Source organism: Nipponia nippon, unplaced genomic scaffold (genome assembly GCF_047370975.1).
Source record: "Nipponia nippon isolate SJK-2023a ecotype South Korea unplaced genomic scaffold, ASM4737097v1 scaffold_46, whole genome shotgun sequence".
NCBI classification, from domain to species: Eukaryota; Metazoa; Chordata; class Aves; order Pelecaniformes; family Threskiornithidae; genus Nipponia; species Nipponia nippon.
The window spans coordinates 1,106,329-1,236,673 of NW_028262365.1; the positions used below are offsets into that span (position 1 = coordinate 1,106,329).

At 66.1% G+C, this 130,345-nt stretch overlaps 11 protein-coding genes across 23 annotated transcripts; 7 read left to right on the top strand and 4 right to left on the bottom strand.

Annotated features, from left to right (window-relative positions):
- The first annotated feature begins 5,044 nt into the window (after nucleotides 1-5,044).
- NKPD1 (NTPase KAP family P-loop domain containing 1) lies at nucleotides 5,045-12,777 on the top strand. Its single transcript, XM_087729786.1, has 4 exons — nucleotides 5,045-5,156; nucleotides 7,313-7,457; nucleotides 9,008-9,139; nucleotides 10,996-12,777. Exons 1-4 carry the CDS (start codon nucleotides 5,133-5,135, stop codon nucleotides 12,639-12,641), a joined length of 1,947 nt encoding a protein of 648 aa, XP_087585912.1. The 5' UTR covers nucleotides 5,045-5,132; the 3' UTR covers nucleotides 12,642-12,777.
- A 500-nt stretch (nucleotides 12,778-13,277) lies between these two features.
- Nucleotides 13,278-32,930, bottom strand: PPP1R37 (protein phosphatase 1 regulatory subunit 37). 3 transcript variants are annotated; one of them, XM_087729784.1, is made up of 13 exons: nucleotides 32,589-32,930; nucleotides 26,186-26,283; nucleotides 25,265-25,310; nucleotides 23,785-23,885; nucleotides 21,172-21,291; nucleotides 19,591-19,741; nucleotides 18,811-18,966; nucleotides 17,484-17,596; nucleotides 17,053-17,194; nucleotides 16,451-16,617; nucleotides 15,007-15,931; nucleotides 14,590-14,678; nucleotides 13,278-14,341 (listed from the first exon to the last, which is right to left on the bottom strand). In XM_087729784.1, exons 1-12 carry the CDS (start codon nucleotides 32,782-32,784, stop codon nucleotides 14,596-14,598), a joined length of 2,298 nt encoding a protein of 765 aa, XP_087585910.1. In that variant the 5' UTR covers nucleotides 32,785-32,930; the 3' UTR covers nucleotides 13,278-14,341; nucleotides 14,590-14,595. The 3 variants fall into 3 exon arrangements, with proteins under 3 accessions (XP_087585910.1, XP_087585909.1, XP_087585911.1); XM_087729785.1 differs by lacking the exon at nucleotides 13,278-14,341 and adding an exon at nucleotides 14,356-14,505; XM_087729783.1 differs by lacking the exon at nucleotides 14,590-14,678.
- A 198-nt stretch (nucleotides 32,931-33,128) lies between these two features.
- On the top strand, nucleotides 33,129-36,001 carry GEMIN7 (gem nuclear organelle associated protein 7). Its single transcript, XM_087729794.1, has 2 exons — nucleotides 33,129-33,380; nucleotides 35,592-36,001. The coding sequence occupies exon 2, from the start codon at nucleotides 35,600-35,602 to the stop codon at nucleotides 35,960-35,962; it is 363 nt and encodes a 120-aa protein (XP_087585920.1). The 5' UTR covers nucleotides 33,129-33,380; nucleotides 35,592-35,599; the 3' UTR covers nucleotides 35,963-36,001.
- Nucleotides 36,002-36,048: 47 nt separating this feature from the next.
- On the bottom strand, nucleotides 36,049-44,086 carry CLASRP (CLK4 associating serine/arginine rich protein). Its single transcript, XM_087729787.1, has 20 exons — nucleotides 43,947-44,086; nucleotides 42,742-42,839; nucleotides 42,104-42,205; nucleotides 41,318-41,397; nucleotides 40,997-41,081; nucleotides 40,483-40,628; nucleotides 40,292-40,388; nucleotides 40,020-40,098; nucleotides 39,776-39,849; nucleotides 39,553-39,594; nucleotides 39,219-39,446; nucleotides 38,370-38,621; nucleotides 37,777-37,956; nucleotides 37,650-37,689; nucleotides 36,831-36,891; nucleotides 36,669-36,727; nucleotides 36,542-36,588; nucleotides 36,367-36,449; nucleotides 36,227-36,251; nucleotides 36,049-36,130 (listed from the first exon to the last, which is right to left on the bottom strand). Exons 1-20 carry the CDS (start codon nucleotides 44,043-44,045, stop codon nucleotides 36,088-36,090), a joined length of 1,920 nt encoding a protein of 639 aa, XP_087585913.1. The 5' UTR covers nucleotides 44,046-44,086; the 3' UTR covers nucleotides 36,049-36,087.
- RELB (RELB proto-oncogene, NF-kB subunit) lies at nucleotides 43,947-55,894 on the bottom strand. Of its 5 annotated transcripts, none has more exons than XM_087729793.1 (11): nucleotides 54,528-54,581; nucleotides 54,073-54,356; nucleotides 53,462-53,910; nucleotides 52,966-53,123; nucleotides 52,714-52,805; nucleotides 52,479-52,610; nucleotides 52,060-52,164; nucleotides 51,546-51,761; nucleotides 49,497-49,565; nucleotides 49,306-49,383; nucleotides 43,947-44,130 (listed from the first exon to the last, which is right to left on the bottom strand). In XM_087729793.1, the coding sequence occupies exons 2-11, from the start codon at nucleotides 54,239-54,241 to the stop codon at nucleotides 44,000-44,002; spliced, it is 1,599 nt and encodes a 532-aa protein (XP_087585919.1). In that variant the 5' UTR covers nucleotides 54,242-54,356; nucleotides 54,528-54,581; the 3' UTR covers nucleotides 43,947-43,999. The 5 variants fall into 5 exon arrangements, with proteins under 5 accessions (XP_087585919.1, XP_087585915.1, XP_087585916.1 ...); XM_087729789.1 differs by lacking the exons at nucleotides 43,947-44,130; nucleotides 54,528-54,581 and adding exons at nucleotides 46,954-47,509; nucleotides 55,754-55,894; XM_087729790.1 differs by lacking the exon at nucleotides 43,947-44,130 and adding an exon at nucleotides 46,954-47,506.
- Nucleotides 55,895-56,059: 165 nt separating this feature from the next.
- CLPTM1 (CLPTM1 regulator of GABA type A receptor forward trafficking) lies at nucleotides 56,060-64,681 on the top strand. Of its 3 annotated transcripts, none has more exons than XM_087729768.1 (14): nucleotides 56,060-56,179; nucleotides 56,298-56,407; nucleotides 58,644-58,767; nucleotides 59,021-59,179; nucleotides 59,643-59,880; nucleotides 60,427-60,512; nucleotides 60,773-60,893; nucleotides 61,176-61,420; nucleotides 61,770-61,863; nucleotides 62,316-62,506; nucleotides 62,590-62,685; nucleotides 62,945-63,080; nucleotides 63,282-63,449; nucleotides 64,191-64,681. In XM_087729768.1, exons 1-14 carry the CDS (start codon nucleotides 56,117-56,119, stop codon nucleotides 64,394-64,396), a joined length of 2,037 nt encoding a protein of 678 aa, XP_087585894.1. In that variant the 5' UTR covers nucleotides 56,060-56,116; the 3' UTR covers nucleotides 64,397-64,681. The 3 variants fall into 3 exon arrangements, with proteins under 3 accessions (XP_087585894.1, XP_087585895.1, XP_087585896.1); XM_087729769.1 differs by having other exon boundaries at nucleotides 59,643-59,760; nucleotides 64,191-64,680; XM_087729770.1 differs by lacking the exons at nucleotides 56,060-56,179; nucleotides 56,298-56,407 and adding an exon at nucleotides 57,315-58,467.
- Nucleotides 64,682-65,395: 714 nt separating this feature from the next.
- On the top strand, nucleotides 65,396-68,922 carry LOC148052621 (uncharacterized). 2 transcript variants are annotated; one of them, XM_087729767.1, is made up of 4 exons: nucleotides 65,396-65,726; nucleotides 66,803-66,943; nucleotides 67,026-67,189; nucleotides 68,427-68,922. In XM_087729767.1, exons 2-4 carry the CDS (start codon nucleotides 66,817-66,819, stop codon nucleotides 68,913-68,915), a joined length of 780 nt encoding a protein of 259 aa, XP_087585893.1. In that variant the 5' UTR covers nucleotides 65,396-65,726; nucleotides 66,803-66,816; the 3' UTR covers nucleotides 68,916-68,922. The 2 variants fall into 2 exon arrangements, with proteins under 2 accessions (XP_087585893.1, XP_087585892.1); XM_087729766.1 differs by having other exon boundaries at nucleotides 65,620-65,726; nucleotides 66,806-66,943.
- Nucleotides 68,923-70,187: 1,265 nt separating this feature from the next.
- ERCC1 (ERCC excision repair 1, endonuclease non-catalytic subunit) lies at nucleotides 70,188-74,006 on the top strand. 2 transcript variants are annotated; one of them, XM_087729740.1, is made up of 8 exons: nucleotides 70,188-70,461; nucleotides 71,252-71,355; nucleotides 71,449-71,548; nucleotides 72,772-72,848; nucleotides 72,932-73,031; nucleotides 73,117-73,188; nucleotides 73,734-73,802; nucleotides 73,896-74,006. In XM_087729740.1, exons 1-8 carry the CDS (start codon nucleotides 70,306-70,308, stop codon nucleotides 73,947-73,949), a joined length of 732 nt encoding a protein of 243 aa, XP_087585866.1. In that variant the 5' UTR covers nucleotides 70,188-70,305; the 3' UTR covers nucleotides 73,950-74,006. The 2 variants fall into 2 exon arrangements, with proteins under 2 accessions (XP_087585866.1, XP_087585867.1); XM_087729741.1 differs by lacking the exon at nucleotides 73,734-73,802.
- On the bottom strand, nucleotides 73,969-75,906 carry POLR1G (RNA polymerase I subunit G). Its single transcript, XM_087729742.1, has 3 exons — nucleotides 75,772-75,906; nucleotides 74,959-75,097; nucleotides 73,969-74,448 (listed from the first exon to the last, which is right to left on the bottom strand). The coding sequence occupies exons 1-3, from the start codon at nucleotides 75,776-75,778 to the stop codon at nucleotides 74,004-74,006; spliced, it is 591 nt and encodes a 196-aa protein (XP_087585868.1). The 5' UTR covers nucleotides 75,779-75,906; the 3' UTR covers nucleotides 73,969-74,003.
- On the top strand, nucleotides 75,777-88,049 carry PPP1R13L (protein phosphatase 1 regulatory subunit 13 like). 3 transcript variants are annotated; one of them, XM_087729736.1, is made up of 14 exons: nucleotides 75,777-75,987; nucleotides 77,318-77,383; nucleotides 79,214-79,276; nucleotides 79,362-79,480; nucleotides 79,566-79,962; nucleotides 81,079-81,177; nucleotides 81,405-81,490; nucleotides 81,597-81,960; nucleotides 82,145-82,590; nucleotides 83,201-83,338; nucleotides 83,793-83,926; nucleotides 84,473-84,639; nucleotides 86,559-86,758; nucleotides 87,792-88,049. In XM_087729736.1, exons 1-14 carry the CDS (start codon nucleotides 75,777-75,779, stop codon nucleotides 87,828-87,830), a joined length of 2,529 nt encoding a protein of 842 aa, XP_087585862.1. In that variant the 3' UTR covers nucleotides 87,831-88,049. The 3 variants fall into 3 exon arrangements, with proteins under 3 accessions (XP_087585862.1, XP_087585864.1, XP_087585865.1); XM_087729738.1 differs by having other exon boundaries at nucleotides 75,917-75,987; nucleotides 77,298-77,383; XM_087729739.1 differs by lacking the exon at nucleotides 75,777-75,987 and adding an exon at nucleotides 76,029-76,150 and having other exon boundaries at nucleotides 77,298-77,383.
- A 10,148-nt stretch (nucleotides 88,050-98,197) lies between these two features.
- Nucleotides 98,198-114,469, top strand: ADCY10 (adenylate cyclase 10; the record flags this gene model as incomplete). The annotated part of the gene is made up of 23 exons (XM_087729656.1): nucleotides 98,198-98,386; nucleotides 98,825-98,918; nucleotides 99,203-99,291; nucleotides 99,791-99,982; nucleotides 100,097-100,218; nucleotides 100,716-100,792; nucleotides 101,096-101,285; nucleotides 102,177-102,229; nucleotides 103,257-103,410; nucleotides 104,115-104,307; nucleotides 104,854-104,940; nucleotides 105,385-105,668; nucleotides 105,983-106,119; nucleotides 106,982-107,107; nucleotides 107,959-108,213; nucleotides 108,902-109,333; nucleotides 109,470-109,521; nucleotides 110,021-110,243; nucleotides 110,638-110,745; nucleotides 110,904-111,082; nucleotides 111,744-111,922; nucleotides 114,098-114,260; nucleotides 114,333-114,469. Coding segments are annotated over exons 1-23 (3,715 nt in total), but the record flags the coding sequence as incomplete, so codon positions are not given.
- Nucleotides 114,470-130,345: the final 15,876 nt, after the last annotated feature.

Sequence of the window (130,345 nt, forward strand, 5' to 3'; positions counted from 1 at the left end):
GGACGGGGGGACAGGGGGAACAGGGGGACAGGGGGACAGCAGGGACAGAGAGGACATCAGGGACAGGGGACAGAGGGGACAGCGGTGGCATCAGGGACATTGGGGACGGGGGACAGGGGGACAGTGGGACAGGGGACAGGGGGACAGGGGAACAGCAGGGACAGAGAGGACATCAGGGACAGGGGACAGAGGGGACAGCGGTGGCATCAGGGACATTGGGGACGGGGGGACAGGGGGACAGTGGGACAGGGGACAGGGGGACAGTGGGACAGGGGGGACAGGGGGACAGGGGGACAGGGGGGACAGGGGGACGGGGGGACAGGGGAACAGCAGGGACAGAGAGGACATCAGGGACAGGGGACAGAGGGGACAGCGGTGGCATCAGGGACATGGGGGACAGGGGGACAGTGGGACAGGGGACAGGGGGACAGGGGGACAGCGGGACAGGGGGACAGCGGGACATGGGGGGACAGGGGGACAGGGGGACAGGGAAACAGCAGGGACAGAGAAGACATCAGGGACAGGGGACAGGGGACAGCGGTGGCATCAGGGACATTGGGGACAGGGGGGACAGGGGGACGGGGGGACAGGGGGGCAGGGGACAGGGGGACAGGGGGACAGGAAGGACAGAGGACATCAGGGACAGGGGACAGAGGGGACAGCGGTGGCATCAGGGACATTGGGGACAGGGGGGACAGGGGGACAGCAGGGACATCAGGGACAGGGGGACATTGGGGACAGGGGGACATCAGGGACAGGGGGGACATTGGGGACATTGGGGACAGTGGGGACAGGGGGACATTGGGGACAGCAGGGTGACGCACCCAGGAGCACGGCTGTGCCCGCCATGGGGGTCCCAGCACCCATGGGGGTCCCAGCACCCATTGGGGGGGTCAGAGCACCCATAGCTGGGGGTCCCAGCACCCATGGGGGTCCCAGCACCCATAGCTGGGGGTCCCAGCACCCATGGGGGTCCCAGCACCCATTGGGGGTCCCAGCACCCACAGCTGGAGGTCCCAGCACCCATGGGGGTCCCACCCGGCAGCCGTGCTCCTGGGTGCTGCTGATGCCCCTCCAGGGGCCCCCCCGCGCCTGAGGGGGGGAGGGGGCCCCCGTGGGGGGGGGGCACCCACGGGGGGGGGGGCACTCCCAGCACCCCGAGAGCCCCCCACCCCCCCCACCCCCCAGTTTCCCCCCTCCCCACAGTTTGGGGGCACCCCCCACCCCCCAGTTCCCCCCACACCCCAGTTTGGGGGCACCCTCAGCCCCCCACCCCCCAGTTTGGCCCCCCAGTTTGGGGCTCCCCCCCCAGTTTGGGGGTACCCCCCCGAGTCCCCCCCACCCCTCCCACCCCTTTTTGGGGGGCCCTCCCCCCTCCCAGTTTGGGGGCCCCCCATCCCAGTTTGGGGGTCCCCCCCCAGTTTGCCCCCCCCCAGTCTGGGGGTGCCCCCCCCCCACCCCGTGCTCTCCCCCACCGCACCTTTGCCCTTCCCCATGGCACCCGGCCAGCTTTGCGGGGGGGGATACTGGGGGGCACTGGGGGGTACTGGGGGGCACTGGGGGCACCCCCCTCTTGGCGCCCCTGGATGATCACCATCCTGCCCCCGCTCAGCCCCCCGGATGTACCCCAGGAAGGGGGGGGCGGGGGCCCCCCGGCCCCCTAGGGCCCCCCCACCCCCCTATGGGCCCCAGCCCCATAGGGCTCCCCTGCCCCTATGGCCCCCCCGGCCCCATAGGGTCCCCCATGGCCCCATAGGGTCCCCCTTGGTCCCATAGGGTCCCCCATGGCCCCATAGGATCCCCCCGGCCCCATAGGATCCCCCATGGCCCCATAGGATCACCCCGGCCCCATAGGGTGCCCCCCGACCCCACAGGATCCTCCATGGCCCCATAGCATCTCCCCCAGCCCCATAGGATCCCCCCAGCCCCATAGGGTCCCCCTGGGACCCATAGGATCCCCCCAGCCCCATAGGGTCCCCCATGGCCCCATAGGATCCCCCCAGCCCCATAGGATCCCCCCAGCCCCATAGGGTCCCCCATGGCCCCATAGGATCCCCCCAGCCCCATAGGACCCCCCCAGCCCCATAGGGTGCCCCCCGACCCCACAGGATCCCCCATGGCCCCATAGGGTCCCCCTTGGTCCCATAGGGTCCCCCCAGCCCCATAGGGTCCCCCCGGTCCCATAGGATCCCCCGAGCCCCATAGGATCCCCCCATAGCCCCATAGGATCCTCCCATAGCCCCATAGGGTGCCCCCCGACCCCACAGGATCCCCCATGGCCCCATAGGGTCCCCCATGGCCCCATAGGGTCCCCCCAGCCCCATAGGGTCCCCCCGACCCCACAGGATCCCCCTGACCCCATAGGGTCCCCCCGGTCCCACAGGATCCCCCCTGACCCCATAGGGTCCCCCTGACCCTATAAGCTCCCCCCAGCCCCGCCCCGCCCCTATAGCCCCCATAGGGCCCCACTCACCGCGTTGACGATGGGCAGCTGGGTGGCCATGGCGGCTGCGGGTGCCTGGGTGGGGGGTCCCTGGGTGGGGGGATCCCTGGGGGGGTCCCTGGGGGGGGGGATCCCTGGGGGGGTTCCTGGGTGCTGGGGGTCCCTGGGTGGGGGGTCCCTGGGGGGTCCCTGGGGGGTCGCTGGGTGCTGGGGGTCACTGGGTGCTGGGGGTCCCTGGGTGCTGGGGGTCCCTGGGGGTCCCTGGGGGGGGTCCCTGGGTGCTGGGGGTCCCTGGGGGGTCCCTGGGGAGGTCACTGGGTGCTGGGGGTCCCTGGGTGCTGGGGGTCCCTGGGGGTCCCTGGGGGAGGTCGCTGGGTGCTGGGGGTCCCTGGGTGCTGGGGGTCCCTGGGGGGTCCCTGGGGGGGTCCCTGGGTGCTGGGGGTCCCTGGGTGGGGGGTCCCTGCGTGGGGTCCCTGGGTGCTGGGGGTCGCTGGGTGCTGGGGGTCCCTGGGGGGGTCCCTGGGTGGGGGGGGTCCCTGGGTGCTGGGGGTCCCATGGCGGCGGGCGCGGGCTCTCCCCGGTGACCTCTGTCCCGCCCCGCTCTCATTCCTCCGCGGTGGCACCTGCGCAGAGGGTGGCACCCTGTCACCCTTGTCCCCATCTCCCCGCGGGGACCCACCCCAGCTCCGCCACCCCAGCGGCCACCCGGGGCCCCTCGTCCCCGTGGGGACTCGCCGGGACCCCCCAGCCCCGGTGTCCCCCCAGCCCCATGGCCCCGTGTCCCCACGTCCCCACGTCCCCTCCATCCCCTGTGCCCCCTGTGTCCCCTGTGTCCCCACGTCCCCACGTCCCCACATCCTTGTCCCCTCAGCCCCCTGTCCCTGCATCCCTGTCCCCTGTGTCCCCATGTCCCCTGCGTCCCCCATGTCCCTGCATCCCTGTCCCCCATGTCCCCATGTCCCCACGTCCCCATGTCCCCTCCATCCCCCGTGTCCCCTGTGTCCCCATGTCCCCATGTCCCCACATCCTTGTCCCCTCAGCCTCATGTCCCTGCATCCCTGTCCCCCATGTCCCCATGTCCCCTCCATCCCCTGTGTCCCCTGTGCCCCCTGTGTCCCCATGTCTCCATGTCCCCATGTCCCCCCTGTCCCCATGTCCCCTCCATCCCCTGTGTCCCCATGTCCCTGTGTCCCCATGTCCTCACGCCCCCATGTCCCTGCATCCCTGTCCCCATGTCCCCTCCATCCCCTGTGTCCCCTGTGTCCCCATGTCCCCATGTCCCCCCTGTCCCCATGTCCCCTCCATCCCCTGTGTCCCCCTTGTGCCCTCCTTGTCCCCAAGTCCCTGCATCCCTGTCCCCATGTCCCTGCGTCCCCAGCCAGTGTCACCGGGGTTGGTGGCCGGTGTCACCGGTGCTGGTGGCCGCTGTCACCGGGGTTGGTGGCCAACAGGTGCCGCCTGTGCCCGGGCCAGCAGGTTCCTCTGGCAGGAGCCACCGGCCACAGGAAGCGGCGCTGGCAGGGCGATGTCACGGCGGTGTCACGGCGCTGGCAGGGCGATGTCACGGCGATGTCACGGCGCTGGCAGGGCGCTGATGGCCTGGCGGTGGCACGGGCAGCGGCGGGCAGTGGCTGTCCCCTCAGCCCTGCCTGCGGCCGCTGGCTGCTGGCCCTGCCTGCCAGGGCGTCCCCCTGTCCCTGCGTCCCCCTGTCCCTGCGTCCCCATGTCCCTGTGTCCCCATGTCCCCTTGTCCCTGCGTCCCCATGTCCCTGCATCCCTCCGTGTCCCCTGCATCCCCATGTCCCTGCATCCCTGATGTCCCCTGTGTCCCCATGTCCCTGCATCCCCATGTCCCCATGTCCCCTGCGTCCCCATGTCCCCTCTCTCCTCCATCCCCTGTGTCCCCACGTCCCCTGCATCCCTGTGTCCCTGCATCCCCCATGTCCCCCCGTCCCTGTGTCCCCATGTCCCCTCTGTCCCCTGCATCCCCCCATGTCCCTGCATCCCCCCATGTCCCCACATCCCCCCATGTCCCCATGTCCCCATGTCCCCTGCATCCCCCCATGTCCCCTCTGTCCCCTGCATCCCCCCATGTCCCTGCATCCCCCCATGTCCCCACATCCCCCCATGTCCCCATGTCCCCTGCATCCCCCCATGTCCCCACGTCCCCATGTCCCTGCATACCCCACGTCCCTGCATCCCCCCACGTCCCCACGTCCCCTGCATCCCCCCATGTCCCCACGTCCCCATGTCCCCATGTCCCTGCATCCCCCCACGTCCCTGCATCCCCCCACGTCCCCACGTCCCCATGTCCCCATGTCCCTGCATCCCCCCGTGTCCCCACGTCCCCCCATGTCCCCATGTCCCTGCATCTCCCCATGTCCCCACGTCCCCCCACGTCCCCACCCCCCCATGTCCCCTGTCCCCTGCATCCCCCCATGTCCCCACGTCCCTGCATCCCCCGTCCCCGTCCCCATCCCGCCCCACGCCCGAGCCCTCGCCGGGGCCGGATCCGGCCGGGCGTTGCTGGGCCCTGACTCAGGCCCAGCTCCCGCGGCGCAGCCGGAATTTCTGCCCCATCCACACCCAATTATTTCCTCCCGCCGGGGCAGCGGCCGGGCCGGATCCTGCCCCAGTATAAAGCCGCCGGAGCCGGCGCTGGGACCGATGTGGCCGGAGGCAGGCGGGGATGGAGCCGATGGCGCTGCCCGGGGTAGGACGGGGACGGGGACGGGGCAGGATGGGGCCCCCGGGGGCGGGGGTGGCCCTGGGGCGGCCTGGGGGGTGCTGGGGTGGAGAGGGTGCGGGGCCCCCGCTACCAGCGTCCCCAGTACAGGCTGGGCTAGGGTCACTGGTGTCCCCAGTACAGGCTGGGCTGGGGTCACTGGTGTCCCCTGTATCAGCTGTCCCATGGTCACCAGTATCCCCAGTACAGGCTGGGCTGGGGTCACTGGTGTCCCCTGTATCAGCTGTCCCATGGTCACCAGTATCCCCAGTACAGGTGGGCTAGGGTCACTGGTGTCCCCTGTATCAGCTGTCCCATGGTCACCAGTGTCCCCAGTACAGGCTGGGCTAGGGTCACTGGTGTCCCCTGTATCAGCTGGGCTAAGGTCACCAGTGTCCCCAGTACAGGCTGGGCTAGGGTCACTGGTGTCCCCTGTATCAGCTGGGCTAAGGTCACCAGTGTCCCCAGTATAGGCTTTCCTATGGTCACCAGTATCCCCAGTACAGGCTGGGCTAGGGTCACCAGTATTCCCAGTACAGACTGGGCTAGGGTCACTGGTGTCCCTTGCATGGGCTGGGCTGGGGTCACTGGTGTCCCCAGTATAGGCTGTCCCATGGTGACCAGTATCCCCAGTATAGGCTGGGCTATGAGCTGTCCCAGTGTCCCCAGTATAGGCTGTCCCATGGTCACCAGTATCCCCAGTAGAGGCTGTCCCATGGTCACCAGTGTCCCCAGTCTTGGCTGACCCTGTGCCCCTCATACAGGCTCTCCCAGAGTCCCCAGTTCAGGCGCTCCCAGTGCCACCAGTGCTCCCAGTCCACCCTGTCCCGTAGCAACCAGTATCCCACCTCCAGACTGTCCCAGTGGCCCAGGTGGCCCCAGTCCAGGCTGCCCCATGACCACCAGTGTTCCCAGTCCAGCCTGCCCCATGGCCCCCAGTGCTCCCAGTTCAGGCTGTCACATGGCTCCCAGTGCTCCCAGTCCAGGCTGTCTCATGCTCCCCAGTGTCCCCAGAAGCAGTTGCAGCCTGGCCCCCAGTTTGTCCTGGTTAGTCCCCATCACCCCACTCCAGTCTGGCCCAGTCTGGCCCAGTCTGGCCCCACACCCTCCCAGGGGCACCCGGGGAGGGGACAGGGGGTCCCCGAGGCCCTCGGGGACAAGGACGGGGTCACCCAGTTCCAGAGCAGGGGTTTGGTGCCACCCCCCCCAAAGCCACCCCAAAACCACGAGGTGCCTCTGTCCCCATGTCCCTGTGTCCCCATGTCCCCATGGTGTCCCCATGGTGTCCCCATGGTGTCCCCATGTCCCTGTGTCCCCATGGTGTCCCTGTGTCCTCATGTCCCTGTGTCCCCATGGTGTCCCCAGGTCCCCGTGGCCACATAGCATCCCCATGGTGTCCCCATGTCCCCATGGAGTCCCCGTGTCCTTGTGTCCCCATGTCCCCATGGTGTCCCCGTGTCCCTGTGGTGTCCCCATGTCCCTGTGTCCCCATGGTGTCCCTGTTTCCCCATGGTGTCCCCATGTCCCCGTGGTGTCCCCATGTCCCCATGGTGTCCCTGTGTCCCCATGGTGTCCCCGTGTCCCTGTGGTGTCCCCATGTCCCTGTGTCCCCATGGTGTCCCTGTTTCCCCATGGTGTCCCCATGTCCCCATGGTGTCCCTGTGTCCCTGTGGTGTCCCCATTTCCCCATGGTGTCCCTGTGTCCCCGTGGTGTCCCCATGTCCTTCTGTCCCCATGTCCCCATGGTGTCCTCGTGTCCCCATGGTGTCCCCATTTCCCTGCGGTGTCCCCGTTTCCCCATGGTGTCCCCACGGTGTCCCCATGTCCTTGGGTCCCCACGTCCCCATGGTGCCCCTGTGTCCCCACGGTGTCCCCATGTCCCTGTGTCCCCACGTCCCCATGGTGCCCCTGTGTCGCTGTGGCGTCCCCATTTCCCCATGGTGTCCCCACAGTGTCCCCGTGTCCCCACAGTGTCCCCACGGTGTCCCCGTGGTGTCCCCGTGGTGTCCCCGTATCCCTGTGGTGTCCCCATTTCCCCGTGGTGTCCCCATGGCGTCCCCGTGTCCCCATGGCGCACCCACGTCCCCCTGTCGCCGGGGCGTCCCCGGGGCACGCAGCGGTGCCACGTCTCCCTGCCCCGGCAGGGTGCCGGCTCGCCGGCGTGCGGGGGGCCGCCGGCGGGAGCCCCGGGGTGCTGCGAGGAGCGGCTGGCCTGCCTGGGCCCGGGGGGGGCCGCCGCCGCCGGCCGCCACGGCGCCTTCCTGGAGGGGGAGCACGGGGAGCACCAAGGTACGGGGCGGGGGCGGCCGGGCCCTCCTGTCCTGCCCGCACATCCCATCCCATCCCATCCCATCCCATCCCATCCCATCCCATCCCATCCCGTCCCATCTAATGCCATCCCGTCCCGTTCCATCCTGTCCCATCCCATCCTAATCCCATCCCATCCCATCCCATCCTATCCCATCCCATCCCATCCCATCCCATCCCATCCCAATCCCATCCCATCCCATCCCATCCCGTCCCAATCCCATCCCATCCCATCCCATCCCATCCCATCCCGTCCCATCCCATCCCATCCCATCCCGTCCCGTCCCGTCCCGTCCCATCCCGTCCCATCCCATCCCATCCCATGCCATCCCGTCCCATCCCGTCCCAATCCCATTCCATCCCCATCCCGTCTCGTCCCATCCCGTCCCATCCCAATCCTATTCCATCCCCATCCCATCCTGTCCCATCCCACCCCAGCCCCGTCCCATCCCGTCCCATCCCATCCCATCCCATCCCATCCCATCGCGTCCCATCCCATCCTGTCCCATCCCATCCCAATCCCATTCCATCCCCATCCCATCCTCTCCCAATCTCATTCCATCCCCATCCCGTCTCATCCCATCGCGTCCCATCGTGTCCCATTGTGTCCCATCCCATCCCAATCCTATTCCATCCCCATCCCGTCCTGTCCCATTGTGTCCCATCCCATCCCAATCCCATTCCATCCCCATCCCATCCCAATCCCATTCCATCCCCATCCCATCCCAATCCCATCCCATCCTGTCCCATTGTGTCCCATCCCATCCCATCCCCTTCCACCCCCATCCCATCCCTTTCCATCCCCATCCTATCCCAATCCCATCCCATCCCATCCCATCTCATCCCGTCCCATCCCATCCCGTCCCATCCCATCTCATCTCATCCCATCCTGTCCCATCCCTTCCCATTCCATCCCATCCCATCCTGTCCTGTCCCATCGTGTCCCATCCCATCCCAATCCCATCCCATCCTGCCCCATCCCATCCCGTCCCATCCCCTTCCCATCCCATCCCATCCCATCCCATCCCGTCCCATCTAATGCCATCCCGTCCCGTTCCATCCTGTCCCATCCCATCCTAATCCCATCCCAATCCCATCCCATCCTGTCCTGTCCTATCCCATTGCATCCCATCCTGTCCCATCCCATCCCATCCCGTCCCATCCCATCCCATCCCATCCCATCCCATCCCATCCCATCCCATCCCATCTTATCCCAATCCCATCCCATTTTATCCCAATCCCATCCCATCCCATCCCGTCCCATCCCATCCCATCCCATCCCATCCCATCCCATCCCATCCCATCCCATCCCATCCCATCTTATCCCAATCCCATCCCATTTTATCCCAATCCCATCCCATCCCATCCCAATCCCATCCCATCCCGTCCCCATCCCATCCCATCCCATCCCGTCCCATCCCACCCCATCCCATCCCACCCCATCCCACCCCCCCTCCCCCCCCGGGGGCCCCGCGCCCCCCGTCCCCAGGGCGGGGCCCGGCCTCACCCCGCCCGTCCCCTCCCGTCCCCAGCGGCGCTGACGGAGGATGACATCTACTGCCGCTGCCTCTCCAAGACGCTCTGCCACACGGCCACCCCCGTCACCGTCGGCTTCTACGCTCCCTGCGGCCACCGCCTCTACTCCCTGCTGGACAAGGTCACCGGTGGGTCTGGGGCCGCGGGGCCGCCGCGGTGTCACCCCCCCGGGGCCAGCCGCGCCGCGTGCCGGGGCGCCCTGGGCACCGGCGTCCCTCCCGCTGGCACCCCGGCGCGGGGCCCCGTTCCTCGGCCCACCACCGCCCCCGGTTCTTCTGCAGATTGGGGGGCCCCCGTTGCACCAGCACCCGTCCCACCCCGCCCCAGCCCCGTCCTATCCCCATCCCAGTCCATCCCACCCCGCCCCAGCCCCGTCCTATCCCCATCCCATCCCAGTCCATCCCATCCCGCCCCAGCCCCGTCCTATCCCCATCCCATCCCATCCCAGTCCATCCCATCCCGCCCCAGCCCCGTCCTATCCCCCTCCCATCCCATCCCAGTCCATCCCACCCCAGCCCCGTCCTATCCCCATCCCATCCCATCCCATCCCAGTCCATCCCACCCCAGCCCCGTCCTATCCCCATCCCATCCCAGTCCATCCCACCCCGCCCCAGCCCCGTCCTATCCCCATCCCATCCCACCCCATCCCCATCCTATCCCCATCCCATTCCATCCCATCCCAACCCATCCCATCCCACCCCAGCCCCGTCCTATCCCCATCCCATCTCAGTCCATCCCACCCCATCCCATCCCATCCTGCCCCAGCCCCGTCCTATCCCCATCCCATCCCATCCCAGTCCATCCCACCCCGCCCCAGCCCCGTCCTATCCCCATCCCAGTCCATCCCATCCCGCCCCAGCCCCGTCCTATCCCCATCCCATCCCAGTCCATCCCACCCCGCCCCATCCCATCCCATCCCATTCCCACCCCATCCCAACACATCCCGTCCCACCCCACCCCATCCCCACCCCATCCCACCCCATCCCATCCCAACCCAACCCATCCCATCCCATCCCACCCCATCCCATCGCATCCCAGTTTCCCCCGGGTTTGAACTCCCTCTTGCACCATCCCCCCCCCACCCCATCCCCCCCCACCCGGGGTCCCTCACTCACCCCCCCCCACCCGGGGTCCCCCCCATCCCCCTCCCAATTCGGGGTCCCTCACGCACCCCCCTCCCAATTCAGGGTCCCCCACGCACCATCCCCCCCCCCCATCCCCCCCCACCCGGGGTCCCTCACGCACCACCACCCCCCACCCGGGGTCCCCCCCCATCCCCCTCCTAATTTGGGGTCCCCCACGCACCATCCCCCCCACCCCATCCCCCCCCACCCGGGGTCCCTCACTCACCCCCCCCCCCACCCGGGGTCCCCCCCCCCATCCCCCTCCCAATTCGGGGTCCCTCACGCACCACCCCCCCCCCAACCCGGGGTCCCCCCCCCCATCCCCCTCCCAATTTGGGGTCCCTCACGCACCCCCCCTCCCAATTCAGGGTCCCCCACGCACCATCCCCCCCCCCATCCCCCCCAATTCGGGGTCCCTCACGCACCACCCCCCCCCAATTCGGGGTCCCCCCCATCCCCCTCCTAATTTGGGGTCCCCCACGCACCATCCCCCCCACCCCATCCCCCCCCCAATTCGGGGTCCCTCACGCACCCCCCCCCACCCGGGGTCCCCCCCCCATCCCCCCCCCAATTCGGGGTCCCTCACGCACCCCCCCCCCCCAATTCGGGGTCCCCCCATCCCCCTCCTAATTTGGGGTCCCCCACGCACCATCCCCCCCACCCCCTCCCAATTCGGGGTCCCCCACGCACCCCCCCCAACCCCAATTCGGGGTCCCCCCCCATCCCCCTCCCAATTCGGGGTCCCCCACGCACCATCCCCCCCACCCCACCCCATCCCCCCCCCCACCCGGGGTCCCCCCCCCTCCCCCCGGCCCGGGGCCCCCTCCCGCCCCCTCCCTCAGCCCCGTCCCCCTCCCCAGGCTTCATGCGGGAGGAGATGGCGCGGCGGGAGGCGGCCGAGCTGCGCCGCGGCCGCCAGAAGCCGCGCAGCCCCGAGGGCTGGGGGCTGCTGCTGGCGCTCTGGTACTTGGCCTTCTACAAACCCGTCATCACCGAGAGCCACCTGAGGAGGAAGAACATGGAGTTCATCTTCATCCGCTTCAGCGCCTGGCAATACGCCGGCTGCGACAAGCTCTGGGCCGGTTTGGTCACCACCCTCTGCGACCACATCCGCCACCATTTTGGGGCTTTGCCCCTCAGCGTTTACCACGTCATGGGCACCCGGCCTCGCTTCGCCTCCGGCTTCAGCCAGAAGGAGTGGGTGCTCAAGAGGGGCGCCTGCCTCAAGCTCTGGGGGCTGCTCTTCGTCCTGGCCGCCGGCGTCACCATCCTGCTGGTGGCCCTCTTGGTGCCGGGCATCAAGGACCACCACGCTTTGAAGGTGGTGGGTAGCGCCGTCACCTCCCTCTCCGGTTCCAGTTTGGTGTTGGGAGCTTTTTCCGTCTTGAAGAACCTGTTGGTCAGCGAGAAGCAGAAGATCGAACGGTTGACCAACAGCGAGAGGTTCGCCAACCAGCTGGGCTTCATGAGCAAAGTCCGGAGAGAAGTGGAGGTGCTGGTTGACTTCTTGGCCTTCATGGAGATCTTTGAGCGCCGCCGGCTCCGCGTGGTGCTGGAAATCACCAGCCTGGATATCTGCTACCCGGAGAAGGTGGCCGGCGTCCTCAACGCCATGAACACCTTGCTCTCCGAAGCCAACACCCCCTTCATCTTCATCCTGGCCGTGGACCCCAGCGTCATCGTCCCCTGCCTGGAGCAGACCAGCTGCATGAAGGGTCTCGCCGACAACGGTTACCTCTACCTCAACCGGACGGTGACGCTGCCCTTCTCCATCCCCGAGATGGGCGCCCGCTCCCGCCTCCAGTGCCTGGAAGCCGCCGTCCAGACGCGGGAGGACCTCATGTACCGCATCATCACCGGCAACGTGGAACGCCGCCGAGCCAAGTGCCAGGCCGGCCCGGCGCCTCCCGGTCGGCAACAGGCGGACGCCGAAGCCGTCCGTTGCATCCACGAAGCTTTCCGTTGCCTCCACGACGGCGCCGACCCCCTCGCCCGTTACCTCCCCGCCAACGGCGCCCACGTCCGCCGCATCGTCAACACCATCCCCATCACCCTCCGGCTCCTCCTGCACCGCGCCGACGCTCCCGGCGACCCCTCGCCCCGCGCCGCCGCCGCTTGGGTGGTGTTGGCCGATCGGTGGCCGTGCCGGTTGAGCTGGGCTTTGCAATGCCTGGAGGACGCTTGGCAGAATCGGCCGGCGCCGGATTTCGGCGGGCGTTCCTTGTGGAGCATCTTCCAGGAGAACGTGGGGGAGCTGAGCGCCCTGCGGCAGCCGCTCCACAACGTCCTCGGCCTGGACGGGGACGCCGAGCTTTTCCAAACCTTCCTCGCCTGCGATTTCCCCTTCACCGCCCGCGACGCCCGCGCCTTCCTCGGCGTCACCGTCAACCTCGACCACTCCATCCGGCACAAGATGGGGCTCCTCCGCGGTCTCCACCGCCTGCAGAAAGCCGCCGGCGCCGTCCCGGTGTCCCGTGGCGTCCAGTGTCCCCCCCCCCCCGAGTGATGGTGACGCTGCCGGGTGACGCCTCTGCACCCGAAACGGGCTTGGATGGCGGGTGACACCGGGGCGGCCCCGCGGTTGGTGGCCCGAGGGTGACGTTTGTCCTCCCCGCCGGTGTACTTTGGGGACGCCGACGGGATGGAGACAAGTCCCCGTCCCCGAGAAGAGACGCGGCAGGGAAAAACGCCACCAAGGGCTGGAGCTGGGGCGACTGGGAGAGACTGGGAGAGACTGGAGGGGACTGGGGGAGAGCCGAGGTGACCCCAACCCGCTGCCACCCTTTGGGGACCGTCCCCGGCGAGCGGCGACGTCCCCGGGGAACCTCCCGCAGAAGCTTCCCCCCCCCCCCCCCCCGCCCCAGTCATCCCATAATAAACCAGTTAAACCTCCCAGTCTTGGCTGAAAGAGGCTTTTTGGGGCGGGGGGAGGAGGGCAGGGTGCCCATTTTGGGGGGAAATCAGCCCAAACTGCCGCTGCCTGGGATGGGAAGCGGCGGGAGCGGTAACGAAGCCGAAAAAATCCCCCCCCCCCCCTGCGGTTTTTGGCATAAAGACCCCCCAAAAAGCTGATTTTTTTATTTTTTTTATAGAGAGGGAAAGGGGCTGGGGGAGGGGAGGGGGGGGGAGGGGAGGCGGTGCCGAATGCAGATCTCCTTTAATAGAAAACAGCGTTTAACAAAACAACAAAAATCCACGACGGAAAGAAACGACGAACGCCGGCGGCGGCTCGGCGGCGCCGCGGCCCCCCGCCAGCCGCCCCCGCAGCTCCCTGATCGATTTATTGCACTTAAGAAAGACCAAAACACCCCCAAAAACCAAGAAGCTCCCCCCCCAAAAAAAAAAAAAGCGACGCGGCCGCCCCCCTCGCCTCGGCGCCCTCCCTGAGAAAACCGGCCGCCGGGGCCGGAGGGGCTCGGCCGGCGCTGGGGAGCGCAGGGAGGCGAGGGGGACCCCGGTGTCGCCGGCGGCGGGGAGCGCGGTGACCCCCTCGCCGGTGGCTTTGGCTCCCCTCCCCGGGGATCCCCGCCCCCCCCCCCCCCCCCCAGCTCTAGGGCTGGCGAGGATCGCGGCGTTCAACCGGGAACCGGCCGCGGTTCCTCGCCGGGAAGACGCCGTGCCGGCACGGGCTCCGACCGCCGCCGCTTTTTGCGTTTCTGGTTTTGCCAGGAGCGGGATTTGAGGGGTAGGTTAAGCCCAGAAGGAATTAATTCATTCTCACACCGTCCTCTACGTCCCCCCCAACCCGGGAATTTTGCAGCCGATGATAAATAGACACCGAAAACAAACAAACAAACAAACAAACAAACAAAAAAAAACAACCAAACCCAAAAAAGAATTTCGAAATAAATAACCACGGCGGCCGCGGGCGCAGCCTGTCCTGGGGATCGTTAGTGATAGACGCTCTCCGGCGGGCGACGGCAGCCCGACCCCTTCCGTCCTTCTCCCGGTGCGTCGGTCCCCTGTAGTGTGTGCGGTTTTTACCTCCCGGCGGGACCGCCGCCGCGCCGGCGCGGGGTCTCCTCCTCCTCCTCCTCGGAGGAAGATAGAAAAGGGAAAAGGCGAAGGTGGCGGCGTCCAGCGAGGGCCGGGAAGGCCCCGGCTGGGCTCATTTTGCTCCGCTCTCCTTCCCTCCGTCGCCCCGGGGCCGCGGCGGGATCCCTCGGCGCAGGGGAGGCGACTGGGGAAGAGTCTGGGGGCAGGAAACTGGTTGGGGAAAAGAAAAAAAAAAAAAAATAGGTTTTCTTTTTTTTTTTTTTTTTAGAAGAACCCTTTGTCCTGAAGCCCGAGGTTGGTTTCTTAAATCATTGCGGGGAGGGGAATAAAACTCCGCCGGGAGCCTCCCCGCGACGCCGAGCGGCCCCGAGGACCTGCAAGAGAGAGGAGAGCGAGCGGCGCTGGGGTCGCCGGCCCTCGGGGACGCCGCCAGCGCCGGCCCCCGGCCCCCCGCTCACCTGCGGTCACAGCGGCTCCTGCCCCGCGTCCTGGCTGGCCTCGCGGAGCAGCTCCTCCAGCTCCCGCTCGTTCTTGGAGCAGCTCAGCTCTGGAAGCAAACGGCCGCCGGTGCCTTCGCTTGCCTTCCCGCTTTGGGGTTTGTTTTGCCCCCCTTTTTGCCCCCCAAAACGCGGGCGGGGGAAGGCGCGGTAACGAAGAGGCCGGATGAGATTGGCTTCGGGTTCAAACCCCCCCCCCCGCCGCCCCGCAGCGACAAATCACCACGGGCATCCCGTCAGGAAAGAAGCAAGGGATTTAAAATCCCGGGAAGACGCCGGCACGGGGAACGGCTCCGGGTTCCGCCGGGGATTTTGGGAAGAGAGGAGCCGGGAGGTTTGGGGATGGGGGGGGGGGGGGCTCGGTTCCAGAGCTCTTACCGTGCTCGGCGGCGCAGCTCCCCATTTTCCCGTCGCCGTCCGAGGACGGCTCCGGCAGCGCTCGCGCAAAATCCGTCTTCAGCCCGTTGGGAAGGGGAGTGTCGTGGGCCGCGCTCTCGCAGGCCGCGGGGTCGCCCCGCTGGCGGTCGGAGCCGGTATTCGGCGCTGCCGGCGCCGTTGCCGAACCGGCAGCGGATTCGGGAAGGGTTCCGTTCACCCGAGGCGCTGGGAGTTCGGGTTTTGCGGCCGGAGCCGGGCTCTGGGGCTCGGCGGGTTTCGCGGCGGCATCGGCGTCCTCCCGCGGGCGCGCGGCGGCTCGCTCCGGCAGGCTCTCCACTCGCGTCACCACGAAGATTTTATGGCCTCGCCCGGGACTGGAAACCGAAATCCTTCTCTCGTTTCCCTGGGAGGGGGCAGAGGCCGGAGAAGCGGCAGGACTCCCCGCGCCGGCGTCGCCCTGCGATTCCTCGGCCACGGGCAGCGGGGGCGGCCGGTCCCTCGGCTTCTCCGGGGACGGCAGCGGTTGGGGCGCGGTAACGCCGTCGGCGGAATCGGGAGATTTCGGCGCTTCGCTCAAGTCCTTCGTCTCTAACCCAGCGTCCGCCTCCTCGTCCGTATCCGAATCGGAGTCCGTCACGTCGCCTCCGTCGTCCTCCTCCGCCGGCTCCGCGTCGCCGTTCTCCGAGGCCGTCGGGGTCTCCCTGGCTTCTTCCCCCTCTTCCGGAGCGGAGGCGGCGCTGCCGTCTCGCCCGTCCTCTGCCAGATCCTCCTCCAGCGGCTCCGTCACGGTGATCTCCGGCATCGAGGCCGACTGCTGCAGCTTCTGTTCCTTCTCCTCCTTCTCTTTGGCCAGGATGAAGTTGCGCTTGCAGCCGTTCTGGATCTCGGCCAGGAGAGCCTTCTGCGTTTCGATGAAGCTTTTTACCTGCGAGGGAAGAGAAACCCTCGGTCGTTTGCAACGTTCCCGAATCGGCGCTCGGGGAATCATCGGCTCCACGTTTATTTTCCAGCCGGGCGCGCCGTAACGGCGTGGTTTTTTTTTCCCCCTCCGCCGCGCCAAGACGGGATTGGTATTTCCCCAGGAAACACGGCGTAAGAATCGAGTGCCCCAAGGGCGGCTGCTCGAAGCGATCGCCGCCAGGATTACGGGAATGCCATCCCGGGGGATGCTCAGCGGAGCGGGACCCCGAGGGACCGGAGCCCTCCGGCGATGCCCCCCGCCGCGAGCTGCGGGCAGCAGCCGGCCGGGACGCGGCCGTTACCTTACGGGCCCCAACCTTCGCACGAAACCGCAGCCGCAAGCTGGCTGGGAATTCATTGCAGTGGGAAAACGGGAAAGCGGCAGAATTGAGCCTGGAGGTATCACCCTCGAGGAGGGTGTTTTCCTGCCGCCGGGGTCTCAACGGGACCCCCCCAAAAAAGCAAGAGCGGGGGCGTTGCCTACCGACTCCTTCTTGGGCTCCCTGTCCAAGTCGAGGCGCAGCAGCGAGTGGTTGACCTTCAGCGCCAGCGACAGCGCCATGAGGCCGCCCGTCTTGATCTCGTTCTCCCGCAGGTCCAAGCGAAGCAGCCGCGGGCTCTCGGCGATGAATTCCGCCACCGCCACAGCGCCTGCGAGGGACGGGAGAGGCGGCGGTGACGGCAGGGAACACGGCGGGACGCCGCCGGTTCCCCCGACGGTGCTCCTCGGGGTGGCGGCTAGCGGAGCTCGGGATTTGGGGAGGGGGATGCCAGCGGGAATTGGGTGCCAGCTCCCAGGCACCCTCCGTGCTCGGCAAAAAGGTTTCCACGAGGCGTAGAAGACGCCAGAGGCACCAAACCCACGGGACGAGGCGGCTCCGGACAGGCAAACTGCGGCGTTTTGGTTAGAGCCGGGCCGTGCCTGCCGCAGAGACCCCACGCCGCCGCGGGGCCGAGCCGAGCCGGACCAAGCCACCTTCTGAAGGACCCGCGCGGACCCCGCGCGCCGCTCCAAGCAAAGGGAAGCTCTGCGGGGGATACGGAGCTTGCGGCGGGCGCAACCGGCGGGCGCCGGCCTCCACCCACCTTCGCAGGTCAGTTTGGTGGACGCCATGCCCAGGCGAAGGACGGAGCGGTTGCCGATCAAGCCGTTCTTCAGGTTCCGGACGCCTTCGTTCCCGATGGGGTTGTGGCCCAAGTTGAGCGTCTCCAGGCTCTGCGTGTGAGGCTGCGGGTACCCAGGGGAAACAAAACCAGCTCGAGGCGGCCGGGACGGCAGATCCGGCCCAAGCCCGAGCGGGTTTAATTCACGGCTGTTCCTTTAACCACGCCGCCGAGGCCGGGGACGCCGAGCGGCGGCGGAGGGGGGGGAAAAGGGACAGGTTCTCCTCTGAGGCAGCGTGGGACGCTCCCACCGCTGCCCGGATCCGCTCGCGGGCCAGGCGTCTCTCCGGGAGCGGAGCCGAGCGGCCGGCGGTAAGCCGGTAACCCCCAGGACGGTGCTGAGCTCTACTCACCAGCGTCATCCCCAGATAGGCCATGCCGGTGTGAGTCAGCTGGTTGTTCCACAGAACCAGGGTGACCAACCCTTTCCGCTGCTCCTTCAGCCCTTCGCAGATGTACGCCAAGCCTGGAAAAACAGCCCAGGGGTCAGCCCTTCCCTGCCGGCGCGGATCCGGCCAGCTCCAACAGCGCTTTCCTTGCTTCCTCGGCTCAGGCGCTGCCCGATCCCGGGCAGGACGACGGCGGAGGACGCCACGGCAGCGTTACGGTGCCGGCAGCGTCTCCGAACGACGTCCCCCCCCTTCCCTCAGCTGCTCGATTTGACCTCGCATCGCTCCCCCGTGCGCAAACAAGCGAGTAAACCTCTCGGCGTTATCAAATGAATTAGCGCTAGGCTGGAGCTTTCGGAGCAGGGGACAAAAGCCCCGGGGAGGGAACCGGGGCTGGCGGTGGCAGGGTGGCACCGGGTCGCGGGCAGAGGCCGGCGGCAGGGCGACCACACCGTCCTTCGGGTCACCGTCCCCCGTTTTCACCAGACCAGGCGGATCCTCCGCCGCTCTCCCCACCTCCCTGGCCCAATCCTGTCCAGGCCGAGGGCAGGCACCGTTTTAAATTACAGCAAACGCGGTTATTTGATAAGCGCGCGGCACCCCGGCGCTGCGGAAACCCCGCGGCAACGCCCAGCGAGCGACTTCTGACGCGTACGGCCCCAGCGCCGCTCGTTATTAAGCGCCCAAAGATGCGAGGGACGTGGCAGCTGACCTGGAAGGCGGCAAATTAATATTTGCACTTTAGGGTGGGACCCATCCGGGAGCACGGGTGGCCACGACAGCGCCGGTGACATCCGACTCGGTCACGCTCGGCTACCTTTATACCCAAACCCGGAGGCAGCCGGGACAGCTCGTGCGGAGCGAGCGCGGCTTCTCCAAAACCGCCGAGTAATCGGCGTCGCCGACCAGAACCAGCCGGGACTGAAGTTTGGGATTGTTTCGCAATTCCTGGGTTGAGATTTGATTTGGGCGCTCGTTCGGGGAAAAAACCAAACGGGAGCAAGGGCTGGAGACAAGAAGACGCGACTCCGAGGCATCCCCACCGCTCCCTGCCGTCGGGAGCCGCCGTGCCCCTCGCAGCCCGGCCCAGGAAGGAATCAAAGTTTCGCTAACGATCGTAGCTTTAAAAACCGAGCGGTTTACGCCGCTAAAATCCTCGGGAAGCTGCTCTGCGCAACCCTCCTGCTTCGGCTGGCGTCACCCGCGGGCTGCGTCCCGCGGCCGAGTTCATCCCCGACTTAAAATTGGGTCAAAATTCCAGGGAATCGGGGGCTTTGCGAGGGGCCCTCACCCGAGTCCAGGATGTGGTTGTTCCTCAGGTCGAGTATCTGTATGTAGCAGTTGAACTTCAGCAGGTTGCCGAGCTGAGCCGAGTCCTGCAGCCCGTTCAGCTTGTTATCGGCCAGGTACAGCTCCCGCAGGTTCATGTTCATCTTCAGCGCCGTGGCTGAAAAGGCGGAAAAATAAATCAGCACCTCCACCCGCGTCGGGACGGCTCGGAGAAGAGGCGCTGCCGGCCGGCGCGTTGACGGCCTCGGCACAACCCGCGGGCTCGGGAGCGTCTTGGCACCCACCGCGCTCGCGATGCCGGCTGAAATCCCCGGCTCGGTTTCCAAGGGGTTTGGGCAACGGCGGGATCCCGCGCGAACCCCTTTTTGCCTTCCCAACCCGCAGCGGGAAGCGGCGGCGTTATCAATTCACGCACGGCACGTGCCCTCGCCGGCACCTTTTTCCAGCTTGGCCAATTTAATAAGCAATTAAACCCCCCAAACGCTCCGCTGCCAGACCCCTGAGCTCATCCCTGCTATCACAACGCTGCCATTAGCTCCTGCCCGGCCGTGATTTATCGCGATTTCGTTAGCTTAACGACAGGGGCCGCCCAGCGCGGCTTTACACCCGCCGTCCGCAGGCGGGGCTGGCGCAGAAACCTCCAACGTGGGGCAGACAGCGGTGCCGCCACGCGTCCGAGACCTCACCGGGACGGCGAGCCCGGCGTCGGCGTGGCTCTGCTCCGTGCATCCCGCGGTGTTTTGGGATACCGGAGCTCGGTGCTCGCTCTCCGGTGACTCACCCAACAGCATGAGCGGGCGTCCGGAGAGGCTGGCGTTCTCCAGGTGCAGGACGACCAGGCTGCTGCTGATGCGCAGGGCGCGCGCCACGAAGGGCGCCGAGTGGTCCAGCAAAGGCGTGTTTCGGGCGTCCAGGTACTGCAGGCAGTTCGTCTGCGGCGGGGGGGGGGTGGGAGGAAAAAAAGACGCCGGAGGGATCAGCGCTCGGCCCCGCGCCGCCTCGGCCGCTGGGTTTTTAGGGCGGGTTTAAGGTCAAGCTGTTTTACAGGCCGAGTCCCATCCTGCTGCCAGCGGGCCGCTCCGATAAGAGCTCCTGGGATGATTTACGCCCACCCAAAACATCGTTTTGGTCGCCCCACGGCCTTCAGATAAGAGGCGCCGAGCCAGAAGGAACCGCTCAGATAACCCCCGCGCGCCGGGACAGCCTGCGCCGAGCACCCCGCTCGAACGGCGCAGTTCCAGATAAACGCCTTATCTCCCGGAGAATCGCCTCGGCACCGAGCCCGCCGGCACCCTCAAGCTCCGGCACCGGCTTCGGGTGACCGTAGCAGCGCCACGTTCGCCAGAGAAACACCCTCGTCCTTCCGCATCCGAGGACGCGCTGCCCGGAGCTCTCCGGATCCGGCGTCGGGGAAGGCGTCGAGCCACGCGTCCCTTTGCCCGGGCTTTGCCTCCAAACCCTAAGCCCCTTCCGCGGCTTCGTGCGCACCATCTGCTCCCGCTCCAGATCCGCGGCACGCCAGCGGCCTCCGTTTGGCCGATTTACCGTTTTCCGTGCTAACGTAAGCCCTTTCCTGCCTCCGGATTCTCCCTCGCCTACCCAGAAATTAAGAGCCGCAAGCTGCAGCCGTCCCAAGGGCGTCTCGAGCTCCTTCACCGTTTTAAAGCGTCGCTACGGGGTCGGCCAGCACCGCGCGGTGACATTTGGCTTCTCCAAAACACAGGGGGGCATTGCCTGCACCGCGCGAGCTCCGGTTCCCCTCAGCCCCACCGCGGCGGGGAACGCTACCGGGGGGGGGGGGACGCGGGCTTGCCAACCGGAGTTGGGCAACGCCGGCCGAAACGGCAGCGCCGAAATAAAAAAAAAAAACCCAACAAAACGAGCAGGCGGAGGGGATAATTGCGGATCGAGGGGCGGTTTTGCGCCGCGCCCCGAGTGGGAAGCGGGAGACGTTGCCTCCTCTACGCTCGGCTGTTCGGAGGGAATTCAAGCGCTGAACAATGAGGTTAATTAGCCCTGCGAGGCCAAACACTCGTCATCCCGCTGGAAAGATAATGACTACCCAGCCCGAGAGGCTGACCCGGCAAGCAGGCCACTAATAACAGCCTCTCTTTATTTTTTCGGGGGGATCGCATTTCCATTTTCTCTGCCGCGGCTGCTCGCCGAGGCGTTAAGCGACCTCGCGGCAAGCGTGGTTTTTTGGTTTGCCCTCGAGCCTGGGCCTAAGCAGGTCTTTCCAAACCGGGTGGTTTTTTAGGATAGGCGAGCACAAAAGTCTTTCGAAAGACCGACCCGAGACGACCCGTGGAGCCGTAAGGAGTTAAAACGGGCGCCGAAAAAATATTCACGAGCGAGCACAAACCTTTCTCATCATGTGGGCGGCTGCCTGCCAGCCTCGGGTGCCGATGTGTTTGTTAAAGGAGATGTTGAGGTGCGTCGCCGACTCGTAATACTCGATCATGTCAAATAACGCCGAGGCGCCCTGCGGAAAACAAAAGCAGACGGAAAAGCGGCGTTCGGCCGGCGGGCAGAGGCCGAGGGGAGATTGAGAGGGGGGGGAAAAAAAAAATAAAAATAAAAGAGGTTTTGCTGCGCCGGCTCTTCCAAACGCCTCTCGCACGTCACCGCTCCGGTATTTGGGCATTACGCTCCGGCAGCCACGGTCGGTGACCCCACGGCTAAGGCAGCCCCGGCACCAAACCCCTTCCTTCGACCTCAACCGGGAAGAAATTGGTGTTTCGGGTGACGAATCCGCCCGTCCCCGTGCCCACCGGCACCGCGGCGCTTTGCGTCCCACCCCGGACAACTCTCTCCGGCCTCCGCGAGGGATTCGCTGCAGCTTTGCTGCCCGCAGCTACTCCAGGACAAGAAAATATGGCTTCTCGCCATATTCCCGCTGTCGGGAGCGTCCTCACGGAGCGTCACCGGGGCAGACGGGGACCCGGGATGGGACGACGGCCCCGGCGCAGCCGTTCCGGCCGCAGGCTGCGCGCCGGCGGGCGACGGTTTCCACCAGCGAGCCCGAGACGGCAACTTGCGGAGGGATTCAACCTCCCCCCACCCCGCTCCTCTTGGCACCGGGGGAGACAGCGAACGCGGTCGGAGCAGGTTACGGCACCAGGGACGTGCAGGCACTTGAACACCACCTCCGAGGACAAGGAAAAATGTTGGATTTGGGTTTTTTTTTTCCCCCCCCCCGGATATTCAACCTGAGCGGAGGCCGGGCTATCGGCTCGGCGCCTGCCCGCTCCCCGCGGGGTTACCCAGCTCCGCGGGCAGCCGCGACGCTTCCCCGGCCAAGAAAGCACCCGATAACCCCATCGAGCTAAAAAAAAAAAAAAAAAAAGAAGAACCAAAAAGGTATAAACCCCAACATTTTAGGGGTGAAAGGGATCAGCAGAGCAGGGCTCGTGCCCGTGAAACGTCTCAAGCTCCTACGGCAGAAGCGGAACAATTTGCTTAATTACTTAATGAGCCTCTTCGGAGAAAACGAGCTGAAACGCAGGCTGGAGAGGGCCACAAAAACGCTGCGAGGCTCGCGGGGGGGGAAATAAATACGCGGCGAGACCTGGAGGACTGGAAAACAGCAGCAGGAAGGCAAATATAAGAACAGGTCCTGGGGGAACAAGAGGACTTTCTGCTGGAAACGGGGCGCTCAGCGGCAGGGATCTGGGTGACGAAGTCCTCGGCGTGAGGCACCCGGGGGGGAAAAAGGCTGCTGCTGTCGGATGGATCGGAGGGACGGGGACTGGTTTCAGGGTTGCGGGGAGCCGGCGTTAACCCTCCGCGGCTGTTTTTCCCCGCCGGTAGCAGACACGGAGACCCCTCGGACACTTCGCGTCCCGCAGCCGGTCTCGCTCTAACGCAACTGGAAGGGATAAGGTAAAGCGCCGAGGTCGGCAATCTCTCTGCCCGCCCCGTCCAGCTCCGAAGCCACGGGATACGTTTAAATAATTAACGTTTAATTCTCCTGCGAGATAACGAACGCAGGATCGTTTTACGGCCAAGGACGTCGCGAGCTCAGCCAGCTCGTCCCTGCCCTGCGGCCGCACGGCCCGCGGCGCCGTCAGGGGACGAACGGCCCCGTTGCGGGACCGCGGCCCCTCCGGCAGCTCAGCGGGATCGCGGCCGGATCGGGCGGGATCCCGGCATCGGCACGGCCCCAGGATGGGACGGGGTCAGCGAGAAACCGCCGTGGCTCGGAGCCGGCACCGTCACGGAGCCGCCGTCCCAGTCACGTTGTTCCCCGCGTCGGATCGGACGCGGGCAGCGGCCCTGGAGAAGCTCGTGGCCGCTGAGCCTTCCCAAAGTGCCGCTCGAGCGGGGAAAAATGGGGGGGGGGGGGGAAAAAAAGCATCAGGAGCTTCCAAGCAAACGTAGAGAAGAGAAACCTGAAGGTTTGGGGTAGGGACGGACGACGCGGGAAAAACAAGATCCTTGAAGACGCGAGGACTGCAAGAGGATGCTCCGGGGCAAGGGGAACTCGGGATCGGAGCTGGCTAAAATCATTTTTAACCACTTCCTTCATTTTTAACCTCCTTCGCTTACCCGCTGGGATCTGAACTCAGGGCCCCGGGCATGGCGAGGGAGGAGGAAAGCAAGTCGGGATGAGACAGGAGGTGCAGAAGGGAGCCTGAATTTCATCCTCCGCCCCAAAAAGCCGTCCGAGAGCTACCCACGATCCCCTCGGCTTTCAGACCAGCTTTTAAAACACATATTTAAAATGCCTCAAAGCTTCGTGGCCGCCCGGATTTCAAAGCGAGCGGTCAACCTCTTCCTTTCGGAGCGGCAAACGCCGCGCAAGGAGACCTAAACGAGGGCGCGGGTACGAAGGGAACGGGTACAGCGACACAGCACGGCCCCCCAAAAAATAAGTCAGCGCCCGGGAGGAGCTAAGGACCGACCGCAAAACCCGTGAGGTTTGCGTTAGCGGCGAAACAGGAACGAGAAGCCGGGAGAGGTCACGGCCACTTACGTCTTCATCCAAGCTCGTTTGCTCCAAATCGACAATTTTGAACTGGACCCGCTTGAAGATTTCTTCCAGCGCTTCGCAGGCTTTGTAATCCAGCTTCTCCCCTGGGGAAAGAGCAGAATAAGGTGAATTTGGGTGCTTCAGCTCGGAGGATTTTGGAAATCCACCTAAAAACCAGCGCGGTTGCTCACCCCAACGCAGATCAGCCGCAGGAGAAACGCTTCCGCCACCTAAAACTCACCCAAAATTGGGATTTCTGGCCGACTTCCCAACGAGCCAGCCCCTCGCCAGCTTCGGTCCGTCTGGAATTACGTGAGGAGCGTCTCCGCTGACAAACTAACGGCCGGCCGACTGCTCGATATAAAAGCACCGCGGGGTCGAAACGAAATCCCCGCCCGCGCGCCGTAAACGCGCGCGCCGTTCCGCTGCCTCCCACGAACCGGATTATCGGCGTTTCGATTCAGCGAGCTCCCTCGAGACCATTTCCCAAGATTTTGGGGGTTTTATTGACTTCTTTATTTGCTTCTTTCCTCTAGGATCTTCCTCGCCGGCCCTGCGCAGCAGCAAGGCTCCGAGGCCACGGCCGACGCCAACCCGAGCGAAAAAGGTGGAATCCAGCTTAAAATAAACCCAGAGCTTTGCGGTTTTTTTTGTAATAACCATCGAGGAAACGGTGACGCAAAGGACCGTGAAGCCTTCGCTAAAGGCTGTGCCGGCGTTACGGCATCGATAACGGCGTAAAGCAACCAGCAGCCGGGCTCCTGAGAAACCCCCGCTTCGAGGGGAAAGGGGGCGGCCGCCGCCCGCGGGATTGGGAAGAAATCATGGAAAAAAAATCCTCTCGGGCAAAGTTGAGCGCAAATGACGGCGACGGGGCCTGTAAAAGATTTTATTTTGGGGTAAGGGCGTGTTGTCGCTCCGCCAGCGGCACGTCTGTCCTCCTCCGGGCGAATCGGCTCAGGACGCGGACGCCCCGGCTCCCCGGATTTTCTCCGGATCGTTAAAAGCAGCTCCCGCGTGGTTTCCCAGCCTTCGGCTTTCCGCTCCGACGCCGAATAAGCGACAAGGGGCAGCAAGGTCGAACCCCAAGGCTGCAGCCCCGCAGGTGGCTTCTGGCCCCGCGAAGGCGACCGTCTTCCTCTCCTTCCCGGAGCTACGGGAGATGCTCCGCAAAAGCGGCGGCTCACCAAGACGTTTGCCGTCGGGAGAATGAACTGGAACACCTTCCCAGTCTTCCCATCGCGCCAGGAGTTTGGAGACGTCAGTTGGGAACGGCTCAGCCCTGACTCGCGCCCCGAGGGCGGCGTTTTGGGAGGCAGGGGGTACGAGGATGCTGGTTGTTACTGGGATTAAGGCGTTCTCCTGCTCCAGTCTCCAAGAGCCCCAACTGGGATGACTCCAGCAAGAGCCGTAGAGACGGAATAAAACACCAGGATTGCCCAGAAGAGAAATAAAATCTGCTGGGGATGGAGAAGGAGCTTACCTTTCAGGTCTAAGCAGTCTATCCTGGGAGCCAGATCTTTAAATTCCTGCAAAAGGAAAAAGCAGCATTTCACGCTCGGGAGAAGGACGGGAAAGCGAGGGGAAGGGGAATTAATGCGCTGAAATAACGAGGGAACGTAACGAATCGGGCAAATCCTCCCAAAACGAAGAGAGGATATGGGATCTTTCAGCCTGAGGTTCAATCGAAATCAAAGCCGCCGCTTACGGCGCTTTGCAGGCTGGATCCGGGCGGGAGATCTGGCGATCCTCCCCGGGGACGAGGCCTCGGAGCTCTACGAGGAAGAGCGGGTGACGAAGATGAGGGTCTGCCTCCGCGCACGGAGCTGCCTGGGGAAGGCAGAGCGGGTGAAAAAGCAAGAAAACCCCCAAATCTTCCCTCTCAGGCGAAGGAAAGAGCTTCACGGATCGCGCTGCTCTCAGGCCCGAGGATTTAAACGGGCCTTTTGTTCACCCCGCGCGAGGAAGGAAAACCACAGCCCTCATCGCGGTCTCCCCGCGGGCTTCCCTCCTCCGACCGCCTGCGCGGGGTTCCATTTAAAACAACAGCCGAGGCACAAACCGCTTGGCAAACGAGCCCGTACAAGCCTCGGCCTCGAAGGCACGCCGGGAGGGAGCCACGTAGGAGGACGCGGCTTCGGCGGGGAAAAACGGGGCCTGGGAGCGCGTGAAATGAGGCGTAATATTTGGCTAGCCAGCTCCTTCGCTTTTCCACTCCGCAGCGAGTTTCCTCTGCCCAGAAACCCACTCGTGCCGTTAAAACCGGAGACTTTGCTCCCGTCTGCCAGGCCGGCGACTGTCGAAGGCTACGGCGAGCCGGGGAATAAAGGGATCAAAAAAAAAAACCAAAAAAAAAAAAAGATGTGATTATTTGGCGTCGGGACAGCGCCGGCACCAGCTTTACCTGGATTTGCTTCAGGAGTTTGGGTATCTGCTTGCAGTTCAGCTTCTGGCAGGCTTGCTTGTAGGCGGACATGATTTCATCGACAGTCACGTTCTGGGCTGGAAAAGCGAGAATTGAGGTTGCGTTTGCGGGAATCGACACGTGCGCGGTTTCCCCCCCCCCATCGGATGCCGCTATCCGCCGGGATTTACACCCGGCAAGGAGAGGACAAGGATTACGGATGTTCAAACGCAAGGGAACGAAGGAAAACCGGCGCGGGGCTCGCTGGAACGCGGCGACGGGAGCAAGCCCCGTCTCGCTCGGGCGGAAAAGGGGGATGGAGGCCGCAGCCGGCGCCTCCCGCCTCCTCCAGCCGCGCTTTGGCGCGAGAGCCGCTTTTTTGGGAGCGGAAAAGCTTTTTGGATGACAAAGCCGCAGGTTGCTGCGGTGGTTAATAAACAGCGTTGTGAAATACGTTCTTCTTGCTTTTAGTTTTGTTCCAACTTTGGTTTTTCACTCGATCGGGCACGGAGCCGGACACGGCGCATCCAGCCCAGCGTATAAGCCCAAATTTTCCCTCATCGGCTTCCGGAGCAGCGCGCGGAGGACTCGGGAGTCAGCCGGCATCACCGAAACATCGGCTAAAAACTCCCAGAGTTGTCATCCTCTGGTAAATACATCCTCGAAACGCGGCTCCTCGTTCGGAAGCCGCGGGAGGGGTGTTTTGCTGCCGTCACCGCCGCCGAGCTCGGCTCCGAGCGGCATTTACTCACCGCTTCTGCCTTTCCTGAATCACGGGTAATGCCGCCGCTACCGGATGCCGGGGAAGCCGATGCGGGCGGCGGGAGCTGCCGCGGGATCATTAGCCACGTGAGGTCGATGCCCACCTCCGCTTTTGGCCTGATTTCGGTTCGGCGAGCGGCCCGAATAAACACGAAAGCCATCCCCGGTCGGGGAGACGATCTGGAGAAACCAGATTCTCCAGGAATCTCATCTGGCAGAGCACGAAGCAACCCCCACCCCGCTCGCATCCCTGAGGATTACGACATCCAAAGAGCTCGATAAAAACCTCACCGCTCCACCGGGGGGGGGAAATAAATACATGGATTATTGTAACCTTTTCCCCGTTCCCAACAAACCCGTCGGGCATCTCTGCAAGCAGGACGTGGGCAGACGCGTGGCAGAGGCAACGCCGCGCCCCGGCTCAAAATCCAGGCCAAAAAACCCCAAAATACGTTAAGGTTAGCGAGGGGATTAGCAGCGCGCTGCGACGTTTCTGATCCCATCTGCCAGGTGAATGCTTTCCCCCCCCCAAAATCAAATAAAACCAAGCGTGATTTTGGCAAAACGAGGAGAGCGAAGGAGAGTCGCCGCTGTCCTAACGCGGACGAGCGGCCCGGGAGCGCCAGGGCTCAGGGTGATCCGAAGATCCGCGAAGCCGCCTCCAAAATATCCCGCCTGAAGGATTTCTCCCCAAACCTGACCTCAAGCGCGCTTTGTTCATCTTGGTTTTATCAGTTCCCGGCTGTAAAACGCTTCGCCCTGCCCTCTCCTGGGTGGAAGCCCTCCATTTTAACAGCCCTCGTTGCTGGAGGACGGGGATTTGCTTCGGCTTCCCCGGCGCGTCCCCCTTCCCACCTCGCGGCGCTCGCCGAAAAGCCGGCGGGAAGAAGCAAGGGGCCTCGCGAGCTGCTTCCGACGTCCTTCTTCGCGCGGAGACGTCCCCGTAACCGGCGATCCCCGCGGCGTTTTCTGCCACGAGATCGCCCAGCCGGTCCGTAACCCTGCCGCCACGGCTCCGGATCACCTCGGTGGGGCTGCTGGTAGGAGCAGCTGGGATTTGGTCTCGGTTTCGCTCTCCCAAAGCCTTTAAGGAGGTTGAACGCCAACACGGAGCTTCGGTTCTTCTTCCTCCACGCCTCGGGCTTCGCTCCCAGGCCGTCCTGCTCTTCTGAACCTCAGCTCCACGCAAAAACCACTGGTTTTGCCCCAACGATGCTGCCTTAGCATCGGCGCCGAGACGCTCTGAGGGAATTTCCTCGCTAGGTATCAGGGGTTTTAAGGAAAAAAAGGATCTTGGCGCCGGTTTTTCGAGCGTCCCATCCCCGTTCCTCTTCTCCCCCTTCGCCAAGGGCCGCTCTCCCGCCCGTTTGCGGGAACGAAGCCTATTAATAGCTCCCGTTTCAGCTCTCTCTTGCGGCTCACCAGCAAATATCGGCAGCGTTTGCACCATCCGCCATCAAAACACCCTTGAAATTCCTGGGAAAAGCCTTTTTTTTGGCAGAGCAGGCTGGCAGACGAGGGCTGAAGCCGATCCCGCGGCACGGCACGCCGTTTTCAGCTGCGCCGGAGCCGGCGGAAGGGTTTTCCGCCGCCGCCGCCGTCTGTAAAACAAAGCGGAGCTGTTCTGCAAACAGGTTCGATAAAATCCATATTTACACACGGTTGGGCGGGCGACTCGAGCGAGCAAAGCGACTCCGGGCTCGGGTGCGATTATCCGCGGCTTCAAATATCTGGTTTTAGGAAGAGGAGGCCGGAGACCGCGCCGTTTTCCATTCGGAGTTAACTACCTCCGTAATTAATCTCTTATTGCTCGGGGGGGATTAAGAGCCGAAGAGCGATAACGCGGGCATTTCCCAGCCTCTTGTGTAACTCGAGGTGTTTCATCCGCTGATTTTCTACTAATTTTTACCGCCGGCTTCACTGGGAGCCGCTCCAGCGACGGCGCGGGGAAACGTAAACCGCGGCGGCTCAGCCGGCGAGGCACCGGCAGAAAGCCTGGAAAATTCAGAAAAAACCCCCAGACGCGGTCACGAATACAAGTTTAAAATGCGAATAACGCTTCTTCCTGCGAAAAAACAACAACGGCCTCGTGCCGTTCTCCTCCTCCTGGGCACCGAAAGCCCCGTTTATGTCTGTTTTGCACCGTTTATGTCTGTTTTGCCCTTAATTACGAGCTCTTCGGGGCTCTTTTTGCTCCGGCTCTCTGCGAGGAGCCCCCGGGGGTGCCGCAACTCGGGCGGCACCAAATCCGGATCCCCGAAGAGGGATCCCAAGAGGGATCGACCCTTAAATCCTATTAAAACCCGGCGTTTCCGTGCCCGCTCGGCCCGCGGCGGGTTTCGCTTCACCTCCTCCTCCGTCCACGTCCGACCCCGGGACGACGCGAGGCCAAAGCAAACAGGTCGTTATTTATTAACGGGCGGCGTTCGCTGCCGGCTGCGGACCGCTCCTCAACCTCCAGCGCCGCGGAAGAGGAGAAAAAACGGATTTTTCGCAGGCTCAGGCCGCCTTTTGCTTCGTTTTGCTCGCTTCGAGCCGGCGTCCCGGCAGGCAGAGCGTAAGGAAAAGGCGGCGAAAGCCGACGTAGGCAGCAGGGACGTCGCCGTCCCGGCGGCGCTCGGGGAGTTACATCCCAAAAATCCCATCAGGCAAGGAAGAGGCGGTGACTTTAATGCGATTTCATGGAATGATTTACCTCCATCCCCCAGGTCACTGAATGAGATCTCGTAACTCTTTGCCTCCGCTCGGGAGCATCCCGCCGTCGCTTGCCCCGACGCCCGCAGCCGCCCAGGCTTCGTCGCCGCCGGTCCAAACCGAACACGCCAAGACCTCGAACGCTCGTGGGCTTTCACGCCGCCTCTGGGCTTTTCCACCCGTGTTTTCCACACCCGCTCCTTCGCCGCTGTCGTTTCCCGGCTGCATCCCGGGGAAATCAGGGGAAGACGCCTTTCCCTTCCGGCAAAGACGGCAGAAGACGCGTCTCGACGGCACGGGAAGCCTCTGGCTCCTCTCCCCAAGCGTGGAGATCCCGAGCTTTCGAACGAAGCAAAGCCGTAGGAGGAGGGAAAGGAAATAAAGGGGCATTTTTCCCCCCGCCTCGTCTTGCGCTCCGGCTCATTTCCCGACAAATAACGCGCCCACAAACGTGCCCGCGGAGCGCCGGCGCGGCAGGGGAGCCTGGCAAGTCGAGAGAGACGGATGGCAGCGGCCAATATCCCCCTCTCCGGGCGTATCTGGCGCTTATCCCACCCTAGCCAACCCCCCGGGCCTGCACGGGCTTAAATCAAGACAAGATTCGTCGGAAAACAAGCTGGGGGGAAAAAAAAAAAAAGGGATGAGTTTTCGGACAGAGCGTCGGCGGAGCCGGCGGAAAGCGTTGTAATTTAACCTGAGGCGGAGCCGGGCGAGGCGGCGGAGAGGCCGGTACCGCAGCCTGGCAAGGAAGAATTAAAAGCAGAAATAATGAATTTTAACCGGCGAGGTTTCGGAGAAAGGAGGGCTGACGGACGGAAGCCGATACGGGGCCGTAGAGAGGCCGCTTATCCAGGAGCTCTGCGGGATCAGGATGCTTTAAAGGCGCAACGGGGTAAAAAAAAAGGTAAAAAAGGTGAAATATTTAATAAAAAAAAAGGCAACGGTGCTCGATTTGGTAAGAAAGGCGATGCTATAAAGGCACCGAGCGCCCTCGGCGCCCAAGCGGGGTGTTTCTGCGCGAGGCGACGTTCGGATATCGGCGGTTTTAAAAAAATAACCGAGGGAGCCGCCGGCCGTTCGACGACGCCGGCGACGCTCTGAACGCGCCTCCTCCGTCGCGCCGCTTCGCCGTCAACCCTACGCCTTCGGGACCTTCCTCTTCCGAGCCCTCGAGGGCGTCGGGGCGGCAAGCGGAGAGGAGGGCCCAAACCGACGGGCGAGCGGCGGCGTTGCCGAGCCCCGCGCCACGTGCCGCCCGGCAAAACCGGCCCTGCCGGTACCGGCTGGGAAGGAGACCTCGGCTTCAAGTAGCCAGAAGGAAATTAAACAAGCAGAGGCGCGTCCGTCGGAGCAATTTCAGCCGACGAATGATGAACGAGAGGTAAATAAAGCCCCGAATAAAAACAATTATTATCCACACGTGAGAGGAAGAATAAAAGCGGCGTCACGGGCAAGGCGCTCCCCAAGCCAAGGGAAAGGCGGGTTCCGGCTGCCGGCTCTGCCCCGAACCACGGAGCCGCGGCGATCGGCGGCGGACGGGATTCCTCTCTAATTAGCGAGGGGAAATTTGCTTTCAAACTGTTTCACCTCAAACTTCAGCCCCTGAAAGCAAAGCTCCCCGACGGGGAAAGCCTCGAGCTCCAAGCCGGCGCGCCCGGAGCGTCGGGAAAGGCGAGCTGGGCTGAGGAATTCGCCCCTGCCGGGCTCCCTTTGGGATACGGCCGGGAAGAGAGCGGCTCGTTGGAGAGCGCCGGCCGTTTTCCGGAGCAGCGGAGGAGATGTGGGGGACGAGCCCCGGGTTTGCTTTGCCGGGCGAACGTCACGCCTTCATCCGGAGTGGGATCAGAGCGGCGGAAATTGCCTATTAACCGCGCTGGCAGGACACAAACCCAACAAAAACGCTTTAGCGAGCCGGTTTTTTCCCATTCCTGGAGGTATTTCGTGGAGGCGTCCGGCCTTGCGACGAGCCGGCTAACGCCGAGCAGCAAAACCAGAATCCATCGGTGCTACGCGGCGAGATCTGGCGCCTTTTAGGCCGCGTCCGACGGCCGCGCAGCGCAACCGGAACGGGACTGGAAAAAACTCGGGAGAACCCCAATTTCTGGCTTGCGACGCAGTAAAAATAAGAAAAATGGAGGCGCGGGTGCCGGTTACCGATGATTTTCGGTGGCGGGTGCCGTGGCGGTTCGGTTTGGGATAGAGGAACGCAGCTCGCGGTGCAAACCCTGGCGAGGAGCGGCCGGCGAGGAGCTTTAGGCATGGCGGCGCTCGTACCGCGGCGCGGCGTCCCTTTGCCGCGTCTCCGGCCGGTTCCCGTGTTTCGGTACGGCATAAGGAACGTCCCGAAACTCGCAGGCGGCCACGAAACGTGGTTATCGGGAGCTCCGGCGGCATCCCCGGCAAAGGGGCCTCGAGTGGAGCGCCGACGGGTTTGGCGCCCGCCGGCAGCGGATCCATGGATGCCGGTGCTTCGCCGCAGCCGACGTTCCGGCCGTGCCCCTCGTCCGGGGCCGCTTCCCGGGAACACGACGCTCCTCCGCTCGCCGTACCGAGCTCCCCGCGTCGCCGGGGCGGCCGTCGGCATCCGGCGACATTACCGACACCTCCGGGATCTCGGAGGGCTGGAGCTCGCCGTCGTCTCCTTTCCGCCGCCTCGGTGAAGCTTCGGGGAAGAGACGCCGGTTTCCGCGGCACCGTCGCCCTCCTCGATGGCGGCGAGCGGCACGGACCCGGGCAGGGCTCTCCCACCGCCGCGCCGGAGCCCGACCGTCACCGGCGGCGAGCCGAAACCTTGCGAGGCCGCGAGCCGTCGCCGCGGCCGCTCGGTTTGGCCGGGGATGGGGGTCCCTCCCCCGGGTCTGGGGGCCGCAGCGAGGCCTCTGCCCCGGTCCCGGCCCCCCCGGCGGGGCCCAACCCGGTGTCCAGCCCCCCCCCCCCCCGCCGTTACCGTGTCTCCAGGGGTCCTTGGGCTCCACCGCCCCGGAGACGATGTCCTCGTCGGAGGGGAAGGTCACCCGCTTAGCGCCGGGCCTCAACCTCCCGTCCTCGGTTCCCCGGGCCTCCCCGGTTGGGGAGGCCTCAGGGAGGGAGCGGGGTTCGGGGAGGGCGGCCGCCGGTCCGCAGCCCGGTCCCGGGGCCTCCATGGCGGAGTTTTCCCTCCTCACCGCCGTCCCGGGGGCATCGCCCGGCGCTGAGGGGCCGCTACACGGCGGGGCGGGAGGGGGAGAAGCCACCGGGTACCGGAGCGAAGCCGCCGCCGCCGCCGCCCGCCAGCGCCGCAGCGGCCTGCGCCTCCGCCGCCGCACTTTCGCCACGGCGGCGGGGAAGGAGAAGCGGGGGAGGACGGAGAGAAGCGGGGAGGGGGGGGGGGGGGGGGGAAGAAAAAAAACCAAACGGGGATGGGACGCGGCCGCTGCGTTCGGCCCCGCTCCGGTACCGGGAGCGGCGCGGGCGGCGGTGGCGAATCTGCGGAAGCGAATGGCGAGCGGCCGGCGGCGGGAGCGGCGCGGGCTTCGCGGCCGCACTTTCGCCACGGCGTGAAGAGGAGGAGGAGGAGGAGGAGGAAGAGGAGGAGGCGGCGGCGGCGGCGCTCACCGACGGCCGGGGAGGGGACGGAGACACCCGGGGAAGCACCGTGACCCCCCGCCCCGGTCCCGTCCCCGTTAAGGCGAATCTGCGGCCCGCGGCGCGCATGCGCGGAGCCCCCGGCCTGAGCGCCCACGCGTGTCCGTGCCCGGCGGTACGGGGGGGGGCTTTGGGGGCTGTATGGGGACCCGGGGGGTCTTAGGGGATGGGGGGGGGGCTCCCACGGCGGGCACGGGGGTCCCGTGGGGCGGGGGGGCTCTGTGGGGGGGCAGGGAGTTGGGGGGTGGCACCATGGGGGGCACGGCGGGGTGGGGGGGGGCTTCTGGGGGGCACAGAGGGGGGCGTGGGTCTCGGGGGGGTTTGGGGGTCCGTGGGTCTCATGGGGGGGTTTTAGGGATCCATGGGTCTCGTGGGGGGGTCTTGGGGGTCCCTGGGTCTCAGGGGGGTCTTGAGAGTCCCTGGGTCTCAGGGGGGTCTTTGGGGGTCCGTGGGTCTCAGGGGGGTTCTGGTGGTCTGTGGGTCTCATGGGGGGCTTTGGGGGTCCGTGGGTCTCGGGGGGTCTTGAGGATCCATGAGTCTCATGGGGGGGTTTTGGGGATCCATGGGTCTCGTGGGGGTCTTGAGGGCCCCTGGGTCTCAGGGGGGTCTTGGGGCTCCGTGGGTCTCGGGGGAGTCTGTGGGTCTCATGGCGGGGTTTTGGGGGTCCCTGGGTCTCAGGGGGGCTTTGGGGGTCCGTGGGTCTCTTGGGGGGGTCTTTGGGGCTCCGTGGGTCTCAGGGGCAGTTCTGGGGGTCCGTGGGTCTCATGGGGGGGCTTTGGGGGTTCCGTGGGTCTCGGGGGGGTTTTGGGGATCCATGGGTCTCGGGGGGTCCTTGAGGGTCCCTGGGTCTCGGGGGGGGGGGGGTGTGTGGTCTTTGGGGCTCCGTGGGTCTCAAGGGCAGGTGTGGGGCTCCGTGGGTCTCATGGGGGGTCTTGAAGATCCGTGAGTCTCATGGGGGGGTTTGGGGTTCCATGGGTCTCGTGTGGGGCTTTGGGGGTTCCGTGGGTCTCAGGGGGGAGGTTTTGGGGATCCATGGGTCTCGTGGGGGTCTTGGGGGTCCCTGGGTCTCGGGGGGTCTGGAGAGTCCCTGGGTCTCAGGAGGGGTCTTTGGGGCTCCGTGGGTCTCGGGGGGTCTTGAGGATCCATGAGTCTCATGGGGGGGTTTTGGGGATCCATGGGTCTTGGGGGGTCTTGGGGGTCCATGGGGCTCATGGGGGGGTCTTGGGGGTCCATGGGGCTCATGGGGGGGTTTTGGGGGTCCATGGGTCTTGTGGAGGGGAGTCTTGGGTCTCATGAGGGGCTTTGGGGATCCATGGGTCTCGTGGGGGGCTTGGGGGTCCGTGGGTCTCACAGGGGAGGTTTTGGGGGTCCCTGGCTCTCATAGGGGGGTCTTTGGGGCTCTGTGGGGCTCAGGGGCAGTTCTGGGGGTCCGTGGGTCTCATGGGGGGTCTTTGGGGGTTCCGTGGGTCTCATGGGGGGGTTTTGGGGGTTCCATGAGGCTCATGGGGGGGTTTTGGGGATCGATGGGTCTCAGGGGGTCCTTGGGGGTCCCTGGCTCTCATGGGGGGGTCTTTGGGGCTCCGTGGGTCTCAGGGGGGTCTGTGGATCTCATGGCGGGGTTTTGGGGGTCCCTGGATCTCAGGGGGGCTTTGGGGGTCCGTGAGTCTCATGGGGGGGTTTTGGGGCTCCATGGGTCTCAGGGGGGGGGTCTTGGGGGTCCGTGGGTCTCATGGGGGGGGGTTCTGGTGGTCTATGGGTCTCATGGGGGGCTTTGGGGGTCCGTGGGTCTCATGGGGGGGTTTGGGGGTTCCATGGGGCTCATGGGGGGGTTTGGGGGCTCCATGGGTCTCAGGGGGGCTTTGGGGCTCCATGGGTCTCATGAGGGGGGTCTTGAGGATCCATGAGTCTCATCGGGGGGTTTGGGGGTTCCATGGGGCTCATGGGGGGGCTTTGGGGATCCATGGGTCTCGTGGGGGGGACTGGGGGTCCGTGGGTCTCATGGGGGGGTTCTGGTGGTCTATGGGTCTCAGGGGGGGTTTGGGGATCCATGGGTCTCAAGGGGGGGCCTTGGGGCTCCGTGGGTCTTGTGGGGGGGGCTTTGGGTTCCATGGGTCACATGGGGGTCTTGGGGGTCCCTGGGTCTCACGGGGGGGGTCTTGGGGGTCCGTGGGTCTCATGGGGGGGTCTGTGGAGAGCCCGGGAGGACCATGGGGGGGTGGGGGGGCTCTGCGGGGTGGGGGTGCCACAGGGATGCAGCTCCCATGGGGGGGCCGGGACCCCCAGGGGAAGGAAAACACGGGTGACACACAACCCCCGCCCCCCCCAGGAGCCGCCATGCCGGTACCGGTGCCGGTGGGGGTCCTACGGCTGCCGCGGGGCCCCGACGGCCGCAGCCGGGGTTTCAGCCCCACCTCCCCCCGCTTCCAAGCGCTGCTGGGGGGGGAACCCACGACGACGGCGACCACGGCGGCGGCGGCAACCCTTCGGCAACGCTACCTGAGGGGGCTGGCGGCCGCCCGGGGCCGCCCCACGCGGTTCTGCCTACGGGCCGGGGTTCGGGTGGACGCCGTCTTCGGCGCCGCCGACGTGGAAGCCGTCGCCTTCCAGGTGGACGCCCTGCGCACCCCGCTCGGCGTGCAGGCCGCCGCGCTCCTGCGCTGCGCCGACGTCCTGGCCTACTCCTTCCTCCTCGACTGATTATTAATTAAAACCAAAATAAAATCCCTTTTTCTACCATTTTCTGACCATAATTAGTTTCTTCCAGGGGAGAAAACGCAGCGAGAGGCGGGTTTTGCCGTCTTTATTTGCCGGCGGCGGCGCCGTCAGTGCCGGTAGTGAGGGCTGCGGGAGCGGGAACGGGAACGCCTGCGGAAGCGGGGAGACGGGGGGCTGAGAGCGGGGATCCCCGGGGAAGCCCGGCCACCGGGACCCTCACCCGCGGGGCGGGAGAAGGGGACCTACCTCCGGGAGGAGCTGTATTCCCGACCTGCAAGGCAAAGGGAACGCCTTCAGGTGACGCCAGGCCCCTTTTCCACCTTTTTTCCCCCCAAAATACGGCACCTTTTCTTTCCCGAACCCCTTCCCGGGCTCCCGGCACTCACCGTAACGCGGGGACGGGGACCGGCTCTGCCGGCTGTACTGCCTCTCCCACTCTTCCCGCTCCTTTTCCCGGCGTTCTCTCTCCCTGCGGAGAACGGGAAAAAAAAAAAACAAACGAGGGGATCGCGCTGCACCCCGGATCCACCGGATCCACCGGAGGGGCGGGAGAGGATTTACTTCATGCGGATTTTTCGGGCCATGGCTCGCAGCTCGTCCTCCCGCTCCTGCAAGAGGGAAAAACCTCCCGTTAACCGGCTCCGGCGCTCCGCCGCCGCGCCGGCGGCTTCCCCGCGCCCTCCCCTACCTGTCTCTCGTGTTCCTGTTGCAGCATTTTTTCCTGCGCCGCTTTTTTATCGGCTTTAACTGGAAAAAAAAAAAAAAAGAACACAAAACCAAAACGAAAGAAAGAAATGGGAGGGTTTCGGAGGGGGAGCGGAGGGGCCGGGGGAGCGCGGGCGGCGCTTACATTGCCGGTTCAGCGCCTTCTGCATCCGCAGCTTCAGCTTCTCCTGCGGCGTCAGTTTGGGCTGCGAGGAAAGCGGAGCCGCGTGGGAAGGGGACGAGGACGCGGGACGAGGACGCGTTGTAGCCACGCTGGTCCGGTCCGGCGACCCCCCTCCCGCCCCCCCACTCCGGGCTCTCCAAACCTCCCCCCCCACCCCCCCCGCGGCTTCGAGCGCCGGCGCCGGTGACGGCGACGCCTCCGCGCAACCCCCCCAAACCCCTCGGCGGGGTCCGGGTGCCCCTGCCCGCGTCGCCGGGGCTTTCGCCGGTGCTGGCACCCCGTCCCCGAGCGCCCGTGGGTGCTGCGGGGACGAACGCCCGGAAGCCTGAGCCGCTCCCCGCCGCAGCGCCCGCGGCCCCGGGAGGTGGCACCCGCGCCGGGGGACGCGCGGCTACGGCTTGGGGACGCCGGGGTGGCCTGTGGGCTCACGGAAGAGGACGGCCGTGCCCTACGCCCCGTCGGCGGGCGAGGGGCTCCCCCAGCCCCCTGCCACCCTCGCCGGGGACAGCCGCCGGCGCCGGCCTGGACCCAGGGCGCGCAGCCCCCCCGTTTCGCCGCAGATCCCCAGGGGGTTCCCCCACCCACCCGCGCTGCCCGCGGCCCCCGCTCCCGCCCGGCAGCACCCTCCCAGCTCCAAGGAGGGAGCAGGATCGGGGCCCGGACGAGGAGGGGGACGCAGCGGGGCGCGGGGGCACCCGGCGCCGGTCCCGGCACCTCCGTGTCCCTCAGCCTGCTCTGCAGTGATGCCAATTAAACAGGGGAGGTTAAATTCTTACTGACTTTGGCAGCTCCTGTCTCTTTACCAGCAGCAGTGTCAGCCCTAGAAAGGGGAGAAAAACAAAAAGCAAGCGGGGATCGGGGGCGCTCGCCCTCCCCCCGCTGCCCCCCGTTCTTCCCCTCCCCTCACTTTTTCAGTTTCTCCCCCACGGCGGGCGACGCTGCGGGCCTCGGCGGTTTCTCTCGCACGGGAGACGCCGATTTGCTGCGACTTCGGGAATCGCTGAGGCTTCGGCTGCTCCGGCTGCTGCTCCAGTGCCGGCTGGATCTGCCGCCTCGCCGGTAGCGGTCCCCGGACCTGGAACGGCTCCTGCGGACGGGGAGTCAAGGGTGGCGGGGGGGGGGGGGCACCCAAAGGCACCCCGGCAGCGAGCAGAGACGGCGCTGGGGGAGCTGGCGGCCTCCCGCGGCGCCGGGGGTGAAGCCGCCCGCCAGCAGGGACGTTTTCCCCTTTAACACCGGCGAGACGGGTTTTTTTTGGATACGGGGACCAGTGTGGGACTCTCAGTAACAAACTGGGACCAGTCTGGTCCACTCGAGCGGGAGGGAGAGGGCGAGACGCGTGGGCTGGTTCGGCTTGAAGAGGCGGCGGGGGGGGACGGTGCCGCGGCCTCCGGCTGAGCGGGAAGGCGACGAGCCACCGGCGAAGCTCGCCGCGGAGGAGCCCAGTGAAGAACCGGGGTGAAACTGGGAGAAACTGGGAGAGGCGAAGGCAGAGCTCACCTGGAGCGGCGGCGGGAGCTGTAGCGATATCCCCGGTCGGGGGAATAGGATCTGGAACGGCGGCGGCTGTCCCGCGAGCCCCCTCCCGAGTAGCGGCGGCTGCGGCTGCGGGAGCGAGAGTACCGGCGGCTGTGGGAGCGGCAGTAGCGGCTGGAGCGGTGGTAGCCGCCGCCTCGGTGCGAGCGGGAGCTGGAGCGGGAGCTGGAAGACGAGGAGGAGGACGGGGAGGTGGAGGAAGAAGAGGAGCGTCTCCTGGAAGGGAGAGACGGGACGAGCTGTTGGCACGCGGGATGAGCGCCGAGGGGCCGGGCCCCTCGTTGCCCCCAGCACCGGCGGGTGCCGCGCGGCAAGGGCACGGCCGGACCGTGCCAACAGCCCCGCGGGTGCCGGCGGCTGAGCCGTGAGGAGGGAGCGGGAACCTCTCCCCTGCCCCATGCCGCCATCGTGCCGCCAGGTGCAGCCGCGACGGCCTGCGCTCCGCTCGGGGGGCACCAAGCCCCCCGGATCTCCGGCCGTGCCGGGAAAGGAGCCGCGACGGCCGCCCCCATTCCCTCCCCAGGAGCCGGCTCTTTCTTTTAGGGCAGGAGGCGGCTTGATTCGCCCCCAAATTCCAGCCCCTCGATCCCGCCCATCTCCAGGAAGACCCTCGCTGAGCCGGCGAGCCCTGCGCCGGCACGGGTGCGGGTGCCCGCGTGGTTACGTGACGGAGAACCCACCCGCTCCCTCCCGCCGCGTTTCCCCCCGCCTTGAGAAGCGCCAGCAGCCGGGCCACGGCGTCGGGAGCGTCCCCCTGCCAGCGTCTCTGCGGATAAGGGTTGGGAAAGCGAGCCGGATGGGAGAGTTACCGACCGGGACGAGGTGCTATGACCTGCCGCGGCGCTGCCCGGCTGTCCTGGGGCGGAGCGCTGTTTGCCGAGCGCGGTGGTTTTTCCGGGAACGCCGCCGGTTTGCGCCGATGCCGCCGCCGCTTCCTCGTCGCTGCCGCCGAAGCTGGTGATGAAGGTGATCTTCTCCTCGTGACCGGGAGATGGGGTACGGGAACGGGAACGGGATTCGGAGGTGGACTCCGAAGGGGAGCTGCGAGGTGGCGAGGAGGGAGGCGGTTTCAGTTGCCGAAAACGCTCCCCTCCCCAAAACCGCCGGGTGCCAGTTCCCCACCGGCGGCGGGGCCGCGGCCGCTCACCGTTTGTAGGGATCGTAGGTGGGGCTGTCTCTCCGTGCGTAGCTGCGGAAGGAGAGGGCGTTAGGGAAGGAGAAATCGGGAAGACGTCGCCAGGGGACAGAGCTCCCGGCGCCCCGCGCAAGCCGGGACGGGCACGGATGACGCCTGGGACGGATCCGAGCGGACCAAGGCCGCGGCCGAGCTCTGGGAGCCCCGTCCCGGCTGCCGGGCTCGAGGAGCTCACCTGGGCGGGCTGATTTTCCTCCCTTTCAAGCGTTTCTCCCGGAATTCCCTCCTCTGGCGGCGAGAGCGACGGCCCTAGGAGAGCACCTTGAGCTAAGAGACGGGGGCGAAGCCGCCGCGGGCGTTTACCGGCCCCCCACGGGCGACAGAGGTGCCTCTGTCAGCATCGCGGGGGGCCACGCGGCGCCCCGGGAAGCCCCCGGCCCGCTAAAGGCCGAGGCAGAGCCGGCCGGAGCTCCCCTTACCGAATACATCGCCTTTTCCTCTTCCAGGGCTTTGGCGTTTTTAATTGCTTCCGCCTCCTCTTTGTCCTTCCGCAACATCCTTCCCCCACCCCGAAAAAAAAGAGCGACCCTCAATAAACACCGGCGGAAAGGGAGCCTGCGCTCGGGGGAGATCTTTTTTTGGGGGTGCCTCATCCTAGAGACAAGGACGGCCGCGAGGGATTCAGCCCCCGGCGAGAAGGGGAGGCAGCGGCGAGGCTCGGCCGCGTTGCCGGGGCTTTCCCCGGCCGTACCTGACAAAATCGCCCTCCGCCATGCCGTAGGTGGTGGCCTGCTTGTTCAGGTCGGCCACTTGCTCCTGGTTCAACTCGTCCACGTCCACTTCCACATCTGCGGGTCGAGCGCGGGCAGCTCAGCGCACCCCGAGCCGCGCCGCGAGGCAGGGCTCGGCACGGCCGCCGGAGCAGCCCCCTCCCCCCCTTACCGATATCGGGGATGACTTCGTCTTCGTCCGTGTTGCTGTCTTCCTCGGAGTCTTCCTCCTCTCCTCGCTTCTCCAAGGAGTTCTCGAGCTCAGCCACGGTGCTGTCCTCGTACGTGTAGCCGATGGAAGCCTTTTTTTCCGCCAACCTGGGGACAGACACGCTTAGGCCTCGCCCGCCTCTCCCCTCGCGCGCGGCGGCTCCGCGCCGGGGCCGAAAGTTTCCCCGGGGAGAAGAAACCAGCCCTTCCTCCGCCTCCCTCCTCAACCACCGCAGCTTCAGCCCCAGGAACGGGGACAGGGAGGGACCTTTCGGCGCGGAGGCGCAGGGGAGAACGCCAGAGCGTCGCCGAGGGAGGACGGCGCAGCCGGCGGCTGCTCGCTCCCACCCCAGTAGAGGGAAAACTGGGACCAGTTGAAGAGCGGGTGTTTCCGAGGCTGCGGAGCCGCGCTCCCAGCACAGCCCAGGAGGACAGGGACGCGACAACCGTCCTCCGTCACCTCTTCTCGCACTCACTTCTTTTTTTCATCTTCGTTTGGCTTCTGGAGTCCCCCGTAGAGCTCGTCGATGTAGATCTGATAGAGACACTGCTCCTCCGAGACTGCAACCACAGAGGGAAGTTACCAGCCTGCTTTACGCCCGCTTGAGCGAGAACAGCTCCGAGAGCTGATGAACCGCAGCTCGTTAGAGGGGACGCAGCTCTCCCAGCGCTCCGCCACCCCCAGAGCGGGGATGAGACCTCGCCGTGCCCCAAAAGAGCCGGGATTGCCCCCGAATCGCGGGGGCTCGCCCTGTCTCGGCGCGGCCCCGACCCTCCCGCCTGCACGAGACGCTTACTGCCGGCAAAATCGTTCTGCACCAGGCCTCGGTACCGCTCGTAGTTGCACTTTCTCTCATCAGACTCCTGCTCGGGGGAGCTGGAAAGGAGCAAGACGCAGCCGTTGGTGCTCACGAGCCTCTGGGGAGACGGAGGTTCCCCTCTCCCCAAGGGATTTTGGACCGCGGAAAAACCACGGCCTCTTCCCGCTCGGATGGGAGACATCAGGGCTGGGGTTTGCAGGCTGAGGATCAGATCCAGGATTCCTCTGGAAACCCAGCAAAGGGATCCAGCTCCTCTCCAGAGCTCGCGCCGAGGCCGAGGGAACCTGGCTGCTCTCCACGGACCCAGCCCTGGGGCGGGGGGGGGGGGGGAATTTGCTCTCTGCCCCCTCCCCGACTACAGCAGCCCCCCCGTCCAGCCGAGCGTCGCTTCTCTCCAGAGCCGGAGACCCCGCCAGCCTCTGGGGGCTGCGTCGCTGCTTAATTAACTCCCTCGCTCTAATTGTGGCCTTTTCATCACGCCCTCTTGCTACAAAGAGCTCAACTCCCTCCTCTTGAACTTTTTAGGTAGGGAAAAGCCGCTCTGGGGTTCCCCCTGTGCTCCGGCCCTACCCGTCCCTCTGCGCTCGCTCCAGCTTATCCTCCTTGTCCTGGGATCTCTGCGCTGGTCCCAGTACAAAAACAGAGTCTAAAAAGCAGCCCTGCGGCGACGCCGGCTCCGAAACCTCAGCCAACCGCTCCAAAAAAAGCCCCGAAAAGGCCTGAGCCGGCCCCCGGCCGCTCCCGTCGAAGCGGGGTGCTTACATGGGGTTCAGCAAGGGCGGGGTGTACATGGGGATATAATCCAGGTGCGCTCGCACGTCGAAACGGTCGATCATGTTGTTCGTGTCCCCCTGCCAGGGCATCCTGCGGGGCGAAAGGAGGTTGTTAGGGTTGGGGGAGAGGCGGGAAGCCCCCCTCACCCCCCTGAGGAGGAGCAGGGCCCCCCCAGACCCGCACGAACCCCCCCCCCCCCCCCCGCCTTTCGAGCACCGGCGGGCGCGCTGGGCTCTCCTGCGTTAGTCACTCCCGAGCGGGGAGCGGGGGGGAACCGATTCGTTTGCCGCAGCGGCGTCTCCTAGAAGCTCTGGCGGAGGAAGAGGAGGAGCCGAATCCTTTTTATACGGCTTCGAGGAGGAGACACTGGCCCAGATTTCATTCCCCGGGGCGGGAGGGACGCGGGGCTGCGCTACGAGGAGCCGAGAAGCCGGGGACGTGCCGCCAGCCGGGCAAAAATCCTCCCCCCTCCTTCACCCCAAACCCGCGCCGGCGAGGTCGGCGCCTCTCAAAGCCGCTGCGACCGCACGAGAGCCCCCGGGGAAGGTGACGCCTTCGAAGAGGGACCGACCGCTCCTCCCCGAACCCCTCCAGGGAGAACCACGGCCCCGCGCGGGGCTACTCACATGTTGACGGGGCTCTCGGCGGCCAGCGCGACGGCAGAGTCCAGGTGAACCTTGCAGGCGCGGCCGTGCACCTGGAGAAACTGGGCCGGGTCCTTTTTCTAGGAGGAGCAGAAACCCCCGGGGGCGAAAAAGAAATTAAAAAAAGGAATAAAACCACCGAGGGGTAGAAAATAAGGAAGGGGAGCCCCAAGCTTTGGGGAAAAAGGGGAGCCCTGAGCCTCCAGCGCCGGAGAAAAGGGGGAGCGGGAGCCCCAAGCCTCAGGGAAAAGGGGGAACAGGAGCCTCGGGGAAAAGGGGGAGCCCTGAGCCTCCAGCGCTGGGGAAAAGGGGGAGCGGGAGCCCCAAGCCTTGGGGAACAGGGGGAGCCCTGAGCTTTGGGGAAAGGGGGGAGCCCCGAGCCTCAGGGAAAAGGGGGAGCGGGAGCCCTGGGGAAAGCGGGGGAGCCCCGAGCCCTGGGGAAAAGGGGGAGCAGGAGCCTGGAATGACAGGGAAAAAGGAAGCCCTGATTCTCCAGTGCTGGAGAAAAGGGGGAGCCCCGAGCCCTAGGGAAAAGGGGGAGCGGGAGCTCGGAGCCTCAGGAAAAAGGGGGAGCGGGAGCTCGGAGCCTCAGGGAAAAGGGGGAGCAGGAGCTCGGAGCCTCAGGGAAAAGGGGAGCCCTGAGCCCTTGGGAAAAAGGGGAGCAGGAGCCCGGAACAACAGGGAAGAGGGGGAGCCCTGAGCCTCCAGCGCTGGAGAAAAGGGGGAGCGGGAGCCCTGAGCCTTGGGGAAAAGGGGGAGCCTGGAACCTCAAGGAAAAGGAGGAGCCCTGGGCCATGGGGAAAAGGGGGAGCAGGAGCCCTGAGCCTCAGGGAAAAGGGGGAGCCCTGAGGAAAAAGGGGAGCCCCGAGCCTCAGAGAAAAGGGGGAGCCCTGAGGAAAAAGGGGAGCCCTGAGCCTCAGGGAAAAGGGGGAGCAGGAACCCTGAGCCTTGGGAAAAAGCGGGAGCCCCGAGGTTCCAGTGCTGGAGAAAAGGGGGAGCCCTGAGCCCCAGGGAAGAGGGGGAGCCCCGAGCCTCCAGCCCTGGGGAAAAGGGAGAACCCTGAGGAAAAGGGGGAGCGCCCGGGTGGTCCCCAAACGCCCCCGGCGCACCCCAAATCGGGGCCCACCGAGGGACGGTGAGGGGCCACCGCCGTCCCCGGGGAAGGGACGAGGACGGGGGCCACTCACGATCTTCTCGTAGTACTCCCTGCGGCGTTCCGCTCGCTTCTTATAATCCACCATCATCCCCCGCAGCTTGCGCTCGTGTTTGCGGGCCTCGTGCCACATCCTGGCGTCCCCCGGCTGTCACCGGGCCGGCGGGGCTCCTGCCGGGCGCCGGGGAGGAAGAGGAGCTCGGATGGTTGTTCCCTGCCTGAGGGTGGAAGGCTGCGTTAGGGGGGGGACCCCTGGGGCGGGGACACCGGGAACCCCCCCGGGGTGGGGACACCGGGCACCCCCCCGGGGCTGGGGGACAGGGCCACCTCCCGGGATGGGGACACTGGGCACCCCCGGGGCTGGAGGGGGACAAGGACGCCCCCGGGGCGGGGACACCGGGCACCTCCTGGGGCTGGGGGCACGGACACCCCCGGGGTGGGGATACTGGGACCCGCCGGGGCTGGGGACACTGGGAACCCCCCCGGGATTGGGGACGGGGACACCGGGAACCCCCGGGGCTTGCGGGGGGAGGACAGGGCCACCCCTGGCGTGGGGACACCAGGAACCCCCCGGGGCTGGGAGAGGGAACAGGGCCACCCCCCGGGACAGGGCCACCGGGGCTGGGGGACAGGGCCACCCCCCGGGGCTGGGGCCACCGGGAAGCCACCGGGGCTGGGGGACAGGGCCACCCCCCGGGGCTGGGGCCACCGGGCACCTCCCGGGGCTGGGAGGGGGGACAGAGCCACCCCCCGGGGCTGGGGACACCGGGACCCCCCGGGACTGGGGGGGGACTGGACACACCGGGCACCCCCCAGGCCTTGCGGCGGGACAGGGCCGCCCCCGGCGCCCCGGGCGCAGGCCGCGGGTGAGTCCCGCCGCCAAGGCCGCACCGTGACCGGTAGCCGCTGCCCCGGTGGGGGGGGGGGGGGCCCACACGGGGGGATTTGGGGGGGGGGGGAACCCATGGGTGGAGGCGGCCCCGCCGCCATTATTCACTCACCGCCGGGCCCGCCGCCATGGAGCGACCCGGAAGCGGAAGTGAGGGGTGGGTGAAGGGGCGGGGCGCTGCGCATTGGGGCGGGGTGACGTGGCGGGTGGGCGGGGGCAGAGGGGCGGGGCAGAGGGGCGGGGCCTGTGGCGAGGGCGGGGCCGGGGCAGCGGGGCCGGGGCTGGTCCCTATCCCAGGGCTATACTGGGCTCTACTGGGCCAGGCTGGTCCTCGTACTGGTCCCGGTTCCAGGGCTCTACTGGGCCAGGCTGGTCCCCGTGCTGGTCCCAGTCCCAGTGGGATACTGGGCCAGGCTGGGCCTGGTGCTGGCCCCAGTCCCTGGACTATACTGGGGCGGACTGGTCCCCGTGCTGGTCCCAGTCCCAGGGCTATACTGGGCCAGGCTGGGCCCGGTGCTGGTCCCAGTCCCAGTGGGATACTGGGCCAGGCTGGTCCCAGTGCTGGTCCCAGTTCCCGGACTATACTGGGCCAGGCTGGTCCTTGTACTGGTCCCAGTTCCAGTGCGATACTGGGCCAGGCTGGACCCGGTGCTGGTCCCAGTCCCCGGGCTATACTGGGCTAGGCTGGTCCCGGTGCTGGTCCCAGTCCCTGGGCTATACTGGGCCAGGCTGGTCCCCGTCCTTGGGCTATACTGGGGCAGACTGGTCCCGGTGCTGGTCCCAGTCCCTGGGCTATACTGGGCAGGCTGGTCCCCGTCCTTGGGCTATACTGGGCCAGGCTGGTCCCAGTCCCAGGGCAATACTGGGCCAAGCTGGTCCTGGTCCCAGTCCCCAAGGGATACTGGGCCAGGCTGGCCCTGGTGCTGGTCCCAGTTCCAGGGGGATACTGGGCTAGGCTGGTCCTGGTGCTGGTCCCAGTTCCAGGGGGATACTGGGCCAGGCTGGTCCCAGTTCCAGGGGGATATTGGGCCAGGCTGATCCCAGTCCCAGGGCTATACTGGGCAGACTGGTCCTGGTCCTAGTGCCAGGGCTATACTGGGCAGACTGGTCCTGGTCCCAATCCCAATTCTATACTGGGCAGACTGGTCCCAGTCCCGGTCCCAGTCCCAGGGCTATACTGGGCAGACTGGTCTCAATTCCAGGGGGATATTGGGCCAGACTGGTCCTGGTCCCAGTCCTGGTCTCAGTCCCAGGGCTATACTGGGCAGACTGGTCCCAGTTCCAGTCCTAGTCCCAGTTCTATACCGGGCAGACTGGCCCCAGTCCCAATCACCGTTCTATACTGGGGAGACTGGTCCCAGTGCCAGTGCCATACTGGTGCCAGTCCCAGTGCCAGTGCCATACTGGGCAGACTGGTCCCAGTGCCATACTGGGCAGACTGGTGCCAGTCCCAGTGCCAGTCCCATACTGGGCAGACCGGTCCCAGTGCCATACTGGGCAGACTGGTACCAGTGCCAGTGCCATACTGGGCAGACTGGTGCCAGTCCCAGTGCCAGTCCCATACTGGGCAGACCGGTCCCAGTGCCATACTGGGCAGACTGGTCCCAGTGCCAGTGCCATACTGGGCAGACTGGTGCCAGTCTCAGGGCTATACCGGGCAGACTGGTCCCAGTCCCATACTGGGCAGACTGGTCCCAGTGCCAGTGCCATACTGGGCAGACTGGTCCCAGTCTCAGGGCTATACCGGGCAGACTGGTCCCAGTCCCATACTGGGCAGACAGGTCCCAGTGCCAGTGCCAGTGCCATACTGGGCAGACTGGTACCATTGCCAGTCCCATACTGGGCAGACTGGTCCCAGTCTCAGGGCTATACTGGGCAGACTGGTCCCAGTCTCAGGGCTATACCGGGCAGACTGGTCCCAGTGCCAGTGCCAGTCCCATACTGGGCGGACTGGTGCCATTGCCAGTCCCATACTGGGCAGACTGGTCCCAGTGCCAGCCGGGCCCCCCTGCCCCAGACCAACCCCAGCGCCGGGGCGCGGCCGGTGCTTCCCAACGGGGACTTCCAGTGCGAACCAGTTCTCCCAGTATCCCCAGTCCCCCCCTCCCCAAGGGCAGGACCAGGCGGGCGATGGCGGCCATGGCTTTATTCCCCCCCCCCGGTCCCCGGCGCGGGGGGGCTGAGGGCCCGCGGGCCCGGTGGCTCGCGCCCCCCCCCCCCCGGTAGCCACCCCGGTGGCCACCGCAGGGCCCCCCCCTATAAATATAGTGCAAAGCGGGGCGCTGGCGGGGGGGGGGGGCCACCTTCCCGGGGGGCTCCTTGCCGCCCCGGCGGGGCCAGCCGGGCCGGGGCAGGGGCGGGGGGTGGGTGCTGGGGACCCCCCCCCCCGGTGAGGGGGGGGTTTTGGGGTGCTGGGGGGGGGGGGAGGGGGCTCAGACGTCCCCCAGGCGCAGGTCGGTCTCCTTGGAGGGCCCGGGGAACATGGGGGGGCCCCCCAGGCTGGCGGTGGGGTGGGGGTCGGCGAAGGGGGGGCGGCGGGGGGGGAAGCGGGGGGCTCGGCCAGCAGCTCGGGGCCCGGGAAGTCCGTTTGGGGGTACGGGGGGGGGGGCAGCCCCTCGCGCAGGAGGTTTGGGGGGGCGAAGGGGAGGTAGAGGGGGGCAGGGCCTCCGAGGGTTCCGGCTCCCCGGCGAAGAGGGCGAAGGCGTCTTCTGGGGGGGGGAGGGGAGGGGGGTTAGGGGGGGCTGGGGGGGGTCCTCCTGACCCCCCCCCCCCCCCCCCCGGCCCCCCGGGGCGGGGCTTGGTTTTGGGGGTCCCCCCAGGGCTGCTCCCAGGGCTGGGGGTGACCCTGGGCACTCGAGGACCCCTCCCAAACCCTGGGGTGGCCTTAGGGACCCCTCCCAGCCCCCGGGTGACCCCTGGGCTCTTGGGGACCCCTCCCAACCCCGGGGTGACCCCTGGGGACCCCTCCCAACCCCAGGGGGTGACGTTGGGGACCCCTCCCAAAGCCCAGGGTGCCCTTGGGGGCTTGGGGACCCCTCCCAACCCCAGGGGGTGACGTTGGGGACCCCTCCCAACCCCGGGGTGACCCCTGGGGACCCCTCCCAGCCCCAGGGGTGACCCTGGGCACTTGGGGACCCCTCCCAAACCCTGGGGTGGCCTTAGAGACCCCTCCCAACCCCGGGGGTGACCCCTGGGGACCCCTCCCAACCCCAGGGGGTGACATTGGGGACCCCTCCCAAAGCCCAGGGTGCCCTTGGGGGCTTGGGGACCCCTCCCAACCCCAGGGGGTGACGTTGGGGACCCCTCCCAACCCCGGGGTGACCCCTGGGGACCCCTCCCAGCCCCGGGGGTGACCCTGGGCTCTTGGGGACCCCTCCCAAACCCTGGGGTGGCCTTAGGGACCCCTCCCAGCCCCGGGGGTGACCCTGGGGACCCCTCCCAGCCCCCGGGTGACCCCTGGGCTCTTGGGGACCCCTCCCAACCCCGGGGTGACCCCTGGGGACCCCTCCCAACCCCAGGGGGTGACATTGGGGACCCCTCCCAAAGCCCAGGGTGCCCTTGGGGGCTTGGGGACCCCTCCCAACCCCAGGGGGTGACGTTGGGGACCCCTCCCAACCCCGGGGTGACCCCTGGGGACCCCTCCCAGCCCCAGGGGTGACCCTGGGCACTTGGGGACCCCTCCCAAACCCTGGGGTGGCCTTAGAGACCCCTCCCAACCCCGGGGGTGACCCCTGGGGACCCCTCCCAAACCCCGGGGGTGACCCCTGGGGACCCCTCCCAGCCCCGGGGGGTGACATTGGGGACCCCTCCCAAAGCCCAGGGTGCCCTTGGGGGCTTGGGGACCCCTCCCAACCCCAGGGGGTGACGTTGGGGACCCCTCCCAAAGCCCAGGGTGCCCTTGGGGGCTTGGGGACCCCTCCCAACCCCAGGGGGGGACGTTGGGGACCCCTCCCAACCCCGGGGTGACCCCTGGGGACCCCTCCCAGCCCCAGGGGTGACCCTGGGCTCTTGGGGACCCCTCCCAAACCCTGGGGTGGCCTTAGAGACCCCTCCCAACCCCGGGGGTGACCCTGGGGACCCCTCCCAACCCCGGGGTGACCCCTGGGGACCCCTCCCAGCCCCGGGGGTGACCCTGGGCTCTTGGGGACCCCTCCCAAACCCTGGGGTGGCCTTAGGGACCCCTCCCAGCCCCGGGGGTGACCCTGGGGACCCCTCCCAACCCTGGGGTGACCCCTGGGCACTTGGGGACCCCTCCCAACCCCGGGGTGACCCCTGGGGACCCCTCCCAACCCCAGGGGGTGACATTGGGGACCCCTCCCAAACCCCAGGGTGCCCTTGGGGGCTTGGGGACCCCTCCCAGCCCCGGGCGTGACCCCAGCGCCATCTCCCACCCTTGGGGGGGGGGCTCTTCTGACGCCCCCCCCTCCCCCCCCAGCACCCACCAAGCCCCCTCCCCCCCCCCCCCCCGGGACCCCAACACCCCCCCCCCCCCCCGGGACCCCACCTGCGGGCGGCAGCGGCGCGAAGTGATCCATGTATCCCGGCGGCTTCCTCCTCCGCTTGGCTTCGATCCCGTAGGGATCTGCGGGGAGGGGGCGCGGGGTGAGGGACCCATCACGGGGGGGGGGGTGGGGGGTGGGGGTCCCCCCGGTAGTGGGTGCTCCCCCCCGCGGGGGGGTCCCTGCCGGCACCCACCTGAGCCCGAGAGCTCCTCCAGGACGTCGGGCATCCCCCGCTTCCGCTTCACGTTCACCCCGTAGGCGTCTGCGGGCGGCGACGGGGCCGTCAGCAGCGCCCGCGGTCCCCAGCCCGGCCGCGGGTCACCCCGGCCGTGTCCCCAACCCGGAGAGACCCCTCCCCGCCCCGCTGGCCTCGGCCCCGTCCCCATCCCGGGGACCTGTCCCCATCCCGGGGGCCACATCCTGACCCCAGGGCCCTGTCCCCGCTCCGTGTCCCCATCCCAGGGACCTGTCCCCATCCTGACCCCAGGGTCCTGTCCCCACTGCGTGTCCCTGTCCTTCAAGCCCTGTCCCCATCCCAGGGACCTGTCCCCATCCCAGGGGCCATATCCTGACCCCAGGGTCCTGTCCCCACCCTGTGTCCCCATCCCAGGGGACATATCCTGACCCCAGGGTCCTGTCCCCACTCCCCCGGGGACCTGTCCCCACTCCATGTCCCCATCCCGGGGACCTGTCCCCATCCCAGGGGCCATATCCTGACCCCAGGGTCCTGTCCCCACTCCCCCGGGGACCTGTCCCCACTCCGTGTCCCCATCCCGGGGACCTGTCCCCATCCCAGGGGCCACATCCTGACCCCAGGGTCCTGTCCCCACTCCCCCGGGGACCTGTCCCCATCCCGGGGGCCACATGCCGACCCCTGGGGTCCTGTCCCCACCCCGTGTCGCCATCCCAGGGACCTGTCCCCATCCCAGGGGCCACATCCTGACCCCAGGGTGCTGTCCCCACTCCGTGCCCCCATCCCTGGGACCTGTCCCCATCCCGACCCCAGGGTCCTGTCCCCACTCCGTGTCCCCATCCCGGGGACCTGTCCCCATCCCGTGGGCCATATCCTGACCCCAGGGTCCTGTCCCCACTCCCCCGGGGACCTGTCCCCACTCCGTGTCCCCATCCCGGGGACCTGTCCCTAATCCCATGGGCCACATCCTGACCCCAGGGTCCTGTCCCCATCCCGGGGGCCACATCCCAACCCCAGGGTCCTGTCCCCACCCTGTGTCCCCATCCCGGGGACCTGTCCCCATCCCAGGGGCCACATCCCAACCCCGGGGTCCTGTCCCCACCCTGTGTCCCCATCCCGGGGACCTGTCCCCATCCTGGGGGCCACATCCTGACCCCCGCGGTCCTGGACCCACTCCGTGTCCCTGTCCCCACCCTGTGTCCCCATCCCAGGGACCCGTCCGTAATCCCATGGGCCACATCCTGACCCCAGGGTCCTGTCCCCACTCCGTGTCCCCATCCAGGGGGCCTGTCCCCCTGTCCCCAATCCCGTGGGCCACATCCTGACCCCAGGGTCCTGTCCCCCCCCGTGTCCCCATCCCGGGGACCCGTCCCCAATCCCATGAGCCACATCCTGACCCCAGGGTCCTGTCCCCCCCCGTGTCCCCATCCCGGGGACCTGTCCCCATCCCAGGGTCCTGTCCCCACCCCGTGTCCCCATCCCGGGGACCTGTCCCCATCCCAGGGGCCACATCCCAACCCCGGGGTCCTGTCCCCACCCTGTGTCCCCATCCCGGGGACCTGTCCCCATCCTGGGGGCCACATCCTGACCCCCGCGGTCCTGGACCCACTCCGTGTCCCTGTCCCCACCCTGTGTCCCCATCCCAGGGACCCGTCCGTAATCCCATGGGCCACATCCTGACCCCTGGGGTCCTGTCCCCACCCCATGTCGCCATCCCAGGGACCTGTCCCCAATCCCAAGGGCCACATCCCAACCCCAGGGTCCTGTCCCCACCCTGTGTCCCCATCCCGGGGACCCGTCCGTAATCCCATGGGCCACATCCTGACCCCAGGGTCCTGTCCCCACTCCGTGTCCCCATCCAGGGGGCCTGTCCCCCTGTCCCCAATCCCATGGGCCACATCCTGACCCCAGGGTCCTGTCCCCACCCCGTGTCCCCATCCCGGGGACCCGTCCCCAATCCCATGAGCCACATCCTGACCCCGGGGGGGGTCCCGTCCCCACCCCGTGGCCCTATCCCCCGCCTCCCAGGGTACGTGGCCGCGTGGCTACCGTGGTCCTTGGGCAAGTAGGTGAAGCGGAAGGACTCGCTGCAGACGCTGTCGGTGAGGCGCTGCAGGAAGACCTCCACCTCCACGGGCTCGGCCAGCTCCAGGTGCTGGTACGGCGGCGTTTTGAAGACGATGGCGACCTGGCGGTGCACGTCGGCCTGCGAGAAATCCGCCCGCGCCTCCCACGTCTCCTTCCGGAAAACCACCGCGATGTCCTCTGCGGGGATTGAGGGGGGGGGGGGGAGGGGTGTCAACGAGGCAACGGGACCCTCCCCTCCCCCCCCCCCGCCACCCCCAAAGTCGCCTACCGACGCTTGGGGTCCCCCCTCCAGCACCCAGGGGTGCTCGGGAGCCCGGGGGAGGTGGCGGCTCCCATTTGGATCCAAGCCCCAAAACTTTCCAACGGCTCCGGTGTTCGTCACCCCCCTCCGCCCCCGTTCCTGCCTTCCCGGGGGATAATTTGGCCCCCGCGGGGTTGCAGGGCTCCCAGTTTGCTCCCAGTTTGTTCCCAGTACCTTTCTGGACCTTGTCGCAGAGCAGGTAGAGCTCCTCGCCGCCCGTACAGGGACCGCTCTCCTTGTTCATCCGGCAAATCCGCAGCTCCGAGGTGTTGGTGGACTCTGCGGGCAGCGGCACGGCTCAGGCTGTGAGCCGGCGGCTTCCAAACCGCCCAAGGCATCGCACCGGCACCGGGCATCCAACCGGGATGGGGCACCGGGACCAGGCTCGGGGATATTCCCGTCGGGATCGCCTCTTCCCGACCAGCCATCGCACAAGGGTTCCAGCCCCGTGGGACCAACCCCGGCCAAATCCCGCACCCTGAGCCGAGCCCCGGCGAGGAACCGGCTGCCGCAGCCTCACCACCCATCCCATCCCGGAGCAGGGAGGGTTCTGGTAGCCACGGTGGCCACGAAGCCCCCCCACAACCACCTACTCTTGTCGAAAATGGGCTCCGAAAGCACGGGGTTGAGGTGCCGCGTCTGCCCGGAGCTGTCCTTGTAGGAAGCTTGGAAGCAAATCCTCACCACATTCATGTCCACCTCCTGATGGTTCTTGAGGGAACCGGCTGGGGGAGCGGAGAGGGGACGCTCAGCGGGCGCGGGGACGGTCCCACGGGATCCGGATCCCCCGCGCCGATCGGGACGGCTCCGCTTGAGCCCTCCCCTCACCTTTGAAGGGGTCGATTCCCAACTGCAGCTTCTTCTCTATCGCCGCCTCGATCTCCTTCTTCTTCACGCACTGGATGCCCAGGTTGCTAAAGCTGCCGCGGAGCAGAGAGGTGCTGCGGGGGCGGCTCCCCCCACCCGAATTCCCAGGGGATCCAAGGCCCCTCCCAACCTCCCGCCGCCCAGGAAACCCCCCAAAAACCGCGCCGGCGCCGCTCCCTGCCGACGGCGGACCTCGTCCCGCCGATCGCGTACCTGTGCTTGGGGTTGGTCTGGGGTTTGAGGATGACCTCGCAGAGCCCGTTGCTGCAGTCCTTGCCCACCAGGCCGTGGGGATGGACGCGGTGAGGCCAGTCCTTCCACACCAAACACGCCGTCACCTTCACCTCGGGGATGGCGTGGCAGTTCTGCAGCTGCGGTGAGGCGAGCCCTCAGCGCGACGCCGGCTACGCCGACGCGGGGAAAGCACCCTGACGCGGGGGCTCTAGCACCCGCTGGGGTCCGAACACCCCCCGCCCATGGCACCGCCGCACAGCGGGCGGGCGCCTTCCGGCACCCGCCGCCGCAGGGAGACACGAGCCCACGGGAGGCCCCTACGCTGAAGGATGGGGACAGCACCCGTGGGGCTCCTGCATCCCCCTGGCACCCACGGGGGTCTGGCGGTCCCCCAGCACCCTTTTGCCACCCCTAACCTCAACCCGCCCGCCCCGGGCTGCCTCCGAGCCGGGCACCGGCCGCGCGGCACGCTCACCTCGATGGCCGGCAGCGTCTTGCTGGCGTCGGTGCTGCTCTCGCCCAGGATGCTGCCGGCCGAGCGGCCCTCGCACTCGTAGCGGAAGCGCATGCCCCGCTGCTTGGGCTGCTCCGTGATCACCAGTTTGGGCGGCTCCAGGAGCTCCTCCAGAGACCAGCGGTGCCGCCCGCCGGTGCCCGGCGTGCCCAGCTTGGGTGACAGCGAGAGGGTGCTGAGGCTCTGGGCGAGCTGCGGGGAGCGCGTGTTGGCCGGCAGCACCGCGGCGCCGTAGGGTGCCAGTCCGGCTGCCAGCGGGCAGGGCTCAGGTGGGTGCAGTGGCCGGGCGGCCACCACAGGGCTAGAACCGCGAGCCACCAGCTTAGCCGAGCCTTTGGGCAACGCTTTGGGCAGGACGGGGGCCGGATCCGGCTGGAAACCGTCCTCCTTCATGACCTCTTCGATAATCTCTGCGGGATGAGGAGGGCGTCAGGGCGGCCCCGGGACGGGGGGGACCCCCGAGTCCCCGGTGAGACCCCTCCGGGCTTGCCGTGACCCCCCCCCCTGTTTGCCCCGAGCCAGGGGAGGGGACAGGACCGGCCGGATCCTGCCTCGTTTCCACCCACAAATACCTCCTTTGCGCTCAGGACAGAAGACGGAGCGGCCATCGGCAGGGGACGAGATGCCCCATCCCCTCCCCTCGACCCCATCGCATCCCCACGGGGGGGTTCGCTGCAGAGCTCTGCACCCCAAATCCTGCTCACGGCCCCGGGGAAGGATGGATCCGGCCACTCCAGGCATGCGAAAAGGGGGGGTCCTGAAGCTCCAGAATCCTGCTCTGGCCGAGGTGCCCCAAAAACACACGGCAAAACTTACCGGCTGCCCGCGCACCTCGGGGTCCACTCACCTAAATCGTCTGCGAAGGTGAAAAAAACCAAACCCTGAGTCTCCCTCCAGCACCTCCCCGAGCCGTGGGGGGCCTTGAGGGGGACCCCCAGGCTGCAGGGGACATGCTGGGATCGCCTCCGGTATTGGGGTCACAGATCGGGAGGGGACAGCGGGATCTCGGGGTGGGTGGGGGTCTCACCGGTCACGGGTGCGGCGTGCGCCATGGCCAGGCCGGGATCCTGCAGGGCAGCTCCTGCGGGGATGCGCCGCTGTCACCCCGGGGAGCAGGACTTGGGGGGCGGGGGGGCGCAGCGTCCCCAGCGAAGGGATCAGAGCTCCCCCAGAAGAGGGACCGGGGGACCCTCAGGACCATACCCACCCCCAGGAGAGAAACGAAGAGATCCCCAGGACCAGGATCCACCCAAAGAAGGGAGCAGGGGGTCCCCGGGACCGTGACACCTCCCGAGAACAGGGCCTGCCCTGCCTTGCCAGTGCCAGGGGGTCCCCAAGCCCCCCACAGGGCACGAAATGGGGGTCCCTGGGACCGGGACACCCCCCAAGGACAGGGCCTGCCCCCCCTTAGCAGTGCCAGGGGGTCCCCAAGCCCCCCCCCAAACCCCCAGGGCACGAACCGGGGGTCCCTGGGACTGTGACACCTCCCGAGGACGGGGCCTGACCCCCCTTAGCGGTGCCAGGGGGTCCCCAAGCCCCCCCCCCCAAACCCCCAGGGCACGAACTGGGGGTCCCCAGGACCGTGACACCCCCCCTTAGCAGTGCCAGGGGGTCCCCAAGCCCCCCCCAAACCCCCAGGGCACGAACCAGGGGTCCCCGGGACCGTGACACCCCCCAAGGACAGCGCCTGACCCCCCTTAGCAGTACTAGGGGGTCCCCACCCCACCCCCAGGGCACAAACTGGGGGTCCCCGGGACCGTGACACCCCCCAAGGACAGGGCCTGTCCCCCCTTAGCGGTACCACGGGGTCCCCAAGCCCCCCCAAACCCCCAGGGCACGAACTGGGGGTCCCCAGGAGCGTGACACCCCCCTTAGCGGTGCCAGGGGGTACCCAAGCCCCCCCAAACCCCCAGGGCACGAACCGGGGGTCCCCGGGACCGTGACACCCCCCAAGGACAGGGCCTAACCCCCCTTGCCGGTGCCAGGGGGTCCCCACCCCCCAGGGCACGAACCGGGGGTCCCCGCGACCACGCCCCCCCCCCCCCCCCGTTCCCACCCTCCCGGGCGGGCCTCCCCCGGGTCACCCCCCCCCCCAGAAGCAACCGGTTGCCTCAGCCCCTCCCCGGGTAGGCCCCGACCCCTCCTCAGGCCCCGACCCCCCTCGTTCCCGGTTGCCCCCCTGCCCCCCCAGGCGGATCCCGGCTCCCCCCTCCCCGGGGCGGTTCCCCCCTCCGCTGCCGGGGCCGGGCTCACCGAGCGGCAGGGCCATGTCGTCGTCGTCCCCCCCCCGCCGCCACCGCCGCCGCCGCTACCGGAGCCCGAGGCCGCGCGGCCGCCGTAGCTGGAAATCCCCGCGCGGGCGGCGCCGCCATTGGCTGCGGCCGCTGAGGTCACCGCCGCGGGGCGGGCCGGGAAACCCCGCGCGGGCGGCGCCGCTATTGGCGGCCGGCGGTGACGTCGCCGCCGAAGGGGCGGAGCCTGTAGCGGAGGGGGCGGGTGAGTGGGTGGTTTCTCGCCCCGCCCACCCCCTAGGCCACGCCCCCTCCCCCCTCTGCGGCGGCGACGTCACCGCCGCCGCCGGTCTCGCGAGAGCGGCGGGAGCGGCGGCGCAGCAAGATGGCGGCGCCGGGGACGGAGGTGGCGGCGGCGGCGGCGGGGCCCGCGCCGGGCCCGGGGCAGGTACGGACGGGCCGGGACCGGGACCGGGACCGGGGAGGCCGGCACCGCGGAGGCCGGCACCGCGGTGGGGGGGGGGGGGTCCGGCTCGGTTGACGGTACCGTGCGCCTCCCGCTTTAGGTAACCAGCAACGGGAGCGCCGGCGGCGGCGAGGCGGCGGCGGCGGCTGAGACGCAGCGGCAGCAGCCGGCGCCCAACGCTTGGCAGGTTATCAAAGGCGTCCTCTTCAGGTGAGCCCCGCCCGGTGCTACCGGACCGCCTTCCCCCGCCGTGCTACCGGCCACCGGCCCGCCGTGCCCCGCCTCATGAGGGAGCGGTGGGGTCCCGGGGCGGGCAGGGGACTCGTTCCCGCCGCCACCGGGGGCACAGCGGGGTCCCGGGGCGGGCAGGGGGCTCGTCCCCCCCAAACCGGAGGCGCAGCGGGGTCCCGGGGCGGGCGGGGGGCTCGTCCCCCCCAAACCGGAGGCGCAGCGGGGTCCCGGGGCGGGCAGGGGGCTCGTCCCCCCCAAAGCGGGGGCGCAGCGGGGTCCCGGGGCGGGCGGGGGGCTCGTCCCCCCCAAACTGGGGGCACAGCGGGGTCCCGGGGCGGGCGGGGGGCTCGTCCCCCCCAAACCGGAGGCGCAGTGGGGTCCCGGGGCGGGCAGGGGGCTCGTCCCCCCCAAACCGGAGGCGCAGTGGGGTCCCGGGGCGGGCAGGGGGCTCGTCCCCCCCAAACTGGGGGCACAGCGGGGTCCCGGGGCGGGCGGGGGGCTCGTCCCCCCCAAACCGGAGGCGCAGCGGGGTCCCGGGGCGGGCAGGGGGCTCGTCCCCCCCCAAACCGGAGGCGCAGCGGGGTCCCGGGGCTTTGTAGCCGGTGCTGCCCACCCCCACGCCTCAGGGGTCCTGCTGGGAGGAGGGGGCTGTTGCCCTCCCCATCCCAGGGCTTTCCCGGAGCTCCGGGCTCTTGAGCTCTTTCCCGGGAAGCCCGGGGTCCGGCTCACCCCCGGGCAGGGGCGGCCGAAGCTTCCCGGCTTCCTCCGAGGAGCCACCGGCGCTCCCTGCGCCTCGCATCCAAAGTCCACGCCGGGGCACGGCCGGCTCCCAGCGCGGCGCTTCCCTCTCCTGCGGGAAGGAAAAGGCTGGGACGTTTCCACCGGCGCCGTGCGTTTGGATGTGCCGTTCCCAACCTCATCCCGCTGCTGCCGAACGGGTTGCGAGTCCCTTCCCGGAAACCACGACTCCTCATCGCCTTCCCGCTCCGCTTCTCCGTCCGTCTCCTTCCCGTCCCGCCGAGGGCAGGTTTGTTCCTTTCCACGGGTAAATCCGGCGTCCTGGCTGCCGAAGCCGGGGGGGAAAGAACGTCTCATCGCCGACGGAGCCGTGCCCTCGGAAGCGCTCGGAAATATTCCACCCGTTGCGGTCGGCTGGCGGAGGAGAAAACTCCCTCGCGTGGAGCGGGTGATGTCCACGTGCCGCAGGCAAAGCGTGACGGTCCAGTTCCCGAAACCTTCGGAAGAAGAAATGTTTTCCCAAGTCTTTTCTGAGGAAACGGCGATATTCCGGGCTACGGATTTACGGCTGCGGATGCAGCGCGCACCAGGAGGCTCGTTAGGGCTCTCGAGCTTTCCGCAGCGTTGCGGCTCGGCCTAACGACGAGTTACGCTGCACGAAATCCCGATTTATCTTGGGGACGCCGGATTTTTCCGCCCGTGGCGCGGAAGCACAGCCGCGGCTTGGTCCCGGGAGCCGTTGTTTGGTCGCTGGCGCTGCCCGCCATTCCCAAGCTTGTTATCCGCTCGCTCCGTGCGCAGGCCGGGAGGGGGAATTCTGATGTAGCGGCGCCCGGAGCAGATACGAAAGGCTCCTCGCGCTTCCCCTGCGAAGAAAAACAGAGCTGGAAGCTCGCAGCTTGCCGAAAACCTTCCGGAACGGGGGAAAAACGCTCGGTTTCTTTTAACGTGCTCAAACGCCGCTGCCTGGCTCGGCCGCGGAAGGGATCCGTGCCGGTCTCTACGCCGGGAGCGGCCCGGGGAGCTTCGGAGAGCGACGGCGGCCGCGCGCCGGAGGTCGGGAGCCGTCGCGGCGGCGGGTTCGGAGGCAGCGAGCGAGGCGGGGTGGCTCGGGCTGTCTGCCGGGATCCGGGGACGCCCCTGCGCCTCGCCCACCCGTTAGCGGCCTTCTCCGGGATGCCTCGGAGCGTGACTTTCTCGCCGCGTCCTTGAGGCGAGCTCCCGGCGCTTTTGCTCGGTTTCGGCGTGCTCCCGCCGTGCCTGGCGCCGGATCTGAACTGGCCCGGAACCGGTTTGCTCTGGTGAGCGCCTGCCGTGACGGAAGGCGAGTTTTGAAACGCGGATTTGTCCGGCGCTAAGGATTTCCCCCCCCCCCCGCCCCCGGCAACGGGAGAGTTTGTTTGCAGGAGGCCGCGTCCGATTCGGCTGGGGAGGGCGGCTAAAACGCCTGAGCGGCTTCTCCCCCTTCCTCCCGCAGGATCTTCATCATCTGGGCCATCAGCAGCTGGTTCCGCCGCGGGCCGGCGCCGCAGGAGCAGAGCAGCGCGGGCGGGACGCCGCGAGCCCCCAGCCGAAACCTCTTCCCCAAGGACACTTTAATGGTAACGCCGGCAGAAACCGCGTCGTCCCGTCCTGGCTGACCGGCAGCGCCGTGGCTGGCCCCGCCGCTCCGGCTCCGAGCTAGATTTTAAATCTAGCGGAGCTAAAATCGCGGCTGCGGCGTCCTGGCGGTGCGGCGTCGGCCAGGAGTTATTTCTCGGGCTCGCCGGAGCGCCGAGCCGGTTTGGGAGGGGACGCCGTGGCGCCGTACGGTCGATTTGTCCACCGGCAGCCGACGTCCTCCTCTCTCCGCAGGACCTCTACGTTTATATCTCGGAGCACGAGCACTTTACGGACTTCAACGTCAGCTCGGCGCTGTTCTGGCAAAAACGGGATCTCGTCTACGGGGACTGGACCAGCGGGGAGAACGCCGACGGGTGCTACGAACACTACGGGGAAGTTGATATTTCGCAGGTGGGTGCACCCGCTGCTCTTTCCGGAAGGTTCCAGGCCGGGCCGGGGATCGTCGAGGGGCTGGCGGGGTTTGCCGGGATCGCGCTCAAAGCCAACCCGGGAGCTCCGAGCGGAGCTGAGGCGCGGAGCGGCGTTGGCTGCCGCGGCGCGTCCCTGCCGTCACCTTTATCCGTATCCCCTTCGCTTCGGGCGGTGGGCGAGGCTCTGCGGAGCGGGCTGGCATCTCCGCCGGGTGTGCCGCGGAGGCGCCAGGGCTCGAAGCCAGCGTTTCGGTGACCGGCCGTTACAGGCATCGGGTTTTTCCCGAGCCGTACGGCAGCCGGGATCTGCTCCGTCGCGGTGGCGCAAGCCGTAGGTGTGCTGCCCTCCTTCCCGCTTTGGTTTCGTACGGGGTCGATGGTCGGCGGTGAGGCGGCTCCGACCGCGTCCGACCCATAACCGCCCCGGCGGGGTGTGATTTCAGAGCGTCCAGCAGAACGGCTCCATCTACGTCCACGTTTACTTCACGAAGAGCGGCTTCCATCCCGATCCCAGGCAGAAAAACCTCTACAGGCGCCTCGCCACGGTCCACACGTCGCGAAGTACGGCTCGGGGGGCGGGAGGGCAGCGCGCGGCGGCGGCGGGGAAAGGGGACGCCCCAGTTCCCGTGTCGGAACGGGAGCCTGAAGGAATCGGGCTGAGCTTTGGCTCAGCAAATCCAGGTGCCTGATGGGGAAGGTTAGGGCAAATACCTGGCTCGGCCGCTCCCTGAGCGGGACGTTTTCCGCGCTTGGAATTTGTCTTTTGTGAACCTACGGAGGAAAAACCTCTTTAAATCTCCGCGAGCTCTTGGTTTCCCTCCACGTTACGCGGGAGGGGGGGGTCCCTACCCGTACGGGGGGTGCGGAACCCCGTCAGCGTTGAGAAGAGGAAGGAATTGCCATGTTCAGGTCTTCCTGCAGGACGGGAAGATCCGGATACTTCATCTCAGGTGTTTTCCTCCAACAGCGACGCGATTATCCCAAAGGTTTGGCTGTTAATCTGGTTCCTTGTCCCCAAACTACAGCCTTTCCCTTTGATAAGTGGAAGATCTGTGAGATGCTACGGATAAATTAATTTGGGGGGGGTGTGACGCGAGGGAAACGGGCTTCTGCGGTCAGCTCGTGCCTGTCGTAAAACGCCCCGCTCCCCTCCCGGCAGGCCGTAACCTCCTTACGTTTCTTTTTTGTGCGGAGCTGGCAACGTTCACCTCTCCTCTTTCCTTCCAGTGATCAACAAATACAAGCGCCGGCGGTTCCAGAAAACCAAAAACCTCCTGACGGGTGAGACGGAGGCAGATCCCGAAATGATCAAGGTAACCGGCTCTTCCTTTCGGGTTTTTTTTTTTTTTTGGGGGGGGTTATTTTTCACCCCGTTGGCCAAACTCTTAAATATTCGCACGCGAAGCTGTCGGGAAGCGCTGCGGAGGGTGAGGGTTTCCTTGTAGCGTTTTTGGGACGGGAGGGTTGGCTCTGCCCCTTCCCGCTCCCCTTTCTGCCGCCTCCTTTAAGCGGGGACGGGGCGAGATGGAGGGGCGCCCTGCCGGTGACGGAGACGGCGGCGTTCTCGTTACAGAGGGCGGAAGATTACGGTCCCGTGGAGGTCATCTCGCACTGGCACCCCAACTTGACCATCAACATGGTGGACGACCACACGCCCTGGGTGAAGGGCAGCGTCCCGCCTCCCCTGGACCAGTGTGAGTGCTGGGACGCGCCGGGGCTCCCCTGCCCTGAGGGTGGCTTGCCGGGGCTCGCCCTGCTCTCCCTCCTCCTCGAAGGCTCGTTTGGGCTCCTCTGGGGGACAGGGGTTTGTTTTCCCATCGGCGGCGCGACCCCGCGCCTCTCCGGGAGCTCGTGCCGCGCCGGGCCGGGGTTCAGCACCCTCTCGGTCTCTCCCAGGTGGCTGCCGAGGGGGACGACGGCTCTCACCGCTCCCTGTCACCTTCTCAGCCCTCTCTGCTCTTTCCCCTCGCCTCCAGATGTGAAGTTTGACGCCATCAGCGGCGACTACTACCCCATCCTCTACTTCAACGACTACTGGAACTTGCAGAAGGATTATTTCCCCATCAACGAGACCCTGCAGCGCCTGCCCTTCCGCCTCTCCTTCTGCCCGCTCTCCCTGTGGCGCTGGCAGCTCTACGCCGCCCAGAGCACCAAATCCCCCTGGAATTTCTTGGGAGAGGATCTCTACGAGCAGTCGGACGAGGAGCAGGACTCGGTGAAGGTGAGAGCCGCCTGCGGGCCTCCCTCCTCCCGCCCGCAGCTCTCCTGCTCGCCCTTCCCCTGCGTTTCCCGCCTTTCCCTAGCTTCGCTGGCGGAGTCCTACCCCTTCTTCGTTACGATCGCTCCTTATTAATTACCGATGCCGAGAAGGAGGGGCGTGCAGGCAGCTGCCTGCTGCCTGCCTTGGCTACGAAGGGGAAATGGAGCTTGGAGACCATAACGAGAGAGCAATTAAACCCCTCGTCCTCGTTGGTGCTCCGGCAACCGGCTGGATCCTCCGGGATCCTCCCGGTTTGGATGGCGGGAAGGCGGGATGGAGCCTGAGAGAGGTTTTTTGATCCCCGTTTCAGGTTGCTCTCCTGGAGACGAACCCCTACCTGCTGGCGCTGACCATCGTCGTCTCCATCGTGCACAGCATCTTTGAGTTCCTCGCCTTCAAAAACGGTGAGCGCCGCCGCGGGACGCGCGGAAAAGACGCGAAGGCGGTGCCGCGGCCTAAAACCCTCTCGTTCCCGCGGAGGCGTCTTCGTGCCGCGGCGGCGCGGTCTCGGCCGGCCGCACGCCGCTGCCGCGAATCCTCTCCCCGGCTGCGACGGCTTCAGCAGCCGTAACCAAATCCAACCGTGTCCTGGGGCGGGCTGCGACCGCTGTGGCGCGCGTCGAGGCAGCCGGCGCTCCTCGGCCGCGCTCCTCCGCGCCGCAGGGCTGACTTGAGGGTGGAAAGGCGGAAAGTTGTGGTTTTTCGGGTCCCCGCCGCTTGCGCCGACGCCAGACGGCATCTCGCGCCGCCTGTTCCTTTCGCTCCCTCCGCCGGGGCGCGTGCCGCGGTAGCTCTCCGCAGCCTCCGGTTCCCCTTCCCCTCCGGCGAGGTGACGGTTTGGGCCCCTTCCCTACAGATATCCAGTTCTGGAACAGCCGGCAATCTCTGGAGGGGCTCTCCGTCCGCTCCGTCTTCTTCGGCGTCTTCCAGTCCCTCGTCGTCCTCCTCTATATTTTGGACAACGAAACCAACTTCGTGGTGCAAGTCAGCGTCTTCATCGGGCTCCTCATCGACCTCTGGAAGATCACAAAGGTCATGGACGTCCGGGTAAGCGGCGGCGCGGGCGCGGCAGGGATCCGGCGCTGCCCCCGCTCCCGCTCGGTGACGCCTTTCCCCTTCTCTTTTGGCAGCTGGATCGCGAGAACAAGGTGGCAGGAGTGTTTCCCCGCGTAACCTTCAAAGATAAATCGACCTACATCGAGTCTTCCACCAAGGTGTACGACGACGTGAGTCCCGGGGCGGTGCCGAGCGCCGGGGACAGCGCGGCGCTGCCGAGCCCGCCTCCGGCCGAACGTTTCGGCGCCCGTCTCCTCGCTTCGTCCTCCCCGATTCCCCCCGGGATGCGGCCGGGGCAGGGCAGGCGGTGAAACGGGCGGCCGGCGCTGCCCGGCCCCTCCTTACTTTGAGGCTCGGGAGCCGGGGAGGCGCCGAGCCGGTGCTCCGGCACGTTCCCGGCTGATTTTTTGGCTATCGCTTCCTTCCCAGATGGCTTTCCGGTACCTCTCGTGGATTCTTTTCCCCTTGCTGGGCTGTTACGCCGTGTACAGCCTGCTCTACCTGGAGCACAAGGGCTGGTACTCGTGGGTGCTGAGCATGCTCTACGGCTTCCTCCTGACCTTCGGTGAGTGCCGCGATGCCGAAAATCCCCCCCGGGGCGAGGAAGAGGAGGAAAAGGGGGGGGTGCACCCCAGGGCGCAGCTTTTTCCTCTGGGGGCACCTTCCCGCTCCGCCTGGGCTCCCCTCGTTCTGTTGGAGGATGGGGGGGTCACCGGTACCGGCAGGGCTTCGTTACGCTAACGAGGAGCCCCCCCGTCTCCCGCAGGTTTCATCACCATGACCCCCCAACTCTTCATCAACTACAAGCTGAAATCGGTCGCCCACCTGCCCTGGCGGATGCTGACCTACAAAGCTCTCAACACCTTCATCGATGACCTCTTCGCTTTCGTCATCAAGATGCCCATGATGTACAGGATAGGCTGCCTGCGGGACGGTACGGCCTGCGGGGGGGGTCCCTCCTGGGGCTTGTGGGGGTGGTCCTGGTCCCCGGGGGTCCCTCCTGGTCCCTGGGGGTCCCTCCTGGGGCTTGTGGGGGTGGTCCTGGTCCCCGGGGGTCCCTCCTGGTCCCTGGGGGTCCCTCCTGGGGCTTGTGGGGGTGGTCCTGGTCCCCGGGGGTCCCTCCTGGTCCCCATGGGTCCCTCCTGGGGCTTGTGGGGGGTGGTTCTGGTCCTTTGGGGGTCCCTCCTGGGGCTTGTGGGGTCCCTCCTGGACCCTGGGGGTCCCTCCTTGTCCTTTGGGGGTGGTCGCTGTCCCCGTGGGGGTCCCTCCTGGTGTTTAGGGGGGTGGTCCCAGCCTCTGGGGGGTCCCTCCTGGTTCTTCGGGGGTGGTTCCAGTCCCCAGGGGTCCCTGAGGGTCCCTCCTGGTCCTTTGGGGGTCCCTCCTGGGGCTTATGGGGGTGGTCCTCGTCCTTTGGGGGTCCCTCCTGGTCCCCATGGGTCCCTCCTGGGGCTTGTGGGGGTGGTCCTGGTCCTTTGGGGGTCCCTCCTGGCCCCTGGGGGTCCCTCCTGGGGCTTGGGGGTGGTCCCGGTCCCCATGGGCCCCTCCGTGTCCCCCCTGGCCCCTCCGCCCTCCTCCTTTTTGCCCCATTGCCCCCCCCATCCCCAGGGTTGGGGGGGGGGGTCCCCACTTGTGCCCCCTCACCTTCACCCTTCTCTTCTTCCTCCCCCCCCCCCAGACGTCGTCTTCTTCATTTACCTCTACCAGCGCTGGATTTACCGCGTCGACCTCACCCGCGTCAACGAGTTCGGCCTCAGCGGGGAGGACCAGGTCTCCCCCCGCCCCCCCCTGCCCGCCAACCCCCCCACAACGCCGCCGCCCACCGGGGTCCCCCCAAACCCCCCGGGGGGGGAGAAACCACCCGAGGACAAGAAGAAGGATTAAACCCCCCGCTCCTCCCTCGGTTTTTACCAAACCCGGCACCTGCGCCGGGCACCGGACGGGGGAAGCGGCCGTGCCGGCTGGATTTTTCCCCCCCCCCTCCCCATTTCCCTTGGGATTGGGGGGTGGGGGGTGGGGGGGCGGCCCCCCCACCCCCGCTGTGTTTCACGTCGCCCCCCCAGCGTTGCGCGCTCCATCCCATCGTGCCGGTGTGTAGGACAGTGTCACGGCCTCGTCTCTTCCATAAAGAGCTGATTGAACCCCGAAACCTGCGCCCCCCCCCCTCCTCATTTGGGGGTACCCCCCCCCACTTTCGGGGTGCCCCCCTGCCCTTTGGGGGTGCCCCCCCCGAAGAGGGTTTGGGGTTCCCCCTTTGGGGCTTATCCCCCCCAGCTTGGGGTGCCTGGGGGTCCCTCCCCGTGCTTTTGGGGGGCTCCCGGTCCTGAAGGGGGGTCCCGGGGGTCCTCCCAGTGCTTATGGGGGGGGGCCAGTCCCGGGGGCCCCTCCCAGTGCTTATGGGGGGGGGGGCCAGTCCCGGGGTCCTCCCAGTGCTTATGGGGGGGCCCAGTGCTTAGGATGGGGCTCCCAGTCCCCGAGGGGGTCCCGAGGGTCCCCCTGGTGCTTCTGGGGGGCTTCTGGTCCTGGGGGGTCCTAGGGGTCCCTCCCGGTGCTTTTGGGGGGGGGGGGTCCCGGGAGTCCTCCCCGTGCTTATGGGGGGCTCACGGTCCCGGTGGGGGGTCCCGGTTCCTTCGGCGGGGGTCCTGGGGGTCCCAGTGCCGGGGCGGGGGGGGTCCCGGGGGTCCCTCCCGGTGCTTTGGGGGGTCCCGGAGGGGGTCCCGGTCCTTGGGGGGGGGGGGGGGGGGCGGTCCCGAGGGCACCTCCCGTGTCCGCCTGTCACGGGGCTCCGGTGGCGGCCCCTCCCCGCGGCCACGTGCTGCGTCGGCCCCGCCCCCTCACGTGGCGGAGCACCGGCCCCGCGGCCGCACGTGGCGCCGGTAACGACGTCACACAGCCCCGGCCTCTCCCATTGGCTACCGGTCCCGTCCGTCCGCCGAAGGGGCGGGGCCAGGACAGCGTCACCGCCCACCGACACCCGCGGCCCCGCCGATACCGGAGTCCGGTCCAGCCCCCGCTCCCACCCCCGAGTCCGGTACCGGAGCCCCCAACCCCGACACCGGCGCCCCCGAGTCCGGTACCGGAGCCCCCGAGTCCGGTACCGCCCCCCCCCCCCCCCCCGGTTCCCGGGTCCCCCCTCCCCGGTGCCGCCCCCGCTGTCCGTGGGTCCCGGCCGCCAGCGCCCCCCGCTACCGGTACCGGTACCGGACCCAGGCAGGTACCGGGGGGCGGGGGGGGGGCATGGGGACATTTGGGGACAGGGGGGCGCTTGGGGGCAGGGGGGGGGGGAACGGGGACGTGGGGACATGGGGACATTTGGGGACACAGGGACATGGGGGGGCATGGGGACATTTGGGGACATGGGGACGCTTGGGGACACGGGGGGGGAACGGGGACGTGGGGACATGGGGACATTTGGGGACACAGGGACATGGGGGGGCACGGGGACATTTGGGGACATTGGGGACGTGGGGGGCATGGGGACATTTGGGGACACAGGGACATGGGGGGGCACGGGGACATTTGGGGACATTGGGGACGTGGGGGGCATGGGGACATTTGGGGACACAGGGACATGGGGGGGCACGGGGACATTTGGGGACATTGGGGACGTGGGGGGCATGGGGACATTTGGGGACATGGGGGGGCTTTGGGGGACATGGGGGGCATGGGGACATTTGGGGACACAGGGACATGGTGGGCACGGGGACATGAGGGGACATTTGGGGACATTTGGGGACACGGGGACATGGGGGGGCACGGGGACATGAGGGAACGTGGGGACATTTGGGGACATGGGGATGTGGGGGGCATGGGGACATTTGGGGACATGGTGGGGGCTTTGGGGGACATGGGGGGGCACGGGGACATTTGGGGACAAGGGGGGACACTTGGGGACATGGGGGGGCCCGGGGACATGGGGATGTGGGGGGTACGGTGACATTTGGGGGCCTTTGGGGGGCATGGGGGGACACGGGGACATTTGGGGACATGGGGACATTTGGGGACACAGGGACATGAGGGGACGTGGGGACATTTGGGGACGTGGGGGGCATGGGGACATTTGGGGACAAGGGGACATGGGGGGCACGGGGACACGGGGATGTGCGGGGGCTTTGGGGGACATGGGGGGCACGGGGACATCTGGGGACACAGGGACATGGGGGGGCACGGGGACATGAGGGGACGTGGGGACATTTGGGGACATGGGGGCTTTGAGGGACGCTCCCCCCCAGCCCCCCCCCATCACCGTGTGCCCCCAGCCCCCCCCAGTGTCCCCATCTCCCCCCGCAGCAGGGGTCCCCCCGATGCCGGCCGAGCCGCAGGGGCCGGGGGTGGCCCCCCCCCTCCCCCCGCCCCAACCCGGGGCCCCCCCAAAGAAAGCGGGGGGCGGGCGGGGGGGCAGCGACTCCGAGAAGGACTCCGGCGTCTCGGGTAGGGACGGCACCCGCTCCCCGGCCCCGGCCCCGGCCCGGGGGGCCCCGGCCCCCGGCTCCCCTGACTCCCACCCCGGCAGACGCCGGCTCCGAGCGGCTGAACGGCCGGGAGCGGACGGATACGGAGGAGCCCCCCGGCACCCAGCCGGCCCCGCCGCGGCACCCGCTCGCCGCCCCGCCGCCCCGCCACCCCTTCGCCCGCCTGGCGCCCGTCTACCTCGTCCACAACCTCCTCCTCCAGCAGGTAACGGCACCGTGCTGCCGGATCCGGCACCGGGCTGCTCCGGCATGGTGTGGCTCCGGCACTGGGCTGCTCCGGCACCGGGCTGCTCCGGCACGGTGTGGCTCCGGCACCGAGCTGGTTGGGCACCCGGTGGCGCTGGCACCAGGTGGTCTGGCACCGGGCTGGTTGGGCACCCTGTGGCTCTGGCACCGGGCTGCTCCAGCACCGTGTGGCTCCGGCACCGGGCTGCTCCGGCACCGGGCTGCTCTGGCACGGTGTGGCTCCGGCACTGGGCTGCTCCAGCACCGGGCTGCTCCAGCACCGGGTGGTCTGGCACTGGGCTGCTCTGGCACCAGGCTGCTCCGGCACGGTGTGGCTCCGGCACCGAGCTGATTCAGCACCCTGTGGCTCCGGCACTGGGTGGTCTGGCACCGGGCTGGTTGGGCACCCTGTGGCTCTGGCACCGGGCTGCTCCGGCACCGGGTGGTCTGGCACTGGGCTGCTCTGGCACCGGGCTGCTCCGGCACCGGGCTGCTCCGGCACGGTGTGGCTCCGGCACCGGGCTGGTTGGGCACCCTGTGGCTCCGGCACCGGGCTGGTTCGGCACTGGGCTGCTCCAGCACCAGGTAGCTCCAGCACCGGTTAGCTCTGGCACCGTGTGGCTCCGGCACTGGGCTGCTCTGGCACCATGTGGCTCTGGCACCAGCTGGTTCTGCGCTGTGTGGCTCTGGCACTGGGCTGGTTTGGCACCAAGTGGCTCCCGCACCGGGCTGCTCTGGCACAAGGGTGCTCTGGCACCGTGTGGCTCTGCACTGGGCTGGTTTGGCACTGGGCTGCTCTGGTACCATTGTGGCTCCACAACCGGGCTGCTCCGGCACTATGTAGCTCTGGTACCAGGCTGCTCTGGCACCGTGTGGCTCCGGCACTGGGTAGCTCCAGCACCGGATAGCTCTGGTACCAGTTAGCTCTGGCACCGGTTAGCTCCGGCACCATGTGGCTCTGGCACCATGTGGCTCCGGCACTGGGCTGCTCCGGCACCGGGTAGCTCTGGCACCGTGTGGCTCCGGCACCGGGCTGCTCCGGCACCATGTAGCTCTGGCACTGGGTTGGTTTGGCACCAAGTGGCTCCCGCACCGGGCTGGTTCGGCACTGGGCTGCTCCGGCACCAGGGTGGTCTGGCACCGTGTAGCTCCGGCACCGCACTTCTCCGGCACCGTGCCGGCTCCGGCCTCACTCCCCACCCCCCTGTTCCCTGCAGCCCCCGGGAGCCCCCCCGGAGCCCTGGCAGCCGGCTCAGCTTCTCCTCCTCCAGCCCCCACCGCTCACCGTCCCCTGCCACGCCGCCACCGCCACCCACCACGCCGCCACCGCCGCCCGCCACGATGCCACCGCCGCCTGCCACGCCACCACTGCCACCAGCCACGCCGCCACCGCGACGGCCACACCGGTTGGGAGCCCGGGCTGCCGAAACGGGCGACTGGAGGCGACGAGGGAGCTGCTGCGGCGCGGGGGGCTGCTGGCGGCGGCTCTGCGCACCGGGGCCCTGCTCCGGCAGAACCGTCGCACCCAGCGGGAGATCGTCGCCCTACGCCGCCACGCTCGGCTGCTGGCCCGCGCCGCCCGCGACCCCCGCGCCTGGCCTCGCCTGCGCGCCGCCCTGGGGGGGGACGGTGGCCCCCCGCCGCCCCCCGCCGCCCTCCGCCGGGAGCCCCCCGCTTTCGGGGAGGGGGTGGCTGCGGGGGAATAAAGGTGCTGGGGTGGCCCCGACGTCTCCTGGCCCTGTGTCCGCGGTGGCCCCGGGGGTCCCCTCTCCCGTGTCCTGCCCCTCTGGGCCCCGGGGTCCCCCCCCGTGTCCCCAGTGGCCCCCGGGGTCCCCCCAAATCCTGCCCCGGTGGCCCCCAGCGTCCCCCCCTGTGTCCCGATGGCCCCCAGGGTCCCCCCCCGACCTTATCCAGTGGCCCCAGGGTCCCCCCATGTCCCTGGTGGCCCTTGGGGACCCCCCCGTGTCCCTGCTGACCCTCGGGGTCCCCCCAAATCCTGCCCCGGTGGCCCCCAGGGTCCCCCTCTGTGTCCCCAATTGCCCCTGGGGTCCTCCCCCGCCGTGTCCTTCCCCAGTGGCCCCTGGCGTCCCCCCAGGTCCTGCCCTGGTGGCTCTAGGGGTCCCCCCCGCCGTGTCCCCAGTGGTCTCCAGTGTCCCCCCCATGGCCCTGGTGGCCCTTGGGGACCCCCCCGTGTCCCTGCTGGCCCTCGGGGGTCCCCGTGTGTCCTGCCCCCGTGGCCCCCAGGGTCCCCCCATGTCCCTGGTGTCCCCCAGGGTCCCCCCCGTGTCCCCAGTGCCCCCCAGGGTCCCACCAGTGTCCCCTGGGGTCCCCCCACTCCATCTCCCTGGTGGCCACTGGGGTGTCCCCCCCGTGTCCTTCCCCAGTGTCCCCAGGGTGTCCCCCCCGTGTCCCCAGTGTCCCGCAGGGTCCCCTTCTGTGCCCCAGGGTCCCCCCAAGTCCTGCCCCAGTGTCCCCCAGGGTCCCCCCATGTCCCTGGTGACCCCCGGGGTCCCCCTCTGTGTCCCCAATGCCCGCCAGGGTCCCCCCGATCCTTCTCCAGGTGGCCCCCCCATGGCCCTGGTGGCCCTTGGGGTCCCCCCCATGTCCCCAGTGTCCCCCAGTGCCCCCGGGGTCCCCCCCATGTCCCCAGTGTCCCCCCAGTGGCCCCCAGTGGCCCCAGTGTCCCCCAGTGTCCCCAGTGCCCTCGGGGTCCCCGCCATGTCCCCACTGTCCCCCAGTGCCCCCAGTGCCCCCGGGTCCCCCCCCCCACGAGCCGAGGGGCGTGGCCCCAGGGGTCCTAACCCCGCCCAGCACCATGGAGGCGGGAGGACCGAAGCGACCAGAGCGGCCCCGGCCCGGCCGGTAGGGGGAGCGCGACCAGCGCGCATGCGCTAACACCCCGCTGGGAAGGCGGAGCCGCGCCTTTTGATTGACAGCGCGGCGCCCAATCGCCGCGCGGGGAGGTGGGGGCGGGCGGGCGCCGTGTCCACGCCCCCCCCCCCGCCGCACAGGAGCCTTCCCGGCGCCCCCCGCGCTGACCCCTGACCTCTGACCCCGCTCGCGGCCTGGTCCGGGCGGGGGTCGCAGGCCCGGGCCATGGAGGCGACCGGAGCCCCGGCCCCGGAGCCCGGCGGTGCCCCCCCGGCGGCGGCGGCGGCGGCGGCGGGCGGGGGCGGCCCCGGGGCCCTGCCGCCCCTCCCCGTGCTCAGACCGGGGGCCAAGAGCAGCGGCATCGTCGTCAGCCCCCGGCAGGTGAGGGGCGGCGGGGGCCACCCCGGGGCTCGGGGGGGAGCGTCCCCGGGTCGGGGGGCCGGTCCCCGGTGTTGGGGGCCCAGCCCCCGGTGCTGTGGGGCACGGGGGGGGACACACGACACCGTCCCCGGTGTCCTGGGGCACGGGGGTCCGGTCCCCGGTGTCGTGGGGCTCGGGGGGGGGAGCGTCCTCGGTGTCGTGGGGTCCGGTCCCCGGTGTTGGGGGCCCAGCCCCCGGTGTCGTGGGGCACGGGGGGTCCGGTCTCCGGTGTCGTGGGCCGTGGTGGGGACCGTCCCCGTGTCGTGGGGCTCGGGGGGGAGCATCCCCGGGTCGGGGGTCCGGTCCCCGGTGTCGTGGGGCTCGGGGGGGAGCATCCCCGGGTCGGGGGTCCGGTCCCCGGTGTCGTGGGACTGGGGGGGGGATCTGTCCCCGGTGTCGTGAGGCACGGTGGGGACCGTCCCCGGTGTCCCGGGGCATGGTGGGGACCGTCCCCGGTGTCGTGGGGCTCGGGGGGGAGCATCCCCGGTGCCGTGGGGCTCGGGGGGGATCCGTCCCCGGTGTCGTGGGACCATCCCCGGTGTCCCGGGGCACGGTGGGGATCCGTCCCCGGTGCCGTGGGGCACAACGGGGGCCGTCCCCCGCTCCCCCGGGGCACACGAGCCCGTGGCCTGGCCCTGTGGGACCGGGGAGGGGACGGTGCCCTGGTGCCCCGGGACGAGGAGGGGGACGGGGGACGGGGACACCGTCCCCACCCTCCCGAGCCCCCGCCGTCGTCACCCTCTGCCCGCAGCGGGGTAACCCGGTGCTGAAGTTCGTCCGCAACGTCCCCTGGGAGTTCGGTGACATCGTCCCCGACTACGTGCTGGGCCAGAGCACCTGCGCCCTCTTCCTCAGGTGAGCGGGGGGTCCCGGGGGTCCCCGGGGGGCCGGGGTGTCCCCTCGGCGTCACCCCGTCCCCGCTGTGTGTGTGTCCCCGTCCCCCCCCAGCCTGCGCTACCACCACCTCAACCCCGGCTACATCCACGACCGCCTGCGGCACCTGGGCAGGAGCTACGGCCTGCAGCTGCTGCTGCTCCAGGTCGACGTGGTGAGAGGCTCCCCGGCCCCTCGCTGTCCCTGTCCCCTCGCTGTCCCCTCCAGCCCCTCGCTGTCCCCATCCCTCTGTCCCCTCCGTCCCCGGCCCCTCGCTCTTTGGCCTTCTCTGTCCCCGTCTTCTCACCCTCCTGCTCCCTCCGTCCCCATCCCCTCGCTGTCCTGCTCCCTGTCTCCCCTCCATCCCTCTCCCCTCTGTCCCCTCCCTCCTTGTCCCCTCCCTCTCTGCTCCCTCTGTCCCTGTCCCCTCCCTCTCCTGCTCCCTCGGTCCCCTCTCCTGGTCCCCTCCGTCCCCGTCCCCTCGCTCTCTGGGCTCCTCTGTCCCCATCTTCTCACTCTCCTGTCCCTGTCCCCATCCCCTCCCTCTCCTCATCCCTCTGTCCCCTCCGTCCTCTCACTCTCCTGCTCCCCCTGTCCCCTCCATCCCTGTCCCCTCCCTCTCCTGTCCCCTCACTGTTCTCATCCCTCTGTCCCTGTCCCCTCACTCTTTGGGCTCTTCTGTCCCCATCTTCTCACTCTCCTGGTCCCTCTGTCCCTGTCCCTTTGCTGTCCTCATCCCTCTGTCCCCGTCCCCTCACTCTCCTCGTCCCTCTGTCCCCTCCATCCCCATCCCCTTGCTGTCCTCATCCCTCTGTCCCTGTCCCCTCACTCTCCTGGTCCCTCTGTCCCCTCTGTCCCCATCCCCTCACTTTCCTCGTCCCTCTGTCCCCTCCATCCCTGTCCCCTCCCTCTTCTGGTCACTGCCATCCCCTCTGTCCCCGTCCCCTTGCTCTCTGGGCTCCTCTGTCCCCATCTTCTCACTCTCCTGTCCCTGTCCCCCTCCCCTCCCCCTCCTGGTCCCTCTGTCCCCTCCATCCCCATCCCCTCACTCTCCTGGTCCCTCTGTCCCCTCCATCCCCATCCCCTCCCTCTCCTGCTTGCCTCCCTCCCCTCTGTCCCCGTCCCTTTGCTCTTTGGGCTCCTCTGTCCCCATCTTCTCACCCTCCTGGTCCCTGTGTCCCCGTCCCCTCCCTCTCCTGGTCCCCTCCATCCCCTCCGTCCCCGTCCCTTTGCTCTTTGGGCACCTCTGTCCCCATCTTCTCACTCTCCTGTCCCTGTCCCCACCCCCTCCCTCTCCTCATCCCTCTGTCCCCTCCGTCCCTGTCCCCTCCCCCTCCTGCTCACCTCCCTCCCCGTCCCCTCTGTCCCCTCCGTCCCCTGGCCCCTGCCCCGCTGCAGAAGGACCCGCACCAGGCGCTGAAGGAGCTGGCGAAGGTTTGCATCCTGGCCGACTGCACCCTCCTGCTGGCCTGGAGGTAGGGGCTGTCCCCGCTGCCACCCGCGGGGGACCCCGCTGCCACCCGTGGGTGCCCCCCGCCCACTCCCGTGCCCCCCCCAGCCCCGAGGAGGCCGGCCGCTACCTGGAGACCTACAAAGCCTACGAGCAGAAGCCGCCCGATCTGCTGAAGGAGCGGGTGGAGCAGGATTTCCTCTCCCGGGTGAGCTACGTCCCCTCCCCGCACCCCAATTCCTTGGGGACCCCCGCTGTCCCCTGACCCCCCCTTTGTCCCCCTCCCCCCCCAGATGACCGACTGCCTGACCAGCGTCAAATCGGTGAACAAGACGGACGCGCTCAGCCTCCTCACCGCCTTCGGGGTGAGTCACCCGTGGGGGACACGCCACCTTCCCCGGGGACGCGTGGGGGACACGCCACCTCCCTGGGGGCACGTGGGGGACAGGGACGCGTCCCCTGGGGGCACGTGGGGGATGGGGACGCGTCCCCTGGGGCACGCGGGGGACACGCCACCTTCCCCGGGGACACGTGGGGGACAGGGACGCGTCCCCTGGGGGCACGTGGGGGACACGCCACCTTCCCTGGGGGGCACGTGGGGGACATGCCACCTCCCCTGGGGCACATGGGGGACACGCCACCTCCCCTGGGGACACGTGGGGGACAGGGACGCGTCCCCTGGGGGCACGTGGGGGACACGCCACCTTCCCCGGGGATGCATGGGGGACACGCCACCTCCCTGGGGGCACGTGGGGGATGGGGACGCGTCCCCTGGGGCACATGGGGGACACGCCACCTCCCCTGGGGACACGTGGGGGACACGTGGGGGACACGTCCACCTCCCCTGGGGACACGTGGGGGATGGGGACGCGTCCCCTCGCCCCCTCGCCCACCCCTCACCCTCCCGCAGTCGCTGGCGGCCATGGCGGGGGCCACCAGGGAGGACCTGTCCCTCTGCCCCGGCGTCGGGCCCCAGAAGGTGAGCGACGAGGGGACCCGGGGCGGGGGGGGGGACGGGGACCCGGAGGGGACCCGCAGCCCCCCCCTCACGTCCCCCCGTGTCCCCCCCCAGGCCAAGCGGCTTTACGACGCCCTGCACGAGCCCTTCCTCAAGGTCCCCAAATGAGCGGCCGCCCCCCCCCAAATCCTTTTTACAATAAAGGGCGTTTATGGACCCCGCTCACGCCGGCCGCTCCCGCTTGCGCTTCTTCTTCCTCTTGGCCACCTCGGGCTCCGCGGGGGCCACCTCGACGTCAGCGGGGGGGCCCGGCCCGCGCTCCCCCTCCTCAGCGGGCGCTGCCCTCCCCGGGGTCGCCACCTCGGGTGCCTCCGGCGGCTCCTTCGTCGTCTTCTTCTTCTTCTTCTTCCTCTTGGCCGCCGGGCTGGCCGCCGGGCTGGCCACCGGGCCGCCGGGGGGTGGCCCGAAGCTCTCGGTGATGGTGAGGCAACCACGGAGAGGGGGGGCGCAGGCCAGGAGGCCGGCGGGGTGGTCGGGGGCCAGCAGGAGGACGTCACCGGCCCCCCCCGGGCCCCCCCGCAGCCCGTAGAACCGGTTGTCACCGTCACCGTCACCGGGGGGCTGGAGTTGCCCGCAGCCGGCCAGCGGCACCGTGCAGCCCTCCAGGCTGCGGGGACGGGGCGGTGAGGGGGGGGGGACACGGCTGCTGGCGCTGCCACCACCCTCGTGGCACTGCCACCACCCCTGTCCCCCCCCCCACATGGCACTGCCACCACCCCCGTGGCACTGCCACCACCCCTGTCCCCCCCCACATGGCACTGCCACCACCCCTGTCCCCCCCCCATGGCACTGCCACCACCCCCGTGGCACTGCCACCACCCCTGTCCCCCCCCCATGGCACTGCCACCACCCCCGTGGCACTGCCACCACCCCGTCCCCCCCCATGGCACTGCCACCACCCCCGTGGCACTGCCACCACCCCTGTCCCCCCCCCGTGGCACTGCCACCACCCCTGTCCCCCCCATGGCGCTGCCACCGGCCTCGTCCCCCCCCCCGGGTGCCACCACCGCCCCCCCCGCCGCGGCGTTGCCACCTCCCTGAGCCCACCCCGGTGTCACCCCCCCCCCCCCCCCGATGTCCCCGTCCCCCCCCGATGTCCCCGTCCCCCCCCCCTGGCCTCTCGGGGCAGAAGCCGGCGGGGGGGGGGATGAGCCAGAGCTCGGGGGCGGGGTCCCCCAGCGCCGCCCCCCCCAGCCCGGGGGGGGGCTGCGGCGTCACCGCCTCGAACTCGGGGGGACACCGGAACCGCAGCGGCCCTGGGGACAACGGGGTCACAGCTGGGGGGGGGGGGGCCACGCTGCCACCCCCCCCCCATGGGCCCCCAGCCCCGCTGTGGCCCCCCGTGAGCCCCCAGAGCCCCCCCCCCCGTGTCCCCCCCCGCCACCCCAGTGTCCCTCCTATGTCCCCACGGCCCCCCGTGTCCCCCCCACGCTCCCCCTATGCCCCCCCCCGACCCCCGGTGTCCCCCCGTGTCCCCTCCATGCCCCTCCCCTGTCCCCCCAATGTCCCCCCGTGTCCCCGATGCCCCCCCAATGTCCCCCCGCGCCCCCCATGTCCCCAGTGTCCCCCAATGCCCCCCGTGTCCCCCCCACGCCCCCCCATATCCCCTATGTCCCCCCACGACCCCCAACGTCCCCCTGTGTCCCCCCCGTCCCCGTATGTCCCCCCGTGTCCCCTCCCTCCCCACGTCCCCCTCCATGTCCCCAGTGCCCCCCCCATGTCCCCCAATGCCCCCCGTGTCCCCCCCACGCTCCCCCTATGCCCCCCCCCCCCCGACCCCCGGTGTCCCCCCGTGTCCCCTCCATGCCCCTCCCCTGTCCCCCCAATGTCCCCCCGTGTCCCCGATGCCCCCCCCAATGTCCCCCCGCGCCCCCCATGTCCCCCATGTCCCCCAATGCCCCCCCGTGTCCCCCCGCGTCCCCCCACGCACCCTCCATGCCGCCGCGTGCACCGCTTGGCCCCGCCCCCGGCCCCGCCCACCCAGCGGCTCAGCGCGGGGGCTCTCCCCCCCCTCCCCCCTCCCGCGCGGCAGTTGGTGCGGTCCGGCGGCCGGGAGGGGCGGGGCCTACCGCGGGGCCACGCCCCCTCTCCCCCGCCCCTCGGTGGGCGTGGCCGCGATCCGGTCGGGCGGCGGCGGCGTTTAAAGGTGCAGAGACCCCGGGGGGGCGGCGGGAGCCCCGGGGGGGGGGGGGGTCGTCAGGCCCGGACGGCTGCTCCCGGCGTGCACCGGGGCCCGCCCGACCGGACGGGACCGGGGACGGGACGGGACGGGACGGGACGGGCGGGGCTGGGAGGCGCCGGCGCTGCAGGTAGCGGGGGCGGGGGGAGCCCCGGGACTCTGCACCCCCCGACCCGCCCCCATGACCCCCCCGTGGGACCTGACCCCCCCCGGGGGACCCGCCCCCTCCGTGGGACCCCCCCTCCGTGAGATCCAGCCGTGGGATCCAGCCGTGGGACCCGCCCCCTCCGTGGGACCCCCTCCTCCGTGGGACCCGCCCCCTCCGTGGGACACCCCCCCCCCCTCCGTGGGATCCAGCCGTGGGACCCCCCCCCGTGGGACCCCCTCCTCCGTGGGACCCGCCCCCTCCGTGGGACCCCCCCCTCCGTGGAATCGCCCCGTGGGACCCGCCCCCACCCCCCGTGGGACTCCCTCCCCCCGCACACCGTGGGTCCCCCCCGTGGGATCCGCCCGTGGGACCACCCCCTCCCCGTGGGACCCGCCCCCTCCGTGGGTCCCCCCCGTGGGATCCGCCCGTGGGACCCCCCCCCCTTGTGGGACCCCCCTCCCCCCCCCGTGGGACCTGCCCCTTTCTCGTGGGATCCCCACTCATGGGACCCCCCGCGCCGTGCGACCCCCCCCCCACCGTGGGTGTCCCCCCCGTGGGATCTGCCCCCCCTCCGTGGGACCCCCCTCCGCGGGAACCCCCCCCGTGGGATCTGCTCCCTTTTCATGGGATCCCCACTCGTAGGATCTCCCCTCCCCCCTCCCGTGGGAACCCTCCCTGTGGGATTCCTCCCTCCCCCGTGGAACCGCCCCCCGTGGGACCCCCCCCCCCGTGGGATCCCCCCCCGTGGGATCCCCCCTGTGGGATCTCCCTGCTCCCCTCCCGCGGGACCCCCCACCCCCCGTGGGATCTCCCTGCCCCCCCGCGGGATCTGCCCCCTCCCGTGGGAACCCTCCCCGTGGGATTCCTCCCTCCCGCCCGTGGGACCCCCCGTGGGACCCCCCCCGTGGGACCCCCCCCCCCCCGTGGGATCTCCCTGCCCCCCCCGTGGGATCTCCCCCCCCGTGGGATCTCCCTGCCCCCCCGCGGGATCTGCCCCCTCCCGTGGGAACCCTCCCCGTGGGCCCCGCCCCCCGTGGGCCCTGCCCCCCACCCCACCCCAGCACCCTGGGGCGCAGGGCGCGGCCCCCCCCCCCCCCCCCCGCTCAGCACCCTCCCCCGCGTGATCCAGCACTCTGGAATTGGGCGTAGAGGCCGCGGCGACGCGGGCGCGTCACCGGCACCCACGGCACCCACAGCACCCACAGCACCCACCAGGTACCGACCCCCCCGTGGGGCTGGGGGCGGGGGGGTCCCTGCGTCCAGATTGGGGTGCTGGGGGGGTGGGGAGCACCCTTGGGTGCCTGGGTCTGGTTTGGGGTGCCGGGTTGGGGAGGGAGCACCCTTGGGTGCGCGGGTCCGATTCGGGGTGCTGGGGGTGGGGTGGGGAGCACCCTTGGGTGCTTGGGTCCAGTCTGGGTGCTGGGGTCCTTGGGGAGCACCCTTGGGTGCCCGGATGCCTGGGTCCGGTTTGGGGTGCTGGGTGTGGGTGGGGAGCACCCTTGGGTGCCTGGGTGCGGTTTGGGGTGGCTGGGGAGCACCCTTGGGTGCCTGGGTGCGGTTCGGGGTGCTGGGGTCCTTGGGGAGCACCCTTGGGTGCTTGGGTCCAGTCTGGGGTGCTGGGGTGGTTGGGGAGCACCCTTGGGTGCCTGGGTGCGGTTTGGGGTGCTGGGGTCCTTGGGGAGCACCCTTGGGTGCCCGGATGCCTGGGTCCGGTTTGGGGTGCTGGGTGTGGGTGGGGAGCACCCTTGGGTGCCTGGGTGCGGTTCGGGGTGCTGGGGTCCTTGGGGAGCACCCTTGGGTGCTTGGGTCCAGTCTGGGGTGCTGGGGTGGTTGGGGAGCACCCTTGGGTGCCTGGGTGCGATTTGGGGTGCTGAGGGGGATTGGGGAGCACCCTTGGGTGCTTGGGTTGGATTCGGGGTGCTGGGTGGGAAGGGGGGAGCACCCTTGGGTGCCTGGGTGCGATTTGGGGTGCGGAGGGGGTGGGGAGCACCCTTGGGTGCTTGGGTCTGGTTTGGGGTGCTGGGTGTGTGGGGGGAGCACCCTTGGGTGCCCGGGTCGGATTTGGGGTGCGGGGGGGGAGCACCCATGGGTGCCCAGGTCGGATTTGGGGTGCAGGGGGAGCACCCTTGGGTGCGCGGGTCGGATTTGGGGTGCGGGGGTGGGGAGCACCCTTGGGTGCGCGGGTCGGATTTGGGGTGCGGGGGGGTTGGGGAGCACCCATGGGTGCGCGGGTCGGATTTGGGGTGCGGGGGGGGGGGGTTGGGGAGCACCCTTGGATGCCCGGGTCGGATTTGGGGTGCGGGGGGGTTGGGGAGCACCCTTGGGTGCCCGGGTCGGATTTGGGGTGCGGGGGGAGCACCCATGGGTGCCCAGGTCGGATTTGGGGTGCAGGGGGGAGCACCCTTGGGTGCGCGGGTCGGATTTGGGGTGCGGGGGGGGGGTTGGGGAGCACCCATGGGTGCCCAGGTCGGATTTGGGGTGCGGGGGGGGAGCACCCATGGGTGCCCGGGCGCCCCGCTGCGTTCCCAGCCCCGCTGCCGTCTCGCCGCCCGCCCGGGGCGCGCTGGGGCCCGTCCCCGTCTCCCCGGGGGCGAGGGCGGGTGGGGCCGCCCGGGCGGGGCCGCGGCGCTTTCGGGGTGGGGGGTCCCCAACACCCCACCCCCCCCCTTTCCCAGGCGCGGGGGGGCCCCCCGACACCCCAAATCCCCCCCTTCCCCTCTCCGTGGGGGGCAGCCCCCCCCCTCCCCCCCCCCCCCGGGGACCCCAGCGGAAAGGGGGGGCCCTGGCACCCCAATTCCAGCAGGGAGGGTGCACCCCCCACCCCCACCCCCACCCCAGGGCCCTGCCCCGGGGGCGGCGGGCGGCGCCCGCTCCTTGCCGTGGATTAATTACCGCTAATGACGATGATGATGAGGAGGAGGAGGAGGAGGATGATCCCGAGGCGGGTGGGGACACGTCCGCGCTCCCCCGCCTTCCCAGGGGATTGGGGTGCGGGGGGGGGGGGGCGGATGGGTGCCCCCCACCCTCAGGCCGCCCCCTCCCCAGGTGCCAAGATGGCCAGCGAGCGGCTGCGCAGCGCCCAGGACCTGCTGGATCTCACCTTCCAGTGTGAGTGGGGGTGGGGGCCGCGGGAGCCCTTGGGGGCCGCACCCTGACCCCCACCCACGGCCGTCCGTCCGTCCGTCCCCCCCAGCCCTGGCCATGCAGCACATGGACCTGAAGCAGGTGGAGCTGGACACGGCGGTGGCCAAGGTGGACGAGCTCTCCCGCCAACTCGAGTCCCTCTGGACCGACGGTCCCGGACCCCCCAAGGTAGGACCCGGCGCTTGGGGGACACCTGGGGGGGCACCCTGTTGTGTCCCCCCCCCCCCAACCCGCTGTCCCCCCCCCCCATCAGGAGCCGTACAGCCCCAGCCGGACCCGCTCGCCGCTCGGCCGGAGGAGCCTGGCACCGGAGAGCCCGGAGCTGCCGGGGGAGCCCCTGGGGCGCCCCGCTTCCCCCCGTACCCCCCTTTACCTCCCGGGGGAGGATCGGGCCCCCTCGCCTCGCCCCAAGGTGCTGACGGTGCCCTACGAGGGGCTGCCGCTGCCCAGCCCGGGGGGGCGAGCCCCCTCCCCCCGGCCCCCCCGGCCCTACGAGCTCCTGGGGCTCGGGGGGTCCCCGCGGCCGGGCGAGGGTCCCGTCTTCTTCCCCGAGCGGGTGCCCTCGCCCCGGCCCCCCGCGCCCCCGCCCTACGAGGCGCACGGGCTGTACCCCTCCCTCGGCGCTCCCGCCGGCACCTTCCGGGCGCAGGGTAAGGCCACCGCGGCGCGGGGGGACGGTCCCTGGGCTGGGGGGGGTGGGGGGGGTCCCCATCCTGCCGCGTCCCCGTCCTGGGGTGCTCCTGTCCCCGTCCCAGTGTCCCCATCGGGGGGGATCCCCCACCCCGGGGTGTCCCCAAGGTGTCCTAGGGTGCCTCTGTCCCACCCCAAGGTGTCCCCATCCCAGTGTGACTCCATCATGGGGTGTCCCCCACCCTGGGGTGTCCCCATCCCCAGGTGTCCCCATCCCAGTGTGACCCCATCATGGGGTGTCCCCCACCCCGGGGTGTCCCCAAGCTGTCCCAGGGTGCTTCTGTCCCACCCCAGGGTGTCCCCATCCCTCAGTGTCCCCATCCCTCGGTGTCCCCATCCCTGCGTGTCCCCAACCCACCCCAAGGTGTCTCCACACCAGGGTGACCCCATCATGGGGTATCCCCCACCCCGGGGTGTCCCCAAGGTGTCCCAGGGTGCCTCTGTCCCATCCCAGGGTGTCGCCACCCCAAGCTGTCCCCATCCCCGGGTGTCCCCATCCCAGGGTGTCCCCATCCCCAGGTGTCCCCAACCCACCCCAAGGTGTCCCCATCCCAGTGTGACCCCATCATGGGGTCTCCCCCACCCTTGGGTGTCCCCATCCCCGGGTGTCCCCATCCCAGTGTGACCCCATCATGGGGTATCTCGCACCCCAAGGTGTCCCCATCTCTAGGTGATCCCCGTCATGGGGTATCCCCCACCCCAGGGTGTCCCCAAGCTGTCCCAGGGTGCTTCTGTCCCACCCCAGGGTGTCCCCATCCCGGAGTGTCCCTATACCTGTTGTCCCCAACCCATCCCCGGGTGTCCCCATCCCTGGGTGTCCCCATCATGGGGTATCTCCCATCCCGGGGTGTCCCCAAGCTCTCCTAGGGTGTCTCTCTCCCATCCCCGGGTGTCCCCATCCCCGGGTGTCCCCGAGCCACCCCAGGGCGTCCCCCTCCCCGGGCGCTCCCGCCCCACCCTGGGGTGCCCCCCTCCATCCCCTGTACCCCAACCTGAGGGCCTGGGGCTGGGGTGGGGGGTGCTGGGCCGTGCCGGGGGGGTCCCCTCAGCCCCTGTCCCCCCCCCCCCCCCCCAAGATGACCTCGTGATCAAGCGGCGACCGCAGAAGAGCTGGAACGAGTCCGACCTGGACGTGGCCTACGAGAAGAAAGCCCCCGGCTCGGGGGGCTACGACCGTGAGATGGGGGAGCACTGGGGGGGGGCTGGCATCTGAAGTGGGTGCTGGGGGGGCCTGCGGGTGTCGGTTTGGGTGCTGGGGGGGGGGGGTTAAGGCCGTTTCTAGGCGGGCTCCGAGGCTGCCGGGCCGGGTGCGGGGTGCTGGGAGCCGCCTCCGTGGCGGGGTGGCCGCGTTCCCCCCGCGCGGCGCTGAGCTCCGCGGCCCCTTCCCGCTTCTCCTTCCCAGGCGGCGGCGAGGGGCAGCCGGGACCGCGGCCGGCGCTGGCGCCCTGGCGCGAATCGAGCCTGGACGCAGCCGGCGGACAGGGCAAGGTGAGCGCCGGGGACGGTGGCCCACCCACGCCGGGGACGGTGGCCCACCCACGGTCGCTGGGCAGCGGTTCCCTCCCCGACGCCTTCTTTCCCGCCTGATTCCCAGGACGGCGCCTACGGCGGCCACAGCTCCACGCTGCCGCGCAACTACAAGGTGTCGCCGCTGGCGGGCGAGCGGCGGGCGGAGGGGCCCTTTCGACGCTCGGCGGCCGGCACCCTGCCCCGCGGCTGGCACTTCTCCCAGCAGCCCGTCTCCCGCATCCCCGTGCCCCCCCAGGCCGGGCGCCCCCCCCGCCACAAACCCCTCCCCCTCTCTATGATTTTTAAGTTGCAAAACGCTTTTTGGGAACAGGGGGTCGGTGGCCCCCGGGGGCTTCCGCTGGTCCCCGCCGCCGGCCCCCGCGCGCCCCAAAAGCAGCCCCAGCTCCCGGCGCTGCCCCAAGCCCCCCCGGTGCCGCCCGGGGGTGAAGGTGAGGTGCCTGGGGGTGGGGGGTTGGGGGGTTTTTGGGGGGTCGAGGGGGGCAGCGGGACGTGGGTTTGGGGGGCTGCAGCGTGAGGGTGCTGGGAGGGGGGACAGGGCTGAGGCGCTTTTTGGGGGGGGGGGTCCATGGGGCTTGGGGCGCTGGAGCTCCCTGACCCCCAACCACCTCGCAGGAGCCGGGCGCCCCGCGCCCCCCGAAACCGTCCCGCCGGAGCCGGGGGAACCGGAGCTGGAGCGGCTGCTGCAGGGCGGCGAGGCGGAGGGCTTGGAGCGGCCGCTCAGCCCCACGCGCCTGCAGCCCCTGCTGCCCCCCGAAGCCCAACGGGTCCCCGAATTCGAGGAGGTGGCGCGGGTGCTGGCCGAGATGCCGCGGCCCCTCAAACGCCGCGGCTCCATGGAGCAAAGCCCGGGCCCGGTTCTGCCACCCACCCGCACCCGTCAGTACCAGCAGCTCATCACCCGCCTTCTGCACCGGCCGCCCCGCCGCGACGAGCCCCCGGCACCCGGGGACGCCGGCGCCTCGCCCGACCTGCCACCCCCGACTCCGGCGGCCCCCGAGGCCCGGCCGTCCCGCCACAGCCCCCCGCCGCAGTCCCCCAGCAGCCCGGCACCCACCCCGGTAAGCGGCTCTGGTCCCCGAGGTCCCCGCGGTGCCACGCGGTGCCCGGCGTCCCTTGGGGCCGGGTGTCCCCCAGTGTCCCTTGGAGCCCCCAGCGGTGCTGTCCCTTGGGGTGCCGGGGGTCCCACAGCGTCCCCGGAGATGGCACGCGGTGCCTGGTGCCACCAGACGTGCCACGCGGGTGCTCCAGGGTCTCCTGGTGCACTCTGGTGACAACCAGTGGCCCTGGGAGGTGTCCCCAAGGTCCCCTGGGTGCCATAGAGCGCTGGGTGCCCCTGGAGGTGTCCCCAAGGTCCCCTGGGTGCTGTACAGCACTGGGTGCCCAGGGAGGTCTCCCCAAGGTCCCCTCAGTGCCATAGGGTGCTGGGTGCCCTGGGACGTGTCCCCAAGGTCCCCCAGCTGCCACACGGCACTGGGCACCCCGGGCGGTGTCCCCAGGGTCCCCAGGGCGCCGTACAGCACTGGGTGCCCTGGCGGTGTCCCCAGGGTCCCCGGGGCGCCGTACAGCACCGGGAGCCCTGGGCGGTGTCCCCAGGGTCCCCGGGGCGCCATACAGCGCCGGGTGCCCTGGCGGTGTCCCCCGGCCCCCCTGACCCCCTGGCTGCCGCAGGAGCGGCGCTCGGCTCTGCGCGACCCCTCCTCGCCCCGCAGGCGCCCCGGGGCCCGCGTGCGCCTCAACCCCCTGGTGCTGCTGCTGGACGCGGCCCTGACCGGGGAGCTGGACGTGGTGCAGCAGGCGGTGGCTGAGGTGGGACGGGGGACAGGGGACAGCGGGTGGCAGGGACAGGGGCTGGTGTGGTGAGGGCTGGGGAGGGTGGGGACAAGGGGGTCGGGGACAAGGGGATGGGGGACAGTGGGGACAAGGGGATGGGGGACAGGGGGACAAGGGGATGGGGTGGCAAGGGCTGGGGAGGGTGGGGACAAGGGGATGGGGGACGGGGACAGGGACAGGGGCTGGGGGACGGTGGGGACAAGGGGATGGGGGACGGGGTGGCGGGGACTGGCAGGGACGGGCTGGGGGACAGTGGGGACAGGGTGATGGGGGACAGGGGGACAAGGGGCTGGGGGATGGGGGGACAGGGTGATGGGGGACAGGGGGACAGGCAGAGCCCAGTGCCTGGTGCTGAGGGGTGGCAGGGGCCGGGGGTGGCAGCGGGGGTGGCCGAGGGTGGCAGCGTGGGGACAGGCGTGCGTGTCCCCAGCTGAACGACCCCAGCCAACCCAACGACGAGGGCATCACGGCGCTGCACAACGCCATCTGCGGCGCCAACTACGGCATCGTCGACTTCCTCATCGCCAGCGGGGCCAACGTCAACTCCCCTGACAGCCACGGCTGGTGGGACGGGGACGGGGACCCACGGACACGGGGCGGGGGGACGGGGACCCACGGACACGGGGCGGGGGGACGGGGGACCCCACAGCCACGGCTGGTGGGACAGGGACGGGGACCCACGGACGCGGGGCGGGGGGACGGGGGACCCCACAGCCATGGTGTGGACGGGGACGGGGACCCCAATACCCCCCAGAGCCTGGGGCGGTTGGGGACGGGGACAGAGGGGGACAGGCACCCCAATAAACAACGCTGGGTGAGCAGGGTAGAGGGATGGGGACCCCATTTAGCCCCAGTTAGCCCCAGTTAGCCCGGCATGACTGGGGAGGGGGACGGGGACCCCAATAATCCTTGCCAGCCTCCAGTGATCCCCAATAACGGCCCGAGCGCCCTCGGTGCTTGGGGAGGGATGGGGGACCCCGACCCCCCGCAACTGGGGGACGGGGACGGGGGGGTCCCTCATCCCCCGGACACCGCAGGGGGCCCCAGGGGAGCCCCCCCCCCCCCCCCCCCCCCAAATTTCACCCCCCCCCTCCCCCCCACTGGTTCCAGGACGCCGCTGCACTGCGCCGCCTCGTGCAACGACACGGGGGTGTGCGTGGCCCTGGTGCGCCACGGCGCCGCCATCTTCGCCACCACCACCAGCGACGGCAGCCTGGCCGTGGAGAAGTGCGACCCGTACCGGGAGGGCTACGCCGACTGCTACAACTACCTCACTGGTACCGGGGCGCGGGGGGCACTGGGGGCACTGGGAGTGCATGGGAACGGGGTGGGGGTCTGGTTACTGCGGGGGGGACTGGGCGGGTATGGGTGCTGGGGGGGTATAGGGTGCTATGAGTACTGGGAGGGGGCACTGGGCAGGCTATGCATACTGGGAGAAGGGATAAAGGTACTGGGAGGGAGTATCAGGGGAATATGGGTACTGGGAGGGGGTACTGGGGTGTATGGGTACTGGGAAGAGGGATATAGGTACTGGGAGGTGTTATCAGGGGAATATGGGTACTGGGAGGGGGCACTGGGTAGGCTATGCATACTGGGAGAAGGGATAAAGGTACTGGGAGGGAGTATCAGGGGAATATGGGTACTGGGAGGGGGTACTGGGGTGTATGGGTACTGGGAAGAGGGATATAGGTACTGGGAGGTGTTATCAGGGGAATATGGGTACTGGAAGGGGGCACTGGGCAGGCTATGCATACTGGGAGAAGGGATAAAGGTACTGGGAGGGGGTATCAGGGGAATATGGGTACTGGGAGGGGGTATCGGGGTATGGGTACTGGGAGAAGGGATATAGGTACTGGGAGGTGTTATCAGGGGAATATGGGTACTGGGAGGAGGGATATAGGTACTGGGAGGCATTATCAGGGGGATATGGATACTGGGAGGCGGCACTGGGCAGGCTGTGGGTACTGGGAGGGGGTACTGGGCAGGCTGGGGGTACTGGGAGGGGGTACTGGGGTGTATGGGTACTGGGAGGAGGGATATAGGTACTGGGAGGGGGCATCAGGGGAATATGGGTATTGGCAGGGGACACTGGGCAGGCTATGCGTACTGGAAGGGGATACTGGAATGGTATGGGTACTGGGAGGAGGGATATTGGTACTGGGAGCAGGTATTGGGGATATGGGTACTGGGAGGGGGTACTGGGATGATACAGATACTGGGAGGGGGTACTGGGCAGGTATGAATACTGGTAGGGGGTATGGGGAATATGTGTACTGGGACGGGGTATCAGGGGGATATGGGGTACTGCGAGTGGGTACTGGGGGCTATGGATATTGGGAGTGGGGGTATGGGTACTGAGATGTGATACTGGGGTGGTATGGGTACTGGGAGGGGAAACTGGGCAAGTGTGGGTACTGGGAGGGGGTATTGGGGGTATACAAGTACTGGGAGGGGGTACTGGGGGTTATGGGTACTGGGAGGGCATATTGGGGTTATATGGATACTGGGAGGTGGTACTGGGGGTTATAAGGGTACTGGGAAGGGGTATCGGGGTTATACAGGTACTGGGAGCGGGTACTGGGATGGTGTAGGTACTGGAAGGGGTATTGGGGGTATGCACATACTGGGAGGGTGTACTGGGGTGGCATGGATACTGGGACGGGGCACCAGGGGTGGACAGGTACTGGGAGCGGGTACTGAGCAGAGGTATGGGGGATATGGATACTGGGAAGGGGTACTGGGAGGGGTGCAGGTACTGGGAGGGGACATCAGGACAGGCATGGGTTTGGGGCAGGGGGTGCTGGGGGTGCAGTGCCACGGGGGTGCTGGGGGGTTGGGGGTGCTGGGGGGTCCGGGGGTGCTGGGGGGTTCGGGGCAGGGGGTGCAGTGCCATGGGGGTGCTGGGGGGTTTGGGGGTGCTGGGGGGGTCCGGGGGTGCTGGCGGGGTTGGGGGCAGGGGGTGCAGTGCCACGAGGGTGCTGGGGGGGTTCAGAGCAGGGGGTGCAGTGCCATGGGGGTGCTGGGGGGGCCCAGGGGTGCTGGGGGGGTTGGGGGCAGGGGGTGCCGGGGGTGCAGTGCCACGGAGGTGCTGGGGGGGTTTGGGGGTGCTGGGGGGTTCAGGGCAGGGGGTGCTGGGGGTGCAGTGCCATGGGGGTGCCGGGGGGGCCCGGGGGCGCTGACGTCCCCGTCCCCGCAGAGGTGGAGCAGAGCATGGGGGTGCTGAACAGCGGGGTGGTGTACGCGCTGTGGGACTACAGCGCCGAGTTCGGGGACGAGCTCTCCTTCCGCGAGGGCGAGCCCGTCACCGTCCTGCGCCGCCAGCCCCCAGAGGAGCTCGACTGGTGGTGGGGGTCCCTCTACGGCCACGAGGGCTACGTCCCCCGCAACTACTTTGGGGTGAGTGGGGGGGACCCACAGCACCCACGGCCCCGGGGGGGGCCCGCAGCACCCACTGCCACCCCACAGCACCCACGGCCACCCCACAGCCCCAGGGGGTACCCACAGCACCCACAGCCCCAGGGGGTACCCACAGCACCCACGGCCCCGAGGGGGGCCCACAGCCACCCCACAGCTACCCACGGCACCCACGGCCACCCCACGGCCCCAGGGGGGTACCCACAGCACCCACGGCCCCAGGGGAGTCCCACAGCACCCATGGCCACCCCACAGCCCTGGGGGAGCACCCATAGCACCCACGGCCACCCCACAGCCCCACGGGGTTACCCACAGCACCCACGGCCCCGGGGGGACCCACAGCCACCCCACAGCCCCAGGGGGGTACCCACAGCACCCACGGCCCTGAGGGGGACCCACAGCACCCACAGCCACCCCACAGCCCCAGGGGGGTACCCACAGCACCCATGGCCCCGAGGGGGGCCCGCAGCCCCCCCACAACCCCAGGGGAGTCCCACAGCACCCACAGCCACCCCACAGCCCCAGGGGGGTACCCACAGCCCCCACAGCCTCAGGGGGGTACCCACAGCACCCACAGCCACCCCACAGCCCCAGGGGGGTACCCACAGCACCCACGGCCCCAGGGGAGTCCCACAGCACCCATGGCCCCGAGGGGGACCCACAGCACCCACAGCCACCCCACAGCCCCAGGGGGGTACCCACAGCCCCCACAGCCCCAGAGGGGTCCCACAGCACCCACAGCCACCCCACAGCCCCAGGGGGGTACCCACAGCCCCCACAGCCCCAGGGGGGTACCTACAGCACCCACAGCCCCAGGAGGGTGCCACAGCACCCATGGCCACCACCCCACAGCCCCGGGGAGCGGGGGGGGGTGGGCACCCACAGCCCCCACGGTCCCCAGGGCCCCTCGGTGGCCCTGAGCACGGGTCTCGTGGCCTCCCTGCCCCCTCCATGCCCCGTGGTCTTGGGGGGGCGGGGGGGGGACCCTCCCGCTGACACCCTCCCCCTCCCCCAGCTCTTCCCCAGGGTGCGGCCGCAGCGGAAGAAGGTCTGAGGGGGGGGGGCCCTGAGGCCATGGGGGTCCCTGAGCCCCCCCAGCCGCTCGGGTGCAGGGGTGCCCCTCGCCGGCAGCCTGCCCCCCGTCCCGTCCCGTCCCCCCCGCCCGAGCGCGGCAGCGGGGTGCCCCCCGCGGTGTCCGTACCCCCCCCGGCTGGTGCCAGCGGGCGTCACCCCACGGTGTTGGCTTCTCCGGGGATAAAGAGCCTTCGGCTGCTCCCGGTGGTCTTTGTCCTCGGTGTCACGGCAAGGCGGGCGGGGACGGGGTGGGGACACTCGGTGACAGGGTGGGGGGTGACAGGGTTGGGAACACCCTGCGTCAGGCTGGGGGGGTGACAGGGTTGCTGACACCCTGCATCAGGCCAGGGGGGTGATGGGGTTGGGGACACTCGGTGTCAGGCCGGGGGGGTGACATGGGGTTGGGGACACCCTGCGTCAGGCCGGGGGGGTGATGGGGTTGGGGACACTTGGTGTCAGGCCAGGGGGTGATGGGGTTGGGGACACGCGGTGTCAGGCCAGGGGGTGACATGGGGTGGGGACACCCTGCAGCAGGCCAGGGGGGTGATGGGGTTGGGGACACGCGGTGTCAGGCCGGGGGGTGACAGGGGTGGGGACACCCTGCATCAGGCTGGGGGGGTGACAGGGTTGGGGACACCCTGCGTCAGGCCAGGGGGTGATGGGGTTGGGGACACTGGGTGTCAGGCTGGGGGGTGACAGGGGTGGGGACATGCGGTGCATCAGGCCGGGGGGGTGATGGGGTTGGGGACACTCAGTGTCAGGCTGGGGGGTGGTGGGGTTGGGGGCACCCTGGGTGAGGCCGGGGGGTGACAGGGGTGGGGACACTCGGTGTCAGGCCGGGGGGTGACAGGGTTGGGGACAGCCGGTGTCAGGCCAGGGGGTGACAGGGTTGGGGACACTCAGTGTCAGGCTGGGGGGTGATGGGGTTGGGGACACGCGGTGTCAGGCCGGGGGGTGACAGGGGTGGGGACACCCTGCATCAGGCCGGGGGGTGATGGGGTTGGGGACACTCAGTGTCAGGCTGGGGGGTGACAGGGGTGGGGACACCCTGCATCAGGCCGGGGGGTGATGGGGTTGGGGACACTTGGTGTCAGGCCAGGGGGTGATGGGGTTGGGGACACGCGGTGTCAGGCCAGGGGGGTGACATGGGGTGGGGACACCCTGCATCAGGCCAGGGGGTGATGGGGTTGGGGACACTCGGTGTCAGGCCGGGGGGTGACAGGGGTGGGGACACCCTGCATCAGGCTGGGGGGTGACAGGGTTGGGGACACCCTGCGTCAGGCCAGGGGGGTGATGGGGTTGGGGACACTCGGTGTCAGGCTGGGGGGTGACAGGGGTGGGGACATGCGGTGCATCAGGCCGGGGGGTGATGGGGTTGGGGACACTCAGTGTCAGGCTGGGGGGTGATGGGGTTGGGGACACCCTGTGTCAGGCCGGGGGGTGACAGGGGTGGGGACACTCGGTGTCAGGCCGGGGGGTGACAGGGTTGGGGACAGCCGGTGTCAGGCCAGGGGGTGACAGGGTTGGGGACACTCAGTGTCAGGCTGGGGGGTGATGGGGTTGGGGACACGCGGTGTCAGGCCGGGGGGTGACAGGGGTGGGGACACCCTGCATCAGGCCGGGGGGGTGATGGGGTTGGGGACACTCAGTGTCAGGCTGGGGCGTGACAGGGTTGGGGACACTCAGTGTCAGGCCGGGGGGTGATGGGGTTGGGGACACTCGGTGTCAGGCTGGGGCGTGACAGGGTTGGGGACAGCCGGTGTCAGGCTGGGGGGTGATGGGGTTGGGGACACCCTGCATTAGGCCAGGGGGGTGATGGGGTTGGGGACACTCGGTGTCAGGCTGGGGGGTGACAGGGGTGGGGACACCCTGCATCAGGCCAGGGGGGTGACAGGGGTGGGGACACTCGCTGTCAGGCTGGGGGGTGACAGGGTTGGGGACACCCTGCGTCAGGCCGGGGGGGTGACAGGGGTGGGGACACGCGGTGTCAGACCAGGGGGGTGACACGGGGTGGGGACACCCTGCTTAGGACCAGAGGGGTGACAGGGGTGGGTGGAAGCAGGGCCGTCCCCAGGGACGCGGGGCTCCATCGCACCTCACGCGGGCGGACAAACGCCATCGCTCCCCCCCGTCCCGTTAAGAGATGGCGTCGACGATGCGCGCAGCAGGAAAACCGGTGGAAACCCCAAGATTCCGGCTTCGACCGAGCCAGGAAATCCAGGCAAACAGAAAGCGCTTAGGAAAACCCCAAACCAAGCCACAGCCGTCCCCTTCAACCATTTTGCAAACTCTGAAGGCGGCGGGAGGAGCGGCAGGGAGCTCGCTCGTCTGCCGTCAGCTTGGGGCGTGCACGGCGCCGAGCAGAGAGAGCAACCCGTCCTGGCAACCAGGGTGCCGCAGCCGGCGCAGGGGGGCACCGCGGCCGGCGCAGGTTGGGCGCCGCAGCCGGTGCCGGCTGGAGCAGTTGTGGGCGCCATAGGCGGTGCAGGCCGGCACGTGGCGGGCACCACAGCTGACGCAGGCCGGCGCAGCGGGAGGGTGCCACAGCCGGTGCAGTCTGGTGCTGGGGGGGTGGAGCAGCTGGCGCAGGCCCGCGCAGGGGTGGGTGCCACAGCCAGTGCACACCGGCACGGGAAGGGGTCCCACAGCCAGGAAAGGCGGGTGTAGTAGGGGGCGATGCAGCCGGCGCAGGCCGGCGCAGGGCAGGGCGCCAGAGCCGTGTCAGGCCTGCGCAGCGTGGGGTGCCGTAGACATCAAAGGCTGATGCCAAAGGGGCGCCACAGCCGGCGCAGGCCTGCGCAGTAGGGGCACCACAGCCGGCGAAGGGTGGCATAGGGCAGGGTGCCACAGCTGCCGCAGGCCGGTGCGGGGGGGGTCAGGACAGCCAGCGCACACCAGCACGGGGGGACACCACAGCCGGTGAAGGGCAAGCACCTACGGTGCGCAACAGCTGGCTAAGGACGGCGCCACAGCTGGCGCAGGGGCGGTGCCATCGCCATCGCAGGCTGTTGCATGAGGGAGCCACAGCTGGCGCAGGCCGGCGCCAGGGGTGATACAGCCAGCGCAGGCCAGCGCAGGGGGGCACCACAGCCGGTGAAGGCTGGCGAAGGGTGCAGGTGCCGCAGCAGGCCAAGGCCGGCGCCAGCAGGGAGCAACAGCCGGTGCATGCCAGCACAGGGTGGGGGTGCCGCAGCCGGCTGCGGCCGGCAGAGGGCAGGGGCACCGCAGACAGCGCAGGCCAGCGCAGTGGGGGGCCACAACCAGCGCACTCTGGCGCAGTGGGGGAGTCACGGCCGGCGCAGGCCAGCGTAGGTAGGGGCACTGCAACCGGTGCAGGTTGGCGCCGGGGTGGGCACCACAGCTGGCGAAGCCTGGCGCAGGGTGAGGCGCAACCTCCAGCGAAGGGCAGCCTAGGGTGGGGGGCCGCAGCTGGCGCAGGCCGGTGCATGGGGGGGTGTCACATCCGGCGCAGGCCAGTGCCGGGGCTGGCACCACAGCCGGCGAAGTCTGGCACGGGGTGGGGCGCCACAGCCGGCGCAGGCTGGTGCTGGGGGGGTGTCACATCCGGCGCAGGCCAGTGCTGGGGCTGGCACCACAGCCGGCGAAGTCTGGCACGGGGTGGGGCGCCACAGCCGGCGCAGGCTGATGCAGTGGGCAACACCGTAGCCGGCACAGGCTGGTGCAGGATTGGGGCGCTGCAGCTGGTGAAGCCTGGCGCAGGCGTGGGCGCCACAGCCGGCTGGCGAAGGGTGCAGCGGTGGGGCAGAGCTAGTGAAGACCGGAGCAACGGGGGGCAGCAGAGCCGGCGAAGGCTGGGGGCACTGGAGATGGAGCAGGCCGGCGGAGAGGGGCTCCGCGGCCGGCGCAGGTTGGGCACCGCAGCCGGTGCAGGCTGGAGCGGCTGTGCGTGGTGCAGGTCGGTGCAAGGCGGGAGCGCCGCAGCCAGCGAAGGGCAGCCGACGGTGGGGCGTCGCAGATGGCGCAGGCTGCTGCTGAGGGTGCGCCGCAGCCGGTGCAGGGTGGGGGTGTTGCAGCCGGTGAAGGCTGGTGTAGGACGAGTGCCACAGCCAGCGAAGGCTGGCGCAGGGTGGGGTGCCGCAGCCGGTGAAGGCCAATGCGGTGAGCGGCACCACAGCCGGTGAAGGCTGGCGAAGGGTGGGGGCACCGCAGACAGCGCGGGCTGGTGCAGGGCAGGGCGCCATAGCTGGCGCAGGCCTGCACAGCGACAGGCGCTGCAGATGGCGCAGGCTGGCGCGGGATAGGGTGCCGCAGCTGATGCAGACCTGAGCAGCGGGGGCCCTGCAGCCGGTGAAGTCCAGCAACAGCGGGGAGGCAGAGCCGGCACGTGCTGGCATAGGGTGGCGTGCTGCAGGCACCACAGTCTGGCACCGGAGGGGGAGCCACAGCCAGCGAACTCCAACCGAGGGCCATGGTGCCACAGCCAGCACAGACCAGCGCAGGGGGCGGCGCAACAGCCAGTGCACACCGGCACAGAGGGGACACCGCAGCTGGCGCCGTGGATCTGCAACAGCCGGCTAAGGACGGCGCCTGGGGTGCACCACAGCTGGCGCAGGGGTGGTGCCATCACCGTCGCAGGCTGTTGCATGAGGGGAGCCACAGCTGGCACAGGCCGGCGCAGGGGTGAGCGTCGCAGCCAGCGCAGGGGTGAGCGTCGCAGCCGGCGCAGGCCGGCGCAGGGGTGAGCGTCGCAGCCGGCGCAGGCCAGCGCAGGGGTGAGCGTCGCAGCCAGCGCAGGGGTGAGCGTCGCAGCCGGCGCAGGCCGGCGCAGGGGTGAGCGTCGCAGCCGGCGCAGGCTGGCGCAGGGGTGAGCGTCGCAGCCGGCGCAGGGGTGAGCGTCGCAGCCGGCGCAGGCGTGAGCGTCGCAGCCGGCGCAGGGGTGAGCGTCGCAGCTGGTGCAGGCCGGCGCAGGGGTGAGCATCGCAGCCGGTGCAGGCCGGCGCAGGGGTGAGCGTCGCAGCCGGTGCAGGGGTAAGCGTCGCAGCCGGTGCAGGCCGGCGCAGGGGTGAGCGTTGCAGCCGGCGCAGGGGTAAGCGTCGCAGCCGGTGCAGGGGTGAGCGTCGCAGCCGGCGCAGGCTGGTGCAGGGGTGAGCGTCGCAGCCGGTGCAGGGGTGAGCGTCGCAGCCGGCGCAGGCCGGCGCAGGGGTGAGCGTCGCAGCCAGCGCAGGGGTGAGCGTCGCAGCCGGTGCAGGCCGGCGCAGCAGGCAGGAAGGCTGATAAAACTGCAGTAACTGAGCGAAAGGTAAATGTGGTGAGGGGAGATCGCGAGCACCGGCGCAATTCAGGGCCAAAAAGACTTGCCCCCCTGCCTGAAAGGAGCACACGTGCTAATTTACACAGCAAGCGAGGCTAATTTAAATACAGTAAACCGATAGCGTATGAAATAATCACTAAGCAATAAGTGTAAATTTAGGCGGGTTTATACTAGTCATGTAACCCGACAAACGTGCTGTCGTTTTGCATGACGGTCTGCTTGACTTGAGGAACTACCGCCGAGCACCCCGCGCAGAATAAAGCGACGTCGGCTCTCTAAACTCGGCTTCTAGTCTTTTGTTTGGAGGGTTTTCTCAATTACGTGCAACGGTGGGATGCCGCAACAGGCGCAGGGGTGGATGCGACAGCCGGCAAAGGCCAGCATGGGAGTTGCCACGTTATATTACAATATATAGTATATTTTAACGTACCTTAATTTACCCGGAAGACAGAAACGTAAGGAGGAAGGCAGTCGCTTGTGGCACAGCCACAGCCTTCCTAGCTGAAGGCACCGAAGCGGATGCCACATACGTAGTGACGGTCCCCGCCGGCAGCAGGGAGGCTGTTACGTGCAGCCAGAGGGCCCCCAGTCCTGCTCGACGCCGGTGTGAAGCAACGGAAGCTTTCGGAGCAGGAGGCGAGGCAGAGCTGTAAGCTCGGCATGCCTGGTGTTCCTGGGGTGGCCATGGCAATTCTGTGCTGAGGAGGGTGCCAGGGGCAGAGCTGCATCTGCAGAGCTCCTGCAGGTGACTGGAAGCTCCCGGAATGAAGCCCCTGCCATCCTGCAGTTCCCAAACGGAGCTGCACTGGGCCAGTGAGCTCCTGCCCACCTCCGTGAGCACACCCGTAGCTTTGCCCACAAGTTTGAAGTCTGCCACCAACTTAGCGGTGCCTCCGCGGGAAGCTGTCCTGGTTTCGGCTGGGATAGAGCTGATTTTCTTCTTAGTAGCTGGTATGGTGCTGTGGTTTGGATTTCGGCTGAGAATAATGTTGAGAACACCCTGACGTTTTAGTTGTTGCTCAGTAGTGTTGGTACCAGTCAAGGATTTTCAGCTTCCCCTGCTCTGCCGGGCGCACGAGAAGCTGGGAGGGGGCACAGCCAGGGGGGCTGACCCAGCCTGGCCAAGGGGCTATTCCCTACCGTATGGCGTCGTGCTCAGCGTATGAAGCTGGGGAAAGAAGAAGGAAGGGGGGGACAGTCGGCGTGATGGCATTTGTCTTCGCAAGAAGGGCTGATAGCCCTCCGAGGTGAGAGGCCTGGCTCCGCACGCTGGAGCTCTCTCCCAGCCCAGGGAAAGGGAGCTGGGGGCTCAGGGAGGGAGCACGGGAGCAAGAAAGGAGCGAGCCTGCTGGGAAGATGGCCACAGGCTGCCTCTCTGCAGGGGGAAGGACCAGTGCTAGCCAACAGCTGTGTGTGCGCGAGGCAGCTGGCCCTTGGGAACGGGGCAAGCAGCTGCAAATTGAGCAAGCGGTCGCTGCAGGAGCCTCCCTTCGGCACTGTCCTCGAAGAAGTGGGGTGGCGCTGGCCGCCTCTGAGCAAGCGGCTCAGCATCAAGGAGGCAGCCGCTCAGCAGACGATGACATAGGGACGATGTCACTGTTAGCTGATTGTGTCGCCCGAGGACAGCTGAACGGTAAGCGATGACCTACAGAGGAGGTCACTGCCAGGCGATTGTGACTACCCCCGTGAGGGCAGAGGGCCAGTCGTCCCGCACAGAGGCCCCGGGCTCACTGTGCGACTCGCACTGTGCGGTGAGGTCCTCGTCCTCCTCCGGCTGAGCACGGCCATCTTCTCCTGAGGGACCCCGTGTGCCACAGGGCGCCGACGATGGCTTCTGCCTGGGACAGCAAACGTCACCACTCAACCCTGGACAGCGCAGCAGCTTTCCTCCCCAGTCTCCTTGCTGAGGGCTCCCTCCAGAGCAGCCGTCTCGTTCAGCCCATCCACGGAGTGCTGCTCTTTGCGGACATTTCAGGTGGGGTGAGCAGGGAGGAGCAGCCATGGGCACGAGCCATTTTGGGACAGACCAGGCCCTTTGGAGCCGTGCCCTTGCCCCTCAGCCGGAGTGGCCATCTTGTCACTGCTGAGCTCTTCTGCTGGGGTGCCCAGAGAGAGCAGGATGGGTTATCTTGGGCGGTCAACACTGCTGCCACCGGCCCTGAGCCGGGGCATGGCAAGGTGTGACCTACAGGCTCTCGGGCCGGGCAGCGTGGAACTGGCTGCCAGGTCCTTAGGCCCACACGGGCACTCCATGATTGCTGCGTGTCCCTTTTACAGGTTTCACTGCTTTGACAGATAAATTCCTCCAGAGGAGCAGCACAGAGAGAGGCACTGATGAGCTGGCGCAAACCCTCAATTACTACATGTGTGACATTTTGAAGGGTAAGGGCCATGCTGTCGGACTGTCTGGCATTGGGCCGTGAGGCTGCTCATGGAGGGCGGAGGCCGACATGCTGGGCAGCCTGGTCCTGCCTCTGTGGAAGGGCTGGGGCTTTCTGTGGCCCAGAGGAACAGCCAGAGCAGCCAGGGTCTCCTGGCGAGTCAGGACCAGCGCAGGTCCTTTCTGCTCCTGCTTTCTCAGCAGCCACCTCTGTGCCTCTGGCGTGAACACCCGGCTCCGTGATGCGTTAGGGCCCCCAGCAGGCTGAGGGCACCCGGCAAGTGCCAGTGCGCAAGCGACCCGAGGATGCTGGCACTGATGTGTGTGTGTGTGTGTGTGTTTGTGTGTGACCCTCACGAGCCCCTCGGCGCAGGGCACATCTTGACCCTTCCGAGCTGACCGTGAGCACATTGTGGCCACCCCTTTAGCAGCACTTGTAGAGAAAAGCAAGGGAGTCCCCAAAGATGAGGAAGGGTCTGGAGCATCTCTGCTACGAGGAAAGGCTGAGAGAGCTGGGACCGCTTAGCCTAGAGAAGAGAAGGCTCAGGGGGGATCTTAGTAATGTGTCTAAAAGCTGAAGGGAGGGTGCAAAGAGGACAGAGCCAGGCTCTTTCCAGTGGTGCGCAGTGTCAGCACCAGAGGCCACGCCGCGGGCACGCGCTGAAACACGGGAGGTTCCCTCTCTATGTCAGGAAACACTTTTTGACTGTGGGGGTGACTGAGCACTGGCCCAGCTTGCCCAGGGAGATTGTGGAGTCGCCCTCCTCAGAGCTATTCAAAAGCCATCTAGCCACCGCCCTGGGCAGCTGGCACTGCGCAGCCCTGCTTGAGCAGCGTGGTTGGACCAGACAGACCCCAGAGGTGCCTTCCAGCCTCCGCCTTTCCGAGGTTTGGTGGCACCTCGAGGCCCTGCCTCCCTGCCTGCTGTGTGGGTGCCAGGGCTGGGGCCACTGTGAGCCTGGGAGACGGGCCGGAGTGGTGCTTTCCTGAGCTGTGCCCCAGGGTGCACCCTTGCCCAGGCGCTCCTCTCCGGGCAGAGGGGCTTGCTCTGCGGCTTCTGGAAGAAGGTGGCCGCGTGACTCTTCCTTTTCTTCCCTCTGTCCGCAGAGATGCTGAATTTTGGAGGAGACATCTTGAAGTTTGCCGGTACGTACTCAGCACGACGATGCCCACGCGTACTGATCTGCAGCATTTAACTGATGTGGCGGCCGTTTGCTCTGCTCTCCTTCTCAAGAGGCTCTGTGCAGCCCCTTGAGCCAGCTTTCTGGCCACGCACGCACCCCCCGCTGCAGTGCCCTTTCTCCAGGCTTCCCGTTGCCCCCGGGCCTGCCTGCGGTTTGGCTTTGCAAGGGCTGTGGCTCCCCTCACTCTGCCCCCGCCTGCAGGGCCCTGGGGGCAAGGAAGCACTGAGAGGAGGAGACCCCCTAGAAAGCGCAGCCCAAGGCGCGTGTTGGGGTGGCAGCGAGGGGCAGGGAGGCCCTGGTGATGCAGAGCTGGGGCTGCCAGGCCGCGAGGGGAGGAGGAGTCCCTGGCGTGCTGCAGCCGCAGAGCAGCACTCGGGGCAGGGGGTGGCACCGCTGCCGGCTGGCTGCTGCTGCGGCTGGCCCGGGAGAGGAGAGGGGGCCCGCTGCCCAGGGTGTGGTCCTCCAGGACGCTGCCCTCCCACAAGCCCATCTTCCTCAGCACGTTGTCCGGTTTCTGCTGTCCCTGCCACTGAGCGTAGGTCGGGGAGAGCCAAGTCTCGGCAGCGCCTTTGCCTTCCCCTCGCTTTCCCCAGGGGATGCTGTGCTGGTGCTGTGGAGAACGTCACTCCAGGAGCTGGCTAAGACCATCACCCTGGTGCTGCAATGTAGCCAGCAGATCCAGAAGAAGTATGGGAGTCGCGACACGCCCGTGGGTCTGAAGATCCAGCTGAAGATAGGTACGGGTGCTGTGCCAGGCGCAGACGCGTGGCACTCTGCCGTGCCGCAGGGTGCTTCGCACCGGCAGGGGATGCGGGGATCCCTGCTGGGGCTACTGCCAAAGGAAAGCATCTCCTGCCAGCATTCAGGGGGCCAGCTGTAGTCAGAGCAGGGATGGGAGACCAGGACTGCTGGGTTTGCGTGCGTTGGCAGATGCAGAGGGAGCTTAAAGGCAGAGCGGGGCTCAGATCAAGTATTGGGGCCTTTGAATGGCTGCTTTAGCGCAGATGTCTGTGGGAGGCAGTTATCCTTTCATTTTTCCAGCTGGGGCAGCTTTGCATCCTTTCCCCTGCTGGATTCTCCCCTGCCTTTGGCAAAGAGCAAAAGGGCACCGCTTTGCGTACAGCTGTGAGAAGGGCTTTTGCAGGCTGCTGTGTTTTCTCCAGCAGACAGCTACAACCTGCCTGCACGTCAACGGAGCAGGCGGTGCTCAAGCCCGCTGGTTTGCTGGGCGTCTGGGGCAGGCAGCTGGGTAAGACGCCTGGCACTCTCACGTCTCAGCGACACGTTGTCAACGTCGCCTTCGTTTGTCCGTTTCTAGACCCCCGTTTCAGGGACCTGTGTCAGTACCCCCCCGAGGAGGATGCCCTCCCCCTCCACAACGCCCGTCTCCCCGCTTGGGCTTCAGATGAGCTTCTGAACAGCTGAGATGCTGGGGACTGTAGAGCTCCAAACGTTCCCTGTGTCAGTTGTGCTTCTCCCTCTCTCTCTCACCAGGCATCTCCGCAGGGCCCATGAGCCTCCTGATTGCCGGAGATGGGAGGCGGCAGTACTTCTGCATCTATGGCCAGGCCCTGGCTGAAGTTCGTGAGGCCGAGCAGCTTGCGAAGGCAGGTGAAGTTGTCCTCTCAGCCACCGCCTGGGAGCTCTGTGAGCAGCGCCGGCTCAGGACCAAGCGTCTTGAAGGCAAAAGAGCTGTGAAGGTAGGTGGATCGGACGGCCTCTAGAGCCATTCTGAGGAGCCGGACCTGGCCGTGAAGGAGGGAGGTGTCGGAAGGCTGAGGAGCTGAACGTGGCTCACAGTTGTAGCAGTGAAAGTGGGCAGGCGGCTGAAGCTCTTGTCCTTCCCTCTCAGGGGTAACTGTGGGCCAGGCTTGCTTGGTTTGAGGGGTCGGGAGGCACTGGACGGGTTTTGGCCCCACCAGCAATGTCCTCTGTGGGTCACGGAGCTGTTGTTGCCAGCTGGGGGATGCCTGGAGGATGCCTGCCCAGCTCCGGTGCTTCTGAGGAAGCACTGCAGTCCCATCCCGCCGGGTGGGCTTGTTCTGCCCTTTCCTGGGCAGTGACGGTGGAGGGCAGGCTCTGTCCCCTGGGACTGCTGGGGAGGCCAGTGGCAGTGCTTTCATTCTGTGTGTCTTCAGGTTACAGGCGTGGATCAGCTGGCTCAGTCAGAACGCCAAGACACTTTACGCAAGCTTGTACGCCGCCAAATGAGTCACCCCTCGGAAGAGGAAAGTGAGTGCAACCTTCCCCTTGTTCCGTGATTGCCAGAGAGGAAGCACCGCCACCCTCTTCCCCCTTTCGGGTAGCACTCCTGCTTTTGGTCCTCCTGGGCATGAGCTGGGGCATCGCTGCCGCCGCCTCCTCCTTCCAGGGGACAGCTCCGCCCTGAGCGTCTGGAGGTGGCAACAGGAGCAAACGCATAAGACTCTTTCTGCCCCATTTCCAGTGCCGGCCCCTGCTTTCCAACACCTCGTAGTCCCATCCTCCCAGCGATCACCTGCGTCTTCTCTCCTCAGGTGCCCCGAGTCCTGCTCTTCTCGTGCCCACTGATCCTGATGTGGAGGAGGTGCTTATGAAGTACGTGCCAGAAGCTGCTGTCAGGAAGGTACGGCCAGGCCGCCACTGCGGGGGGCTGCTGCATTTCTGGAGGGCAGAAGAAGGGGTGCATGGCAGAGATGGAGTTCTCACGAGAACAGACCAACAAAAGAAAATGCACCCTGAGACGACATCGCAGGGAATCTGAGCCAAGGGGCACCGGTGCTGCACCGTTGTGCGCGTTGTCCTCAGAGAGAGACGGGTGGGATAAAAGGGAGAGCCTCCTGAAGTGCCTAGAGCACCCCTGAGGGTCTTCCCTCATGTCCATGCCTGTCCCAAGATGGGGTGTTACCGGAGCGCCTTTCTCTCCTTTGTCATTTGTGTTATGGTTCGGTATCTGCCTGCCGCAGGCTGGGCCGCCTGCCCGCCATTTGCGCCGCGAGGAGGATTATCCCTTCCTCCGGTAGCACCTGCTCTTGCCAGTACGCCTGCTCTCCCTCGGTATCTGGCGTGGGCAGTGAGCCGCCGGGAGAGCAGGATGGTGAAGCTGTCGTGCTCTTGTCTTACAGCTCGATGGCAGAGTGCCGCTGGACCTCTTCTCTGAGCTACGGCCAGTCACCAGCCTCTTCGTCCACCTGCAGCTGGCTGCAGATATCAACGCAGTGGATATGTGCACCCTCCTCCACAACGTCAGCAGGATGATGCTAGAAATCCTCAGTCCTCACAAGGCTGAAGTGAACAAAGTCCTCCTGTTTGATAAAGTGAGTGTGGGGGAGCGATCGCCTCCCCGCGCCCCGAGAGGGTGGGCAGCGAGCAAGAGGGAGTGACTCCCTCTCAGGCACTGTAGCAAGGTGTGCTGCATCTGTCCTTGGCAGGGCTGCACGTTCCTCTGTCTGTTTGGACTCCCTGGAGTAAAGCTGCCCTGTGAGAGCCTTCACGCCTTGCAGAGTGCTCTTCAGATCCTCACCTTGTGCTCCACGACACGCGTGGAAATAGAGTGAGTCAGCGTGTGGCGGGGTGGGGGGGTGCATGCTGCCTGGGACAGTGCAAGGGGCCTTTACCAGAAAGAGATGTGCCTTCTAGCTTGCCCTCCCTTGTCCCTGGCAGGCAGGAGGCAGTGCCCTGAGAGGTGGCAGGGCCCAGCCACCTGATGTCAAGTTTCTGTCGCCGCAGGTGGTGATATCGTGGGTGCCACCTTCCCTCCCTCTTTGCTCGCGAGAGGGCTGTGGCCTGCTGCAGGTTGCAGCCCAGGGAACGTGGCCTCAGGGGAAGTGTCCAAAACTTCCTGCGTGCGCTCTACCCCTGTCCCTTGTCCCTTGCAACATGGGTATGTTGCACCCCCGAGCTCTCCACGGCCCCAAGACCCGTGCCGGCAGGGCAGGACAGCAGGCAGCCCAGGCTAGCGCCGAGAGGAGGTGCGGGAAGGGATGAAGCTGGGTGGGCAGGACCGCGCCTGGGGCGCTGCTGAAGCCACCCTTTTTCCCTGTGTGCCAGGGAGGTGTCTGTTGCGGTGACCAGCGGGACGGTGTTCTGCGGAGTCACTGGCCACCCTCAGAGGCATGAATACACAGGTACGAGGCGTGTGTCAGAGGCGCGGGAGGCTGGCGTGGGCCTGCTTAAGCACAGCAGTCTGGAAGAGGAAGGCGGGCTGGGAGAGCGCTTGCCCAGCAGCCGGCCAGGAACGGCCTAGGCAGCGCCGGTCCTGGCGCGGGGCGGGAGAAGGGGCTCCGTGGCCGGTTGTTCCCCCGGGTTCTGCTGACCCTGTTGTGGGGTTGGCCTGTGCCGGAGGCGAAGGCAGCCATTGGCCTGGAAGGACACCGCAGGGCTGGTGGCACAGGTCCATCAACATGTGCTCTCCCTCTCTCTCTCTCCAGCCATAGGCCAGAAGGTGAATTTGGCAGCCCGCATGATGATGCACTACCCTGGGCTGGTGTCCTGTGATGCAGTGACCTATGCCGCCTCTCGGCTGCCCCCTTGCTGCTTCCAGGAGCTGCCGGAGAGACAGATGAAAGGCGTTAGCCATGCTGGCACTCTCTATCAATACGTGGGGATCACCGAGGAGAGGTGAGGGTCCTCTGAGAGGGCTGCCTGAGCGGACGGTGGCACCAAAGGCGCAGCCTTGGCCTGCAAAGAGGAGTCCTGCAGAGAGAGACCAAGCTGGTCTCCCTTCCCTGTGGCTGAGACGGTCGGAAGCCCTGGCGTGGGAGGCTTTTTGCCTCTCTCCCCTGCAGTCTCCTGCTGCTGAGAGCGCGGGAGCGAAGCCACAGGGATGGAGAAGGTTCGTCTGTCTTGGTAGACGCAACCTGGCCTTGCAGGCTCTGTGCAAATGGCTTTTGACTGTGCTTGCTCCACCACGGGCCCATGGAGGCTTTTGTCCCGGCTGCTTCTGATCGGGAAGTTTTGGGCCAGTCCAGTTCCTGTGGGGACATGGGGACTTAACGGGACAGTCTTCCTGCTGCAATCTCCGCTCTTCCTCTGGGCCAGGATTTGACCTTCTCTTTGGATGACGGTTTGAACGGTAACATTGCCGTCTCTTGGAAGCTACAGGAAGACTTGAGCCAAAGGTGCCGGGTGCTTGGCATCCCCACCCATTCAGGGACACAAGTCCTTCTTTCCAAGACACTTGTTTTTCTTGCCCAATGTGGTAGAGCTGTCTGCTAGCCAACAACACAGCCCGGCTTCTTTCGCGTGTCTCCGATTTCTCTGGGTTTGGCCTTTGGTGATGGGCTCTTGATACGTTCTCCTGTCCCGCCATGGCCGTTGGGCTTCTGCATGCTTGAAGCTGTCCTAGCGTGCAGCCTGAACTTTGGCTGGGGGAGCGTGCAGAGAATAACACGCTGCTCGAAAGAAAAGCAGGGACCTGAGGAGCATGTCCTGCCCCTCCAGGCCAGGCTGCTTCTCTACGTCCCCTAGCTTCTCGCCAGCTAATTGACTTGTGTTTTCCCCTGCTTCTAGCATGTTTGGCATGGGTCTTACCAAGGAGAGGTCAGAGTACGTCCCCTTGCTGGGTAGGTAGAGAACGCCTTGCTCTTCTGAACCCCGGGTTCTTCCCCTTGGTAACTTTTAGTGCCACGCTGGGAAGGGAGAAGCTTTTGCCAGGGATGGTGTTGCCTGCAGCGGCCCTAACGCTGGTGGGCTGAGATACAGACAGCTTCACAGGTAAAGCAAAAGCCGCGCATGCGCGCAAGGCAGACTCAGGCGTTCGCTCCCTGCTTCCCATCGGCAGGCAGGTGTCTAGCCATTTCCAGGAAAGCATCATGCGTAACGGTGACTCGGGAAGACAAACGCCATACTCCGAATGTCCCCCCTTCCTCCTCCTTTCCCGCAGCTTTTCTTGCTGAGCACAGCGTCCTATGGTACGGAATAGGCCTTTGGGCAGTCGGGGTCAGCGGTCGCGGCTGTGCCCCCTCCCAGCTTCTTGCGCACCCCCAGCCTGCGCGCTGGCGGGGCGGCGTGAGAAATGGAAAAGGCCTTGACGCTGCGCAAGCGCTCTTCAGCAATAACTAAAACACGGTTGTGTTATCCCCACCGATGTTTGGTCGCACGTCCAAAACATAGCACCATACGAGCTATTACCGAAGAAAATTACCTCTAGCCCATCCCAAACCAGTCCAGGCCTGAAGACACTGCCTTAGCTACTGGGAAGTGCTCTGTGGCTCACGGTACGGTGAGGAGATGCTTTGACTCTGTTTGGGACATAGCTGCTTGCAGCGACTCACAGCATCCCTTCCAGTCTGCTGCTGGATCACTGTGGGGCTGGCTGAATCTCTGGGCCTGTGGGAGGGGAGGGGGGCAGGCGGGGAAGAGGGCACGGGAGCTGCGCCGTGGGGCAGGCGGGCAATGTCTCCCGCTGCCGCTCCGAGGAAGGCAGAGGTACAAAAGCTGGGATGAGCAGGCGAGAAGGAGGCCTGGGTGCAGGCAGGCTGGCGGCTGTGGTGGCGGGGAGGGAAGCTGCGGTGGAGGGTGCCAGCCCAAGGGACGACTCTCTGCTTGTCAGCACGCCCCAGCAGCTCGTTTTCTTGTTTGTCTTCACAGGTCGGGAGAAGGAGATTGACCTCTTTGTCAGCTGCTTGAAAGCCTACGAGGATTTAGGACAAAGGCACATCCTGGCATTTGAGGGCACGATGGGCTCCGGGAAGAGCCACTTACTTACTGAACTGGCCTATTTAGGCCAGGCTGCTGGCCACACGTACGGGTTTTGAATGCGTAGCTTTGGGACACTGCCCCTGCCCATCCCCTGACAGCCGTGGAACGCTCCAGCCCCTCTGCTGGTGCGCCTGGCCCTTGGACTGCAGCCTCCCCAAAAAGCCTCCTGGAGACGCTCCCTAGGAGCTCCCGTGTGCTCTGCCAGCTCTTCGGGGAGCTGGAGGTGGCTTCTCGAGCCATGGCCTTTCCTCCTTCACCTCTGGGCCGGGCACAGCTGGAAGGAAAGAGCCCAAGCTCAGGGCTTTTCATCCCACTCCAGACCCAACAGACAGCACAGTGGCCTGTCTCAGAAGCCCTGCTTGCCCTCTGCCTGTTTCCCAGAAGGAGCACTGGGGCAGAAAAGCCTTCCTGTGGTCTGGCAGGCAGACTGCTAAGGTCTGGAGCCCAAAGGCAAACTCACCACTTGCTCCATCCTTGCCTCTTAGCCCCGTCAGTTCCTCTGCAGCGGGGACGGGGCGAGACCTGGGCCGGCGCTGCGGAGACACGGGCTCTGGACCCGGCTCTCCCAGTGCCTCGGCAGCAAGTGCCCCTCTGTGCCCTTTCTCGGCCGAGTGAGAAGCTTGGCCTTCTCTGGGAAGCACTGTGAGATGGGTGGCAGAAGAGCCCCCGCCAAGGACATCTCCACCCCTTTTGTCCAGAAGGCTTGGGCTGTTGGGGATCTCAGTCCCTTTTGCTTTTGCACGGCAGGGTGGTTGCCATGGAACTGCTAGAGGTCAACGTCAGGCAGTCCTTCTCTGCCATCCGTACGCTGATGGCCAGGGCCCTGGGCCTCCAGGACTGTGAAAACTGCAGCGACAAGCAGCGCGTGCTGCAGACAAAGCTCCGAGGGACCATCGAAGAGAGCAGCTATTGCCTCCTCAATGACATCTTCCCTGTCCAGGTGAGAGCGAGAGGCCTCTCTGGCTCCGGAGAAGGCCTTCTCGTCAGCTTTTCTGGGTCTGACGTTGTGTGGGCACGCTGCTGGGAGTGCCTTAGCTCAGCGGTGGGAGTCGCAGGGGTCATAGCACACGTTTCCCGTTGCTGGGCCTGGGGGGGATCGCTTTCTGTGCCGAGTTCATGTCCCACGCTGCATGCGGCAGCGTCCGCTGCCTTGTTCAGCACCCTGGAAGTGGCATTGGAGAGAGGCTGTTGCTGACCTCGTGCTGAGGTCACCACTGCGCGAGTGGTCTGCTCCAGCCAGCCCAAGATTCCTGCAGCCAGAGAACCAGCTCTTGAGGCCACCCCCAAGCCCCAGCTCTGCCAGACACCCTCAGCCTCTGCTTTAGGCTCTAGGTGAAGGCCCCACTGGGGCTCCTTGCACCTCTGTTGGGGAGAGTTGAGGTGCCGAGGCCAGCAGAGGCGGTTTGCTCTGCGCTCTTGCTTGGCGGGTAGGTGTGCCTAGCCCCGGAGCGATGTTGCTCCCTGACTCTGCTGCTTTTCTGGCCAGTTTCCTGTTTCGGACAAGGTTCGCGAGATGTGTGAAATGCAAAGAAAAGCAGAACTGCAGTCGACGTGGGTGAAGGTGCTTGAGAAGGTGAGCATTTCTCCTTCCTTCCTTCCTTCCTCCTGGGTCAGAGAAGGACAACACCCTGCCGCCTGTGGGCTCTGTACCACAGCAGTGTGAGCCGCCGGGAGGACCCCGCGCCTGCGTCATCGCCCTTCAGGGCCTGAGAAAGCCCCCGCCTCCCCCCCGCAGCCCCACAAACACACCCAATAACTTTCCTCCTGGAAAGTGGCCCTGGAGGAGGAACAATGTCTTCTGCGTTCCCTTGCCCAAGCTCCCTCCTTCTGCAGGGCAAGTGATGCTAGGTGTGACCTTCAAGTCTCAAAGAAATTAAGAGTCGGTAAGCTTCTGAGCAGGGAAGTGGTTGGGGAGAGACCTCCGAGCATCCTCTCAAGAGACAGAGGCTAAATCTCCTCCCCTGGAAGACACGTGAGAGTCCACCGGGTTCCCCTCAGAACAACCTGCTTTTTTCAGGTCATTGGAGGAGAATTTGGCATATTTGTCATCGACAACGCCCATTTCATCGACACTGCCTCCTGGTCTATCATGTCACGCATGCTCCGAAATGTCTCCCACTTCATGGTCATGAGCTTAGCTCCAGGCTACGCGAGAACGGAGAGCTTTTGCAAAGCCGCAGCAGACAACGCAACATCGCAGGAAATCACCTATCTTCATCTGGACGAGCTGCAAGCTTCCGCTGTGGTGCAGGAGGTCTGCCAGGACCTTGGAGTGGTCAGCATCCCCAGGGATCTAGCGAGGTAAGTTCGAGGAGCTCTTCCAGAGGGCTTGAACCTATGCAGAGCATGGGAGGGAATCAACCCCCCAGGAGAGGGAGCGCAGGGCTGCTAGAAGCATGACTGGCTCTAGCGAGTACCGGCCGTGGGCTGCTTGTTACGCCTCGCCCTGGCAGGTGTGAGCTGAGAGCGGGCAATGCCCTATTCACAGCGCGTGGGAGCTGCCAGCCCTTCGCTCTTGCAGAGGGAGGAAGGGAGGAAGGGAGGAAGGGAGGAAGGGAACTGTGTTGCGCCTTACTTTCCTTGTGCTGCTCACTGCCGGATCTACTCCTGTCCAGGTTCCTGATCCAAAGAAGCTCGGGGATCCCCTATTACTGTGAGGAGCTGCTGCGCTGCCTTCGTTGCAACGACATGCTCTTGTTCCGCACCCGGAGGCGGGGTGGAAAAGCAGAGGACAACTGGGAGAGCCTGATCAGTAAGCATCTTTGCTGACGACTAGCGAGTTGCTGTGGTGCGTTCTCCACAGCACGGTCTCGCCCCGGTGTTCCCCCATGGATGTTGGCAGAGTCGGCGCTTGCAGCAGTGCAGAACTTGGTCTGGCGGAGGTGTGGGCTCCTGCGTGCCGTGCTGTTGGGACAGCCAAAGCAGGGGCTAGCGAGTTGTGGTGGCTTGGAGGGGCCTAAATTCTTGGGGCGGGGGCTGGGGGGCTAAAACACAGGGGAAATGGTTCCAGCGCGCATGTGTTCCTGGCATATCTTAAGCATTCTAATGGGCACGCAAGTAACCTTGGCCAAACGCCGGCTCACTTGAGAACAAATCCCAGCTTGAGGTGAAGGACAGGCCCGGGAAACTTCAATCCAAACCCATAAATCCCCACAAGGGTGCTGGTCATGGGAGAAAACAGCGGTAACACCACCGAGAGAGCAGTGCCAGCCGGAGCGCCGTGGCCTGGGGAAGAGCCAGGACGGACGCTACCTTTTGCATTATCACCAGCAAATTCCCTGGGTGTGGAGGTAGTGCTGTCGAAGGCAGCAATGCTGCTGCTTTCTGTCCCGGGGCGCTCCGTTGCCCCCTGGGAAGTCTGGAAGCTGTGACCGAAGGACTCTTTGGGAAAGCTGGTCTGAACGCGGAACACCTTGGGAGGGCTACGCAAAGAAACGCTTGCACTGGGAACTGTTTTGCTCTGCTTAATGACCACATTCAGGGCAGGCAGGTCCATGTGCCCGCACTGGACCACGCAAGGTGGGACTTGTCCCATCTCAGGTGCATTTTGAAAGGTTTGCAAGCTGCAAGTCACTTTGCAAATTGCCTTATTTGTGCTCTCCTGCTCCACCCAGCTTCTGCGGCCGAGGCTTCAGCCCTCGCAGCAACCTCGAGCTCCGGCGCGGGGAATGACGGCAGGGTCTGCATCGTCAGACCAGACGTGAACCTGGAGAACACCATGCTGCCTGCCACCTTGAAAGGTGAGGGGCCGAGCGCCACTTTGCCGGCTGGCGGTTGTGCCGGGGCCCCTTCCCGGGGCATCAGCTAGAGGGAGGCTGGGCATCTGGGTGCTGCAGAGTCACCCTCTCAGCTTGGGGGCTCTGCTGGGAAGGTGGCTCCGGTCCCACCAGAAACAGGCTTGGGGCTGCGGGCAGCCGTTGTCCCCTCCTGGCTGCGGACCAGCTGTGAGCCTGCTGGCTGCTCTCCAGCAGCAGGTAGGAGAGAAAGAGCTCTTGGTGCAACACTAAAACGACGCCCTTTCCTCACAGAAACAAAGCCTTTGCTGGGAAAAGTCTTTGCCTTGCCTCTGACTCAACTTGGAACGTGGCTTCCACCTCCCTATTCTGTTTGGAAGCTCCCCAGCTAACGCTGGACTCAAGGCACTTAATCCTAACCAAATCCATTTTTATTGCTGTGGGTTGGCTCAGAAAGAAAGGAATACTTAAGATATCCGTTGTGGGGAGCTCTGAGTCCCCCCTGTGAGGTGGGGAAAGTTCTCTGTTCCCTGTGTGCACTCTCGGGCAAAAACCTACTCCAGATGTGGTAGGGCACGGCACGGGATGCTGGTGCCTGCTGGATCCAGCCCTCCTCACCCTTGGTGGGGGGGTGTTTGTTTGAGCGTCTCGCTTTTCCCCAGGCCTTCTGGCCTGCGATTCCACCAGGAGCGGAGCCATTTTGGAGACGCCTGCCCTGGGCTGCGCTTGCCCAGCAGGCGCAGTCCCGAGGAGAGGAGGCCAAAGTCTAGCCCGTTTCATGTGCGGAACCGTTCCAGCCACTCCAGCCTCAGCATGGGGAAGAGGCAAGAGAGAGACGTGTTGCTTCTCTTTGACAGAGATTGCGCTGGCTCAGCTGGACCAGATAAAGCCGCTGAAGCGGATGCTTCTGAAGTTTGCAGCTGTCATCGGGCCAGTGTTTACCACCCAGCTGCTGTCGCACATCCTGCCCACTGGCTTCAGGCACAAGATGAATTGCTTGTTGGACACGCTGGTGCACGACAACATCCTGAAGTGGCTGCAAAACACAGAGGTGCCAGAAGGTGTCCAGGATTCTCCCACAGGGCCAGCCACCTCCCCGGAGGCGGAGAGCAGTAAGTGGCAGCAGTAAGGCGGACAAGGGAGCTCCCAGCTGTGTCCTGGCGGGGCTCCCCAGGGCACGGTGCGCATCCCCCCTGCTGCTGGGTAGGCAGAGCTCAGGCAGGCATGGCTGTTGGGGACGCGTTTTTCAAAGATCTTCCAAGTCAATCTCAAAGCACACTCGCTTTGCGCGGGAGGGAAGTTCCCGCCAGCCGTCCCACGTGCCCCTGCTGCCCTGCCTCCAAGCGCTGCTCGTAGCGCAGGCACGGGAGGGCGTAGGGATCCCTGTCATCCTCTCCCAGCCGCCTGCCGCATCCGGATCAAAGATGCCCTCCAGAGTGCCCCAAGGCCTTCGACAGGCTCTTATTCAGCTTGGATTCCCCTGTGGCGCAGGGAGGGGAAGCTCAGGAGGCTGGGGGCTGCCTTGCCAAGAGCGGGGAGAAAGCGCTAGCCGAGGCCTCCTTCGGCTGGTGGCAACATCCCCAGCTCCCGCCTGGAGCGCAGCTGAGCGCTGTGTCCCAGGGCGGTGCTACCATCAGCAAGGCAAGCCGGGCCCCTTCGCCCCACGCTGCAAGGCTCGGTGTGCAGCAGCGCTGCTTCGCTGCCAAGGGCGCGCACCAAGGCACGACTTTGGTGCCCTGGCTGGGCCGGCCCTGAGCCCTGGCCCCAGCTCGGGCTGATGAAAGGCCCCTTGCCTTGCAGGTGCGGAGAGGCCCTCTCCCAGCAAGAAGACAGCGGAGCAGCGGTCTGGCGTCCTGGCCTTCTGTGTCCCGCTGCTGCAGGAGGCTGCCTACGAGCTGTGGCCCGAGAGACAGCGGGTCGTCTTGCACCGCAAGTGTGCCGCCTTCCTCGAGCAGCACGCGCACAAATGCAAGAGCTGCAGCCAAGGGGACTTTGTTGCCTTCCACCGCTTCACCGCCACCAGCCCCCAGGACGGAGGGAGCTGTCAGGGCCCTGCGGAGCAGGGCGACTCACGCAGCTGGGAGGCCTTGGTGCTCGCAGGAGAACAGCTGAAGAGGGACAGGACCCACGCCACTGAGGGTATGCTGTGCGCCGTGCTCCGCAGCCCGGGCCCTCCAGGGCTGTGTGCTGGGCAGCGGGTGGGAGTAGATCTGCTAGGGATGAGCCCCGGAGGTGAGGACGACCGCTACAGTCTTTCCTCAGTGCGTCGGGACCCTTGCAAGGCTCCTTGCAAGCCTGCTGGGAAAGGGAGAGCAGCTCTTAGCCCAGGGCAGGCGAGGAGGTCTCTAACCCCCCGTTTTCTTGGCAGGTGCTGCAGATGCTCTGCAGCAGCAGCAGCCTTTCCCAGAGGAGGATGCTGGGTGAGCAGACCAGGTTTTGATTCTTTTTGAAGCCAGTGAGCTGAGGGTCTCCAGAGGAGACAAAGGACGCGCTGGCATTTGGCTGCCAGTTGGGAGCCTAGCTTAGGGAAGAGGCTTTCTGTGGGGTGGGAGCTGGGAGGAGGTGGCCATGGAGAGGAGGGAGTGCTCGAGGCAGCCCGTGGGCTCAGAGCGATCGTCACACTCCACTGGAGCAGCCCTTGCTTCCCAGTTCCTAGAGTAGCGCTGCAAAATGTGCAGGGCAAAAGCCACCCCAGGGACTCGGGCGGTTTGCCTGTGGGAGGTGACAGAAAGCCCAGCTTGTCTTTTTCTCCCTACCTACAAAGCACCCGTAGGAGTCACGCCTGCCCGTGGCCTCGTGCTCTGCTTTGAACAAAGGGCTTTTGACGCCGTCTCGGGGGGGAGAAAGAGCAGGACGAGTGATGCCCGTGTCTTCTTTGCTCTCTTCTTCCCCTGGGAACTGTCCTCTTCCTCTGACTAGTGCGGCAGGGTGGTTCCTGGCAAAGAGCGAACAGACAGCTGAGCTGCCCAGCAAGACCAAGGGGCAGCACAACGGCGCCCGCTCGTGTGAATGCAGAGCCATCGTGGAATCGGTGCTTGTGCCTTTGGCTCACCACTACATGGCAATGGGCGATGCTGCCAGAGCCTTTTACTACCTTCTGGAGTGTGCGGCTGCCTACCTGCACGTCTCCAACAGCTACATGGTGAGTGGCCCTGCTTGCCAGCACCCGCTGCGCATGGAGTCCTCTCAGGCGCCTGGCTCTGGGCAGGACAACTTCCCCGTTGCAGCAGGGCGTGCCTTCGCAGGGCCTTGGAAGGGAAACGCTGGGGTCAGACCCTGACTTTCTCCTCTGGTTTGCCTCTTGTGCAGTCAGAGACGCAGGGCACTGTGCCCTTAGCACCAGGGGCATTAGCAGGGAGGCGGGCGGAAGGATCCCCGGTGCCTGTGCTCTGAGCCAGCGGGACTGTGTTTGGGCGGGCATCAGCAGGGGCAGAAACAGGCCCTCTTAAGGCAGATGCCAGGGGCAACGGGGGAGGACAAGGCTGGCCACGGGCTCTGCGCCCACGCTCACCTGCTCTCTGTGTGCTTGCGCAAAGGCCCTGCTGAAGCTGAATGAAGCGGAGGTCCTGAGGAACTCATTAGAGAAGAAAGGGGATGGGACAGCCCGCTTTGAAGAGGCCACCTTCTTCAGCCTCAAAGGGGAGGTAAAGAGATGGGGAGCTCTGGAGGGATCTCCTGGGGGACGGAGCTGGCTGTCTTCCCCAGTTGCAGGGGATAAACCTGGCATCTCCCGCCACTGGCAGATTCCTGCAGGCTCTTGGGCAACTTGTCCACATCGGGATGCTTCCCTTTCCCCATGCAGGTCTGCTGTCGTATGGGACGTGTGAAGCTGGCAAAGAAAATGATCAGGGAGGCTTTGCGCCTGCTCAGAAGGCAGTTCCCCCGGACCTCCCTCGGAGCCTTTGTCAAGTCTCAGGTGGAAAAGTTGCCGTGTGCCGCCTTTGCTGCCAGAAGAGCATCCTCCCTTCCGCAGGAAGCCCGGTGAGAAGCAGAACTGAGAGCTCAGGGGAGGAAGAGCCATGTCCTGCCTGGTCCCAGGCATCCGGGCCCAGACCCGCCTGGACCTCAGGCCACACCTAACCGGACGCATAGGCCTTAGCCGGACGGAGGCATTAAGGAGCCATGTCCGGGTAGAACAGGGAACTGCAGAGCCCCACACTCCCTCCCTCCCTGCGCAGTCATGGGAACAAAGCACGCCCTTGGGCAAAAAGCAGCTTGCAGCTGGGGATGCGTCTGCCGGCACGTGTTGGCTGCGGCAGGGGGTTGGTGGTGGCTGGGAAGAGCGAGCTGTAAGCAGGGAGCAGAGGCTGAAGAGGGGCAGGGGGTCTGGAGGCAGGAGCAGGCCATGGGGAAGGAGCAGTAGGTGGAGGGGAGGTGTGAGGATGAGGAAGCTCCGAGGGCGATAGCCCTTCTCCTGCCGGTTCCCGGCTTTGCTTGGCCCCCCGGCGCCGTAGTGCCAAGACGCCCTCTCGAGCGGTCAGCTTCCCCCAGCAGCACTTCTTTGTTTGCCCCCTTCCGCTCCAGCAGCCCTCGCTCCAGCAGCTCCCTTGCTTCCAGGGAGGTGTACCCGGCTTATCGGCCGCCCTGCCTCCGGGCCGGGTGTCCGGTGCCTGCGGGCCCAGCAGTTTCTCTTGTGTGGCAGGAGGAAGAGGCTAGCCTGGCTGCTGCAGCAGAGCTGCTGCCTTTCCTTACTGGAGCACCTCTTCAGCCTGGAGGGCACTTCCAGCGGACGGACGTTCTCCTGCCTGGCAGCACGCATGAAGGCCAACACGGACAGGGCAGCGGACTCCTATCAGGCAGCAGACTCCCACCACAGACAGAGTTAGAACAGAAGGGGGGAAAAGAAGTTCTCTCATTAAACATCTCCTTTCAGAAGACCTTTCTTGTCGGGCCTTTCTTTCTGAGGCACAGAAAGACACGCTGTCGTCTTCTTTCTGCTGAGGGCTACTGTGGCTCCAGCTGTGGTGCCTACAGCTCTCTCGCAGGCCCTGATGCAGAGTCGTGATTGAAGACGCTTCTGATTGGAGGTCACGTTAAAACCAGAGACCCTCTCAAACCCTAGCCCTCTCTGTTGCTCTTGTTCCTCACCACCCACGTACGGTCAGCCGCCTACTGCTGCTCCCCACCTTTCCCCAGCTAAAGGGGAGGAGAAACCTGTTTAATAAGGCCAGGGTGACAGGAAACGCCCCAGACGCCCAGGGGACTTTGGACAGGTATCTCCAAAGGTTTTGCCTTGACTGAACTCATTGGGGGACGTGAAACAACACACCCTTCTGCCTAGCGTTGCCCCCGTGTCAGTGCCTGCAGCCAAACTCTGCAAACACTTATGGTCTATAAGCAGCACCGCAGAGACTGGGGAAGAATGTGGGGACACAGCAGGCAGGCAGGTCACACGTCTGCTCCTCTGCCCTTCCAGCTGGCCGTGCTCCTTCTGGCGGGAGAATTCCTTGGGTTTGTCCCCTCCAGCTGCCTACCAATGGCTTTGGCAGGAGAAAGGTTTGCATCTGGAGGTGGTCTTCTGCGCTCCTGTCGTGGTTTAACGCCAGCCGGCAACTAAGCACCACACTGTAGCTCACTTTGGCTTTACCTATTAATTGCAGCTCCGTTTGGGAACTGCAGGATGGCAGGGGCTTCATTCCGGGAGCTTCCAGTCACCCGCAGGAGCTCTGCAGATGCAGCTCTGCCCCTGGCACCCTCCTCAGCACAGAATTGCCATGGCCACCCCAGGAACACCAGGCATGCCGAGCTTACAGCTCTGCCTCGCCTCCTGCTCCGAAAGCTTCCGTTGCTTCACAGCGGCGTCGAGCAGGACTGGGGGCCCTCTGGCTGCACGTAACAGCCTCCCTGCTGCCGGCGGGGACCGTCACTACGTATGTGGCATCCGCTTCGGTGCCTTCAGCTAGGAAGGCTGTGGCTGTGCCACAAGCGACTGCCTTCCTCCTTACGTTTCTGTCTTCCAGGGCATGGATTTAGATGTCCACCTGGCTGTTTGAACGCTGTAGATTTTCACCGGCGCTGGCATGCGCTGCTGTCCTCAGACTAGCTCCTTGCAAACTCCACCATCTTTTCCATCCTTTCAAAACGGGAGAGATATATTGCAAAGGGACACCTGCACGTACCGGAGAGTAACATAAAGGGTTGGTGGGAAAAATCAAATCAAATCTAATAATAGAAACATATCTGTTTGTCCATAGCCCCTTCTTCTTCTTCCTCCTCCCTCTTTCTCCTCTCCCCTCTTCTTTCTTCTTTAATTTCCACTCGGCTTTTGTTGCCAGCCCCCCTGTGTCTGGTCTCTCTCTGAAGCCCACCCTTGCACTTGGAACAGCATCCCCACCCCACGCTGCTGCCATTGCCCCCAGTACCTGCAGCCCCCACCCCGCTAGGAGCCCCCCCACAAGTACCTCCCGGGGTCCCCGACAAGGGGACACCCCAGGGGCTCCCGTAGGAAAATCTTGTGCCCCAGCTATGGCACCAGTTCATCTGCAGAGGATGGAACTGGATCAAGTTCCTGAAGTGACAGAGAGAGAGAGAGAGAGATACAGCTAGTTGACACTGTACACTGCACAGCCATGGTTCAGTCAGCATGACTAAGGGACCCCAGCTCATTGCAAGGAGCAGGACGGCCCCCACCCTGAAGAGGAAAGGACACCCCTGGACTACCCAGATCACGCCAGCGTCCCAGCCCCTCCGACGCCTCCGGGAAACCCTCCCCTCATCTGGCATCAGAGATAGGGAACCGCAGCAGGACCGACTGCAGGGACGCCTGGATCAAGACAGACGCAGGTGGATGACGACGCCACAGAATGAGAGTTGCTTTGCAAAGCAGCAGCTTGCGTGTGTGTTAAGTAGCGATTGGTCAAATGGCGTTGGACCTGAACACTTGAAAGCTAGAAGAACCATGGGTACGGCCGCATTTGGGGTGCCCCTGAGTGAATGGGACAGCTCATAGGCATGAATGCCAGAATTCCTCTTGTCATGCTATGCTTTGCCTCCCAGCCTCTCTCCTCGGTTGGCACGGGCCGCTGTCCCATGGCCGCCCCGGCACTGTCCCGCAGACATTCAGGCTGGAGATTGAGCTGATGGACCGCCATGGGCACAAGTGCAGTGGGGTCGTGAGGATGGAGGTGCTGCCATCACGCCGTCCCCGTGTCACCTTCCTGTGAGTGGGGCCAGGCTGGGTGGGGGGTGCTGGTGACACCAGGCCATGTCAAACTGCCCGCCTTGCCTGCAGCGAGTCGCAGAGGGCCGTGACAGTGCCGGAGGGCACTGGCCCCTTGGAGGTGGTCACGGAGGTCCACGCCAGTGGTGACAATGTCCTCTATGCCATCCTGGCTCCCATGGTGTCCACACTCTTAACCATTGATGAGAGTGAGTGGGGCGGCGAGGTCGCGGGCCGCTTGCCAAATTTCCCTGATGGCTCCCCATCAGGGCCACGCGGTACCGGCACCGGTTCCGCCACAGCTGGGAGCAGCAGTTGCCTCCCTGGGGTAGAGAGGGGGAGGACAAAAACAACCCAAAAGCACCCCATCCCCACCATCGGGGCGGGATGGGGCAGCACAGACATGGTGGCATGGCAGGGCCACCAGTGCCGACCCCATCCCTTCCCCTTGCACAGGAAATTCACCTCCCTCCAAAAATCAGGTGTGGGATGGGAAATGGTGGGGATGGGAAAGGAAACCATCGCGGGGCTGGGAAAATATCACTGGGATGGGCGACCATGGTGGGGACGGGCAACCAGCCTTCAGGACAGGAAACCATCAGCAGGATGGGAAATGACAGAGACAGGAATCTGTTGTGGTAGGAAAAATCAACCCAGCGCAAGGCTGGCTGCAGCAGGTGCCGGCGGAATGAGCGCCGTGGAGACGAGGGCTGCTTGCCCCCAACAAACCCCACCCGGACCAAGCGCCATGGCAGGTACAGCAGCAGGCTCCCGCTCCTCCCGCTGCTCCTGCCCTCCAGGTAGCCCCCCAGCCGCCTCTGCCCGCCAAGCTCTCACCCCATTGCTCCTCTCTGCTTCCCCCAACAGACAGGTTCCCTCTCCGGCTGCCGACGGCATCGGAGGTGCCTAGCGTGAGCTCCAGCGCCCCGGCCATGCCGCCACCGGTCACTGCCAGCGTGCTGCCCTCCTCTGGCCCAGGGCTGCCGCTGTCCCGTGGGCCTGCGCGGGTGCACGCTGTCACCTCCCAGCCGGCCCAGGCCACCGTCTGGCAGGGGGTGCCGGGGCCCCTGGGGGCCCCGGGCCAGCTGGTGCAGCTCCCCGGCGTGGTGCCGCTTCCCCCCGTGCATGCAGCTCCTGCCAATGGTATGACTCCCCCATGTCGTGCAGCTCCCCAAAGGGGCGCAGCTCCCTCCCGTGCTGCAGCTCCCCCCCGTTGTGCAGCTCCCCCGCGGGGAGCAGCTCCCCACCAGGCCTGCTCCCTGTCCCCCTGCCTATGGCTGGGGACAGCAGGTGCTGACGGGGACGCTGCTGCCCCACCAGCCCATGGGCCTGGGGCCGTGGGCCGTGCTCCAGGGGGAACCCCTCTACCCCACAGGCTCCTGCCTGCTGCATGTCCCCGCCCGCCCCGGCCCCCCGCCACCGCGCCACCCCGCGCCTCAGCACTGCCTGCAGGGCCCCCCTGTGCTCCACACCCTGCCCCGCACTGCCCACAAGCCGCCAGGGGCCTTCAAGAAGGATGCGGTGGCCAGCCAGGACAGCCACCCTGCTGCCAGCCCCCACCAGCCTGCCCTGGCTCCGCCGACCGGCACAACCACCACCAAGCCCAAAGGTGAGCAGCTGCGGGTGGCAGAGCCCACGGGCGTGCGGCCCGCCCCCAGGAAACCTTGCATCGCCACGGGCTTGCCTTGGCTTGCTTTGCTTTTTCAGCAGCGGTGACCACCCTGGCGGCCCTGCAGAAGCCCGTGCACCTGTCCCAGCAGGGGCCACACACCTTCGCCGAGGCCTTTCCTCAGCAGCCAGGTGACACCAACATCAACGAGACGCTCGCCTGCCTCCAAACCGCGCACGGCACCGAGGCCGTCCCTGACATCTCCGACAGCCCCAGCTTCACCGCCTTGCTCCACCAGCTCCCCGACCTCTCCCAGTACGTGCCGAAGGGCGGCTGCCCCAAGGAGCGAGCGGTGGTGGCGGGGATGGGGGACAGCGAGGACGCCGTCCCCGATGGCCCCGACGGCCCCGACGGCCCCGACTTGACCACCTCCCTCATCAACCTCCCTCACCTCTCCGAGTACAGGGCAGGGGGCGGCGGCACCAAGGAGACAGCGGCAGCGCCCATGATGGGGGACAGCGAGGCCACCGCCCCCGATGTCCCCGACGACCCCCATGTCCCCGGCGGCCCCGACAGCACCGCCTTCCTCAACTGGATCCCCAGCTTCCCACAGGACAGGGCGCAGGGCGACTGCCCCCAGCACCAAGCGGCGGCAGCCATGCTAGGGGACGCCGACCCCTCCTGGGCGGGGCTGCCGACATCCCCCTCGCTGGACCCCAAGAGGAAGCCCCACCAAGAGGTGCAGGAGGCGCTGCGGAGGCAGCCCCGCGTGCTTTTGACCTGCTTGCCGCTGCCGCCGGGCGTCACCTCCTGCCGGGTGGTGCCCAGATCGGGCAAGGCGGGCGGCAAGCAGGCCAAGCGCCCCGCGCCGGCCGGCACCCCCAAGACGCAAGACACCTCCCCGCGGGACAACATGCCGCCCAAGAAGAAGAAGGTGGTGGTGTGCCGGGTGGCAAAACACTCCAAAACCCCACGGGAGGGGAAGCCGGACAGGGACGGTGAGGCGGCGGGTGGCAGCGGGCAGCAGGTGGGCAGCGGCGCGCACCAAGCGGGCGGCACCAAGCGCAGGGCATCTGAGGACACCAATGGGCCCGCCTCGGTGCTCCAGCCACCCAGAAGCCCTGGGGACGCCGGGGGGCAAAGCGCCCCGCCCCCGCCGCCCACCCGCCCACCCCGCCCGCTGCTGCTCGAGAAGGCGCGCAGCACGCATCCCCGCGCCATGCGACCCCACGACAGGCTGCTGCGCAAAAGCTCCAGGCCAAAACACTGCGGGGGCCGAGGACGCCCCGCTCCGACCTGAGGGCCCACCTGCTGGCCTCCATCCAAAGCTTCCACCCGCTGGGGCAAAGGGGGAAGGCGGTGGGGCCCGTGCGCCAACCGCCCCAGCCGGAGCCCCAGGCCGGCCCCAGCGTGCCCCCCAAGGTCCCCAGGCCCCTGCCCCCTGCCCCCACAGCCGGCGAGGGGCCCGCTGCCTCCGAGGCCCCAGCTGACGGCCAGAAGGAGACGGCACCGGCGGCGCCATCGAGCAGCAAGGCGCGCACCGGGGCTGCCACCAAACCCAAGCGGCCCAGCTGGCTGCGCCTCTCGCCCACGGGGGGCCAAACCCCGCGGGAGGGGCTGCCGCAGCAGCTGCACATGCCGCCGCGCCTGCCGCGCCCTCCCGCCGACTCCGCGCTGCCGCCTGACTCCCGCTGGCCCCGGGCTAGGCCCACCCCGCTGGAGGAGCAGGAGGAGTCCGTGCCCATCACGCCTGAGCAGCGGCCCGAGCGGGAGCGCCTCGAGAAGCTGGCCCAGCAGGAGCGGCAGCGGGCGGCCCTGCAGATGACACTGGGGCAGCTGCAGTTTTTTGTGCAGAGGGAGATCGACATGCAGATAGCCGACGCCTACGGCTACCCATAAGCCACCGCTCCAGCACCGTCCCCCCTACCACCCACGCACAGAGCAGATGCGCAGGCGGGGACCTGCACCCACCCGCTCCATCCCCAGCCCTCTCCCACATCCCCCCGGTTCTTCTTTCCGTCATTAAAAGGCTTGCCTGTTCGCTTTGCAGCGCCTCTCTCTGCCTGCGGCCATTTGCTCAGCGGGGGGGGGGGGGGTGGATTGGGGGGGGTTTAACGCAGCCAAAATTAAACCCAAAGAAAATTTAATAAAATCAAATACAATAACATCACATGAAAGAAACTAAACTAATATAACATAAACCAACATAAGAAGACAGAAAATAAAATAAAGTAAAATCAAGTAAGCTAAAATAAAATCCTGTGTCTACTTGTATCCCTTTTGATTTGTGTCCTCGAAAGTGTTTCTGCAGCTGTAAACCCCCTGGCATTTCAGGCAAAGAGTGGTCTCCTTGCTATGCGCCTCATCGTGAGTGCAGGGAAGGGAAGGGAAGGGAAGGGAAGGGAAGGGAAGGGAAGGGAAGGGAAGGGAAGGGAAGGGAAGGGAAGGGAAGGGAAGGGAAGGAAGGGAAGGGAAGGGAAGGGAAGGAAGGGAAGGAAGGAAGGGAAGGGAAGGGAAGGGAAGGGAAGGGAAGGGAAGGGAAGGGAAGGGAAGAGAAGAGAAGAGAAGAGAAGAGAAGAGAAGAGAAGAGAAGAGAAGAGAAGAGAAGAGAAGAGAAGAGAAGAGAAGAGAAGAGAAGAGAAGAGAAGAGAAGAGAAGAGAAGAGAAGAGAAGAGAAGAGAAGAAGAGAAGGGAAGAGAAGAGAAGAGAAGAGAAGAGGTTGAGTTGGCAGGGACCTCCAGGGATCCTTCAGGACTCTCTAGCTGAGGTGAAGACGACTAGCAGGAGCAAGACAAAGGCTGAGAGGGCTGCCGTCACTTTCAGGAAAGGTCTTGAGGGTGAAGGCCAAAGGAGGAGAAAAGCTCTTGAGTGCAAGGAAAAAGAGGGTCAAGAAGAGAAAACAATTTGGGACTTCTTTCCCAGAAGAAGACCTCACCATAAGCAGGGTAGTAGCAAATGTCCCTTGGTGCATCGGTCAGGAGCGGCGAGGCCATCCTGCACGTGCTCTACGGCTCTGCACAGTTCACGCAGAGGGAACCCAAAGCCTTGCTTTCACCTCTGGCATCCCCACAACCAAATGAATGGCTATGGTACAAAGAGCCTTCACGACGCAGTCTGAATGTCCAGCTGTATTTAGCGGGACGCCCAGCAGCTGTGCCCGGTGCATGGCCAGCAAGGGCAGGGACAGCCCCCTGAGCCTCCTGGGCCCAGGGACTGCCTCGGGGCCAGCAGCCCAAAGGCCTTCCTGGGAAGGATGCTGGGCGGAGGGCCGGCGGGCGGGGCTGCGCAGGGGGGGCCCCGTCCCCCCCGTGTCACAGTGCCACCACCCGGCAACGCAGCAGTCACCATGCCCCGGGACAGCATAAAAGGGAGCACGCTCCCGCGGCCCGCTGCCATAGCTGGCCTGGGGGCAGCCCGAAGACGAAGTGCGAGAGGAAGTCCTTGAGGAGGCGGTGGAATTACTTGGCGAGGGCGGAGGGAGGAAGGCCGGAGGAGGCTGGCCGAGGCTGCAGGAGACGAGAAGAACCACCAACACGTGGAGGTTCCCGAGGCTGGCTGGCCTTTTCAGCTGGCTAGCAGTGGCAAGAGCAAGGGAATGCCTTCTTGAAGAGCACTGCAGAGCTCGCCGTCCTCATCCCCTGCGGAGCCAGTGGCAGCAGCCGTGAGGAATGGGATGCAGAGATGTTGGCGGGGGTCCCGGTGCTTTGGAGCAGCCACTGGTGCCTTGCCAGGCGCAGGAAGGATCGTTGCCCCCCGATGGATCAGGCCGCGGGCGTTTTGCCCCTCTGGGAAGGCCCTGAGGTGGCAGCAGGTGGAGGGAGAATCGGGCTTGAGCATCTCCTGGGAGGCGTGAGCAGCCTGTGGGCCGAGGAGGCAGGTCTTGCTCACGTGCTCAGGGAATAGCCGGTCGCCGGCGGCGCTGGGGTCCGGAAGGAATTTTCCCCCGGGGCAGACTGGCACTGGTCCCCGGGGGTTTTTTGCCTTCCTCTGCAGCATTGAGCATGAGCACTTGCCAGGGCTCCTCTGGTCCCTTTTGGCTGGGTTACTGCCTGCTGCTCATGCACCACGAAGATGGCCTCTCGTGCCCTGCAGCTGGGGGCAGGAAGGCTTTTTTTCCCCCACGCTGGGCTAGCAAGTGTCCTCGGGGGTTTTTTGCCTTCCTCTGCAGCACTGAGCACGGCCCCTTGCCAGAGCTCCTTTGGGCCATTTTGGCTAGGTGCCTGCTGCTCCTGCTCCACGAAGGTGGCCCTTGTGCCCCGCATGCGGGGGGGGGGACGCTTTCTAGACTCCCAGGGCGGACGCCCAGGGTGGCCCCCGGGGGGTTGCTGCTTCTCCTCTCTAACAGCATTGAGCGCAGCCCCTTGTCAGGGCTCCTCTGGGCCCTTTGGGCTCAGTTCTTGCCTGCTGCTCTTGCACCTCCCAGGCGCCGCTCGTGCCCTGGCGCTCCCTGGCTCTTTTGCCCATTGCAGGTTTGGAGCAGGAGCGAGCTCTGCTCTTGCCTTGGCTCCGTTTCCCGAGGTGTTCTTGCTTGTGCAAAACAGCCTGTGCTTGGAAGGGCTCCAGGCTTGCTGCGCCCTCCGCAGCTGCCGCTTTTCAGCTCTCCCTGCATGCGATCCAAGCAGGAGAGCGCTTTTCCTGCCTCCCTGGCCAAGAAGCACAGCGGAGCAAGTTTTGGAAGGCAAAAGGTGTGCTTGTCATCGACACGTGTCCTACTTGTGAAAATACCCCAGGGCACCACACCCCTCTTCTTCTTCTACCTTGCTGGGGGTGGTCGGGACCCATCCTCCTTCTTCAAGTTCTTCTGCACTGTTGAGAAACGAGGGACTGCTTGGCCCCTATTCCTGCTGCTCCTTTCTGCGGCTTTCCTTTGCCACACTGCAGGGCAGGATTTTTCCAACTAAACTGAAGAACACATCAGCCTGCTCCTGGCTACACAGGCGCATTGTGTTAATGCTTGTGAGCATCGGCTCTGAAAGAGATTCAGCAAAATAGCCTCAGATAAAATCAGGTAAAATGAAGTAATAGGAAAAGAAAACAACAAAATAAAATAAAAACGCATAAAGCAAGGTAAAGTAAAGTAAGATTAACCAACATAAAATAAAACAATAAAAATTAAACCCAAAGAAAATGTAATAAAATCAAATACAATAACATCACATGAAAGAAACTAAACTAAAATAACATAAACCAACATAAGAAGACAGAAAATAAAATAAAGTAAAATCAAGTAAGCTAAAATAAAATCCTGTGTCTACTTGTATCCCTTTTGATTTGTGTCCTCAAAAGTGTTTCTGGAGCTGTAAACCCCCTGGCATTTCAGGCAAAGAGTGGTCTCCTTGCTATGCGCCTCATCGTGAGTGCAGGGAAGAGAAGAGAAGAGAAGAGAAGAGAAGAGAAGAGAAGAGAAGAGAAGAGAAGAGAAGAGAAGAGAAGAGAAGAGAAGAGAGGAGAAGAGAAGAGAAGAGAAGAGAAGAGAAGAGAAGAGAAGAGAAGAGAAGAGAAGAGAAGAGAAGAGAAGAGAAGAGAAGAGAAGAGAAGAGAAGAGAAGAGAAGAGAAGAGAAGAGAAGAAGAGAAGAGAAGAGAAGGGTTGAGTTGGCAGGGACCTCCAGGGATCCTTCAGGACTCTCTAGCTGAGGTGAAGACGACTAGCAGGAGCAAGACAAAGGCTGAGAGGGCTGCCGTCACTTTCAGGAAAGGTCTTGAGGGTGAAGGCCAAAGGAGGAGAAAAGCTCTTGAGTGCAAGGAAAAAGAGGGTCAAGAAGAGAAAACAATTTGGGACTTCTTTCCCAGAAGAAGACCTCACCATAAGCAGGGTAGTAGCAAATGTCCCTTGGTGCATCGGTCAGGAGCGGCGAGGCCATCCTGCACGTGCTCTACGGCTCTGCACAGTTCACGCAGAGGGAACCCAAAGCCTTGCTTTCACCTCTGGCATCCCCACAACCAAATGAATGGCTATGGTACAAAGAGCCTTCACGACGCAGTCTGAATGTCCAGCTGTATTTAGCGGGACGCCCAGCAGCTGTGCCCGGTGCATGGCCAGCAAGGGCAGGGACAGCCCCCTGAGCCTCCTGGGCCCAGGGACTGCCTCGGGGCCAGCAGCCCAAAGGCCTTCCTGGGAAGGATGCTGGGCGGAGGGCCGGCGGGCGGGGCTGCGCAGGGGGGGCCCCGTCCCCCCGTGTCACAGTGCCACCACCCGGCAACGCAGCAGTCACCATGCCCCGGGACAGTATAAAAGGGAGCACGCTCCCGCGGCCCGCTGCCATAGCTGGCCTGGGGGCAGCCCGAAGACGAAGTGCGAGAGGAAGTCCTTGAGGAGGCGGTGGAATTACTTGGCGAGGGCGGAGGGAGGAAGGCCGGAGGAGGCTGGCCGAGGCTGCAGGAGACGAGAAGAACCACCAACACGTGGAGGTTCCCGAGGCTGGCTGGCCTTTTCAGCTGGCTAGCAGTGGCAAGAGCAAGGGAATGCCTTCTTGAAGAGCACTGCAGAGCTCGCCGTCCTCATCCCCTGCGGAGCCAGTGGCAGCAGCCGTGAGGAATGGGATGCAGAGATGTTGGCGGGGGTCCCGGTGCTTTGGAGCAGCCACTGGTGCCTTGCCAGGCGCAGGAAGGATCGTTGCCTCCCCGATGGATCAGGCCGCGGGCGTTTTGCCCCTCTGGGAAGGCCCTGAGGTGGCAGCAGGTGGAGGGAGAATCGGGCTTGAGCATCTCCTGGGAGGCGTGAGCAGCCTGTGGGCCGAGGAGGCAGGTCTTGCTCACGTGCTCAGGGAATAGCCGGTCGCCGGCGGCGCTGGGGTCCGGAAGGAATTTTCCCCCGGGGCAGACTGGCACTGGTCCCCGGGGGTTTTTTGCCTTCCTCTGCAGCATTGAGCATGAGCACTTGCCAGGGCTCCTCTGGTCCCTTTTGGCTGGGTTACTGCCTGCTGCTCATGCACCACGAAGATGGCCTCTCGTGCCCTGCAGCTGGGGGAGGAAGGCTTTTTTCCCCCACGCTGGGCTAGCAAGTGTCCTCGGGGGTTTTTTGCCTTCCTCTGCAGCACTGAGCACGGCCCCTTGCCAGGGCTCCTTTGGGCCATTTTGGCTAGGTGCCTGCTGCTCCTGCTCCACGAAGGTGGCCCTTGTGCCCCGCATGCGGGGAGGACGCTTTCTAGACTCCCAGGGCGGACGCCCAGGGTGGCCCCCGGGGGGTTGCTGCTTCTCCTCTCTAACAGCATTGAGCGCAGCCCCTTGTCAGGGCTCCTCTGGGCCCTTTGGGCTCAGTTCTTGCCTGCTGCTCTTGCACCTCCGAGGCGCCGCTCGTGCCCTGGCGCTCCCTGGCTCTTTTGCCCATTGCAGGTTTGGAGCAGGAGCGAGCTCTGCTCTTGCCTTGGCTCCGTTTCCCGAGGTGTTCTTGCTTGTGCAAAACAGCCTGTGCTTGGAAGGGCTCCAGGCTTGCTGCGCCCTCCGCAGCTGCCGCTTTTCAGCTCTCCCTGCATGCGATCCAAGCAGGAGAGCGCTTTTCCTGCCTCCCTGGCCAAGAAGCACAGCGGAGCAAGTTTTGGAAGGCAAAAGGTGTGCTTGTCATCGACACGTGTCCTACTTGTGAAAATACCCCAGGGCACCACACCCCTCTTCTTCTTCTACCTTGCTGGGGGTGGTCGGGACCCATCCTCCTTCTTCAAGTTCTTCTGCACTGTTGAGAAACGAGGGACTGCTTGGCCCCTATTCCTGCTGCTCCTTTCTGCGGCTTTCCTTTGCCACACTGCAGGGCAGGATTTTTCCAACTAAACTGAAGAACACATCAGCCTGCTCCTGGCTACACAGGCGCATTGTGTTAATGCTTGTGAGCATCGGCTCTGAAAGAGATTCAGCAAAATAGCCTCAGATAAAATCAGGTAAAATGAAGTAATAGGAAAAGAAAACAACAAAATAAAATAAAAACGCATAAAGCAAGGTAAAGTAAAGTAAGATTAACCAACATAAAATAAAATAATAAAAATTAAACCCAAAGAAAATGTAATAAAATCAAATACAATAACATCACATGAAAGAAACTAAACTAAAATAACATAAACCAACATAAGAAGACAGAAAATAAAATAAAGTAAAATCAAGTAAGCTAAAATAAAATCCTGTGTCTACTTGTATCCCTTTTGATTTGTGTCCTCAAAAGTGTTTCTGGAGCTGTAAACCCCCTGGCATTTCAGGCAAAGAGTGGTCTCCTTGCTATGCGCCTCATCGTGAGTGCAGGGAAGGGAAGGGAAGGGAAGGGAAGGGAAGGGAAGGGAAGGGAAGGGAAGGGAAGGGAAGGGAAGGGAAGGGAAGGGAAGGGAAGGGAAGAGAAGAGAAGAGAAGAGAAGAGAAGAGAAGAGAAGAGAAGAGAAGAGAAGAGAAGAGAAGAGAAGAGAAGAGAAGAGAAGAGAAGAGAAGAGAAGAAGAAGAGAAGAGAAGAGAAGAGAAGAGAAGAGAAGAGAAGAGAAGAGAAGAGAAGAGAAGAGAAGAGAAGAGAAGAGAAGAGAAGAGAAGAGAAGAGAAGAGAAGAGAAGAGAAGAGAAGAGAAGAGAAGAGAAGAGAAGAGAAGAGAAGAGAAGGGTTGAGTTGGCAGGGACCTCCAGGGATCCTTCAGGACTCTCTAGCTGAGGTGAAGACGACTAGCAGGAGCAAGACAAAGGCTGAGAGGGCTGCCGTCACTTTCAGGAAAGGTCTTGAGGGTGAAGGCCAAAGGAGGAGAAAAGCTCTTGAGTGCAAGGAAAAAGAGGGTCAAGAAGAGAAAACAATTTGGGACTTCTTTCCCAGAAGAAGACCTCACCATAAGCAGGGTAGTAGCAAATGTCCCTTGGTGCATCGGTCAGGAGCGGCGAGGCCATCCTGCACGTGCTCTACGGCTCTGCACAGTTCACGCAGAGGGAACCCAAAGCCTTGCTTTCACCTCTGGCATCCCCACAACCAAATGAATGGCTATGGTACAAAGAGCCTTCACGACGCAGTCTGAATGTCCAGCTGTATTTAGCGGGACGCCCAGCAGCTGTGCCCGGTGCATGGCCAGCAAGGGCAGGGACAGCCCCCTGAGCCTCCTGGGCCCAGGGACTGCCTCGGGGCCAGCAGCCCAAAGGCCTTCCTGGGAAGGATGCTGGGCGGAGGGCCGGCGGGCGGGGCTGCGCAGGGCGGGCCCCGTCCCCCCCGTGTCACAGTGCCACCACCCGGCAACGCAGCAGTCACCATGCCCCGGGACAGTATAAAAGGGAGCACGCTCCCGCGGCCCGCTGCCATAGCTGGCCTGGGGGCAGCCCGAAGACGAAGTGCGAGAGGAAGTCCTTGAGGAGGCGGTGGAATTACTTGGCGAGGGCGGAGGGAGGAAGGCCGGAGGAGGCTGGCCGAGGCTGCAGGAGACGAGAAGAACCACCAACACGTGGAGGTTCCCGAGGCTGGCTGGCCTTTTCAGCTGGCTAGCAGTGGCAAGAGCAAGGGAATGCCTTCTTGAAGAGCACTGCAGAGCTCGCCGTCCTCATCCCCTGCGGAGCCAGTGGCAGCAGCCGTGAGGAATGGGATGCAGAGATGTTGGCGGGGGTCCCGGTGCTTTGGAGCAGCCACTGGTGCCTTGCCAGGCGCAGGAAGGATCGTTGCCCCCCCGATGGATCAGGCCGCGGGCGTTTTGCCCCTCTGGGAAGGCCCTGAGGTGGCAGCAGGTGGAGGGAGAATCGGGCTTGAGCATCTCCTGGGAGGCGTGAGCAGCCTGTGGGCCGAGGAGGCAGGTCTTGCTCACGTGCTCAGGGAATAGCCGGTCGCCGGCGGCGCTGGGGTCCGGAAGGAATTTTCCCCCGGGGCAGACTGGCACTGGTCCCCGGGGGTTTTTTGCCTTCCTCTGCAGCATTGAGCATGAGCACTTGCCAGGGCTCCTCTGGTCCCTTTTGGCTGGGTTACTGCCTGCTGCTCATGCACCACGAAGATGGCCTCTCGTGCCCTGCAGCTGGGGGGAGGAAGGCTTTTTTTCCCCCACGCTGGGCTAGCAAGTGTCCTCGGGGGTTTTTTGCCTTCCTCTGCAGCACTGAGCACGGCCCCTTGCCAGGGCTCCTTTGGGCCATTTTGGCTAGGTGCCTGCTGCTCCTGCTCCACGAAGGTGGCCCTTGTGCCCCGCATGCGGGGGGGGGACGCTTTCTAGACTCCCAGGGCGGACGCCCAGGGTGGCCCCCGGGGGGTTGCTGCTTCTCCTCTCTAACAGCATTGAGCGCAGCCCCTTGTCAGGGCTCCTCTGGGCCCTTTGGGCTCAGCTCTTGCCTGCTGCTCTTGCACCTCCGAGGCGCCGCTCGTGCCCTGGCGCTCCCTGGCTCTTTTGCCCATTGCAGGTTTGGAGCAGGAGCGAGCTCTGCTCTTGCCTTGGCTCCGTTTCCCGAGGTGTTCTTGCTTGTGCAAAACAGCCTGTGCTTGGAAGGGCTCCAGGCTTGCTGCGCCCTCCGCAGCTGCCGCTTTTCAGCTCTCCCTGCATGCGATCCAAGCAGGAGAGCGCTTTTCCTGCCTCCCTGGCCAAGAAGCACAGCGGAGCAAGTTTTGGAAGGCAAAAGCTGTGCTTGTCATCGACACGTGTCCTACTTGTGAAAATACCCCAGGGCACCACACCCCTCTTCTTCTTCTACCTTGCTGGGGGTGGTCGGGACCCATCCTCCTTCTTCAAGTTCTTCTGCACTGTTGAGAAACGAGGGACTGCTTGGCCCCTATTCCTGCTGCTCCTTTCTGCGGCTTTCCTTTGCCACACTGCAGGGCAGGATTTTTCCAACTAAACTGAAGAACACATCAGCCTGCTCCTGGCTACACAGGCGCATTGTGTTAATGCTTGTGAGCATCGGCTCTGAAAGAGATTCAGCAAAATAGCCTCAGATAAAATCAGGTAAAATGAAGTAATAGGAAAAGAAAACAACAAAATAAAATAAAAACGCATAAAGCAAGGTAAAGTAAAGTAAGATTAACCAACATAAAATAAAATAATAAAAATTAAACCCAAAGAAAATTTAATAAAATCAAATACAATAACATCACATGAAAGAAACTAAACTAAAATAACATAAACCAACATAAGAAGACAGAAAATAAAATAAAGTAAAATCAAGTAAGCTAAAATAAAATCCTGTGTCTACTTGTATCCCTTTTGATTTGTGTCCTCAAAAGTGTTTCTGGAGCTGTAAACCCCCTGGCATTTCAGGCAAAGAGTGGTCTCCTTGCTATGCGCCTCATCGTGAGTGAAGGGAAGGGAAGGGAAGGGAAGGGAAGGGAAGGGAAGGGAAGGGAAGGGAAGGGAAGGGAAGGGAAGGGAAGGGAAGGGAAGGGAAGGGAAGGGAAGGGAAGGGAAGAGAAGAGAAAGAGAAGAGAAGAGAAGAGAAGAGAAGAAGAGAAGAGAAGAGAGAGAAGAAGAAAGAAGAGAAGAGAAGAGAAGAGAAGAGAAGAGAAGAGAAGAGAAGAGAAGAGAAGAGAGAGAAGAGAGAAGAGAAGAGAAGAAGAGAAGAAGAAGAGAAGAGAAGAAGAAGAGAAGAGAAGAGAGAGAAGAGAAGAGAGAAGAGAAGAGAAGAGAAGAGAAGAGAAGAGAAGAGAAGAGAAGAGAAGAAGAGAAGAGAAGAGAAGAGAAGAGAAGAGAAGAGAAGGGTTGAGTTGGCAGGGACCTCCAGGGATCCTTCAGGACTCTCTAGCTGAGGTGAAGACGACTAGCAGGAGCAAGACAAAGGCTGAGAGGGCTGCCGTCACTTTCAGGAAAGGTCTTGAGGGTGAAGGCCAAAGGAGGAGAAAAGCTCTTGAGTGCAAGGAAAAAGAGGGTCAAGAAGAGAAAACAATTTGGGACTTCTTTCCCAGAAGAAGACCTCACCATAAGCAGGGGAGTAGCAAATGTCCCTTGGTGCATCGGTCAGGAGCGGTGAGGCCATCCTGCACGTGCTCTACGGCTCTGCACAGTTCACGCAGAGGGAACCCAAAGCCTTGCTTTCACCTCTGGCATCCCCACAACCAAATGAATGGCTATGGTACAAAGAGCCTTCACGACGCAGTCTGAATGTCCAGCTGTATTTAGCGGGACGCCCAGCAGCTGTGCCCGGTGCATGGCCAGCAAGGGCAGGGACAGCCCCCTGAGCCTCCTGGGCCCAGGGACTGCCTCGGGGCCAGCAGCCCAAAGGCCTTCCTGGGAAGGATGCTGGGCGGAGGGCCGGCGGGCGGGGCTGCGCAGGGGGGCCCCGTCCCCCCGTGTCACAGTGCCACCACCCGGCAACGCAGCAGTCACCATGCCCCGGGACAGTATAAAAGGGAGCACGCTCCCGCGGCCCGCTGCCATAGCTGGCCTGGGGGCAGCCCGAAGACGAAGTGCGAGAGGAAGTCCTTGAGGAGGCGGTGGAATTACTTGGCGAGGGCGGAGGGAGGAAGGCCGGAGGAGGCTGGCCGAGGCTGCAGGAGACGAGAAGAACCACCAACACGTGGAGGTTCCCGAGGCTGGCTGGCCTTTTCAGCTGGCTAGCAGTGGCAAGAGCAAGGGAATGCCTTCTTGAAGAGCACTGCAGAGCTCGCCGTCCTCATCCCCTGCGGAGCCAGTGGCAGCAGCCGTGAGGAATGGGATGCAGAGATGTTGGCGGGGGTCCCGGTGCTTTGGAGCAGCCACTGGTGCCTTGCCAGGCGCAGGAAGGATCGTTGCCCCCCGATGGATCAGGCCGCGGGCGTTTTGCCCCTCTGGGAAGGCCCTGAGGTGGCAGCAGGTGGAGGGAGAATCGGGCTTGAGCATCTCCTGGGAGGCGTGAGCAGCCTGTGGGCCGAGGAGGCAGGTCTTGCTCACGTGCTCAGGGAATAGCCGGTCGCCGGCGGCGCTGGGGTCCGGAAGGAATTTTCCCCCGGGGCAGACTGGCACTGGTCCCCGGGGGTTTTTTGCCTTCCTCTGCAGCATTGAGCATGAGCACTTGCCAGGGCTCCTCTGGTCCCTTTTGGCTGGGTTACTGCCTGCTGCTCATGCACCACGAAGATGGCCTCTCGTGCCCTGCAGCTGGGGGGAGGAAGGCTTTTTTTCCCCCACGCTGGGCTAGCAAGTGTCCTCGGGGGTTTTTTGCCTTCCTCTGCAGCACTGAGCACGGCCCCTTGCCAGGGCTCCTTTGGGCCATTTTGGCTAGGTGCCTGCTGCTCCTGCTCCACGAAGGTGGCCCTTGTGCCCCGCATGCGGGGGGGGGGACGCTTTCTAGACTCCCAGGGCGGACGCCCAGGGTGGCCCCCGGGGGGTTGCTGCTTCTCCTCTCTAACAGCATTGAGCGCAGCCCCTTGTCAGGGCTCCTCTGGGCCCTTTGGGCTCAGCTCTTGCCTGCTGCTCTTGCACCTCCGAGGCGCCGCTCGTGCCCTGGCGCTCCCTGGCTCTTTTGCCCATTGCAGGTTTGGAGCAGGAGCGAGCTCTGCTCTTGCCTTGGCTCCGTTTCCCGAGGTGTTCTTGCTTGTGCAAAACAGCCTGTGCTTGGAAGGGCTCCAGGCTTGCTGCGCCCTCCGCAGCTGCCGCTTTTCAGCTCTCCCTGCATGCGATCCAAGCAGGAGAGCGCTTTTCCTGCCTCCCTGGCCAAGAAGCACAGCGGAGCAAGTTTTGGAAGGCAAAAGGTGTGCTTGTCATCGACACGTGTCCTACTTGTGAAAATACCCCAGGGCACCACACCCCTCTTCTTCTTCTACCTTGCTGGGCGTGGTCGGGACCCATCCTCCTTCTTCAAGTTCTTCTGCACTGTTGAGAAACGAGGGACTGCTTGGCCCCTATTCCTGCTGCTCCTTTCTGCGGCTTTCCTTTGCCACACTGCAGGGCAGGATTTTTCCAACTAAACTGAAGAACACATCAGCCTGCTCCTGGCTACACAGGCGCATTGTGTTAATGCTTGTGAGCATCGGCTCTGAAAGAGATTCAGCAAAATAGCCTCAGATAAAATCAGGTAAAATGAAGTAATAGGAAAAGAAAACAACAAAATAAAATAAAAACGCATAAAGCAAGGTAAAGTAAAGTAAGATTAACCAACATAAAATAAAATAATAAAAATTAAACCCAAAGAAAATTTAATAAAATCAAATACAATAACATCACATGAAAGAAACTAAACTAAAATAACATAAACCAACATAAGAAGACAGAAAATAAAATAAAGTAAAATCAAGTAAGCTAAAATAAAATCCTGTGTCTACTTGTATCCCTTTTGATTTGTGTCCTCAAAAGTGTTTCTGGAGCTGTAAACCCCCTGGCATTTCAGGCAAAGAGTGGTCTCCTTGCTATGCGCCTCATCGTGAGTGCAGGGAAGAGAAGAGAAGAGAAGAGAAGAGAAGAGAAGAGAAGAGAAGAGAAGAGAAGAGAAGAGAAGAGAAGAGAAGAGAAGAGAAGAGAAGAGAAGAGAAGAGTAGAAGAGAAGAGAAGAGAAGAGAAGAGAAGAGAAGAGAAGAGAAGAGAAGAGAAGAGAAGAGAAGAGAAGAGAAGAGAAGAGAAGAGAAGAGGAGAAGAGAAGAGAAGAGAACAGAAGAGAA

Coding starts and splice junctions, on each gene's coding strand:
- NKPD1 (XM_087729786.1), top strand. CDS start 5,133: ATGGAGCCGATGGCGCTGCCCGGG. Junction 7,458..9,007: donor GGAGCACGGGGAGCACCAAG/GTACGGGGCGGG, acceptor TCCCGTCCCCAG/CGGCGCTGACGGAGGATGAC. Junction 9,140..10,995: donor CCTGCTGGACAAGGTCACCG/GTGGGTCTGGGG, acceptor CCCCCTCCCCAG/GCTTCATGCGGGAGGAGATG.
- PPP1R37 (XM_087729783.1), bottom strand. CDS start 32,784: ATGGAGGCCCCGGGACCGGGCTGCGGACCGGCGGCCGCCCTCCCCGAA. Junction 18,967..19,590: donor ACGCCCGCTCATGCTGTTGG/GTGAGTCACCGG, acceptor CCGCCTTTTCAG/CCACGGCGCTGAAGATGAAC. Junction 17,597..18,810: donor CAACCACATCCTGGACTCGG/GTGAGGGCCCCT, acceptor CTGTTTTTCCAG/GCTTGGCGTACATCTGCGAA.
- GEMIN7 (XM_087729794.1), top strand. CDS start 35,600: ATGCCGGTACCGGTGCCGGTGGGGGTCCTACGGCTGCCGCGGGGCCCC.
- CLASRP (XM_087729787.1), bottom strand. CDS start 44,045: ATGTGGCACGAGGCCCGCAAACACGAGCGCAAGCTGCGGGGGATGATG. Junction 39,850..40,019: donor AGGAAAAGGCGATGTATTCG/GTAAGGGGAGCT, acceptor GTGCTCTCCTAG/GGCCGTCGCTCTCGCCGCCA. Junction 39,595..39,775: donor AGGAAAATCAGCCCGCCCAG/GTGAGCTCCTCG, acceptor CTCCTTCCGCAG/CTACGCACGGAGAGACAGCC.
- RELB (XM_087729789.1), bottom strand. CDS start 54,241: ATGCCTGGAGTGGCCGGATCCATCCTTCCCCGGGGCCGTGAGCAGGAT. Junction 49,566..51,545: donor CTACTTGCCCAAGGACCACG/GTAGCCACGCGG, acceptor CGCCGCCCGCAG/ACGCCTACGGGGTGAACGTG. Junction 47,510..49,305: donor CGCGCCGCTGCCGCCCGCAG/GTGGGGTCCCGG, acceptor TCCCCCCCCCAG/AAGACGCCTTCGCCCTCTTC.
- CLPTM1 (XM_087729768.1), top strand. CDS start 56,117: ATGGCGGCGCCGGGGACGGAGGTGGCGGCGGCGGCGGCGGGGCCCGCG. Junction 56,180..56,297: donor CCGCGCCGGGCCCGGGGCAG/GTACGGACGGGC, acceptor CTCCCGCTTTAG/GTAACCAGCAACGGGAGCGC. Junction 59,180..59,642: donor GGGAAGTTGATATTTCGCAG/GTGGGTGCACCC, acceptor GTGTGATTTCAG/AGCGTCCAGCAGAACGGCTC.
- LOC148052621 (XM_087729767.1), top strand. CDS start 66,817: ATGCCGGCCGAGCCGCAGGGGCCGGGGGTGGCCCCCCCCCTCCCCCCG. Junction 66,944..67,025: donor GAAGGACTCCGGCGTCTCGG/GTAGGGACGGCA, acceptor CCACCCCGGCAG/ACGCCGGCTCCGAGCGGCTG. Junction 67,190..68,426: donor ACAACCTCCTCCTCCAGCAG/GTAACGGCACCG, acceptor TGTTCCCTGCAG/CCCCCGGGAGCCCCCCCGGA.
- ERCC1 (XM_087729740.1), top strand. CDS start 70,306: ATGGAGGCGACCGGAGCCCCGGCCCCGGAGCCCGGCGGTGCCCCCCCG. Junction 73,189..73,733: donor GCCTCCTCACCGCCTTCGGG/GTGAGTCACCCG, acceptor ACCCTCCCGCAG/TCGCTGGCGGCCATGGCGGG. Junction 73,803..73,895: donor CCGGCGTCGGGCCCCAGAAG/GTGAGCGACGAG, acceptor GTCCCCCCCCAG/GCCAAGCGGCTTTACGACGC.
- PPP1R13L (XM_087729736.1), top strand. CDS start 75,777: ATGCCGCCGCGTGCACCGCTTGGCCCCGCCCCCGGCCCCGCCCACCCA. Junction 81,178..81,404: donor CGGCTCGGGGGGCTACGACC/GTGAGATGGGGG, acceptor TCTCCTTCCCAG/GCGGCGGCGAGGGGCAGCCG. Junction 83,339..83,792: donor TGCAGCAGGCGGTGGCTGAG/GTGGGACGGGGG, acceptor GCGTGTCCCCAG/CTGAACGACCCCAGCCAACC.
- POLR1G (XM_087729742.1), bottom strand. Junction 74,449..74,958: donor GCCGGCTTCTGCCCCGAGAG/GCCAGGGGGGGG, acceptor CCGTCCCCGCAG/CCTGGAGGGCTGCACGGTGC.